Raw genomic sequence first — 144,179 nt, forward strand, 5'->3', positions numbered from 1 at the left:
ATGGAAAAGTTTAAGGAGAGTTAGTATTAGTTCTTCTTTAAACATCTGGTAGAATTCAGCAGAGAATCCATTAGGTCTTAGGCCTTTCTTTTTTGGGAGACTCTTTATTGCCTGGTTCAATATAATTTTGTTTTATAGACCTATTCAGGTGATTTATGTCCTCTTGGTGCAATTTGTATGGTCATTAGTATTTAAAAATTTCTCCATTTCTTCAAGATTTTCAAATTTATTGGAATATAGTTTCTCAATGTAGTAGTCTCTGATGATTCCCTTGATTTCCATGGTGTTTGTCTTCTCTCCCCTTCTGCATTTTTGGTTTTACTGATTTGGGTTTTTTCCTCTCCTCATTTTAGTCAGTTTTGCCAAGGGTCTGTCAATCTTGTTTATTTTTTCAAAAAACCAGCTTTTTGTTTCATTGATGTTTTGTATTTTTTTTGTTTCCATTTCATTAATTTTGGCCCTTATTTTTATTACTTCTCTCCTTCTGCTTGTTTTGGCTTTTTCTTGTTCTTGTTTTTCTAGAAGTTTGAAATGTAGCATTAGGTCATTGATTTGAGATCTTTCTGACCTTTTAATATATGCACTCATGGCTATAAACTTTCCTGTTAGGACTCTCTTTGCTGTGTCCTATCAGTTCTGATAGTTCCTATTTTCATTTTCATTAAATTCCAGGAAACTTTTAATTTCCTCTTTTATTTCATCAATGACCCAATGATCACTTAGCAATGTGTTGTTCAGCTTCCAAATGTTTACATATTTTCTGCTGTTGTTTTTGTTGTTGAGTTCAAGTTTTAATGTATTGTGATCAGATAAGATGCATGGGATTATTTCTATTTTCTTATATTTGCTGGGGTTTACTTTGTGTCCTAATATATGATCAATTTTGGAGAAGATTCCATGGGCTTCTGTGAAGAATGTATATTGTGCAGAAGTTGGATGACATATTCTATAGACATCAGCTAGGTCCATTTATCTATGGTGTGGTTTAGTTCTAGAATTTCTTCATTGATTTTTTTGTTTGGATGACCTATCTATTGGTGATAAGGGAGGCATTAAAGTCTCCCACTACCACTGTGCTGGAGTCTATATATGCTTTTATGTCCTTCAGAGCATGTTTGATGAAATTGGTTGCATTGACACTGGATGCATATAGGTTGATAATTGTTATTTCCTTTTTGTGTAGTTCTCCTTTTATTAGCATGGAGTGTTCTTCTTTATCTGATTTCATCAATGTAAGTTTGAAGTTTACTGTGTTTGACATAATACTACCTGTTTTGGGGGGCCATTTGCTTGGTAAATCTTCTTCCAGCTTTTCACCCTAAGCCAGTGCTTGTTTCTGTCAATGAGATGTGTCTCCTGTAAACAAAAGATTCCTGGATCTTCCTTTTTAATCCAGTTTGCTAAATGCTGTCTTTTGATGGAGGAGTTAAGTCTGTTAACATTCAGTGTTAATATTGGTAGGTATGTGGTGATTCCTGTCATTTAGTTCCTTATGTTTTTTAAGGGTTTGATTGTGTGCAAATGAATCAGTGTTACTCTTTGACTCCTTATCTTTTCATCTCCTGTGGTTTGGTACTGCCTGTCCTCTCATGGTTTTCTTTGCTTTCATTTACTGTGTGCAGAATTCCTTGGAGAATCTTTTCTAGTGGTGACTTGGTAGTCATTTATTGTTTTAGTTTCTGCTTACTGTGGAAGAGTTTTATTGCTCCATCTATTTTGAATAATAATTTTACTGGGTATACTATCCTATGGTTGAAATTATTTTCATTCAGTGCCCAGAGTACCTCAGTCTATGCCCCTCTTGCTTTTAAGATTTCTGTTCAGAAATCTACTGTGATTTTGATGAGTTTATTTTTGTATGTTATTTGTTTTTTCTCTGTTACAGCCTTCAATATTCTTTATTCTCTGTGGTTGTTGTTTTAATGACAATATGTTGTGGGGTAGTTCTATTTTGGTCAAGTCTGTTTGGTGTCCTGGAGGCTTCCTGTACCTGAATGGGCATAACTTTTCTAGATTTTGGAAATTTTCTGTTATTAGTTTATTGAATATATTGTGAATACCTTTTGTTTGTACCTTGTCTCCTTCTTTAATGTCCATTGTTCTCAGGTTTGTTCTTTTGATGGAATTAGTGAGTTATTACATATTCTTTTCACAGGTCTTGAGTTGTTTGACTAATAGCTTTTCAGTTTTTTCTTTAATTTCCATTTTGTCTTCAAGTTCTGAGATTCTGTTTTCTTCTTGTTTTAGTCTGCTGGAGTGGCCTTCCACTGTGTTTTGTGTTTCTGTTTCATTCTTTTTTTCTGAGGTTTTCCATATCATGGATCACTTCCTCTTTAATGTTGTCTATTTTCAACTTTAATTCATTTATCTTTCTATTTATAGTGGTCTCTCTTTCACTTTTTTGTTTATTTAAGGCTCCTAAGAGTTCATTTATTTGTTTCTGTGTCTTCTCATAGTCTTTATTTTTCATGTCTTGAAATTTTTTGAGTGCCTGTTATAAGTTTAGGTTAACCATGTCTAGTAACATCTTCATTAAATACTGCATGATTACTTGTGGATTTCTTCTTTGAGGATGTTCTTGTGGACATTGTTGGGTTCCTTGGCATCATTTATCTTTGTTTTGTTTGAGTCTGGAACTGGATATCTTTTTCTTCATTTCCCTCTGAGTCCTGTATTAAATTATTTTTGAGGAGGAAAACAATTTCCATCCCTTTTTCTTCTTCCCACCACTCTACTTGGTACTGTGCTACAATGTTCTTGATAGGCTCGATGGTGGTTTCAACCACCTGTTTCCTTTCCCTTAGTTTAATTTTGTTTTGTGGCTTTATTGGGTTTTTAGCTGAGTGTGTGTGTGCTAGCTGTCCCTGGCCTGGGTGTGATTTAGTAGGAACTAATTCACAATAATAAAACTAAAAAGAAAAAAACCAAAGAAATCAATGAGGAGAGATGAATAAAAAAGAAGAAACAAAACAAACAAACAAACAAACAAACAAAAACTCCAGGTTCAGGAACAGTAGAATTTCAGCCTTACTTTCTGTTCTGGTGTTACTCCTGCACATACAGTCCTGGTGTTGGTATTTAAGCAGAAGCTCTGTTGTAGTCTCACCAAGTGGTTGGCCTGTGGGTAGTGTTTTTTTCTTCTGTCTTTTAGCAGAAAGTGCTTGGTCAGCTCCTCCCCAGGAGGTGTGGCAGTTTAAGCCTGCATGCTATCCTCAGGTTCAGGAGTTCAGCTCTGCAGTTTACCCGCTGTTCTGCTTTGGAGTTGGCTTTTTATGTGCTTGTTTACTAGGGGCTTGTTTCATTGCATTGCCCCCTTTCCCTGGGGCAGGGTCAGTGATTTGTCAGCCGGCCTCCTGCTGTCAGAGTGTTCTGATAGTTCACTGTTTGTTCCTCAACTCTGCTGAACCATCTGACTTTGGGTGCTGCTCACTGGCTCAGGAGATGAGCTTTGTTGTCTGCTTTCTGTCCTACTTCAGTACTGCTAAAAATGGAAAGAAATACATAAATCTTTTGGGAGACTATTGGTGAACCTGACAGACTGTGCCATGTCAATGAAAGCATATATTATTTTGAAATTTTAGCATAAATTCAAAATAATTCTAAAATAAAATGATCAAAATAATAATTACAAATTATTCTAACAGGAGAAATTTCACCACAAATAAGAAATGAATATTTCTGTTAAACTATACTGTTCCACAAGTACCAAAATGACCATCTTACAAATTCACATTCAAGGATGTTGAGGTCTTCTATTGGCTAGTGATGACAAGGAACCAAAATCTAGTGTTTAGGTTGGTGTAATATTGAGCTCCCCAAACATCAGTAGTAAAAGCAAGAATATAGTACACTACTCCAGGATATTGACTGCACCCTGTTTTCTACTAACAAGTAGTATCATGTGTATATTCTACATGATATTTAAAATCTTTTCAAATAGTTATATAAGTTGTGTACATGTGGCAATATTTAAATTATATAACTATCTGAAAAGGATATGGAACCTTCAGTGATTTTCATACTTAATATTATTATTTACTAAGTGGTTTTTATTTGATGTGTCACTTGCCATTTTTGAGACATCACTTCTAAGTAAAAACTCAGAATGTTTCACAAGATTTACTCAATGTAATTTTGAGGAAGTGGTTTTGTCTATCCTGAGGAGTATGAGAACTGAGAGAAGATGTAGATAAAATGTCTGAGAATGTATAAAATTAGCCGTGTCTCTGGAAATGCTTGGCACATTTTTCTAGAAGGCTCATCTCCTCAAGACTATTATCATCAATGGTTTAAAGGTCAACATGCCGGTGAAATTGAAGTCAAAGCTTAATTATTATCTCATTCATTTACCAAATATTTGTTGCCTATCTACTATGAAACACAAATCTCTTCAGATACTGGTGATCATGTTAAAATAAAACAGTTAAAATCAGTGTTCTCATGAAGTCTACATTCTAGTTGGAGAAGAAACAAATAAGAAAAAAAATACAAAAAAATATACAGTAAATGTTCATAGGATGAATGATATAGGATGAGGTACCAATGTGTGGTAAGTAGAGAGTAACAAGCCTATAAAGGTGGTTCAGGAAAGGATAGAAAGACTTGAAAGCAATGACAGTATTCCTCACTGAGAATATCCAGTACAAAGGACCTGATGCAGGAGCATGGTTGGAATTGTCAAACATTATCAATAAAATCAGTGAGGATCAATTGAAGTATAAGATTGCAGAAGTGACAATACATAATGTAAATCAAATAAAGTGGAAAAGAGTGGCTCACAATAATAGTTTCAAAGCACTTGAAGAAAAAATGCAAAGCATTATTGGTTTTCTGTGAAATTTTTAAATACACTGAAATATTGTAGTAATATATGAATGGAATAAAAATGATTATCCCTTATTTAATTTGGCAACCTAGCTATTTTTATCCTTTTGAAAATTAGAACATGAACATGGTACTAGAAATTTTAATTTATGTGATATGCCAGATTTATGTCTCTCTCAGTAAAATGTGGAAAAAGCATATTCTTTTCAATTAATAGTATACCATATTTTTCTTCAAGTTAGTATTCTTAGAATAGTAGGAAACAGAAAATAAAATGATTACATAAAAACTTATATTCTAATTCCCAAATTTACTATAAAGTTCTGATTCCTAAATTTTACTCTATTAGTCAGGGTTCCCTAGTGAAACAGAATCAATATGATGTTTATAGACATAAAAAATTAAATTTGTTATGGGTATGATTTTATGTGACTACAGAACACAAAATGACCCATGACACTTTATCTACAAGCTGGACAACAAGGAAGGCAGGTGGTGTAATTCATTTTGGCACTAAATGACCTGAGAGCCAGGGTGACAATGTGTGAGTACTATTTATCTTGGAGATTCAGGGCCAGAGAGCCAGTAGTTCTAATATCCAAGAGAGAAAGAAAGAGAAAGAGAGAGGATAGAAAGGTCATCTCATATAAAAAAGAAAAGGAGGGGTAGAGCTAATCATTTACACACTTTTTTATTCTATTCAGATGAGGACTCAATACATTTAATGAAGGCCAACCACATTAATGAGGGAAGACCTTGTAAGGAACTCCCAGATCAAACAGAACTCTCTTTTAGAAATATCTACACAGATGCACACAAAAATTATTTAAAACTTATCTGAGTCTCCCTTAATCCAGCCAAGTTAACACATAAAAGTAACTACATTAAGCATCCCAAATCCATATCATTTAGGCAAAATTGCCACACCAATTTATATGCACCCTCACAGGACACCTGTATACACCATTTCAGTTCATGTGCTTTTTTATGTTCCTGCTTGCATACATTTGTGATTCCATTCGTGGAAAGTGATGGAATACAGAAAGATCATTAATAAGTTTTTTCACAAGTGCACACAATGATAACACAGATGTTTTCACTGAAGTCTCATGATTATGGACATAATGTTATTTTTTTTATAGACAATGAACTATTATTATTTTAGTATCTTGAATCACAAGATTTACAATATGTCTCAGTACAGAGAAAAACTGGGAGGAATTGATTAAGGTATTATACATCCCAAAAAGTTAAAATAAAAATCAAATATTATTTTGCCTTGAAAACAATCTTTTTGAATGCATTCTTAACTTCCTTGTTCCTGAGGCTGTAGACCACAGGGTTCAGCATGGGGATGACCATAGTATAAAACACAGATGTGATCTTGTCAGTGTCCATGGAATGCCTGGAGCTGGGCTGTAAATACATGAAAATCATAGTCCCATAGAAAACAGTGACTGCAGTGAAATGGGAGGCACAGGTAGATACAGCCTTGCCATGTCCCTCAGTTGACTGCATCTTTAGAATTGTGATAAAAATAATTGCATAGGATACTAAGATTACTAGGAGAGCAAAAGACATATTAAAGCTGGCTACATTAATAAGAACTAGTTCATTAGCATGTCTATCAGAGCAAGATAGAGCCATGATTGCTAGAACATCACAGAAAAAGTGGTGGATCACATTGGAGTTACAGAAGGAGAGACTTAGCGTGTTCACAGTGTAAATACAGGCATTGAGGAAACCACAAACATAGCACCCAATTATTAGCCATGTACACACACTTGTTGTCATAATGGTGGAGTAATGCAAAGGCTTACACACTGCTGCACAACGATCATAGGCCATTGAAGCCAAGAGGTAGTTTTCCACTGTAGCAAAGGCTGTAAAAACAAACATCTGAGTTGCACAAGCATTGTAGGACATGACCTTGTCTTCCATAAGGAGTCCAGCCATGACCTTTGGAGTGATAGCAGAAGAGTAACAAAAATCCACTAGAGATAAGTTACCAAGGAAAATGTACATGGGAGTATGAAGATGAGAGTCCACAAGAATCAACAGGACCATCCCCAGGTTTCCAACCAGAGTGATGACATAGATGAGGAGGAAGGTGATAAAGAGGGGGTCCTGAAGGTGTGGGTCACTGGTCAGTCCCAGCAGGATGAAATTTGTTACTTCTGTTCTGTTCTCCATCAATGTTACCTGTGAAATTGTTTGGTAGCCTCAAGAAAAGGAAAATTGATAATAAAGAAATTTAAGTTGGAAATCATAAGTACAATGTATATTTTCTCTTATTAATGATACTTGCTTTGAGATTCTTTCAGGAAAGTTATGGGTTTGATAACCAAAATTGTTGCTTTAATTATAAAGAAGGTTGTTATGCACTATCAAATCTTTTCTTTGTTTCTTTTTAAATTTTATTTTATCATTCTACATTTACTTACATGTGTATACATTATTTGGGCCACCTCTCTCCTCCCACCTGCCTTGGGGCAGAATTTTTCTTTGTTTTTGGTGATAAAAGTAGTTGAACTTAGGGCTTCATGCGTGCTAGGCAGGCACTGTACCAATTGAGCTATGCACCAATCCTGTTTGCTTAGTTATTTTTCAAATTGAGGCTCACTTTGTGTGCAGGCTGGTCTAGACTGTGATTCTCCTATTTATGTTCTTTATGTAGCTGGGATGACAGGTACATGCCACCAAGCCCATATTGGTAGATATGGGGTGGTCTCATAAATGTTTTGCTCTGGTTGTCCTTGAACTCTAATCCTCTTCTTCTCTACATCCCAAGTAGCTAGAATTACAGGCTTAAGCCACCACATTGGGCCATGAGATGCTTCATCTACCAAATTTTAAAATTTTACACATTTTTGAGGTAAGATGTATCAAATTTAGTAACTTCATGAAAATGACTTGTTTTTGAATCTCTCTTCCAATTCACTTTTCCTGAGCTCAGTAAATGCTGTCATCCCATGTTGCTTAGTTGTCAAAAACTACTATAGGCACTTTAGATGTTTATTCATTGTTTCCTATCAACAATATTGTGATTTAAATGCTTGCTACATTGATGTAAACTATGAAGCACGATTCATACTCACAGAACAATAATTGTTACATTCATCTGTCCTTGACCCATGCCAACCTTTATCCCATGATAATTCTTTCTATTGTGCTAAAAGGAATTTATATGATATTGAATTTAACTCAATTTATAAACATTGCTTCCCGGTTTTGTTTCTTCTCACTCTTGGTGATGTCATGGTGAATTGAATGATTCATTAGGTAATAATTTAACCTTTGTTCACTATAGGTTTGTCTCTCATTACAGGTAAATCAAACAAACAAGCAAAAATGTATCATTGAAACAATTCCTCTTTCAAACATTAAAGAGTCTGGAATTAATGAACAAGCTCTGAGCTGTCGGTAAACTTTTTCTCACACCCCCATGCTGATTAATAACAGTGCATCCATATGTATTTAAAATGATGTGACTAAAACATAAACTTATCAGTAGTTTGAAAGAGAGCTTACCTCTTGAATCTATATAGAATAACTTTAAGAATAATAAATGTGGTAGGTTAATAGGAGTGAGTATTGGTATGGTAATCAACCTCCAGGGGCAATTCTGCATGAAGGTATATCATGAGATAGAAATTATGTTCTTAGACAAGTTGCATGTAAGGCATCACACAACTATGGGTTATTGGTTCTAATCTATCCCTGAGCAAAATATAACCAGTTGCAAAATGTAGACAATAATGAGACCTATGTTGAGGTTTGTTGTGAGAAATAAGATCATTCAAAAAGAAAATATAATGCTGATGAGTGCTAGCTATTAGGATGAGAAGACAGACTTTATTTTGATTTATCAATGTGGACGCTAACATTCAGGGGTTCAACTGGTGTTGAGCTGGAAATCTTGACACTTCGCATTCCAGTTCACCCTTTCTCCTGCAGTATGGCCACTGAGATTATATAGGCTTCCCCATGTTTCTCAAATTGCTGGTCCTGCAATTTCATAATTCCATTATTTTAGAAGATTTTCTTCCTTGCAATTTATAGTTTAGTTTGGATAAGTTGGTCTACTGTTTTAAAATACATTCTTTCTCTCATTACTGTCATATCATAGCCAAATCACAGAGATCCAGGGTTTAAACTTCCTAAAGTATGAGCTGTCTTGAGTTCACAGATCTGTTATGGTGGCAAGTTCCATGATGTAAAGTATTGCACTTGAGTGTTTTCTTTGTATAGGAGCAGTACGTTAAATTGTTTAAAAACTTTAAAAAATATTTTTTGGTGTGAAACCTTTGGAAGCATATTCATACTAAACTAATTACAATTCCTTTCCATCATTCTCCTAAGCCTTTGAAAATTTATGAGTCTGCCCGTTGAAGCCATGACAGTTACCCATCTTAAAATACATGGCAATTTCTAGCATATACTGTGCTCCACAGGTGGTGATGGGGGTTTACATGCAAATGGTGTTTGTGTGTGTGCGTGTCTGTGTGTGCACACACATGAACACGTTTATGTGTAAGATGGATAGTATTATTGTTCTTTATAAATAGGGAAACTGAGAATTGAGAAATTATGTGATGCTCTAATTTTATGCAATTAGTATGAGAAAAAATTATAATTCAAGACTTAAAATCACCTTCTAAGAATAAGCATATGACAATAATTTAAGTGTCAAATTGCAGCTTAGAAAATGTCAATTGACTTAGGATCTTTGCATTTTGAAGAAGAATCATATCATTATTCTGGGATTTTTGCTTTTGAAATAAAATACATAGTAAACACAGTAAAAATTACAAATAAATCAAAGTACCATGAATTCAATTTCATTCACACTTTGGGGAAAAAGCATAATTTATCATAAGTCACCAAATTCTATGATTGACTCTATTTGTTCCTCAGACTAAGCTCATCATTTTAGAAATATTTTAAAACATCTCTTTTGATTTTCCAATACCTACTAGGAGGTATGGGTAGTTCATTTCTTTTGCATGAATTACACATCTTACTGAAATATTTATAAAATACAGAAGCTTACCAGTTTTTTGGTAGAGAAATAAAAGTCCAGAATAGTCAATCTGAAATCATAAAATTAGCCATAGAATGTTGCATAAGTACTCTTTAGAGGAGTTCCCTCTCAGGTAGTGGTGAGATTTTCCCAACTTCTATAACTCATAGAAAAATGGAGGAAAATATGTTATTGTAGATAAAATTCTGAATCTAACAGGAATTCCTTCTCTGCCCTTGGAAGAATTCCTTGACACCTTGTTATAGGTAAGGAAAAATGCTAAGAGTATCTCTCTCATATCATTCACAGATTGCATCTGTAAATGACAAATAAGAAAAGTCTACAAAGCATGTCATGAAAGAAGATCATTTTAAAGTCAGAGAATGCTATTTTTATCTTTGAGTGTCTTCCCTGACCTAGATGAAGGCTCATAACCCTACTCAGTCCAGAAGAAGGCATATGTGTACTAACCGTGATTATCACTCAGATAATTAACAATGTCCAATGGTGCATGGCATGTGATATGTTCCTTCTAAAATAGCTACATTTGGGATTTGTGAGATTTTGGAGGGTGGTACTAGAGATCTGGAGAGAAACATAGACTTGGAGTGCTCTGGATATTTTCCTGTGAGAATACCTACAGCTCTTCATTCTTTATTCCACGAGAAAAAGCAATTAACTCACCTACAGGGATCACACTAGTGACTATTTTTAATTAAAATATTGTAACTGAAGAAATAGTAATGAAATTATTGAGGATGGACTAAAAGACTACAGACATGACAATAAGGAGTGTAACCCAAATAAAGTAGAGAATGAATGGTACTCATTAGTAATTTCAAAGAATTTGAAGAAAGATAAGTTTATACCATTTTTGGTTTCTCAGTGCAAATTTAAATACTTTGAAATATTGTAGTGTAATATTACATGAATGCAATGAAAATCATTTTCCCTTTTTAAATATGATGCTCTAGTGATTTTACTTCTATGAAAATTACAACAGGAACACATTGTTTGTATAAATATAAATTAATATGAGTTGCCAGATATACATATTTTTCATTAAAATGAGGAAAGAAGCACATATTTCCAATTAATAATATATCATGATTTTCTTCAAGTTAGTACTCTTATAATAGCAAGAAAATTAATAAATATATTGTATGTAAATTTACATTTTAATACCAGAACCAGTAGCACTAATGTCTAAGACAGATAATGCAGATGGACATCTCACATAAAGAAGAGAAGGAAGGTTGGAATTTATCCTTTGCACACTTTGAGCACTTAATGGATTGGATGATGGCCACTGACTTGATGAGGGAAGTCCTTCCTTAGTAAGTTTACTGTATCAAATAGAATTATCTTATGGAAATATCTACATGGAGACACATACAAATATGTTTTGTACCTTTCCAGCTATGATTTAATACAATTAACATAACATGTGAAAGTAACTACCACAAGAAGTCCAGATAGATATATTTTTGGCACACCAAATAATGTGTCCTCATAGGACACCTGATATACCTCTTTTGCTCTTGGTCTTTTGTTTTGTACTTGCTTACATACATTTGCATTGACATGTTATAGAAATATGTGTATGGAAAATATTTGAATGCATCAATACAGTTAATAAGAGTTTTCACAAGCAGTCCCATAGTTACCACAGATATTCATGTTTAGGTATTATATTTATGGGCATAATATCATTTTTATGGACAAAAACCATTATAAAGGTAAACATCTTGAATTCAGTGTAGATTTTTAAATATTACATGAATATTTAAAAATTAAATATACAATTAAGAGCTAAGAGGAAGTAATCCAGGTATTGTGCATCCCAAAAACTTAAAACAAAATTTATAAAGGTTATTTTGCCTTTTGACTTCCTTGTTCCTCAGGCTGTAGACCACAGGGTTCAGCATGGGGATGACCATTGTATAAAACACAGATGCAATTTTGTCAGTGTCCACGGAATGACTGGAACTTGGCTGTAAATACGTGAAGATAAGAGTCCCATAGAAAATGGAGATGGCAGTGAAGTGGGAGGCACAGGTGGATATAGCCTTCCAATGCTCTGCATCTGGATGCATCTTTAGGATTGTGATTAAAATGGTTGTATAGGATATTAAGATTACTAAGAGAGCAAAAAATATATTGAAGCAGGCTACATTAATAAGAACCAGTCCATTAACATGTCTATCAGAGCAAGATAGGGCCATGACTGCTAGAACATCACAGAAAAAATGAGGAACCACATTTAACTTATAGAAGGATAGACTTAGCTTGTTCCCAGTGTAAACGCAGCCATTGAGGATACCACAAACATAGCAGGTTACGATCGGTGATACTTGTTGCCATGGTTGTGTTATAGTGTAGGGGTTTACACACTGCTGCATCGTGATCATAAGTCATTAGGGCCAGGAGGTAATATAGGGGTCTACTTTCATTTTTCTACATATGGATATCTCATTCTGCCAGTACTACATATTGAAATGACTGTCCTTTTCCTAATGTTTGTTCTTAGCAATTTTGTCAAAACTCAATTGGCCATGCATTTGTCAATTTACTTTTAGGTTATTTGTTCCTCTTCTGTATGTGTCAGCATTTATGACAATACCATGTTGTTTGGCTTACTGCACCTTTTATAGTCAGGTAGTTTAATATCTACCATTGTGTTCTTTTCTCTCAAGATATCTTTAGATATTTGTGGGGTTTTGTCTTAAATAAAATTTTAGAATTCTATTTCCTAGATGTGTGAGGGTTGTCATTTTTATTTTGATAGACATTGCATTGAATCTTTACATTGCTTTGGGTGGGAATGAACATTTTAACAATATTGAGTCTTCTAAGTCATATACAAAAGATGCCTTTACATTTTTGTATATATTTTTCAATTTTTAATAAATTTTTATAATTTTCATTGTAGAAATCTTTTGATTTTTGGCAATAGTTTCCCTGTGTTTGAAACAATGATATATGAATTTGCTTTCTTAATTTCTATTTCAGATCAATCACTAATGGAATGTGGCAATGTAACTGATTTTCATGTGCCCATTTGATATCCTGCAAATATCAAATTCATTTGTTAGTACTTTTGGAAGAAATTTTAGTTTTCTGCACCAACATTGCTTCTTCTTCAAATAGTGAAAACTTCACTTTCTTCATTTTCTAATACAGATATGCTTACTTGTATCTCTTATCTAATAGTTATGGCTGGGGCTTCCATTATTATGAGGTGGGCATCCTTGTCTTGTTTCAAAGAAAAATCTATTAGTGTTTGTTCATTCTGTATAATGTTAGCTATTGGCTAATTATAAGTGCCCTTTATTATGTTGAATTGTTTTCCTTATATTTCTATTTTTTAGCGATTATTTAATATGAACAAATGTTAAATTTTCCTAAATATATTTGTACGTGTTTCAGGTGGTCATATTGTTTATGTTCTTTTTGTTCTACATGTTTTATATCATTTTGGTATCCCTGGAATAAATCCCACTTGACCATGGAGAATAATCTTCATTATATGTTCTTGAATTCAGTTTACAGTTGGGCTACACTAATAGCTCCCTTGTTTTATGTGTGGGGTCTGGATAACTTTGTCAGGACTGTTCTTGAACTTGTGATCCAACTGCCTAGGCCTCCCAAGTACCTGGGAATAGAGGCACGTATTACCAAGCCCAGCTTTCCATTCAGATTTCTTTTTTGATCTTTGTTTCTTGGGTAGGTTGTTTGATTTCCATTTTGAAGTGCTAGTAACTTAACATGATTGCAAAAACAGAAAGAAAAATAGAGAACATAAGTAATCTACACTTGTGCTTCCTTTTTGGCACAACTGTACTCATTACCCTGTCTGGGCTCCTGAAAGAGGGCACAGGTGACTGGTTGTCCTTAAGTCTTTGATTTCTACTCACTGCAGCAGAATTGGGAGGAAAATGGGGGCACCTTAATCCAAAAATGGAGTCAGTGCCCTTTCATCTGTGGCTGTAGAATTCACACTGAGGAGTGCATTTTGTTGAATCATTCTTTGAAAAAAACTACCCAGATATGATGCTGGAAACCTTCAGAAACATGAGCTCTACAGGAAAAAAAACAGGAAGATCAAAGCTTTGATGATGTCTACAGTAATTCCCGGAGAAATCTCAGAAGTCAAGTGGTCTAGGACTATGAACCTAAAGAAGGTCATAGTTACTGTTTGAATATAAAATGTTTCATACAGGCTTGTGGTTTAAGGCTTTGTCCCCAGCTTGTGGTAGTTGAACCTTTAGGCAGTAGGGCCCAGATGGAAGATGTAAGTCACTGGGGATGTGTCCTTCCGGACTATAACTTGCCCTATCCCCTTTCTGTGTTCCCTCTATGCTTCCTGCCTGTTCTGAGGTGAGATGCTTTGCTCGGCCATATATTTCCCAACATGAGGTTGAGTATCAACATGGCCAAGAAACAATATAGAAACACTATGGCTAAAAACCGCTACCAAAATATTTCTTTCCTCCTTTTAATTGTTTCTCACAGATATTTGCCACAATAACAAAATCGTGATTTACTCAGTAGCCAATTTGAGGAATCTTTATATTTCAGATAGTATCATGAATAAGAAAACCCATGCTGCGGTAAAATATGAAGACACCTGAGAAATTCTTACTTAATCCCTTTCTTTGTGCAACGTAAAATAAATCACAGTTGTGAGCAAATCTGTGGATGTAATAAATGTGGGAGAACTTTAGACATTCCAGTTTTCCAAATTCATAAAAGAATTCACACTGGTAGCATCATTATGAATATAAGTGATGTTGGAAATCCTACTTGTGTTCATTTTCCTTGGAAAATCTGAAAAGCCTCCTTTTAGAGAGAAATCCTGTGTTTATAAGAAATGTGGAAAATCTTCAGTTTCAAGATATAATAGAACTCATAATGCTGTGAAAGCCTGTGAGTGTGAGCTATGTGGGAAATCCCTCACTCAACTCATTTCCTTTCCACAACCTAAATATCTCACAGTGGAGAGGAAACCTTATATATAATCAATGTGGGAAAGCATATTGTTGTTCAGTTCCCTCAGAAGTCATGATGATACTGAAGAGGAAGACTATGTATGTCATCAATGACAGAAACCTTGGAGTCAATCTAGTTATGTTCAAACTCATCTAAGAATTCCACAGAGAGAATGTTATGGATGTACACAATGTGAGAAAACTTTCAGTTCAAGTAACTTTCTAAGACATGTAGAAACTCACACTGTACAGAAACAGTATGTGTATAAACAATGTGGGAGAGGCTTCTATGTGTGATAGTTTTCTTTAAATGCATGAAAGAACTCACACTGAGAGCAAACATTTATATATAAGCAATATGTGGAAGTCATCAGTTATCCAAGTTCCTATTACTAACAGGAAAGAACTCAGATTGGAGAGAAACTCAGTATGTGTAGTCAATTATGAAGAGCCATAAGTAATTCCACTTCCTTCCCCAAATGTGAAAGAGTATTATTAAAATACATTAAGTTGGTGTACAAAAGCATCATGATGAAACCCCTCACTGTGTACAATTTAATATATACCAGTAAAAAAGTTAAAAATAGGGAAAAATAACGACCAGTAATCATTTTCATGTGATCTTTCTCCCAGTCATGAAAATCCATCCTGGAGAGATCCCTCAATTCAAAGTGAGCAGGAATGTTCCCATTCATCTTGATTCAACTCATAGACACAAAAGAAGAGTGTGGAGAGAAAATTTGACTAGCAGAAAGGAGCATTTTCCCATGGGCACAAATATGATTCCAAACTGGTCAAAACTCTGTGAAAAATATAAGAGTATTCCTTGTTGTAATAAATAGTTTCAAAGTCATGTGACAATCCTTCATGTAGTGTAAGCTTATAAACCTAAGTGAAATTAGCTTGATGAATGTTAATTAGTGTAGAATGTTCCAGAAAATATACAACTTGAGGAAGATACTCTGTAGTGTATAAATACATTGTGTTTGTTAGTGGTGACTTCTTGAAATCATTGTCTCTGGTCTGTGTAGGTCTAACTTTTATTCCTGAAAATATATATTGAGATAAAATAATTCTATGAGTTTTGTTTATTCAATCATGTATCAATTTATTAGGTAATGTCTTTAAAAATTAAATTATGTAATAACTTTTTGTCCTTTCATTTTAAAATGTGTTGGTTGCATTGTGGTTTGAAATGTTGCTCTAATATGCCACTGTATTTAATTTTTATGTAGTATTAAGTAATTGTTATTAATGGGACATGGAAAAATAAATTTGTTAATTTGGGGAATTTGTGTCCTCTTGGTTCAGCAACCACCTTATTTGAGAATTTATTATATTCAGCTTGACCAAGTATGGTCAATGAAATAAGTGAGTTTTAAAGTTCATAAGGAATTAAAATTTTACAATTCTTGTGTGTGCATTACATAGCTTAGTTGATGTGTAACAACTCTGTCAGTTCCACATTATCATCAGTTGTGTTTAAATCACTGTGAGGTCTGCTGAATGTTTCTCTGCCTTTAAATTTTCTGAAAATTTAAACTGTGCCTAAAAAAGAGAACTAAATGTTAATGTGCTTATTTTAAGTGATAAGTGAAATTTCAGATTTGCTAAAAGGGAGCATGCCTTTAATGGAAGTTGGGATTGTTATGGGAAAAATGAATCAAACATCCAAGTACCATACTGAACTCTATACATCCTGAGCATTCATGGATTTTTTCTCATGAGGTTCTCCTTGGAACCATAAATGCACAGATGCCAAGGGAATACTGTGCAACTATTGACTGTATAGGCATAAAAGAGATTATAGGAAAATATTTTGAACAACTGAGCACCAACATACTCAGTAATAAAGATAAAATACAAATTCCCAGAAATATACGCATTACCAAAACTGATGCTAGAGAGAAGGAAAATAAGTGAATACAACTCTGGCAATTCTAGAGATAAAATGAATATCTTCCCAAGAAACAAAATACCAGCAACAGGTGTCTCCATTGGTTAACTCTGCCAGCAAATATTCCTTAGTATCATCAAATTAGAATCCAAGGGCTACTGTAGAAAATACTGCATTGGAATTTACAATGATGTGCATTTGTTTTTTTACAGTTCTATAAACCAGAAGTTGGAAATTATGTTAGTGAGCAGAAATCAAAGTTTTATCAGAGTTATGCTTTCTTCTTGGCTCTAGAGCACATTCTATTTCTTGCCACTTCCATCCTCTAGCAGCTGCTAGCATGCCATGACTTGTGGCCAGACTACTTTCAGATTATTTCCCTAGGGACTCCAATTTTGTCTGTTGTTAAATTTGTCTTACTCCTTCTTTAAAGGGTACAATGCATTACTTTAAGGTCATACAGAATATGATGAATGATCTCTCATAGCTAAAATCCCTAAAGTAGTCACATATACATTGTTCTCCATATGTATCCAGTAGTGAAAGAACTTTGAATTAAGATGAGAGTCTTTTTACTGGTCATTTTAGACCCTGCCACAGTGTCATGTTGCAACATTCTAGCCTATCTTTGAAGATTTTCCATAAATGCAAAATAATTCTACAATTAAATGATCATTAGTTAATAATTAGAAGTGGTTCCAACAGAAGAAGTATCAACATAAGCATAGCAGTGAGTATTTACTTTATACTACATTGTACTCAAACAGCAAGACCATCTTAGCACATTTAAGCCCAATGTTGCAAATACTGAGATGTTGAGGTCTCCTACTTTGTAGGAATAACATGTTATACTTGGAGACACAAAACTGTGGTAGGATCTCCCTGCATATTAAAAGTGAAAGCATGAAGATTATGCTTAATATTAGAATATTGAATGTATCATCTATATCCTTTGACAAATATTATTGTGTTTACATTCTGCATGGAAATTTATAATCATTCCAGTTAGCTGTATCATTTGTCTTTAGTAATAATTGTTATATGTAGCCAAGTATAACCTTTTAAAAATTCATATTTAATGTTTATGAATCAAGCATTGTCCTTGTTTGATGTGGTACTTATCAGTTAATGATACATTTCTTGTAAAATGTTTAGGGTTTGAAATGATTAGGTGATAATGATGGGATTTCTAAGAAATCATTTTTTCTTGAAGGGAAAACTGTAAGACCTAAGTTAGAATGTAGAAAAAGTTTCAGCAAAACAGAAAACTAGTGTTATTTGAAATGCACTCAATGCTGATCTTGAGGTCATATTTATGCACAAATCACTATCTTAAAAATGCTCTAAAAGTTCAACATATAGATGCAATTAAATGCACAGTTTAACTATTTTATTCATTCATTTACTTATGAAACAGACATATATAGAAGTACTGATGATCAAGTTTGAACAAAGTAGATAAGATCACTACCCACGGAGTTTATATTCTACTTGGGGGAGATAAATAAGATATAAGTAAGCAAATGCAAGATCTAGATTGATAAGAACTATAAAGAATAACAGTCAAGAGTGGAGAGTGACTATTTTCTAAAGGTGGGCAGGGAAAGACCCCATGACAGGCTAATCTTTCAGCAATGACTTGAGTGGAATGAGAGCATTCCTTAAATTGAATAGCAGGTACAAATTCCTTTAGCATGAACATGGTTGGAGTTCTGAAGAAATGTCAAATAAATTAGTGAGAAAGCAAAGGAATAAATGTAACTCAACCAAGGTAAAAAAAATGAAAGGTCAGTATTAACAGTGCAGAAGTATTTGCTGATGGAAAAGTGCACGTTATTATTGAGTTCTTAGTTCAATTTACAAACTGTTCATGTTTGTAGCAATGCACGAAAATATCTAAATAATTTTACTTTCCCTGAATGCTCTTGTATTCTGTCATTAAAAAAATTAATATCAGAACATATTTATCATATTTGATGGATTAATTAGATATTTTAATTCATCATCTCCAAATAAAATATATATATGCAAAAAAAATATATGCAAGGAAAAACACATATATTCTTTTTTTTTTTTTTTTTTTTTTTTTCATTTTTCTTTTATTATTCATATGTGCATACAAGGCTTGGTTCATTTCTCCCCCCTGCCCCCACCCCCTCCCTTACCACCCACTCCGCCCCCTCCCGCTCCCCCCCTCAATACCCAGCAGAAACTATTTTGCCCTTATCTCTAATTTTGTTGTAGAGAGAGTATAAGCAATAATAGGAAGGAACAAGGGGTTTTGTTGGTTGAGATAAGGATAGCTATACAGGGCATTGACTCACATTGATTTCCTGTGTGTGGGTGTTACCTTCTAGGTTAATTCTTTTTGATCTAACCTTTTCTCTAGTTCCTGGTCCCCTTTTCCTATTGGCCTCATTTGCTTTAAGGTATCTGCTTTAGTTTCTCTGCGTTAAGGGCAACAAATGCTAGCTAGTTTTTTAGGTGTCTTACCTATCCTCACCCCTCCCTTGTGTGCTCTCGCTTTTATCATGTGCTCATAGTCCAATCCCCTTGTTGTGTTTGCCCTTGATCTAATGTCCACATATGAGGGAGAACATACGATTTTTGGTCTTTTGAGCCAGGCTAACCTCACTCAGAATGATGTTCTCCAATTCCATCCATTTACCAGCGAATGATAACATTTCGTTCTTCTTCATGGCTGCATAAAATTCCATTGTGTATAGATACCACATTTTCTTAATCCATTCGTCAGTGCTGGGGCATCTTGGCTGTTTCCATAACTTGGCTATTGTGAATAGTGCCGCAATAAACATGGATGTGCAGGTGCCTCTGGAGTAACAGTCTTTTGGGTATATCCCCAAGAGTGGTATTGCTGGATCAAATGGTAGATCGATGTCCATCTTTTTAAGTAGCCTCCAAATTTTTTTCCAGAGTGGTTGTACTAGTCTACATTCCCACCAACAGTGTAAAAGGGTTCCTTTTTCCCCGCATCCTCGCCAACACCTGTTGGTGGTGGTGTTGCTGATGATGGCTATTCTAACAGGGGTGAGGTGGAATCTTAGTGTGGTTTTAATTTGCATTTCCTTTATTGCTAGAGATGGTGAGCATTTTTTCATGTGTTTTCTGGCCATTTGAATTTCTTCTTTTGAGAAAGTTCTGTTTAGTTCACATGCCCATTTCTTTATTGGTTCATTAGTTTTGGGAGAATTTAGTTTTTTAAGTTCCCTGTATATTCTGGTTATCAGTCCTTTGTCTGATGTATAATTGGCAAATATTTTCTCCCACTCTGTGGGTGTTCTCTTCAGTTTAGAGACCATTTCTTTTGATGAACAGAAGCTTTTTAGTTTTATGAGGTCCCATTTATCTATGCTATCTCTTAGTTGCTGTGCTGCTGGGGTTTCATTGAGAAAGTTTTTACCTATACCTACTAACTCCAGAGTATTTCCTACTCTTTCTTGTATCAACTTAAGAGTTTGGGGTCTGATATTAAGATCCTTGATCCATTTTGAGTTAATCTTGGTATAGGGTGATATACATGGATCTAGTTTCAGTTTTTTGCAGACTGCTAACCAGTTTTCCCAGCAGTTTTTGTTGAAGAGGCTGCTATTTCTCCATCGTATATTTTTAGCTCCTTTGTCAAAGATAAGTTGCTCATAGTTGTGTGGCTTCATATCTGGATCCTCTATTCTGTTCCACTGGTCTTCATGTCTGTTTTTGTGCCAGTACCATGCTGTTTTTATTGTTATTGCTTTGTAATATAGTTTGAAGTCAGGTATTGTGATACCTCCTGCATTGTTCTTTTGACTGAGTATTGCCTTGGCTATTCGTGGCCTCTTGTGTTTCCATATAAATTTCACAGTAGATTTTTCAATCTCATTAATGAATGTCATTGGAATTTTGATGGGAATTGCATTAAACATGTAGATTACTTTGGGGAGTATCGACATTTTTACTATGTTGATTCTACCAATCCATGAGCATGGGAGATCTCTCCACTTTCTATAGTCTTCCTCAATCTCTTTCTTCAGAAGTGTATAGTTTTCCTTGTAGAGGTCTTTCACATCTTTTGTTAGGTTTACACCTAGGTATTTGATTTTTTTGGAGGCTATTGTAAATGGAATTGTTTTCGTACATTCTTTTTCAGTTTGCTCATTGTTAGTGTATAGAAATGCTAATGATTTTTCTATGTTGATTTTATATCCTGCTACTTTACTATAGCTATTGATGATGTCTAGAAGCTTCTGAGTAGAGTTTTTTGGGTCTTTAAGGTATAGGATCATGTCGTCTGCAAATAGGGATATTTTGACAGTTTCTTTACCTATTTGTATTCCTTTTATTCCTTCTTCTTGCCTAATTGCTCTGGCTAGGAATTCCAGTACTATGTTGAATAGGAGTGGAGATAGTGGGCATCCTTGTCTGGTTCCTGATTTTAGAGGGAACGGTTTTAATTTTTCTCCGTTAAGTATAATGCTGGCTGTAGGTTTGTCATATATAGCTTTTATAATGTTGAGGAACTTTCCTTCTATTCCTAGTTTTCTTAGAGCTTTTATCATGAAATGATGTTGGATCTTATCAAAGGCTTTTTCTGCGTCTATTGAGATGATCAAGTGGTTTTTGTCTTTGCTTCTGTTAATGTGGTTTATTACGTTTATTGATTTTCGTATGTTGAACCACCCCTGCATCCCTGGGATGAAGCCTACCTGGTCGTGGTGGATAATCTTTTTGATGTGTTGCTGAATTCGGTTTGCCATTATTTTGTTGAGGATTTTTGCATCAATGTTCATTAAGGAGATTGGCCTATAGTTCTCCTTTTTGGAGGTGTCTTTGCCTGGTTTTGGGATAAGTGTAATAGTGGCTTCATAAAATGTGTTTGGCAGTTTTCCTTCCCTTTCTATTTCATGGAACAGTTTAAGGAGGGTTGGTATCAGTTCTTCTTTAAAGGTCTGATAGAATTCAGCAGAGAATCCATCAGGTCCTGGACTTTTCTTTTTGGGGAGACTCTTGATTGCTGCTTCAATTTCATTTTGTGTTATAGGTCTATTCAGGTGATTAATTTCCTCTTGGTTCAGTTTTGGATGATCATATGTATCTAGAAATCTGTCCATTTCTTTTAGATTTTCAAATTTATTTGAATATAGGTTCTCAAAATAGTCTCTGATGATTTCCTGGATTTCCATGGTGTTTGTTGTTATCTCCCCTTTTGCATTCCTGATTCTACTAATTTGGGTTTTTTCTCTCCTCATTTTAGTCAGGTTTGCCAGGGGTCTATCGATCTTGTTTATTTTTTCAAAGAACCAACTTTTTGTTTCATTAATTCTTTGTATGGTTTTTTTGGTTTCTATTTCGTTGATTTCAGCTCTTATTTTTATTATTTCTCTCCTTCTATTTGTTTTGGGATTTGCTTGTTCTTGTTTTTCTAGGAGTTTGAGATGTATCATTAGGTCATTGATTTGGGATCTTTCAATCTTTTTGATATATGCACTCATGGCTATAAACTTTCCTCTCAAGACTGCCTTAGCTGTGTCCCATAGGTTCCGGTAGGTTGTGTTTTCATTTTCATTGACTTCTAGGAACTTTTTAATTTCCTCTTTTATTGCATCGATGATCCATTCTTCATTAAGTAATGAGTTATTTAGTTTCCAGCTGTTTGCATGTTTTTTGTCTTTACTTTTGTTGTTGAGTTCTACTTTTACTGCATTGTGGTCAGATAGTATGCACGGTATTATTTCTATTTTCTTATATTTGCTGAGGCTTGCTTTGTGCCCTAGGATATGATCTATTTTGGAGAAGGTTCCATGGGCTGCTGAGAAGAATGTATATTGTGTAGAGGTTGGATGAAGTGTTCTATAGACATCTACTAGGTCCACTTGATCTATTGCATATTTTAGATCTTGGATTTCTTTATTGAGTTTTTGTTTGGATGACCTATCTATTGATGATAATGGAGTGTTAAAGTCTCCCACAACCACTGTGTTGGCGTTTATATATGCTTTTAGGTCTTTTAGGGTATGTTTGATGAAATTGGGTGCGTTGACATTGGGTGCGTACAGATTGATGATTATTATTTCCTTTTGGTCTATTTCCCCTTTTATTAGTATGGAATGTCCTTCTTTGTCTCGTTTGATCAATGTAGGTTTGAAGTCTACTTTGTCAGAGATAAGTATTGCTACTCCTGCTTGTTTTCGGGGGCCATTGGCTTGGTAAATCTTCTTCCAGCCTTTCATCCTAAGCATATGCTTATTTCTGTCGGTGAGATGAGTCTCCTGTAAGCAACAAATTGTTGGATCTTCTTTTTTAATCCATTTTGTCAAACGGTGTCTTTTGATGGGTGAATTAAGTCCATTGACATTAAGTGTTAGTACTGATAGGTATGTGGTGATTCCTGCCATTTAGTTATCTTAGTCGTTTGAAGGTTTGATTGTGTGTACCTAACTTGATGTTACTCTCTACTGTCTTGCTTTTTCTTATCCTGTGGTTTGGTGCTGCCTGCCTTTTCATGGTTAAGTTGGGTGTCACTTTCTGTGTGCAGGATCCCTTGCAGAATCTTTTGTAATGGTGGCTTTGTGGTCACATATTGTTTTAGTTTCTGCTTATCATGGAAGACTTTTATTGCTCCATCTATTTTGAATGATAGCTTTGCTGGGTAGAGTATCCTGGGGTTGAAGTTATTTTCATTCAGTGCCCGGAAGATCTCACCCCACGCTCTTCTTGCTTTTAATGTTTCTGTTGAGAAGTCTGCTGTGATTTTGATGGGTTTACCTTTGTATGTTACTTGTTTTTTCTCTCTTGCAGCCTTCAATATTCTTTCCTTAGTTTCTGAACTTGTTGTTTTAATGATGATATGTCGTGGAGTAGTTCTATTTTGATCTGGTCTGTTTGGTGTCCTGGAGGCCTCTTGCATTTGTATGGGAATATCTTTCTCTAGATTTGGGAAATTTTCCATTATTATTTTGTTGAATATATTACGCATTCCCTTCGCTTGCACCTCTTCTCCTTCTTCGATGCCCATGATTCTCAAGTTTGGTCTTTTGATGGAGTCGGTGAGTTCTTGCATTTTCTTTTCACAGGTCTTGAGTTGTTTAATTAATAGTTCTTCGGTTTTTCCTTTAATTACCATTTCATCTTCAAGTTCTGAGATTCTGTCTTCTGTTTGTTCTATTCTGCTGGATTGGCTTTCCGTTTTGTTTTGCAGTTCTGTTTCGTTCTTTTTTCTGAGGTTTTCCATATCCTGGCTGTTTTCTTCTTTATTGTTGTCTATTTTTGTCCTGAGTTCATTTATCCATTTATTCATTGTGTTCTCTCTTTCACTTTGGTGTTTATACAGTGCTTCTATGGTTTCCTTTATTTCTTCTTTTGCTTTTTCAAATTCTCTATTTTTATTGTCTTGGAATTTCTTGAGTGTCTCCTGTACATTTTGGTTGACCCTATCCAGTATCATCTCTATAAAATTCTCATTGAGTACTTGTAGTATGTCTTCTTTTAAATTGTTCTTGTAGGCTTCATTGGGTCCTTTGGCATAGTTTATCTTCATTTTGTTGGAGTCTGGATCTGAGTTTCTGTTCTCTTCATTCCCCTCTGGTTCCTGTACTAATTTTTTGCTGTGGGGAAACTGGTTTCCTTGTTTTTTCTGTCTTCCTGTCATTTTCCTTGGTGTTGTTACTGTCCCTGTACTGTGTGTAATTAAGTATTTTCTAGCTTGTAATAATAACAATGGTAATATTGAGAACGGAAGAGTGAGCTGAGATGGAAAGCAAGAAGTTAAAGAAAAGGGGAAAACAAATATACAGACAAGAGGGAGAAAGCAGAACAAGGTATCAGACAAGAGAGTTTCAAAGGTATAAACAGGGAGTGTTAGTGTACTAATCGACAGTAAGCTGAACAGACAATAGAGAGACAGAGAGAGGATTGAAAATCAAAGATAAAAAAAATAAAAAATAAGTATATGAAAGTAATAACTATTTATAAAAATGAATTAAAATAAAATGGAAAATAGGAAATTAAAAAAAAAAAAAAACAAAACCAAAAAACTTCCAAGTTTATATGCAATGCAATTTCAGTCTTAATAATTTGGATGTCCGTCTTAATCTCCAGTCCTGGAGTTGGTGCCTCAGTTGTTGTTCTGTAGTTGTCTCATCAAAGGGGATGCATAAAGTAGAACAAAACTACACTCACACACACACAGAAGAAAAAATAAAAAAAAAGCCCCACCAAGTGTCCCCAGTTCAAATGCAATAGTTTCAGTAAGTTTTTCGGCTTGCAGGTGTAATTCGGTTGTTCTCTCATCAAAGGTAGGGAGAAAAAGAAAAAAAAGCGTCTGGAGGCAGTTCTGAGAGTGGTATCTGCAACTGTGGCTTGCCTGCCTGCTGCTCTCAGCCTGTAGCTGGTGGCGTTATTTATGCAGATCTCTGGGGTGAGCTTAGCACTCACCTGGTCCCACAGGCTTTGTTTGCTCAGAGTTCTCCTGTGCGGGGGAGGGGGGCCTCTGCTACAGGCTTTTCCCTTTCCAAGCACTGGGAAAGGCGACACTGCCCCGCGTTGTCAGGCCTGCGTGTTTATTTACAGTTCACGTGGGAAGTGGGTCTTCCCTCCTCTCACAAGCGTCCCCGCTCCTGGTTGCTGGCGCGCCCCGCTCCCGCCAGAGCCTCTCCGGCCCGCCCGGCTCGTTTCTTTACAGTCCCGGGAAGGAGTCCCTTCCCCCAATCTTCAGCGCTCAGGGCGCCCCACCCTCTTTCCAGCGTGTCTTAACTGTTCTTATTGCTTATTACTCAGTTTCTCTTTTTTTCCCAGGTGGAGGTCAGTCTGTCCAGGGGGCTATGCTGCTCTGGCCCAGGCTTGTCTGTGGGGGAACCGCGGTACCGCGAAGCTCACCTGGTCTGCGTCTTCCCAAGCCGTATGGGCGCCGGCCACTGGCGGCCCCGGGGGCCTCCTCGGTTCTCCGTTTAACGTGAAGTGGAGATTCTCTGCGCCGGCTGGAGATGTGGAGGAGTCAAAGTTATGCCTTTTCTCGGTGATTATGCCTGCAAAGTGTGTCTCCAGCGTCTCTCCAAGATTTCACTATAGGAGGCTCGCTTTCTGCTTCCTACCTCTAGCCGCCATCTTGGAATCCCCCCCACATATATTCATTTAGTAATGTATCATGTTTTCAAAGTAGGACTTTTACAATCATATTGAAAATACATAGAGAAAATTGTTTTCTAATACCTAAATCAAGGGTTAAGCTATGATTATAAAGCACTGAAACACAATCAATAGGCTCTATCTAAACCTATAGATAGATACACACGTAACACATAACAGAGGATACTTATAATGGGCTTGGGCTCGTGTGGTTATGGGATTGAGAAATTGCTTCTCTTTACAAACTGGAGTCAGAAATAATCATGTTCTTGATTCAGTTTCAGTTCAAGGAACTGAGAGGGGAAGGGAGGTATGAATTTGCATGTCGGAAGACCAAAGTCCAAAGATCAATGGCTCTGATATCCAAGATTGAAAGATAGATATCCAGTTGAGAGAGAGGAGGAGGAGAAAGAGAGAATAGCATAAGGAGGGAGGGAGGAGGAAGAGAGGAAGAAATTTCTGTTTTATTCAGGCAAGCCCTCACAGTCTGGGTAATGGCCACCTGTGCTGGTAAGGGCTCATCTTGTTTACTAAGTCTACAACTTCAGGCATTTGACCTTTTGGAAACACAAAGAGAAAATGTTTTACTGGCTATTTGTATATCCATAGATCTACTCAGATTAGTCACTAAAATTAATAACCAATAACAACCACATTGCATTTACATCTGGAAATTACATGTATATTTGAGTTCATGGAAGACTTTTGTGCATTTTTCTGTTCACAGGATTTTTTATGCAATTTTTAGCATACATTAATTAGTAAAATTAATGGATATATTACTATTTTGAGTTAGGGTTTTTACAAACTGACCTCCAGGTATCTGCAACTCTGTTTCAGGTATATTTTTCTGGATATAATGCTTTCATTTTTCAGGACAGCAGATGTTGCAGAAGCAAGGATATTGCAGTGTGAACATCAAATGAAACTCAGTACATGGAAAAGAAGTGAAAGGAATGAAGGGAGAAATTGTGAATCAAAAAGTTAAAATTAAAATCTTAAAGATTATTTTGCGTCCAAAAACTGAATGTGATCTTAAACTTTAAGAATGCATTATTGACCTCCTTGTTCCTGAGGCTGTAGACCACAGGGTTCAGCATGGGGATGACCATAGTATAAAACACAGATGCGATTTTGTCACTGTCCATGGAATGACTGGAACTGGGCTGCACATACATGAAGATGACAGTTCCATAGAAAATGGAGACTGCAGTGAAGTGGGAGGCACAGGTGGTCATAGCCTTCCTATGTCCTGCACCTGAGTGCATCTTTAGGATGGTAATAAAAATGAACAGGTAGGATACCCCGATAACTAGGATGGCAAAAAATATATTGACACTCACTATATAAATAAGAGCCAGCTCATTAATGTGTCGATCAGAGCAAGAAAGAACCATGACTGCTGGAATATCACAGAAAAAGTGATGGATAACATTGGACTTGCAGAAAGAAAGACTGAAGGCATCCCAAGTGTAGATGGAGGCATTCACAAAACCACAGACATAGCAGCCTATAACCAGAGATGCATATACACTTGTTGTCATGGTGATAGTGTAATGTAGGGGTTTACACACTGCTGCATAGCGATCATAGGCCATTGAGGCCAAGAGGTAATTTTCCACACTGGCAAAAGCAGCAAAACAGAACATCTGAGCAGCACAAGCATTGTAGGATATGACTTTCTCTCCTTTAAGGAGGCCAGCCATGACCTTCGGAGTGACAGCTGAAGAATAACAAAAATCCACTAAGGACAGGTTACCAAGGAAAAAGTACATGGGTGTGTGGAGACGAGAGTCTAAGAGAATCAACACTATCATTCCCAGGTTCCCAACCAGAGTGATGACATAAATGAGGAGGAAGGTTATAAATAGGGGAACCTGTAGGTCTGGGTCATTTGTTAGTCCCAGCAGGATGAACTCTGTCATTGCCGTCCTGTTCTCCATAAATCTTATCTGAGAATCAGTAGGTAACTTGCAGCAATGAAAGAAAAAGAAATAGAATGATCAGGAAATTTAACTCAAATACTAAAATATAAACATTATATGTCTTCCCTCACTGTAAAATAATTTGTACTTTGAGGTTCTTCAGAAAATGCTCAGGCTTCCAAATCAAATGCAGTGACCTGTTTATTTACAAGATTATACACTCTCATAGCTGAAATCCTAAGAGATCATGCACACAATGTTAAAGTTTTATACATTTGCAAGCTGAGATTTAGACAATTTATGAACTAGACATTATTTACTCATGTAGACAAAACACACTGCCAAATCACTACTCCTGAGCTCAATAACAGCTAACACTTCTGTGTTGCTCACCTGACAAAACCTGCTATACAAATTTTATATGTGTATTCATAGTCCACTCTCAATATCATGAGCTTGATTTGTTGATACATTCCTGTAATTTATGAAGCACAAGAAGTTGAGTAATTTATTCACATTTGAACAAATTTTGAACAATATTTGAATATTTGAACAAATATTGGCTCCCTTCTGGACCAAGGCCAATCTAAACCATGGCTAATAAGTCTAAGGTCTAAAGTGAATTTAAATCAAATTACATTAAATTAATTAATTTAAAATTACTCATTGTACCCTTTGGCCAAACTCAGCATTGGAGGTTCTACAGTGAATGAAGTGAGTGATTAATTACATGGTAATTTATATTTACTTCTCATTCGTTGTAAAACATAAAAGCAAAAATTTAGAAAGAGAAAATAATCTTTTTTTCAATGATAAATGTGTCCTCATGAACTAATAAGCATTTAACTGCATTGTAGCTTTTCCCCTGCTATCTCTTTCTGATATTAATAGCACATCTGTATATGTTGATAAAGTTGTCTTTACATCATATGCTTTTGCTTTGATCGAAGAAGAATTTAACTATTGAATCACAGTAGCATATATTTGTACATAGTGGAAGTGGTTGGATAAACAGGTCAGTGGGAGCAAGTTCAGCCTGCAGATGCTATCCTGAGTGACGACAGATCAGATTTAGAAGACATAGAAGTTAGTTCACCAGAAGAGATGCACACCAGCCCTACCATTTATCACTGAGGATGCACTGTCCTAACTTACCTCCCTGAACATTGTATTTCCATCAGTAAAATGAGGACAGTAATAAGACTTCCTTTGAGGTATTATTGTGGAAACTAATTCAGATGATACCTAAAATAAAATGTAATGAATGTTAGGCATAGCCTGATGAGTTCTAGCTATCATGTTATTAGGATATGGTCTTCATGTTCAAAGTTCATGCTGACATGTCAGGGCTTCATTTGTATGTCAGTTTCACAGTCTTGAAATCTCTCCCCAAATTTCCTTTTCTCCCACACTATGTCCACTGATAATTTCTGGGCTCTCTAGCCTTTCTCTGTCCTCATTGTTTTGTTTTGGTTTGGTTTTTTTTCGGTGCTGGGGTTTGAATTTGGGGCCTACACCTTCAAGGACTCCATCAGCCTATTTTTTTGTGAAGGGTTTTTTCAAGATAGTCTTGCGAACTATTTGCCTGGGCTGGCTTCGAACTGCAATCCTGATTTCTTCCCCTCCTGAGTAGTAAGGATTACAGGCGTGAGCCCTCTGTGCCCGGCAGTGTCCACTGCTTTTAATACTCATTCTTTGTCATATTACTGTCAGGAAATAACTGAATCACAGAGACCAAAGTTTAGAAATCTTGCTCACAGGTCTGCTTTGTCCCAAGGTTCCTGGTTTTAAATATTTTATTTGAATCTGATATTATGTACTTATTGTATTTAAAAATTCCTATTTGTTTTCAAAACATGGGCAGAATATCTTCCCCAGACTAATTACGATTTTCTATTATCTTTTCCCTAATCCTTTTCAATTTCAATTTACAGGTCTGGCTCTTGAAAACCTTATAGCTGCCAATATTAGCACACATGGTCACTTTGGGCACATACTATGGTCTACAGCCAATAATAAAGGATTTATACTTAAATGCTGCATTTGTGTGTGTGTATTTGTAAGGTAGGCAGTTTTATTATTCTTACATAATTATTCATAACAAATTGAGCACTTGAGAAATTACGTGATGCTCTAAAATTATACAGATAATATAAGAAAGACTCCAGATTCAATAGATAAAGCCACTGTCCAAGAATAAGCTTGAGATGATAAGCATTTCTAAGCAAAAGCATAGAAATGGAGTTTAGAGCCTATTAATTCATGTAAGAACATTTTCCCTTTTAAAGAAGGATCACTTTACTCATAGACATTTTGTTTTTGTTTGTTTTTTATTGGAAAAAGAAATTAAAATGTGTAATAAACACAATAAAGTCACCACCTAATCAATCAAAACATCATCTATCTTAGTTTTTTAATTCTTTTTTTGAAAACAGCATGATTTAGCATGTAAATCACTAAAATCTTTAGGCTAGACATCCTGACTTTATACTCAGATTCACCTAAGTTTCTAGAAATATTTTGAACACATTTCACTTTGTTTTCAAATAGCTCATTGTTGGTATAGACAACTCTCTGTTGTAGCATAAATTATATCTTTCACTGAAGTGTTTATGGAATACAAACATTTAACCCCTTACTAAAAGAGAAAGAACAGACAGTCCAGAAGAGTGATTCTGAAATCAAAAATCTGACTATGGAATTTTGTATAAATTCTCTTACAGAAGATCTCATTTAGTGGTCAAAAGGTTACAAGATCTCTAATTCAACAAAAAGTTGAAGAAAGAACACAAATATGTATCAAATTTCATTCTACAATGAATTCTCTCTGTGCCCTTAGAAGAAACACTTACCTTCTCCTTAGTTGTAAAATAAACTTGATAAGATCACTTTTCACATACAAATTACATACCATGTATGTAAATAACAAGGTGGTCCGCAAAACATATTGTGAAGAAGTTATAATTTAAAATTCAGTAGTAGGTACAGGAAGGTGACCAAAGTATGTCATGTGCATATCTGAAAACGTCATAATGAAACAATAGTTTTGAATAATTGATATAAGCTAATAAGAAAAAAATCAACCAACATGTTTTCTATCTGCACTTATTTTCTCTAATCATGATTAAAATTCTGAGATCAGAAGAAGGTGTATGTGTAGTAACAACGGTTATTATTCAGCTGAATAAATGAATGTCTGGTGGGGAATGGCATACAATGTGTCCTTTCAAAACCAATGTTGTTGAATAAAATATTGGGATTTCAGAGGTAATGCATGGAGATCTGTAGAAAATTGCAGAGACTTTGAGACCTCTGCAGATTTCCCCTCTGAGAATATCTGAAGTGCCTCATCCTACTGTCTTAGAGAAGAAGCAATTAACTTGCCTGTAGGGATCATGCTGGTGATCACATTTTAAAAATTAAGCTCATGTTTAACTGATAAATAAAAAAACTTAATAATTGTGCATATTAGTGAAGTGCCACAGATTTTTCTATACACATATACCTCGTGTAATGTTCAAATCAGGTTAAACATGTTTATCTACCAAAATACTTATTATTTCTTTAAAACAAAACTTTTAAAATCTTTTCTTCCAACTTTTCAAAATGACATCAGTTATCCACAGTCACCCTACTATACGATAGCACACCAGAACATTTTTGTTCCTATATAACTATAACTTACTGTTCAGTTTTTTTAAGATCCTGGTCCCTCCTTCCTCTCCCTGATCTCAGGTAATTACCATTAAATTTTCATCTTTTAAAGATCAACATGTTTGTATTCCACGTATGACTGAGATCATTCAGGAAGTGTTTTTCTGTCTTGCTTGTTTCACTTAACATTATGAGCTGCAGTTATATTCATATTGTGGCATGTCACAGGAGTGCATTCTTTTCATGGATGAGTAGTATTCCCTGTGGTAAATGCACTATATTTTCTTTATTCTTTCATTGCTGGATGGACATTTAACTTACTTCTATTTCTTGGCTCTTGGGAATAGCGCTCCAAGGACCAAGGATGTGTGTGTCTTTTGGACACACTGATTATAACCTCACTGAATTAATATTTAGTAGTGTGGTTGCTGGATCACATGGTAGTTGGATTTTTACTTTTTGACTAACCCTGATAAATTTTGCAAAGTGGCTGTACTAATTTACAATTTAAGCAAAAGTGTATGAAGCTTCCCTTGTCCCCATATCCTTGTTAGCAGTAGTTATCTTTTATTATTTTGATAAAGCCATTCTTACTGGGATGAGGTGACACCTCATTGTATTTGTGACTTCCGTTCCCCTGATAATTAGTGGTGATGAGCACTTTTCATATACCAGATGCCTTCTCTTCAAAACGTCTGCTAATATCATTGTTCTTTTGTAATTGGGTTTTGTGTGTTATTGAATTTTTAGACTCATTTTTGTATTCTTGATGACAAGCCCTTTTAAGAAGTACAGTTTTCAGTTTCCCTTCTCCAGATTGTTTCTTAAATGTGTTGATTATTTCCATTGCTGAGAAGAAATTTTTCGATTTGATTTAAATCTCATTTGTCTACTTTAGCTTTCCTTTCCTATGCTTTGTCAGTCTTTCTCAAATAAAATAAATGTTCACTTATTACAATGTCTAGAAGCACTACTCCTATATTTTTCTATTATTTTCCTAACTTCAGGAATTAGTTTGGAGTCAGTAATCCATTTTGAATTTCTTTTTGAGACTGATAAGTTTCAAAAAAGGTCTAGTTTCATCATTGTACCTTTGGATATCCGATTTCCCCATCACTATTTATTGAAAGGTCTATTTTCAGCAAGTATCTTCAGACCTACTTTGTTTAAAATAAATTTGGACTAGATGTATGGCTTACTTCCTGGTTCTCTATTTTGATCCCATGATTATATGTCATTTATGACAATGCTGGCTCTTCTTGTTATAGCAGTTTGTAGTAGAACTTGAAGTTTTGTAATTTAATTCACCTTACTTTGTCCTTTTTTGCTCAAATGATTTTACTACTTAGGATATGGGGGGTAAACAAATTGTAGGGTTGTTTTCTAATTCTTTTAAGAATGTGTTTCATATTTTGATGGGAATATAATTGAATCTATGAGTTGCATTTTGTATATAGACATTTAAAAATATTCCTTCAATCCATGAACATGAAAAGTTTTTTTCCACTTTCTTATGAAGAAATTTGGGTAGCACACTGGACTATTAATTGTGCTTGGAAGGAAAATTGCCAGATTTCTGATAATATACTAATTCTGAGGCTGTTGCCTGTAGTTGGATAGTAGAGATAGTAATAAGGTGATTAAAAACAACTTATTTGAAAACAATCTGAAAGGGAATTTTGTGGATATTCTGGATGTGTGAAAAATTTTAACATATTGGTTCCAATGTCAATGCCAATGAAATGGTACTTTGCAAAGTGGAGTATTTTAATAACCTTTGAGATAGAATAATTCATTCAATGAATACCAATAAGCATTTCCTCAGTTACCTTGATTGCCATTCAGTAGGCTGAAGAAAAAGTGGCCAGGGTAATTGGAATGGAGCTCATGCAAGAGCTCAAAAGCATAGACTTGGCACTAATGCCATGGATAAGCATCTTCTGAATCTGCCAGCAGCAGGGACTAACACTGAGTCCCTGATAAGGGCACTATTCCTTAGGGTGATCAGCTAGGTCAACTAAAACACAAGTACTGGGAGGCATCAATCAAGTTCTAGAGCACTTGTCTAGCAAGTTGGATGCCCTGTGTTCATACCAGAGCACTGCCACACACCGAAAAGATTGCTGTTTGTCTTCTTTAGGATAATTATTCCTCTCATTCAGCAGATTTATGCTGCTGCCTGAATGTGTATCCTGACTATCCAGTGGATATTAGACTACCATATAATGATAGAGGTAAACAAGAAGCCATCAGGAATACAGGGATAACTTAGGGCTTCTCGTAGCATAAGCAAGCCTTGGGATTAAGTTTAATCAAAAACTACAACTCAGTACAAGTGGGAATTTTGATGTCTCAGACCGTTCTGGAATGAAAATTTAGATTACTCCATGAAATAAAGAAAAATGACCACCTGAGGTACTTTCTGAAGGTACAAGGAATGAGAAAGGAAATTACAAGTAGATAGACATACATAGCTGCTATGATCAAATGGCCAGCTAAAGAGATGATTATAATTATCAAGAATTTTTCCTCCTTATTTTGTTGTGAAGGTGTGTGTGTGTGTATCTGAAATGTTTGTTTTCTTTCTTCTCATGCCATTATAAAGAATCATAGGTTGTATGGAATGTAGATCATATGATTCAAACACTGTATAGTTAGCTGTACATAATAATTCTTAGTATTGAGACATTAAGACATTGTGCAATTTCCATTTCTTTGCATCCTCTAGTGAAGGAAAATTAGTATGTTTTGTTTATACTCAGGACAGTTGTCTTACATTAGGTGTATGAATGTCAATGTCTTTAAAGAATGGGTTAAAGAGGTGTTTTTGAGTATCAAATTGACAAAGGATGAAATTAGGGTGACTATTGTTTATGTGTCAACTTGCTAGGGATATTTGTTAATAAAAAACTAGTGATTGTTTTGTTAAACCAGCGTATATGAATGAGGACAACTGCCCTCCATAATATCGATGCGTCTCAATATAACATAAAGACTGACTTCATGGGTGAGGGGTAATTCTCCAAAACACTATTACCTTTGGACTGATTGTACCATCAGCTCTTAGGGTTCACTTCCTGTAGCCTTCAGACAAGAATTGCACCAGCACTCTGTGTTCTTCTGGGTCTTTGTCTTTTGGGCAATACTGAAGATTTGGTCTTGACAACTTCCATAATTGTACTAGTAATATCCAAATAATGAGTCTCTTTCTCTTCCCTCTGTCCCTTTCACTTTCTTTCTCTCTCTGTCTCTCTATTTCTGTCAATCACTCTATAGGGTTAGATTGTGAAATAGATATACATACATGTCTTATTAGACTTTTTATAGAGTCAGATATGACAACTAAGAAAATTATACATAGATTAGGTGGCAATCAAAAGGTTTATAAGAACAACAGTCAGCAAAACACAAAAGGAAACTGTAACAGAAGATGTGAAGAACAAAATAAATAAGATATACACACAAACACATATATATTACAAATATCAAAATGATGAAAGAAAGAAAATGTCAAAGATGGATGAAACTGTACACACCAGGCACTCTATAATCTTAAAGGTCAAAAAAATTAACATATAGGTACAATTAAAAACTTTATCTCATATTGACTCATTTAATAAATATTTGTTGGAAGTCTATTATGAAAGACTATGGGAAGGGGACTTAGAAGTAGTGAAGAGGTCTGGTAGAGATGAACCAATGTGGGTTGCTGGAGTGAGAATTTTCTTGCTCCCTTGTTATTACTGAACCTAACTGGGGCTAACTGGGCAGCAATGTGAGATGCAGAAAGGACACAGGATAGACAGACAGACAGAAAGTTAGGGTCAGGTGTGTTGGGTGCTCAGGTGGAGACACAACCCTCACTGCTTCTCTTCTCTATTATTCTCTTCATTTTACTCTGCTGTTTTTCTCTATCTTTATTTTTTAAGACCTTACAACTTCACAATCCTTTAAAACCTTGCTTCTAAAGTCTTTCCTTAAAACATTGCTTTTAAAGTCTCTTTCCTTAGAGTCGCTCTGTCCCATGTTTTCTCTTAGATTTTCTTTAGCATAATCTGTTTTAAAGTCTTTACCCCCAGACTTGTACTGTCCCATGTTCTCTCTTTAGCTTCCATGTTCTCTCTTTAGCTTTCTTAAAGCCTTGGTGCTCAGACTAGCACTGTCCTGTGTTCTCTTTAGCTTTTCTTTAGCTTAGCTTCTTTAAAGCCTATGTTAAAGTTCTCAGTGCAGACTTTCTATCAACCCCTCTTTAGCATTTCTTCTTTAGCAATTCTTTTCCCTTCAGCAATTTCCCTCCAGAACTTTCCCTTCAGCAATCCTTTTCCCTTCAATAATTCTTTTCCCTTCCAAAGCCACCCACATCAAAAAGCCAAAAACAAAAGCCTCAGGCAAAAAGCCCAAAGCAAAAAGCCACAAAGCAAAAGCCCTCAAAGCAAAAAACCTCAGGTTCTTCTTCAGTGAGTCTTTTATATCCAGTGGTAAACAGGGTGGAACAGCAGTTCTCAGGGAGGGGCATGACATTGTAACAGGAGAAACCTGCATTCCTGCTTCTCTGAATGTAAACAACTTAGGAGAAGCAGTTGTTCTGCATTTTCCTCTTCTGTGGCTGGGACTGTGACAATCTTGGCCTACAGATAAACATCTTAGGAAAAGCAGTTGAGCTTCATCCCTCCTTGCTTGTGTCCAGTTCTCACAGGCTTTTCATAATCTGCTCTCCACAGGTTACAATACACATGGAAGCAATGCTAGAAATCTCTCTATATAGCTATCTCTATCTCAAACTCGCAAAAACAGTATGTCTTTCTTATTATCTCCCATGCTTTCTCTTCAACAAAATTGGAGAACAAGAGGGTGGAACAGGTTTTGCCTGGAAGTAGGGTAGGAGGAGACTGGGAGAGGTGGCCCAAACAATGTGTACATGTGTAAGTAAATGTAAAAAAAACACATCATTCAAGGTAATTATAATAATGATGAAGAAAAATAATGAAGTTTTTGTACATAGAGAGTTTGCATTCTACTTGGAGAAGGAAAACAAGAAATAAATTGCCAATACATAGGGAGAAGGGATCATAAAGTCTATGAAGAATGACATAGGTAAAGAGAACAGTTTATGTGGTTAGTGGACAGTGATGACTATATATATGTGGTCAGGATAGGACTCCATGACATGGTAGCATTTCAGCAAAGACCTGAATGAGCAAGAGCATTCCTCACAGAGAACAGCAAATACAAAAGTCCTGAGGCAAGAGTATGTGGAATTGTGAAGAATAGCAAGGAAATCAGTGAGGATGGACGGAAGGAAAAGACTAGGGATGTGACAATAGAGAGTTTAACTCAACTATAGTAAAGTTAAAGGACAGCATTAACAATTTCAAAGCTTTTCCAGACAAAAAGAGTATAGCACTATAGATTTCTTGTAGAAAAAATTAGTCTGAGAAAATCTAGCACAATATAAATTTGATAAAATGTTGTATTTTACATTTATCTGGTAATATGACAATTAAGTCTCTGAAAATAAATACAAGCATGTTAGCTATATAAACATCTCATGGAAATAGAAATATTAAGTCATATGAGTTATCAGGGTAATGTATTCTGTTAAAGTGTAGAAAAAAGCACATATATCCACTTAATAGTATATCATGATTTTCCTCAAATTAGAACTCTTACAATAGTAGGAAAAGAAACAAAAATGTTGCAAATGTGTTATATCCTAGTACCCAAAGTGAATATCAAATGATGTTTCTTAAACATTAGTTTATTAGTCAGAGTTCACCAGTGAAACAGAATCAGAGGTACATAAGTGTGGATTTATTGGGGGTATCGGCTCATACAATTATGGAAGCCAAGAAGTCCTTTGAAGTGCTATCTGAAAGCTGAACAACCAGGAAGGCAGGTGATGCAATTCATTCTGAGTTCAAAGACTGGAGAATCACAGGAGTAGATGTGAATAGTGTAGGTCTTGGAGACTGTAGGACAGAGAAAGCAGCTCTGATGTCCAAGAGAAAAGGAACATGGATGTCTTGATTACATCTTTTTGTTCTAATCAAGCTAACCCTCAATGTACTGGATGATAGCCACCCATATTGGTGAGGAAAAAAATCTTCTTCAATTCTACTGGCTAGTATAGAACTCTGATTTTGAAAAATCTTTACAGACACACACATAAAAAGTTTCACTAGCTACGTGAATATCCCTTAATTCAATTGAATTAACACATAAAAGTAACCTCCAAAAACAGCTAAAAATGATTTCGTTTAGCAAATATACAACACCAGTGTGTGTGTACCCATAGGACCCCTGCATGCACTTCTTAAGTTTATGGAATTCTTTATGTACTTGCTTATGTACATTTGTGTTGACCTGTGGTAGAAAAGTATTGCATGGATGATTGACTACACTGGTATAGTTAGTAAGGTTTTTCACAAACAGACATAATGATATCATAGACATACTTAGTTAATATATGTTTCTTGACACACTGTTATCTTTTCCCTCACAACAAAGTATTGGAGAGGTAAATAGTAAATGTCAGTGTCTTGAATTCATTATGTGCTTAAATATGATTCAGTACAGAGTAGACACAAGAGGAATTAATTCAGGTATTGTGCATTCTGTAAGTAAAATTAGAACAACAAAGAATCTTTTGTCTTGGAAACAAACTTCATGAATGCACACTTGACCTCCTTATTTCTGAGGCTGTAGACCATAGGGTTCAACATGGGGATGATCATAGTATAAAACACAGATGCAATTTTGTCATTGTCCATAGAATGACTGGAGTTGGGCTGTAAATACATGAAGATAACAGTCCCATAGAAAATGGAGACGGCAGTGAAGTGAGAAGCACAGGTAGACATAGCCTTCTGATGTCTTGTGCCTGAGTGCATCTTCAGGATGGTGGCAAAAATGATCATGTAAGATATTAAGATTACTAACAGAGCAAAAAATATATTGAAACTGGCCACATACATAAGAATCAAATCATTAATATGCCTATCAGAGCAAGAGAGAACCATGACTGCTGGAAGATCACAGAAAAAATGATGGACCACATTGGGCATACAGAAAGAGAGACTGAATGTGTTCCCAGTAAAAATGGAGGCACTCAAGAAGCCACAGGCATAGCAGCCTATGACCAGACATCCACACACACCTGTTGTCATGACTGTGGCATAATGCAGAGGCTTACACACTGCTGCATAGCGGTCATAGGCCATTGACGCCAAGAGGTAATTTTCCACAGAGCAAAGGCAAAGAAACAGAACATCTGCGTGGCGCAAGCATTACAGCTCATGATGTTGTCTCCTATGAGCAGCCCCGCCATAACCTTGGGAGTGACAGCTGAAGAGTAACAAAAGTCCACCAGAGACAGGTTACCAAGGAAATAATACATAGGGGTGTGCAGACGAGAGTCCGTGAGAATCAACAGGATCATCCCCAGGTTCCCAACCAGGGTGATGATGTAGATGAGGAGGAAGGTGATAAAGAGGGGGACCTGCAGGTCTGGGTCACTGGTCAGTCCCAGCAAGATGAACTCTGTCACTCCTGTGCTGTTGTCCATTAATGTTACTTGAGAATCTCTAGGTATTCTACAACCATGAAACAAAGGTAATGCATGATAATGTAAATAAATTGAAAATAGGAGGTGTAAATACAATGAATTTTTCAGAATAGTAACAACTTGTATTTAAAGATTCACTGAAATAAATCATGGGTTGAAAACCATTTTTAGTGCATTAATTTTTTATAGACTTACATGTTGTTGAATCTGAAAACACTTAATGGATTATCTATCTAATTTTAAAATTTGAAGTAAGATGCAGAAAAATTTTTAAAATCTCCAATTTGTTAAATGAACATGGCATGTTTTTTGAAGGAATGTGTCAAGTCATTTCTCCTGAGCTCAGTAAACTCTGATACTTAGCTGGTCATCTGGCTAGAAAGACTGTAGGTAACTTAAGTGTGCATTCACTATCTCCTCTCAATATATTATTTTTGCTTAGCTAGTTATTGCATTAATTTAAGTTATGAACTATAACAGATTGAGTAATTCATTCATATGTGTACAAGTTAATTACCATTTTGTCTCCTGGATTCACTTCACTCTATATTCCATATTGAGTAGTGCCTATATCTAATTGTCTAGTATGAATTTAAATAAAATATTTTACTTCAATCTACAATTAATATTGCCTGCTTTGGTTCAGTCTCAGTATTTTGGATATTGTGGTGAACTGAGTGTTTTAGGGGTAAATTTATCTTGTTTATTGTGTTTTCTTCTCATTAGAGGTTAAAAAGTAAAAACAAGCAAATGGAATTTCCTAACCTGGAATCACCCTCTTTCAAGCACTACATGGTCCTAAATGAACTAATAGGCATTTTTAAACTTTTTAAATTTTTATCATTTTTACAATTACTTACATGTGTTTATATTGTTTGTGCCACCCTCCTCTACCCCATCCCTGCTTCTAGGAAGAAACTGTTCTGCCCTCTTCTTCTCCAATTTGAATTGTATTTCAACATTTCACCTATACTCTTATGCTTATAATACCAGTACATCTATACATGTTGACAGCTAAATAATAAAACCATGAACTTTGATTAGGTTGAAGAAGGATTTACTTCTTTAATTAATATAGAACTACTCTGTGCATAGTAGCTGTGACGAGGTAACAAGTATCTTAAGAATAGATCAAACTAGAGAGGCAATTCTCACCATCACATTCATAAGACATGGAGCTTAAGTTCCTGAAAATGATGTATATCAGACCTACCATTTACCAACTAACTTAATTACTGGTTGCTGTTCTTAATCTACTCCCCTGACCGTCATATTTCCACCCACAAAATGAAGACAACAATGAGACCTGCTTTGGGTTACCATTGTGATGAGTAAATAACATATAAAAGATAAAATAATCATGGAATAATGGTCTTGATCAAAGTGGATTCTTCCATGCAGTGGTTCAGTTGTGTGAGAGTTTGAGGTCTTGAATCTTTTCTCCCCTAGTTGCTTTTTGCCCATCATAAGGCCACTAAGATTGTCTGTGCTCACTTATATTTTTCAGCTCAAGTGCTGAGATATGAGTTCTGCTCCTGAAATTCCAAGTATATGTCTTTTTCTTGAACCCATTATTTAGTATGGGTAAAACACACCATTCTTCTTAAATGTCATTCTTTCATTGCTGCCATGCCATAGCCAAGTCACAGGGACAGACAGGGTTGAAGGTTTCCAGTTTAGGGGCCATCTTTAGTCAATACATCTGTTATGCTGTCAAGTTCCATGTTGTAAAGTATTTTCTTCAAATTTGTTCATATGTAGTAACATAACAATAGTTAAAATTTTTTTTATTGCCTTGAAAACTTTGCCAGGACACCTACTCCAAACTAACTAGCATTCTCCACCATCTTTATCTTATGCTTTGGCAATTTTAAACTACCCCTCAAAGGCTTTGTGGTTACAAGTCTTTATACACATGTCACTTTTAACATATACTGTGTTCTACAGCCAGTGATAAGTGATTCACTCATAAAGGATGTGTGTGTGTGTGTGTATGTGTGAAAAGTAGATATTATTTTTATTACCCCATTAAGTATAAAGAAGCTGAGAATTTGGGAAATTATGTGATGCTCTAAATTTATTCAGGTAGCATGGTAAAGATTTAAGATTCCAAAGCTAAAGTTACCTCCCAAATATAAGTACAAGACAATAGTGAAAGTGTTGCGATGTAGTTCTAAGAATGATAATTCAACTGGGCTCATTTTTCAGTTTGAAGAAGGATTATTTAATTATTATGGGTTTCTGTTTTTGTTTTTTTAACATCAATTAAAATATATAGTGAACACAATACAATCACTAAATCAATCAAAGAATCATGCATCTAATTTCACTTATAATTTTGGGAAAGAAGCATGATTTATGATATGAGTCACTGAAGTCCCTATGATTGACATTTTGACATCTATGCCCCATACTAAGTTTACCATTTTGGAAATGTTTCTGTTTTCAAATAGCATATAGTAGGTATATGCAGCCCATTTCTGTTGAATAAATTATGCTTCTCACTAAAATTTTATGAAATATAGAAGCTTACCAGTTTTCTAGTACAGAAAGAATTTTCAATCCAGAATAGTCAGTCTGAAACAATAAAGAGAGCCATGGAAGTTGTATAACTTCTATCAGAGGAGTTCCCTCGCAGGTAGCGGCCAAAATATTCCATCCTCTGTGAATCAGGAAAAAGCAAGAAAGGACATAAACACTGATCACCTTCTGAATTACCATGGGTTCTTTTTCTGTCCTTGGAAGATTCATTGAGCACTTTGTTAAAAGTAAGAAAAAATGAGATTATTTTACATAATTCACAGGTTGTGTCTGGAAATGACAAATAAGAAATATCTGTTAAATAGTTTATGAAGAGTTTATCATTTTAAAGTCAATGAACATAATTTCTATATTTGAGTGTTTTCTCCATGGTTGAAGGCTTATATCAATCCTCAGGTCAGAAGAATGCCTTGTGTGCACTAATGGTGATTATCACTCAGACAATAACTGGTGTCTAATGGTGCACGGCATGCAGTGTGTCCCTTCTAAGATGGGTAGATTTTGAGTCTCACTGGAATTTCAGAGGCCAACACATGAAGATCTGGAGAGAATTATACAAACATGCAGAGCTCTGGAGATTTCCCCCATGAAAATATCTAATACTCCTTATTCTGCTTTCCTAGGGAAAAAGCAATTAACCTGCCTGTAGGGATCAAGTTGATTAGTACTTCTAAATACCAAATTTGTTTTTAGCTAATAAATAAAAAACACAAGAATTTTACACAGTAATGAGTTGCCGTGAGATGTTGCCACATATGTATACATTGTATACATATATACATGTTAAGCATGTTTATCCCTTTATCATTTTTTGTGTTTAAAATTTCAAAATCTGTTATCCTAGCTTTTTGAAAAGTACATGACATCGCTGTTATCCATAGTCACCTTGCCATGCAACAGCACACCAGACCTTCTTGCTCCTGTATAACTTTTACTTCGTAACAATGGTACTAGCTTTCCTGCTATATCTCACCTCACTACCATTTTCTAGCTTCAGATAACTACCATTAAATTCTCAACTTTCGAAAGATCAACTATTTTAGATTCTACATCTGAATTACGTCATTTAGTACCTGCCTTTTTAGCCTGCTTTGTTCACTAAACATAATTTACAGTCATGTTGTAGAAAATCACAGAATTACATTCTTTTTTTAGTTCAATTCCATTATATATATATATATATATATATATATATATATATATACATTTGGTTCATTATTCTACATTTATAAAACACTTAGTGTGTTTTCATTTCTTAGCTAGGGTGAGTAGTACTGCAAGGAGCATGGAGTAAGATATTTCTGGCAAACTAATTTCATTTCCTTTGCATTCATATTCTGTAGTGGGGTTGAGGTGAGAGCTCATTGTGATTTGATTTCCATTTCCTCCGTGATTAGCTCGTGATATAGCACATTTTTCCTATACTAGTTGATATTTGTAATCTTTCAATAAATGTTTATATAGGTCCATTGCCCATTTATTATTTGGGCTTTTTTTTTGCTACTTAGTTTTAAAGTTATTAGTATATTCGGGATATGAATTCCATTAAGCTTTTAGAGTTTTCTACATTTTTTGCCATTCTCTGAATTTTTTCTCTTCATTCCATGAATTATTTCCTTTGCCATACAGAAGCTTACTAGTTTGTTATCCCATTTATCTATTTTTGCTTGGTTTCCTGTGATTTGGAGGATCTTCTCTCCAAATATTTTCCTGTTATAATGTCCTGAAGCATTTTCCCAACATGTTCTTCTAGTATTTTTATGGTTTCACTTTACATTTGTATATTTAACACATTTTTGTCTTGATTCTGAAACCAGGGAGGTATAGTGAGTCATCTAGTTTCATTCTCTAGATGTGAATATTTCATAGTTACAACACCATTTATTGGAAAACTGAACTTTATTTTATGTTCTCAACAAACTTTTCACAAGTCAAATTACTGTACATATGTGAATTTACCTCTAGGCTCCCTACTTTTTTTTTAGCCCTCCTGTATATATCTGCATTTATGTAAATACCATGCTGTTCTGATTATTAAAACTTTGTTAGTTTTGTCATTCAGGTAGTTTAATAATTCCTATTTTATTCTCTTTGCTTAATAGGGCATTACTAACTTTTTTGTCCCATAAAAAAATTTAGGATTCATTTTCCTGATTCTACAAAGAATGTTATTTTCACTTTTTTGTTGTACTGGGGTTTGATCTCAAGGACTCACACTTGCAAGACAGGCACTGCACCACTTGAGCCACTGCACCAACCCTTTTTTGTACTGGTTATTTTCAAGACAGGATCTCTTAAACTATTTGTCCAGGCTGGCTTTGAACCATGAACCTCCCGATCTCTGCTTCTCAGGGAGCTAGGATTACAGTAGTGAGCCACTGGAACCCAGTGTTATTTTCATTTGGATAGACATTGAACCTATAGATTGTGCAGTATGAACACTTTGAACAATACTGAGTCTTCCAATCCTCAAACACAAAATGTCTTTCATTTTTTTAAATTTCATCATTATTAATTAATATTTCATAATATTCCTCACAGAAATCTTTTAATTTGTAGAAAAATTTATTTCTGAGTATTTTTATACTCTGTACATAAAAGTGCTACCTTGATTTTTATTTCAGTTAATTTACTGTTGGCATGTAGCCATGCTACTGATTTTGTATGTTGATTTGCCTTCCTGCAACTTTATCAAATTTATGTATTAATATAGATCATTTATTGATGGAGTTTTGGGTTTTCTCTATGAGATATCATGTCTTCTGCAGTGACAATTTAACTTCTTTTCATCCAGTATGGATGCACTTTAATTCTATCTCTTGCCTAGTTTCACTGACTAGGATTTCCAGCAGTATGTTGAATAAAAGTAGTGATATATTATGTTGAATTGTGATCTTTCCACACCTAGTATGTTATGTGGTTTCATTTGTGAGGACATGTTGAAATTTACCAAATGTATTTTCCACATCTCTTTTTAAAATTTTATTCTTAACTTATTTTTATAGCATAAATTAATTGTATAAAGTGTTTTCACTGTGATATTTATACCGTGCATCTAATGTACTTCACTCAAATGTGTCCCAATTGATATTATTCTTTCCTAATCCCTTTTCCCCCTCTCACTCCATTTTAACAGTTTGTGATAGATTTCATTATTCTGTTCTCATCTGTATCTTCATCTATATCTTCCTTTATCTGTATATATCCACATAAAATGTACTTCTGTAATATTTACAGAATGTCTATCCTTTTTGATGTGCTATATAATGTTTATTGTTGAACCATCCTACCATTGGGATTAATTCCACTTGAGTATGAGGCATTATCTTTCCAATTCAATTATGGCTACAATTTGCTTGTATTTTGGAAGGCAGCTATGCTCACCACTATACCAACGCAATTTGCTTGTATTTTGTTGACAAATTTTGATAGGTGCTCATCAAAGATTTTAACCAGTAGATTTCACTTTTGTTGTGGCTGCACCTTGTTTTCATTAACAGGATAACGTTGATTTTATACAATGTGTTCAGAAGAAATCATTATTGCTCTATATTATTGAATACTTTAAGGAGAATTGGTATCAGTCTCCTTCAAATCTCAGCAGTGAAGCCATGTTGTATAAGGACTTTCTTTTTTCATTTTATCATTTTTACATTTACTCACATGTGTATACATTATTTGTGTCACCTCCCCCCCTTCCACACCTCCCCCCTTCCCCCACTTCTGGGAAAAATTTGTTCTGCCCTTTTGCTGTCTGATTTTGTTGAACAGAAAACTGAAAGATCATAAGAAAGACATAGCATTTTTGCTAGTTGAGCTATAATGAGAGATTCTTAGGATTGCTTCCATGCACTTGTGTATTGCAACCCACATTGGTTAATCTCTGAAAGACCTCTTTGCTACTTCCTGGTCCCCTTCCCATAGTAACCTCTGCGAGTTCAAGATTACTTTATTTGCTTCTCTACAGTGATCACATTAACCACATTCAAGTTTTAGGTTTCCTTTCCTTTCCCTATTCCTCCCAGCAATATTTGTTGAAATGGCTGTCTTTTCTTCATTGTTTGTTTTTGGCACCTTTGTCAAAAATAAGGTGGGCATAACTGTGAGGATCCATATCTGGGTCCTCTATTCTGTTCCACTGGTCTTCATATCTGTTTTTGTGCCACTACTATGCTGCTTTTAGTGTGATGACTCTGTAGTATAGTTTGAAGTCAGGTATGGTGATACCTCAAGCATTGTTTTTTGCTCACTATTTCCTTGGCTATTTGCAGTCTTTTGTGTTTCCAAATGAATGTTGAGGTAGATTTTTCAATCTCTGTGATGAATCTTACTAGGATTTTGATGGGAATTGTGTGGAGCATTTAGATTGGATTCTGCCAATCCAAGAGCATGGGAGATCTTTCCATCTTTTGTAGTCTTCCTTAATCTCTTTCTTCATTGGTTTGTAGTTTTCCTTGCAGAGGTCATTTACATCCTTTGTTAAGTTTATTTCTAGGTGTGTGATTTTTTTGTGGCTGTAAGAGAAAAAAACAAATACTATAAACTCAAATCCATCAATATCATAGCAGATTTCTCAACAGAAACCTGAAAAGCAAGAAGGGCATGGAGTTAGGTATTCTGGACACTGAATGAAAATAACTTCAGAACTAGGAAACTTTATCCAGCAAAACTGTCATTCAAAATTGATGGAGCAATAAAAACCTTCCACAACAAACAGAAACTAAAACAGTATGTGACCATTATGCCACCACTACAGAAGATTCTACAAGGAATTCTGCACACAGAAGATGAAAGTAAACAAAACCACAAGAGAACTAGAAGCATCAAAACAGGAGGACAACTAATCAGAGAATAGCATTGATTCGACTGCACACAGTCAAATCCTGAAATAATAAAAACAACTAAATGGCAGGAATCACCACCTACCTATCAATATTAACACTGAATGTTAACAGAATCCATTCCCACATCAGGAGACACTGTTTGGCAAACTAGATTAAAGAGGAAGTTTCAACAATGTTGTTCACAAGAGATCTATCTTATTGACAGAAATAAACTGGCCTAGTGTGAAAAACTGGAAGAAAATTTACCAAGCCAAATGCCCTGGAAAACAGGCAAGAGTAGCAATACTTACATCAGACAAAATAGACTTCAAACTTACATTTGTCAAACAAGATAAAGAAGGATACTTCATTGTAATAAAAGGTGCAATACATCAAGATTTCATAAATAAAAACACTTTTCAAGAACGTGCATGAAATGATGACATACTCTTCGAAATTTAGTTCAGAGCTTGTAATTTAATTTAGGATCTTTTCACATTTTTAAGAAGGACAGTGTCACTATTCTGGGTTTTAGTTCGTGTGTGTTTGTTTCTTTTTCCACCAAAGATACAAATATCTAGTGAAGAAGATAAAGTTACCACCTAATTAATTAGAGCATCATCTATCTTATATTTGTTCAGCCTCCTGAGGAAAGAAGCATAATTTGTCATTTGAATCACTAAAGTGTATATGATGTATGTTATAACATTTAGGTCCTAGAATAACCTCTATTGTTAGAAGTATTAAAAACACCTAAATTTGTTTTCCTAATATTTCATAGTTAATGCAGATGACCCATTGGTCTTACATGAGTTGCACTTTTCACTTAATTGCTTATTAAATATAGATGATTAATATTATTCAAGAAACAGAGTGAAAAGTCAATTGAGAACAGTGGTTAAGAAATCATAAAGTCAACTATGGGATATTGCATAAATTCAATTACTGAAGCTCTGTCTCATTTCATCAAGTTTGCAACTTCTTGAATGCAAAGAAAGATGGAGGAAAGAACACAAAAATGGATCAAGTTCCAAATCTACCAATAGTTCCTTATGTGTCCTTGAAAGAGTCACCTCTTTTTTATCTGTAAAATATTTCATAAGATTCCTTCACTCACACAACTCAAATATTGTGTAAATAAATAAGAAATACAGAGTGTCTAAGAACATCTTGTGAAAAGGTTATTGTTCAAATATGGTGGTTTAGAAATATTCACCATGTTCCCATGCTTACACAGTTCTGAGACAGAAAAGTCATATATGTGGTACTAGGGAGATGCTAGAGAAATCAAAAATCAAGGGAGGACAATAGCAAATAGCATACAGATGGGGAACAGGAAATATCCAGAAATACTGAACTTCAGATATGTAAAAGAACAACCCCCCCCTTTAACATATAGTGTTAAGAAAAATAGTAGAATATAGGAGGATTCAATCCAATGGGGCTACAGGAAAAAGGGGGGGAGAGAGGAAAATGATTACAACCTGTGTATTTCCTGGAAATACATAGATTCATACACACATACAATCATGCACCCAATTTCATACATACTAAAAATGACTCCAGAAAAGGATAAAAATCTAAACATACCTGTAACAAGTGTAGAGACATGACATTTTGAGAAATCTTTCCATAATATCAACTTTTGTTTTATTGATTTTGTCTATTCTTATTCTACATTGTGATTTACTTTTCTCTAATATTATTTTCCTCCTACAGCTTTCAGTTTAAAATTTCACTTTTTAATATTATATCAATGAAGTTTTAAGACAAGGTTTTTCCTGAGATCATTCACATTTCAATATAGGCAGTTAAAGATATAAATTTCTTATGGCCATTAGTTTGTTATCTACCAAAAATATTGGCATATTTGTTTATATCTCATTTGTTTCAAGCAATTTCTTAATTTCCCTTTTCATATGCATTTTATCCATTGATTGTGTTACCTACATAAATGTGAATATAAAATTTGCCTTGTAATTATTTTGTAGTTCACTTCTGTTTTATTTTGTGTTGATGTTTTATATTAATTTATTCTTTTTAAGTTTATTGTGGCTTAGTATGGTATGGTCTAGGGAATGTTTCATTTGCAATTGAGAATTTCATAGTTTTTGGGGAGAGTGTTTGGTACATGTCTGTTAGGACATCCAAATAAACATTATGAGAGTGTTTGACCTGACATACTCCATGATGGAATTTCTGGAAATCATTTTTTTTGGTGGTTTGGGGGTTTGAATGGGCATTTGAATGTGGAGTCTTGCACTTGCTAGGTAGGTGCTCTGCCACTTGAGCTATACTTTCAGCTCTCTTTACTTTAGCTATTTTTTGAGTAGGACCTCATGTCTATGCCAGGGCCAACCCGGACCATGACCCTCCTTTTCACATTTCCCATGCAGCTGGGATGACAATTGTGTGTCACTATGTCCAACTTTTTATTGGTTGGGATAGGGTCCAGGAACTTGTTGCCTGGGTTGGCCTTGATCACTCTAATCTTTGCCTCATAAATAGCTAGCATGACAAGCATGGAAACACTGTGACTGGCTTAGGAATTCCTTTTATCTGTAGCGAGAAGTGTGAGACTTGAGAGAGCACATAGGAAAAACGTATAAGAGAATAAAATTAGCTGTGTCTGTAGAAAGGCATTGCATGTTTTTCTACAAGGTTCACCTCATGCAACACTCACTAACATCTTCAGTGGTTCATAGGTTGACATATTGATGCAAAGGAGGTCAAAGGTTAATTATATTGAAAAATTTAACAAATACTAATTGAAAATCTACTAAGAAACATAATATATATTGACTATCATATCTGAGTAAAATAGATGTCACTTTTCCCATGGCATTTACATTCTACTTGGGGGAGATAAAAAACACGTAAGCATATACAGAGAAAATAAAGTTCATAAGGCCTATACTGAATAACACAGGATTAAGGGATAGATTCTGTGTGAGTGGAGAGTAATGAGTGATGAGGGTGAGAGTGATGACTCTATAAAAGTGGTGCCTGAAGGATTCCAAAACAGTGTAACACTTCAGAAAAGATCTGAATGGAGTAAGAGCATTCCTCAGAGTGAAAGGGCCCCAAGGGATGGGCATCATTCAAGTTATGTTGAAACAGAAAAGATTCCAAAGAGCATATAGTGAAGGAAAATAGTAGAATAATGACAATAGAGATTCCAAATCAACTAAAGTGAAAAATGAATGGCCACCATTAACAATTGAACAGCATTTACAGAGATCTAAGATGGCAACTGGGACAGAGCTGCAACCTCATGAGCCCTGGGAACCAGGGACTCTGCTGAAATGCTGGAGACACACTTGGCCTAGGTAAAGACCAGGGGGAGCCAAAAATATGGCACTCTAAACCCTCGGGGCTGGGCAACAGCTCAGCATGAGACAGATGCATTCCCCAGCCTGCCGGGATCCCCGCCCCTCAGGGCAAACCCCAGCTCTTATAGGCTTGCCAGATAACTGCTCCACAAGATTCCCATTCAGGCTGCCACTAGAGGGCTCCAGACCTGCCTAAGAGACACACACAAACAAGACTGGATGTTAAAGGAGTAACATCAGAACAACTGAGACTGCAATTGTACTGTTCCAGAACTGGTGATTTTTTCCCCTTCTTTAAGGGTTTGGCTGTCTGGTTTGCTGATTGATCACCCACCATCTCTCCTATTTTTCCCCCTCTTTTCTCCCTTCCTTTTATCTTTATTATCATTCTCTTTTTTATCCTTCTCTCTTGGTTTTGTTAGTGTTAATATTGTAACACACATAGTCCAGGGACAGAAACAGTACCTAGTGGAAATATGGGAAGCAGCAAAAGGGATGGAAACCACTGTCTCCCCCAAAATAAAGTAGTACAGTATTTAGAGCAAAATGAAGAAAACAGATACACAGATCCAGTCTCCAACAAAACAAAGATAAACTATACCAAGGAACCCAACGAAGCCCACAAGAACATCCTGAAAGAAGAAATCCTACAAGTAATTAATGAGAATTTCATAGAGATGTTACTAGACATTGTCAACCAAATGTACAGGAGGCATTCAAGAAATTCCAAGACAACAAAAATAAAGAATATGAGAAAACACAGAAACAAATAAATGAAATCATAGGAGCCCAAAATAAAAACCAAACTGAAACAGAGATCACCATAAACACAGAGATAAATGAATTAAGGGAAAAAACTGACAATATTAAAGAGAAAGTAACCCATGATACAGAAAACCTCAGACAAAAAGAATGAAACAGAAATAAAAAACAAATGGAAGGCCATTCCAGCAGAATAGAACAAACAGAAGACAGAATCTCAGAACTTGAAGATCAAATGGTAATTGAAGGAAACACTGAAGAAATATTAGTTAAACAACTCAAGACCTGTGAAAAGAAAATGCAAGAACTCACTGACTCCATCAAAAGACCAAACATGAGAATCATGGGCATTGAAGATAAAGAAGAGATACAAGCAAAAGGAATGCATAATATATTCAACAAAATAATAACAGAAAATTTACCAAATCTAGAGAAAGCTATGCCCATTCAGGTATAGGAAGCCTCCAGAATACCAAGCAGACCTGACCAAAATAGAACTACCCCACGACTTATTATCATTAAAACAACAAGTACAGAGACTAGAGAAAGAATATTGAAGGCTGTAAGAGAGAAAAAACAAATAACATACAAAGGTAAATCCATCAAAATCACAGCAGATTTCTCAACAGAAACCTTCAAAGCAAGAAGAGCATGGAGTGAAGTCTTCTGGGAACTAAATGAAAATAACTTCAACCCTAGGATATGCTACCCAGCAAAACTATCATTCAAAATAGATGGAGCAATAAAAGTCTTCCATGATAAGCAGAAACTAAAACAATATATGACCTCCAAGCCACCACTACAAAAGATTCTCCAAGGAATTCTACACACAGAAAATGAAAGCAAACAAAACCATGAAAGAGCAGGCAATACCAAACCACAGGAGAAGAAAAGGCAAGAAAGCAGAGAGTAACATTGATTCAGCTACACACAATCAAACGCTTAATCAATAAAGACAACTACATGACAGGGATCACCATGTACTTATCAATACCATCACTGAATGTTAACAGACTAAATTTCCCCATCAAAAGACACCATTTGGCAAACTGGATTAAAAAGGAAGATCCAACAATCTGCTGCCTACCAGAGACCCACCTCATTGACAGAAATTAGCACTGAATGAGAAGGAAAGACTGGAAAAGGATTTACCAAGCCAATGGTCTCTGTAAACAGGCAGGGGTAGCAATACTTATCTCAGACAAAGTAGACTTCAAACCTACATTGATCAAACGAGATAAAGAAGGATACTCCATAGTAGTAAAAGGGGAAATACACCAAAAGGAAATAACAATTATCAACCTATATGCACCCAAAGTCAATGTACCCAATTTCATCAAACATAATCTGAAGGACATAAAAATATATATCAACTCCAACACAGTGGTAGTGGGAAACTATATACCCACATAGCAACAATACATAGGTCATCCAAACATAAAAATCAATAAAGAAATCCTATAATTAGATCACATCATAGATCAAATGGACCTAGCTGATGTCTATACATTTCATCCTACTTCTGCACAACCTACATTCTTCTCAGCAGCAAATGGAACATTCTCCAAAATTGATCATATCTTAGGGCACAAAAAATCCTCAGCAAATATAAGAAAATAGAAATAAAACCATGCATTCTATCTGATCATAATATGTTAAAACTAGAACTCAACAACAAAAACAACAGCAGAAAATATGCAAACAATTAGAAGCTGAACAACACATTGCTCGATGATCGGTGGGTCATTAATGAAATAAAAGAGGAAATTAAAAGGTTCCTGGAACTTGATGAAAATGAAACCACGACCTACCAGAACTGATGGGACACAAAAGGCAGTCCTAAGAGGAAAGTTTATAGCCAGGAGTGCATATATTAAAAGGACAGAAAGATCACAAATCAATGACCTAATACTACATCTCAAACTCCTTGAAAAACAAGAACAAGCAAATCCCAAAACAAGCATAAGGAAAAAAATAATAAAAATAAGGGCTTAAATCAATAAAATAGAAACAAATAAAACCATACAAAGAATCAGTGAAACAAAAAGCTGGTTCTTTGAAAAAATAAGTAAGATTGATGGACCCTTGGCAAATCTGACTAAAATGAGGAGAGAAAAAACTGAAATCAGTAGAGTCAGAAATGCAAAAGGGGAGATAACAACAAACACCATGGGAATCCAGGAAATCATCAGAGACTACTCTGAGAGCCTATACTCTAATGAATTTGAAAATCTTGAAGAAATGGACAGATTTGTAGAAACTTACAACCACCCAAAATGGAAGCAAGAGGATATTAATCACCTGAACATATCTATAACACAAAACAAAATTGAAGCAGAAATCAAGAGTCTCCCAAAAAGGAAAATTCCAGGACCTGATGGATTCACTGCTGAATTCTATCACACATTTAAAGAAGAACTAATAGCAACTCTCCTTAAACTGTTCCAAAAAATAGAAAAGGAAGGAACACTGCCTAACTCATTTTATGAAGCCAATATTACTCTCATCCCCAAACCAGACAGATACCTCCAAAAAGGAGAACTACAGGCCAATTTCCTTAATGAATATCGATGCAAAAATCCTTAATAAAATAATGGCAAACAGAATCCAACAACACATCAGAAAGATCATTCACCACAACCAAATTGGCTTCATCCCAGGGATGCAGGGGTGGTTCAACATACACAAATCTATAAATGTAATACAGCACATCAATTGAAGTGAAGACAAAAACCACTTAATCATCTTCATAGATGCAGAAAAAGCCTTCATCAAGATCCAACACCACTTCATGATAAAAGCTCTAAGAAAACTAGGAATAGAAGGAATGTACCTCAACATTGTAAAGGCTATTTATGACAAACCTACAGCCAACATCATACTTAACGGTGAAAAATTGAAACCATTCCCTCTAAAATCAGGAACAAGACAAGGGTGCCCACTATCCCCACTCCTATCCAACACAGTACTGGAATTTCTAGCTAGAGCAATTAAGCAAGAAGAAGAAATAGAAGAAATATAAACAAGAAACTGTCTAAATGTCCTTATTTGCAGATGATATGATCCTATATCTTAAAGACACATAAAACTCTACCCTAAAACTCTTAGACACCATAAACAGTCTCAGTAAGGTGGCAGGATACAAAATCAACTTACTAAAATCATTAGCTTTTCTATACACCAACAATGAACAAACTGAGAAGGAACATATGGAAACAATTCCATTCACAATAGCCTCAAAAAAATCAAATACCTAGGTGTAAATTTAACAAAGGATGTGAGTGATCACTACACGGAGAATTACAAACTCCTGAAGAAAGAGATTGAGGAAGACTACAGAAGATGGAGAGATCTCCCATGCTCATGGATCGGTAGAATCAACATAGTAAAAATGGCTATGCGACCAAAAGCAATCTACATGTTTAATGCAATTCCCATCAAAATTCCAATGACTTTCATCACAGAGATTGAAAAATCTACCCTAAAGTTCATTTGGAAACACAAGAGACCACAAATAGCTAAGGCAATACTCAGCAAAAAGAGCAATGCTTGAGGCATCACAATACCTGACTTCAAACTATGTTACAAAGCAATAGCAATAAAAACAGCATGTTATTGGCACAAAAACAGACATGAAGACCAGTGGAACAGAATAGAGGACCTGGATATGAATCCACACAACTATACCCACCTCATTTTTGATAAACGTGCCAAAAATATATGATGGAGAAAAGACAGCTTCTTCAAGAAATGTTGCTGGGAAAAGTGGTTACCATCTGCAAGAAACTGAAAGTAGATCCATGCCTATCACCTTGTACTAGTATCAACTCAAAATGTTTCAAGGACCTAAATATCAGACTTGAAACTGTGAAGTTACTACAGGAAGGAACAGGAATCACTCTGGAAGTAATAGGTATAGGCAAAGACTTCCTCAATAGAACCCCAGCAGCTCAGCAACTAAGAAAAAGGATGGAAAAATGGGACTTCATAAAATTAAAAAGCTTCTGCACAACAAAAGAAATGGTCTCTAAACTGAAGAGACCACCCACAGAGTGGAGAAAATATTTGCCAGCTATACACCAGACAAGGGACTGATAACCAGAATGTACAAGGAAGTTAAGAAACTAAACTCTCCTAAAATCAATGAACCAATTAAGAAATGGGCAACTGAACTAAACAGAAGTTTCTTAAAAGAAGAAATTCAAATGGCCAAAAAAAATATGAAAAATGTTCATCTTCTCTGGCCATAAAGAAAATGCAAATCAAAACCACACTAAACACCACCAACAACATGTGTTTGTGAAGATGTGGGGAAAAAGGATCCCTCATACATTGCTGGTGGGAATGCAAGCTGGTGCAACCACTTTGGAAAAAATTTGGAGGCTTCTTAAAAATCTAAACATAGGTCTGCCATATGATCCAGCAATCCTACTCCTGGGGATAAACCCAAAGGAATGCAACACAGGTTACTCCAGAGGCACCTACACACCCATGTTTATTGCGGCGCTATTCACAATAACCAAGTTATGGAAACAACCAAGATGCTCCACTACTGATGAATGTATCAACAAAATGTGGTGCTTGTACACAATGGAATTTTACTCAGCCATGAAGAAGTATGAAATCTTATCATTTGCAGGTAAGTGGATAGACCTGGAGAATATCATTCTCGTGAGTTCAGCCAGGCTCAGAAGACCAAATATCATTATGTTCTCCCTCATATGCAGACTTTAGATCTAGGGCAAATGCAGCAATGTGGTTGGACTTTGATCACATGACAGTGGGAGAGCACATACCAGAGATACAGGAATAGGTAGAAAACCCAAAACATGAAAGTGTTGCAGGTCCCCACTCTAGAGGAACTATAAAGTGACAGAGGTTAACATGAGAATGGGATCAGTAACCAGTGTAAAGAACAGTTAGAGATGAATCAACATGGGTTGTAACACATGTGTACATGAAAGCATCACTAGGAATCTCTCTGTATAGCTATCCTTAACCCAACTAGCAAAAATGCTTTGTCTTCCTTATTATGCTTATGTCTTTTCTTCAACAAAATTAGTGATAAGAGCAGAACAGGACCTTCCTGGAACTGGGAGCAGGGGAGGGGAGCAGGGTGAGAAATGACCCAAAAAATGTATGCAAATTTGAAGTAAATGAATAATTTAAAAAATGAGCTTGATGAATTAAAAAAAAACAAAAAAAGAAAAGCAGTTTCAGAAATAGAAATATAGCACTATTGTTTTCTCAGTGAAATTTTTGAATAGCATGAAAATTGTAGTAATATATGAATATAGCAAAAATGTTTCCCTGTGTTTACCTTGTCACGTGACTATGCCCTTTTGTTGAAAAACAAAACATGAACATGTTAGCAGTATAGATGTCTCAGGGAAACAGAAATATTTATTTAAATGTGGTGCCAGGTTTATGTATCTCTCATTAAAACATGCAAAAAATAAAAACATATTTTAATTATTTATCACAGTTTTTTTCTCAAATTAGGACACTTAGAATAGTAGGATAGGAACCAAAATATGTTACATATATATTTACATTCTAATACCCAAAGTAAATATCAAATTATGATTTTTAAACATTAGTCTATTAGATGGGATTCTCTAGTGAAACAGAATTAATAGGATAGAAATAGACACATAAAAGCAAATTTATTATGCTTATCAGCTTTTATGATAATGAAAGCCAAGAAAACCCATAATTTGCTCTGTATAAGCTGGACAACCAGGAAGGTATGTTGTCTAATGCATTCCTGAGTCAGAGACCTAAGAATCAAAGTCTAGTGTATGTCTTGGAGACTGAGGGTAGCAACTCTGACTTCCATATAAGACATAAGATGTACATATCAATTACATAAGACAAAGAGTGGATTTACACTTTCAACAACCTTTTTTCCTATTCAGGTGAAATGAACTGGATGATGGCCACCCACACTGATGAGGGAAGTAAATCTACTGTTTAAAATGGAGTTCTCTATTTGGAAAAATCTTCAAGACATATGCATATCAATGTTTTACTGCCTGTCTTGGTATCCTTTAATCTAGTCAAATTAGCACATAAGAGTAACTACCAAACAACCATGACATATTTCATCATGACAAATCTGCAACACCCATTTTTGTATGAGTCCTCATGGGGCACCTACATACACTTCTTCTAGTCATGAGCTTTATATGCCCTTGCTTAAATACATTTACATATGCATGATATGAAAAATTATAAGGAACATGGCTGCATACATAGGGATAGTTAACAAGGAAAATGGCTACATACATAGGGATAGTTAACAATATTTTATACAAGCAGACTCTAATATACCATGGACATTTTTATTCAAGTGTTATGTTTCCTAACATAATGCAGATTTTTCTAGTCAAGGGCTATTTCACAAGGAAAGGTATCATTACAGTATCTCAAATTCAGGGTGGGTTTTTACAATATAATTCAGTACAGAGAGGATCTGAGAGGTAATAATGCAGGTACTTTTCATCCAAAAAGGCTTAAAATCAAAACCATAAAATTATTTTGCCTTGAAAACAATCTTTGTGAATGCACACTTGACCTCCTTGTTCCTCAGGCTGTAAACCACAGGGTTCAGCATGGGGATGATCATAGTGTAGAACACAGATGCGATTTTGTCTGTGTCCATGGAATGATTGGTACTGGGCTGTAAGTACATGAAGATAATCGTCCCATAGAAAATGGAGACTGCAGTAAAGTGAGAGGCACAGGTGGATATAGCTTTTTGATGTCCTGAAGCTGAGTGCATTTTTAAGATGGTTGTAAAAATGAACACGTAGGATATTAAGATTATTAGCAGAGCAAAAAAGATATTGAAGCTGGCTACATAAATAAGAACTAGATCATTAACATGTCTATCTGAGCAAGACACAAACATGACTGCTGGAATATCACAGAAAAAATGATGAACCACATTAGACTTATAGTAGGACAGAAGGAATGTGTTCCCAGTGTAAACAGCAGCACTAAGGAAACTACAGATATAACAGCCTGTAACCAAACATGTACACACACTTGTTGTCATGGTGGTAGTATAACGTAGAGGTTTACACACTGCTGCATAGCGGTCATAGGCCATTGAGGCCAAGAGGTAATTTTCCACAGTAGCAAAGGCTGAGAAAAAGAACATCTGTGTGGCGCAAACACCATAGGTCATGATCTTGTCTCCACTGATTAACCCAGCCATGACCTTAGGAGTGACAGCTGAAGAGTAAAAAAAGTCCACCAGAGACAAGTTACCAAGGAAAATGTACATGGGGGTGTGGAGACGAGAGTCCACAAGAATCAACAGGATCATCCCCAGGTTCCCAACCAGAGTGATGATGTAGATAAGGAGGAAGGTGATAAAGAGGGGAACCTGCAGGTGTGGGTCACTGGTCAGTCCCAGCAAGATGAACTCTGTCAGCTCTGTCTTGTTCTCCATCAATGTTACCTGAGAATCTCTATGTGTTCTTCAGCCATAATAAAAAGAAATGTGATGATAAAGAAACTGAATTGAAATCATGAAGGTTAACAACAAAAATTAAGTTGAACTTATGAAGTATAAGTAGAAACTATTTTTTTGTAATTGCAACATTTTGTAATTTCCATTTCCCCAGAAAACTGTGGTGTTGAAAACCAAATTTATGGCATTAATTATAAATAGGCTTACATACTGTTGAATCTTCAGACTCTTTATTGGCTATATACCCAATTAAAAGTTTATACATTTCTGAAGTAAGACAGAAAATTTAGTAACTTGATGGAAATTACTTGTGTTGTTCAATCTGTTGCCAAAAATTCTCTTCTCCTGAGCTCAATAGAAACTAACACTTCCTTTTTTGTCACCTGATGTGAACTTCTATAGACACTTTAGATGTGTATGGATCACTTATTATCAAAAATATTAAGAGTTTGATTGAATATCACATTCATGTAGCTTATGAAGCACAAAAGTTGGAATAATTTGTTCATATTTATGCAATATTTATTACTATTTTTGGTATCAGGACTCATGCCAATCTTTAACTTATGCTGAGTGACTCCTATGTCAAATGGTCTAAAACGAATTTAAATTAAATTGGATTTGATTCAGTTTAAAAATACTTTTTTTTGATAAGAAATATTTTAAAATTTTATTTTATGTTTTTAAAATCATTTTATTAGTATATAATAGTTGTACAGGGGGTTTCATTTCACTGTGACATTTCCATATATGTGTACAATATACCCCAGTTTGATTCATCCTCTCCATTATTCTCCTTCTTCCTCCTCTCTTTCTTTATTTTCCTTTATTGTTGTCCTGGGTGGGGGTACATTGTGGCATTTACAAAGGTTCTTAATATGTATCATATTTGAATTCACCCCTTCCATCACTCTGCTTTATCCCCCTCCCCTGATTCTTGGAGCAGTTTCAACAGGTATCATTTTTGCATTTATATACATGTGTGTACATTATTTGCACCATATTCACCCTCCTACCCTTTCTCCTGCCATCTTCCATCTCCCACTGGTATCAATTCCCTCCTTCCCCCTGTCCTCCAGGCAGGACCTGTTCCCCCATCTTCTCCGATTTTGTAGAAGAGAAAAGATAAAAGATAGAAAGAAAAACATGACACTTCTGCTCATTTGAGATAATGATAGCTACACAGGGAGTTCCCTTGGGATATTTCCATGCACATATGTATTACAACCCCAATTGGTTCATCTGCTCTAGTCCTCTTCACTCTTCCACCCTTCCCATGGTAGCCTCAGCCAGTTAAGATTTCTATATTTATTCCTGTACAGAAAGCACATCAGCCACATTCAAGTTTTTAGTTTCCTTCCCTTCTCCTATCCCTCCTTTGCATGACCTCCCCTCAGTGTGACTGACATCCCACAATATTGCTGCATTTGTTTTAGGTCTACAATCAGCATATGAGGGAGAACATGTGGCTTTTGGTCTTCTGAGGCTGGCTAATTTCATTTTGACTGTTTTGGCTCACTCTTAGTCTTTGCATTTTCATAACGAACTGAGTGACTGATCATGTGGTATTATCATTTTGTTCACTATATATTTGCCTCTCATTAGCAGTAAAACAAACAAGCAAATAAAAACCACTAAAAGATTCCTTGAGGTACACACACACATATACATGCACGCAAATGAGACAAGTTGAAACTATTCCGGGAATGGGGCAAGGAGGAATAAAAGAGAATGATGGGGTGAATTCAGCTATGATATATTTGACATATTGTAAGAACTTTTGTAAATGACACAATGTATCCCCAGCGCAACAATAAAAAAAGAAATATCACTGGGGGGATATGTGGAGATAAGCATAATGAAACCCACCAAACACTCTTTGACAAGCCAGGAGGAAGAAGGAGCAGGTACGGGGATATAATGGAGGTAGTAAACTTGTTCAAAGTACACTGAATGCATCTGTGGAATTTTTGTAATGAAACCCTTTTGTATTATTATTATATGCTAAATCAGAAGTAAAATAAAGTAAAAAACTAACACTAAATGAATTAACAATTTCTGAGTTGCATTTTAATATTTACCCTCCACTCCCATGCTTTTAATAACAGCACATGTATACGTGTTTTTGATTAGGTTGAAGAAGGCTTTAAATTTGACAATCAAGCATAACTCCATGCAGAGTAGATATGTGTGTGTGGGGGGGGGGCTGGTAAAAGGTATGTTGGAATTAGGAGACAGAGCTCAGCTTTCTAGAACTACTGTTTATCACCGAACTTAACCTCTGATCACTGTTCCTATTCTACTGCCTATGAGCATCATATATGCAGCTGCAAAGTGAAGACAATAATGAAACCTATTTTGAAGTTCATTGTGAAAAACAATACAATACATAAAAGATAGTGTAATACTGAGTATTAAGCTCAGTTTCTTGAGTTCTATCTATTATGTTACTGTTACGATGTCTTTATATTGGGTTTATGGAAGTGGATGGTGACGTGCAGGAGATCAGTTGTGAGTGAGTTTGAAGTCTTGAATAATTTTCTCCCCATATTGCCTTTATCCTAACTATGGCAACTGAGATTTTCTGTGCTTTACAAGTTTGTTCTAACTTCAATGATATGATTGTACTCTGCATTTTTAAAAATGTCTTCCATGAAATCCATAATTTCGTTTGAGTAAAATAGTCTATTGATCTTAAGTCTCATTCTTTCTCTCATTACTCTTATGCCTTATCCATCCAAATCACAGACACCAAGGTTAGAAATATTAGAGTTTACTGGATATTTTTAGCTCAACTATCTGTTATTGGTGGCAAGTTTCACCTTGAAAAATATTCTATTTGAATCTTTTACTCTGCAGTAATGGTATTTAAAACTTCTTTTTCTATGAAAAACTTCTGAAGGATATCCCCCCCAAGCTCAGACTATTCCCTACCACTGTATACCTAAGCCTTTGGCATGCTCTGTTTATAAGCCTTCCCCTTGAAGACCATATGGTGGCCAATCTTAACACATATGGTCACTTTAGCATGCACTATGCTTTATAGCCAATATAAAGGGCTTTACATATAAACTGTGTGTGTGAAAAGTAGGCAATCTTTTTATTCCTATTTATCAACAAGGAAACGTAGGATTTATGAAGTTGTCTGATGCCCTAAATTTATGCAGGTAGTTAATGAGAATGACTTAAAATTCTAGAGTTAAAATCATCTTCCACAATGCTCAGAATCTCTCTGCATAGTTACCTTTAACTCAACTAGCAAAATGCTTTGTCTTTCTTATTATGCTTATGTCTTCTCTTCAACAAAATTAGAGATAAGGGCAGAACAGTTTCTTCCTGGAAGTGAGGGTGGGGGAGAGGGTGGCGTGGGTAACAGGGGGAGAAATGACCCAAACAACGTATGCACATGTGAATAAATGAATAAAAAAATCTTCCAAAAATATACATGAGATACCCACAGTGAGCATACATTGAGACATCCCTTTGAGTATCAACTTAAATATTAATAATGAAAAACAGGACTGTAAGATAGGTATTGTGTATGGGAGGGTAGAGGATGAATGAAGGAGATTAAGGTGATGGTATAAGGTAGATGGACTTCATATTCATATATGATACAGAACTAAGAAACATCTTACAATTGCTTTAAGTGGGGTGGGGAGGGGCTTGAGGGAGAGAGATGATGGGGCAATGTAAATAATGTACAACATAAATCTAATTGGGGTTGCCACTATGAATTCCCCCTATATAATGAACATATCCTAATAAAAAATTATTAAAAAAGAGTGATAGAGTTGAAATGCAGTTCAGAGAATGTTAATTCATTTGGGACCCCTTTTGGGTTTGAAAAAGGATTATTCTGTTATTCTGGGATTTTGATTACTTGTGCTCATTTTCAACCTTCAATGAAATAAAATATATAGCATACACAATAAAACAGCTAAGCAATCAAAGCATAATCTACACAAACTTTTGTAAATAATTTTGGGGTAAGAGCAGGATTGATCACTAATTCAGTCACTGAAATCATTATGATGAACTTTTTGACATTTATTCTCAGATCCAGCTCAGCACTTTAGAAATATTTTTAAAACTTTTTATTTTCAAGTAATTCATATTGGATATATGTAGTCTACGTTTTGCATGAATTACATTTCTTAGTAACGTATTTATGAAATACAAGAACTTACCATATTTTTTAAGTAGAGAAATAACAGTCAATGCAGCATAGTTAGTCTGAAATGACAGCAGTGATGGGACGTTGCACAGGTTGCATTAAGGAGCTCTGTCTTGGACACTACTCAAAACGTTCCAACTTCTGTGAGGCAGGGAGAAGTGGAGGGAAAGACTTTCATGTGGATCAGGTTCTGAATCTGCCATGAATTCTTTCTCTCACCTTGGATGAATCACTTAACTCTTTTTTAAAAGGAAAAAAATTGATGAATATTTGCCTCACATAATTCCCAGATTGTGTGCATAAATGACAAATAAGAAAGGTCTATAAAGTATCTCAGGAAGTGATTATCTTGTGATAATCAGTGTAGTTTTTCTATTTGAGTGTTTTTCCTGCCTGTGGTTAAAGGTTCATAGCAAGTCTCAGGTCAGGAGAAGGTCTTGTGTATACTAACCATGATTATCATTCAGAACATAAATGATGTCCAGTGGCAGTATGTCCCCTCTAAAACAGCTTAATTTTGAGTTATATTGGGATTTCAGAGGTTAATACATGTAAATCTGGTGAGAATTATCAGACATGGAGAGCTCTGGAGATTTCTCCCTTGAGAATATCTGAAGCTCCTCATCCTGATTTCCTGGTTAAGAAGCACTTAACATGTCTATAGGGATCAAAATGGTTACTGTTTTGAAAAATTAATTTTTAACTCATAAATAAAAACATAAAAACTGCACATATTAATGAAGTACCATCAGATGTTTTTTGCAGGTGCACGTTGTGTAGTTTTCAAATCAAGTTAAACATGTCTATCTTCTAATGCCATTTCTTTTTGGTAAATACTTTCATAATTCATTCTTCCAGCTTTTTGAAGAATGCAGTACATCATTGTTATCTGTAGTCATCCTACTGTGCATTAGTATACCAGGGTTCTTTACTCCTATCTAACTTAATTAGCACCCATTCATGGTCCTTTTCCAGTCTGTCCTTCTCCACACTCTCTACAGACTCTAGTAACTGATTTTACTCTCAGAAATTTAAATCCCACATATAAGGAAAATAATTTAATAATTAGCATTATTCTAGTCTGAGTATTTTGCTTCCTACAGTGATCTCCAGTTCCATCCATACTGTCACAAATGGTAGGATTTAGTTCTTGTTTTATGAATGAATAGTATTTTTTGAGTACTGGCATTTGAACTCAGGGCTTGACACTTGCAGGGCAAACTCTCTACCACTTGAGCCTTGCCTCCAGCTTTCTGTTTTAGTTATTTTTCATATAGGGTCTGTTCCTTGCTTAGGGATGGCTTTATTTTTTTAAAAAACTGATTTAATTTTTTATCATTTCAGCTATTTCAGTAGGGTTACATCTATCAGAACTAATGGGCAATAAATTATTTTTTTTAATTGTTCATACATTTATTCACATGTGTATACATTGTTTGGGCCATCTCTACCCTCTGCTCCCTGTCCCCCTTCCCCCTCCCTCCACAACCCTCGCTTCTAGGCAGAACCTGCTCTGCTGTCTTCTCCATGCCTCCCAAATTACTAGGATTATAGTTCTGAGCACCCATGCCAGGATTGTTCTTTGAGATGGAGTCTCATTAACATTTTTGACTGGGTTGGCTTGAACCATGGGACTCCTGTCCCCGTTTTCTAATTAGCTGGGATTACTTATGTGGGCTACCATCCTGACTCTTATGAGTGGTATTCAGTTGCATAAGTATTGCTTTGTTTTTATACTTTCATCAGTTGATGGAAAGTTTTAATTTCTTAGCTATTTTGAATAGTGCTGAAAGAAACATGGTGGGAAGATGTTCCCTTTATGTACTAAGTTCATTCCCTTTGAATTTATAGTCAGTAGCTGGATTAGTGGTTCTATTTTTAATTTTCTGAGGCCCTTTCTTACCATTTCCCATAGTTGGTCTACTAAGCTATAATTCCATGAACAGTGTGTGTTACTAGTTCTGTGTATTGTTCACAGCAATATTACCTTTCATTCTTATGATAAAGTGATAATTACTGGTGAGAAGTGATATCTAGATGTGGTTTTGATTTGGATTTTTATGATAATTAGTGATAGTGCACATTTTTTCATATAACAATTGGCCAGTTATGCCTTGTTTGGAGAAATTGCCCATTGTTTAACTGACTTTGCTTTTGCTACTTAGTTTTTGGAATTACTGATGTATTCTGGATATCAACTCCTTTTCAGATATTTAGTTTTCTACATTTCTTACCATTCTCTAGATTTTCTCATCACTCTGTGGATTTTTTTCTTTGCTATGTAGAAGCTTTCCTGTTTAATATAATCCCATTTGTCTATTTTTGTCTTTGCTTTCTATGACTTGGGGATCTTCTCCAAAAATAATCTTTGTCCATTCCAACATTCTGAATCATTTCCCCTGTTTTTCTTCTAGTGGTTTCATAGCTCCAGTCTCATGTTTAATTCTTTAATCAATTTTGAATTGATCTTGAAATTGGTGAGATGTAAGGCTATATTTCATGTGGATATCTCATTCTTTTGACACTATTTATTGAAAACGCTGTCCTTTTTCCAATATGTGTTGTTGGCATCTTTATCAAAAATCAGTAGACTGCTGGGTATTGAGGGGGTGGGGGTAAGAGGGAGGGGGTGGAGTGGGTGGTAAGGGAGGGGGTGGGGGCAGGGGGGAGAAATGAACCAAGCCTTGTATGCACATATGAATAATAAAAGAAAAAAATCAGTAGACAGTACATGTGTGGGTTTATTTCAGGCTATTTTGGTGTCCTTCTGGAGGTATCTAATTTTTTCCAATACCTTACTCTTTTGATTCCTGCAGCTTTGTTTTATATTTTCAGCCAGTTAATTTAATGCCTACAGATTTGCTCTTTTTACTCAATATGGATATGGATATTTGAGATTTTTTTATGTTGCTGTTTTATACAGAGTGACCACAGCTAAAAGTAATGCACTGTATATTTTAAATGTGTGAGAGAATATAGACCATTACCACAACAAAAAATGACAAATGCTTGAGATGAGGGATTATGCTAATCACCCTGATTTACACAATGATCATCACACAACAGACATGTGTGTCATATCATAACTCATAAATATGTATAATTATTGCATGTTAATAAAATTTTTAGAGTAATTAGTGCAAAGGTATCCCCAGACAAACAGGTATTCTCTTTAAAAAAGTAGAAAGAAAGAAAGAAATCCCCTGGGAAGATCCCTAGATCTCTAGATCTCTAGATCTTTAAGACAAAGCTACATATTGAAAGCTGCATTTTGAATCCAACTAAGCCAGAGATTTTAGGGAGAATATTATTTTTGTTGCTTATCTTGTCTCCATCACAGCTGATTTGATTATGGGATGCTCATTCCTCTGAGCTTCTCTTCCCCCATGTCCTCATAAGCACTCTCACACAAAAGGCAAACATTATCCTTGGCTATCTCCATCAAAGTCAAGTTGGAGGAGGTATGGTGGGATTAGGAGACTCCTAAGATAGTCACTCAGATGACTCTGTTTCTCCAGATAATTGTGTGCAGAGGCTTCTGTGTCTTCCTTGACATTTGCAAGGACACAAGCCCAGATTATGTTCTGCACTCTATAGGTAAGGGAAGATATTCTCTAGCAAGATCCTTTCCAGGATGTGGTCTTTAGACAATGGTCTAGTCATGAAGATTTTCCACACTCTGTCTTTTTTAATTTTCATTTGTCTGTTACTAAAGCAGTAAGTATTCAAAATTTGAAACCATAGCCACTTAGAATTGTAAGGGGCAATTGAATGTTTAGCCATTCTTATTTTACAAATGAAAACCAAAAAAATGGAAAGTAAAGCTCAGAAGATTTAAATAGCTATATGACAGGCAAAGTTGATCAATATCGTTGACTGAATATTCTTCAGTAGACAAGAAGAAATGAAATAGGTGATGAGAAGTAATGACCCCAAATGTGTGATTTTAGAATGTTAGTATTTTACAGTTTTCAAAGAAATTTCATGTTCATTAACACAAAAGAACAAAGAAGCTTGTGGGGGGCGGGGGGAATAATTTTCACCTTGGTTATCCTTAACGACAAGGATGATTTGTCCAGGATGAAATCAGTGTAAACCAAGATTCCAGACTCAGAAGTGTCTCCTAGGTTGACAGGAGCTGTCATACTCTAACCTCAGCAGTACACTCAGCAGTCTCCTGAGCCACCACTGGAGGTAAGTGCAATCAGTTGCATTATGAAATGTGACTTGGACGAAGGCACAGAGTTGCTAAGGGAAAACAAAGTATCTGTTCCTAATTCCCCTGTTGTCCCCCTCACAAGTAAATCAAAAACATAGGTGATGGTAGGAAATGGAAAAAAAATCAGCCTTGGTAAAAAATAAGGTTTGTGATTTGAAGAGAAAGCAGCTAAAATTTAGATTAAACCTTTTGTTAAACTTCCTTTGGTGTTTGAGGTACTGAAAGACATTACGACATCACTAAGAATGTGTTCCCTAGAACATAAAGTTTCATATAGGAGACAATGTTTAAAGTGAAGTATTCAATTAAGGGCTTGAAAAAATATAAGAGAAAAGCATGAGTGTTCCTCCAGCAGGGCCCCAAATCATTATATAACATTAGCTAGTAAGAAAAAGGTGTGGAGATCCCATTAGAGATGGAAAATATGTGTGAAAGTTTTTGTCATTATTATACATTAAGCATGACCATATGTTCCTACACTGTGCATTTTGCTGATGAAGCTTTTCATGTATATTTAAACAAAAGCACTGTAAAATGTTATAAACAGTGCAAGAGTCCTATGTAGTTTAATGTGATAAAGCACATCCTACACCAGGCAAAGTGAATTGAGCCCTAGAGTCAAAATATGCATGAATTGTGAAAGCCATGGTTAACAAACAGGATCCCGTGCCCATGTGTAACACCTCCAGATAAATTACCTCACTCAACTCACCCTACCAGCATCCAGCCCAGCTTCTTTTACAGACTCCTGCACTGGACAGGAGTCTGACACATGAGCAAAAGATCTTGGTCACATTTCAAATATCATGGTGGTGTCCAACTAGCATCAGTTTTTTTCTCTTCCTGTCCTAGGTGCCTACCATGGTAATTCCCAAATGACCTTGTTGGAGAATATTTCAGAGGTGACTGAATTTATTCTTATAGGATTATCAGATGCCCTAGAGTTGCAGGTACCTTGGTTTATAATCTTCACTGTCATTTACTTCATCACTCTTGTTGGGAACCTTGGGATAATTGTGTTGATTCTGTTGGACTCCCTACTCCACACTCCCATGTACTTTTTCCTCAGCAATCTCTCCTTGGTGGACTGTGTTTATGCCTCAAGTGTTACTCCTAAGGTAATTGTGGGTTTTCTCACAGGAAATCAGATCATATCTTACAATGTGTGTGCCACCCAGATATTCTTCTTTGCAGCTTTTGCTGTTAGTGAAAGTTTCCTTCTTGCCTCAATGGCCTTTAACCACCATGCAGCTGGGTGTAAACCCCTGCATTACACCACCACCATGATGAGTACTGTATGTGTCCTACTTCTTGTTGTTTCCTACTTGTTGTTTCTTACATCATTGGACTGATGCAATCTTCCATCCATGTTGGCTTCACTCTCCATCTGTCTTTCTATCATTCCAATGTGATTAGTCACTTTTTCTGTGACGTTCCCCCACTGCTGGCTCTTTCTTGCTCTGATATCTACACAAATGAGATTGTGCTGTTTATATTGGCAGCATTCGATGCCTTTTTCACCTTGTTTGTTATCTTGAACTCTTACATGTTTACTTTTGTTGCTATCCTGAGGATGCGTTCAGCTGAAGGACAGAAGAAGGCCTTTTCCACTTCTGCATCCCACCTCACCACTGTTTCTATCTTCTTTGGGACAATCATCATGTATTTGCAGCCAGGTTCGAGTCATTCCATGGACACAGACAAAATTGCATCTGTGTTTTATACTGTTATCACCCCTTTGCTGAACTCCCTGGTCTACAGCTTGGGGAATAAAGAGGTCAAGAGTGCATTCAAGAAGGTTGTTGGAAAAGCAAAGTATTCATTGGGGTTTGTCAATTAATTATAATTTTTTCAGAAAACATGTGGAACTTTCATTGTATCTCTATTGTTTAAGAATATTTTAATTATAATGATTCCTTGTCTTTAATTTATTGGTATAGTTTTTTTCATATATTTAATCTCTTCTTTTCATACTTGGTGAACATGACTTAGTTGGAGGAAATTTTGTAATGCTTTGCCAGAAAAAGGATGTTGATTCAATTTTAGATCAAGATTATAATACTAGATATTACTGGATCCCACACTGCAGCACACTATTGGGGTAAAGCTACCGTTATCAGACATTACTGCTCCTAAGTATCACCTTAAGAAATTTTCAAAATGGAGAATCCCAACATCTCATCAAAGATAATCTAATTTCATATACGTGCAATGAAACACAGAAATTCATAGTGCAATCCTCACTATCTACATCTTCTTGGATCTTGTGCTCAGAATAGTTTCATTGATGTGTTTGGGAGCTGATGGAGTGGTTTATGTAGTAGAGTGTCTTCCTAGCAAGCATAAAGCCCTGATTTCAGACTCCAGTACCACCAAAAAAAGTTAAGCTTCCATTGTTGTGTTGGAATAATTAGGGATAGCAAATAATCTAAATCTGTTTTGTCTCTGATCTTCAGAGATCAAAGATAAAGTTTACTAACCAGCATGCTAGTACAAGCCTGAAATTTCAGCACTGGAGAGACTGAGACAGAAGAATCAAGTGTTCAAGGCCACCCTTTGCTACCAAGAGAGACCCTACTTGAAACAAAAGCAACAACAAAAATAGAGTTCAAAAAAATAAGAACTCATTTAAAAATATATCCATGTCTATTCCTCACCTGAGTTCTAGCTGTCATTTTAGCCCTGTAATGCCTGTGTTGGATACTAACATCTCCTGACAAATATGCTTTTATAACCTTTTACTGAAGTGACTAAAGAATTTATAAAACTATAAGTTTTTGTCTGGATTATTTCTGGGAGCACTAGGAGGAAGAAATGAACTCAATTTCCCCCAAACTACTAAGTGTAACTCTAACTTCTAACAAGACACTGAACTCAAGTTCAACGGTGAGGGGAAATCCCTTTAGGTGGAATGAAATAATGTTGTTAGTCACTCACAAGTTCAGTCAGGAATAATCAAAACAACAGCTCCAGCTAAAATGGAGTTTTCTATAAGTTAAAAAAAATGATCTCTGGAACTGACCATTAATGGGAATCATGCACTTGTGACAAGTGACATCAGTTTGGATATCAGCTCTCTGTTCCTGTATCAGGTTTGAGTTTTTATAGGAGCCATTAAATGGTTATCCAATGAAATAAGTTAAAATTATTAAATAATTAAATGAATTAATCAGATAGTGGGTGACTGGATGATTGTGTATGTGAGTAAATGATTGAGTGCAATGAGTGAGATGAAGCAAAAATGAGATTGTAGAAATGAATCAGCACTAAACTGGATCCCTAATGAACGACCACAGGATTCAAGAGCTACTTGTTCTAAGTGTTTAGAGACAGAACATCTCTCAGATCAGCCCCACAATATTGTTTCTTCCCTTATCCCATTGCAGGATAAACCATGTGCCTTTTCATTAACAAAGTACAAAATTTGTGTCTCTCTAAAACCTTCATATTTCCAAAATACCATGTAATTCAGAAAATGAAAACTGATTTGTTTAAATCAAAGAAATCAAGACAATAAATATCACGATGCCCAATCTTTATGTGAAAAACATTAGTGAAAACAAAATAGAAAAACTACCCCATTTTTCTTCTCCATTAGCCTGACAGTCAAAAAAGTAAGTTGAGGGATGAGAACTGGTGTCAATCTAAGGCACTCACTGTGAGTCAGGCACAGGGCTAGATGCTGGCAATGGGAGTTGTATTCCTCAAAGAGTCCTTAAAAATTGTGTTGCCAGTATTTGTAAATCCAGATCACAAGGACAAACTACTTTTCCTTCAGGAATTTTCACTAGAAACACAAATATCTAGAAAAGATATAGCTGTCTTATAACCATAAGAAAATTGTTTCATCCACTCTTCACACTGAAGAATTTACTTTAAATTGTACAAAGGTAACAATTAAGACCAAAATTCCCACTATGAGACTACACAGTTTCAAATTGTGTGGATTTCTCTGTACTTATTTAACCTCTTGCCACAATGTGCATAATAGTTCTATGGACTTCATAAAGTTGGTATGATATTTAGTATGATAGAACACTCTCCTATAAAGAAATAAGTGAAAAGTATATTTTCCCCCGCGGACCTCGCCCACCCCTCCCTGGGACGGAAGGCGGCGGGCCCGCGGGGGCGATCGGGAGAAGCCCGCCCCGCCCCGCCCCGGTCACGCCAACGCCCACGCGCCCCCCCAACGTCCCCCGTCCCAGCCCGGGGCCCGCGAGGTCCCGGCGGGGAGCGGGGAGGGCGCGCGAGCGCGTGCGTGCTCCCGGACGCGGCCTACCCACCCCCCCACACCCCGAGACGGGGGGGGGAGGGAGGCGCGCCCCGAGGCGGCGGGAGAGGAGGGGAGGGGAAGACGGGAACCCCTCCCTTCCCCGGACGCGGAGGTCAGGGCCCGGGAGAGGCCGGGAAGGAGCGAGAGAGGGAGGGAGGGAGGGACCACCACCGCCTCGACTCCGCCCGCGGCGGGCGCGCGGGCGGGCGGGCGCGCGGGCGGGCGGGCGCGGCGTCCGCCGTTCGAAGAATTTACTTTAAATTGTACAAAGGTAACAATTAAGACCAAAATTCCCACTATGAGACTACACAGTTTCAAATTGTGTGGATTTCTCTGTACTTATTTAACCTCTTGCCACAATGTGCATAATAGTTCTATGGACTTCATAAAGTTGGTATGATATTTAGTATGATAGAACACTCTCCTATAAAGAAATAAGTGAAAAGTATATTTATTATACCTTCAGCAAAAGTAACAGAATTGTATCATGCCAGCTTCCTGCCCTTCTCCTGCTGCAGCAATGCTCCACCTTTTTTCTTTACTTCTTCATGTTGCTGAATTTTTCAACCAGGATCTCAGATAGGTACACAACTCTTCACCTCTGGTCACTTTTCTGGAGGTCATGGATTTATGGGGAAATTTTAATAAGGGCAGATTAAATACAAGCCCAGATAAACTAGCATTCCAGTGTGCTGATAAAATGATAAAATGAGGACATCTTCAGGTATATCAAGATTGCAAGGTAATTTACTATCCACTGGGGATGAAGTCTAGAGAGAGAATGCATTTGAGCAATGGTGAAAACATGTTCTGTTGAGAAAAGGGAATCGAACTTACTGGTTCATGTGCAAATCTCTCTGTTTTCCCTCTCTCTCTACACTAGGGATAATGGAAGAGAATCTGTTACTGTAAAGGGAAGACATGTAATCTGGAATATGTATTAGATCAGGTTCTGTCAGTCATAATCTCAGAATCACAGATTTGAAATTCAGGGATTCATTTTACAATTAGTGAGAGATATCATTGGTGGAGGATTGGGAGAGGTAAGCACAGAAAGGAAGTAAACTAACATAGCATTGCATTATACATCTGAGCTGAATAAGGGCTCAATCTTTCTGGGGTCTTTTGTCAACTATATTGAACAGTACAGAGATACTGTGAACAAAAAGAAGGGGGTTACAATAAAAAAAACCCCACAGACTTATGTGTTGAAGTTTTGCTGCCCTAGTGGTGGTACTATTTTTAGAAGTGCTGAAATTTTGGATGTGGAATGTAGCAGGAAGAATCAGGCAATTAGAGGCACGTCCTTGGAGGATATAAATTGTCCTGACCCCTTCCTGTATTCCATTACTACTATTTGTCTACCAAGAAGTGAGATGCTTTCCTCCACTACATGATCCCAGCCATAACTTATCTGCCTCACCATCACCAAGAAACAAGAAATAGTTGACTACCAATTGACATAAACCCCAGAAATCACGAGTCAAAATAAATCTTTCACCCTTTTAAATTGTTTCTCTCAAATACTTTTCACTATGACAAAAGGTTGGCTAAAAGAGTAGACAGTGTGGGGAAGTTGTTGACTATAGTATAGATGGTATTGTGAATAAGAAAATTCCTACTACTGAAAAACCTGAAGAGATGTCTTATGTATGTAAGCAACATGGTAAAGTCTCTAATTTCAGGTCTCATTACTACCATGATGAATTCACAGTGGAGAGAAACCCTATGTTTAACCCTATGTTAAGTCTTCAGTTGTCCTAATCTTGTCAAATACATGAAAGGATTCACATTGAAATAAACACTGTGCATGTATGTAATGTGAGATTGTCTTAAGTTTTCCATGCCTTTTAAACACATATAAATCATACTGCAGCAACACTCTATGAGTTTAAGCAAGTTGGGAAAGCCTTCACTTAATCCATTTCTATGTACTACACAAAAGATTTCACAGTGGAGAGAAATCCTATGGATATAAGTAATGTGAAAGAGATTTCTGAGATTCCAGTTGCCTTCAAGCACCCAAAACCCAGCTTGGGGAGAAACCACGTGAATGTAAGCAATGTGGGAAAGAAACCCTTCACTTGCTCAAACTCCTCTTGAATTCACGAAAGTATTCACTCTTCAGAGAAAGCCTGTGTAAGCAGTATGGTTAATTGTTCATATTTCCATACTTTTCTTCTTTAATTTTATCATTTCTATATTTACTTACATGTGTATATGCTTTTCAAAGACATAAACTAACTCATATGCCATGTAAACTGTGAGTGTGACCTACATACAAAAGTGTTCAATCCAGTCCTTTCTACAACATCAAGGCACTTATGATGGAGGGATGGAGATGTGGCTCAAGTGTTAGAATGGCTGGCCAGTAAGCATGAGTTCCCAGCTCCAAAACAAGAACTTGTAAAGGAATAAACCTTAGATGTAAGCAATGTAGGAAAGCCTAATGTGGTTCCAGCTTCTGGAGAAATGTTGAAGAAACTCATATTGGAAAGGAAACTTGTGCGTATTACCAATGGGGAAAGCCTTTAGGTGTTCTGAGTACATTCAAACACATGAAAGAACACAGTGAAGAGACATGCTGTGGATATACACAATGTAGGAAAGCTTTCATTTCTTCTGTTGGCTTCTTATGACATGTAGACTCTCACAGTGTACAGAAACCCTATGCATGTTAGTAAGGCAGGCAAACCTCTGTATGTCCCAGCTTTCATCAGATACATTAATGAATCCACACTGTAGACCAACAATTGTACGGGAAAATGTAGCGAAGCTTTTAGTCATTCTAGTTCCTTTCACAGACATGGCATAAATCACACTGGAGAGAAACTATTTGTATGAGCAATGCAGGGAAGTTTTTAATCATCCCACTTCATTCACAAATAGGAACAACTCTAAATATAGAATATGGAAAGGACTTAAAATCATCTGTCTAGTAGTTATGAAATCCACAGTAGAAAATTACTATCAATTTATAGGGAACATGAAAACTTGTAGTCATCTTGGTTCAACTCACAGATATCAAAACAAAGTATGCATCTCAGCTATTGAGGAGGTAAAGACAGGAGGACAGCAGTTCAAGTACAGTGCAGGCAAAAGTGGCCAAGTCTGTAATTCAAAAATAAGTTTGGTGTGGTGGTGCATGCCTGTAATTCCAGTTACTCAAGAGGTGAAGGTATGATTGTGGTTCAAGCCCAGCACTGGCAAATTTAGTGTGGGACCCTATCTGAAGACAACCTATCTAGACGCATAAGAACTGGAGTCATGGCTCAAGTGGTAGAGTACTTGCTTAGCAAGTGATGGGACCTGAGTTAAACCCCCAGTATCAGGAAAGAAGGAGGAAAGGGAGGAGGGAGGAGAGAGAGAGAGAGAGAGAGAGAGAGAGAGAGAGAGAGAGAGAGAGAGAGGGAGGGAGGGAGGGAGGGAGGGAGGGAGGGAGGGAGGGAGGGAGAGAGAGAGAGAAGAAAGAAAGGAAAAAAAGAAAATGAAAGAAGGAAGGAAAGACAATATTTGACTAGAAGAGATTTGCAAAAGTCCTCAGGCAATCCAAGTGTAAGAATTTGCGTTATATCAAAATCCTATGATTATGAAAAATATACAAAATTGCCTATTGTGCTGAATAGTTTTAAAGTTGTGTGAAAATTCCTCATGAAGTAGAAGCTTATAAACATAAGCAATGTAAAGATACAAGGTAATTTGTGAAAAATGTTCCAGAAAATAAAACAGAAGAAATGTTCTAAAATGTATAAATATAGTGTGATTAGCAGTGGGTAAGGCTAGATTGTGTCATTCTAGTATTCACTCTTTAAAGGAAATATTGCAGCAGCATAAGTTCTGTTTAAGCAATTGTGTGTCAGTAATAATAATGAATAATACACCTGATGTATTCATTCATGTGTGCAATGTTCTTTTATTTTATTTCTTTTAAATTTCATTAGGATATATTCATTGTACAGGGTGGATTCATTGTGACAATTCCAAATATGCTTATTTTGTATATTTGTTAGATCACTATCACCATCTCTCCCCCTCCACCTTCTCCCTGCCCCACTTAAAGCAATTGCAAGAGGTTTCTTTGTTCTATTTAGTATAAGTATATAAAGTCCACCAACCATGTTCCTTCACCTTGATCTCCTTCATTGACCCTCCCTGCTCCCACAGGTACTCTACCCACACATTGTACCAATTTTACAGTGCTGTCTTTCATTAATTTCTAAGTCAATGATCAAAGGGGTTTCTAATAGTATTCCTGCTGTGAGTACACTCTACTTTGGTCCCTTCAACCACTGCAATTACTCACCCTTTCCCTTTTACCTCCCACGCCAGTTTTTCAACAGCTTTCAATACAAATTGTTATATTCTCTACTTTTAGAGATGTTATGTTTTATGATATACAATGTAACCTTATCATATTCATCACTATTCACTATGACACTAACTTGTTCCCTTACATCTCCTGCTGGACCCATTATTGTCCCCAAATATACCCAATTATACTGTCATGTCCTTTTTGAAACTTAGATTCTAAATATGCAGGAAAGTATGCAATATTTGTTTTTCTGATTCTGGATTACTTTGCTTAACACCAGATGCAGTTCTATCCATTTTCCTACAAATGGTATAATTTTATTCTTTGTGGCTAAGTATAATTTAAATATATAACTATATATGTGTGTGATTTAAGCAAAATAGGTAAAAAATATTCCTCCATGATTCATAGTCAATGCTTAAAAACTAATCTTGCATTCTATTTGGAGATTACATCAGATGCATAGATAACAGAGTACAAAAAGAGGTGAACCTCATAAATAATAATCACTTAAGTACAAGTGAATTAAACTCTCATAAATGGAAAGATGGAAAGAATTAACAAAATAGATGAATTACCGTTTTATAACTTTTTATTAGGACATATTCGTTATACAAGGGGATTCATAGTAACAATTCTGGTCAGACTTATATTGTACATTAGTTATATTGCCCCCATCACCTCTTCCCCTCAACCCCTCCCCACCCCACTGAAAGCAATTGCAAGAGGTTTGTTAGTTCTGTTTCATATAGGTATATGAAGTCCATCTACCATATCCTGTCACTTTAATCTCCTTCCTTCATGGCACCATTCCCACTAATACCCCTCCCACACACTGTACCTATTTTACAGTCCTGTTTTTCATTATTAATATTAAGTTGATGTTCAAAGGGGTGTCTCAATGTATCCTCCTAATGGGTAGACTTTACTTTGGTCCATTCAACCCCTTCATTACTCTCCCTTACCCTTTTAATTCCCACCTCCCAATTTCAACAGCTTTCAACATACATCCTTGTATCCTCTACTTTCACATCTTATGTTATGCAATATTACTGATGCTCTATCATTCTCTTTTCATTTCCCTCTTTCCCCGAGTTCCATAGAGTAGTTCCACTGTTACAAAGATGTTCTACATCTGAGTTTATATAGGATTGTGCTTGTTTCTGGGTATACATTTATCTTTGGATCTATGTTCCACATATGAGAGAAAACATGCAGCCTACCTGTTTCTGAGCCTGACTTACTTCACTTAGCATGATGTCCTCCAATTGCATCCATTTACCTTCAAACTCCATGTCATTATTCCTTATGGCTAAGTACTATTACATTATATATATTTAAATACTATATATATGAAATATTTTTGATTCATTCATTAGTTCTAGCACACCTGGGTTGTTGCCAAAGCTCCAAAGCTTGACTATTGTGAATAGTGCTGCAATGAACATCAGTGTACAGGTGTTCCTATTAAACTCTGTCTTATATAACTTTGGTTAGATGCCCAGGAGAGGTGCCACTGGATCATATGGCAGTTCTATATTTACCTTTTTGAGGAATCTCCATACTGCTTTCCAGATTAGTTGTACTAATTTGCATTCCTACCAATAGTGTATAGAGGTACCTGTTTCACCACAACCTTGCCAACATTTGTTGTTGTTATTGCCGTTGGTTGTGGTCATTCTAACTGGGGTGAAATGAAATCTAAGTGTTATTTTGATTTGCATCTCTTTTATAATCAGGGAAGTTGAACATTTCTTCGTGTATTTACTGGTCATTTTTACCTCTTCCTGTGAGAATTCCCTGTTTAATTCATATGACCATTTCTTCATTGGGGTGTTGTTTGGGGATTGAGTTTTTTGAGTCCTCTGTAGATTCTAGATATCAGTCCCTTATCAGATGAGTAACTGGCAAAGATTTTTCTCCCATTCTTTGGGTTGTCTTTGGGTCTGCCTACTGTTTCCTTTGCTCTGTAGAAGCTCTTTAGTTTGATGCAGTCCTGTTTGTTCATTGTTTCTCTTAGATGCTGAGACTTTTGAGTTCTGTTTAGGAAGTCATTGCCTATATATATGTGTTCCAGTATATTTTCTACTGTTTCCTAGACTTCCTTAAAGGTTTCAGACCTTATATTAAGGTCTTTAATCCACTTGAATTGATTTTGGTACAGGGTGAAAACAGGCATCTACTTTTAGTCTTCTACATGTGGTTATTGAGTTTTCCAGCGGTATTTGTTGAAGAGGCTGTCTTTTCTCCATAGTGTCTTTTGGGGTCCTTTGTCAACGATCAGTTGGCTATGCATGCATGGGTTTATGTCTGGATCTTCTATTCTGATACATTGGTCTTCCTGTCTGTTTTTGTGCCAATACCATGCTGCTTTTACTGTTATTGCTCTGTTGTGTAGTTTGAAGTCAGGTATTGTGATGCCTACAGCCTTGGACTTTTTGCTTAGAACTGCTTTGGCTATTTGAGGTCTTTTGTGTTTCCATATGTATCGCAAGATTGAATTTTCTATTTCTGTGCGGAATGTCACTAGATTTTTTTTATAGGTATTGTGTTGAACATGTAGATTGATTTTGATAGTATGCCAATTTTCACAATTGATTCTACCAATCCACATGCACGGAAGGTCTTTCCATCTTCTGAGGTCTTCAGTTTCTCTCCTCAGTGATTTATAGTTCTCATTAAAAGATTGTTGGTGTCAGGTGCCTCTGGAGTAACCCTGTGTCACATTCCTTTGGGTATAGCCCCAGGAGTGGGATTGCTGGATCATATGGCAGATCTATGTTTAGATTTTTAAGAAGCCTCCAAATTTTTTTTCAGAGTGGTTGCACTAGCTTGCATTCCCACCAGCAGTGTCCGAGGGGTCCTTTTTCCCCACATCCTTGCCAACATCTCTTGGTGGTGGTGTTTTTAATGATAGCTATTCTAACAAGTGTGAGGTAGAATCTTTGTGAAGTTTTGATTTGCATTTCCTTTATGGCTAGAGATGGTGAGCATTTTTTCATGTGTTTATTGACCACTTGAATTTCTTTTTTTGAGAAAGTTCTGTTTAGTTCTGTTGCCCATTTCTTTATTGGTGCATTGATTTTGGGAGAGTTTAGTTTTTTAAGTTCCTTGTATATTCTGGTTATCAATACTTTGTCTGATGTATAGCTGGCAAATATTTTCTTTCACTCTGTGGGTAGTATCTTCAACAAAATTGGAGAAAAAGGCAGAACAGGTTCTGCCAGGAAGTGAGGGGGTTGGGGGGGAGAAAGAGGGAGTGGGGGTGGGGGGAGAAATGGCCCAAACAATGTGTGCACATATGAATAAATGAATTAGAAAAAGATATCAAATGTGAAAGAAGATTTATTCCAAGGCATTTTATTGTTTTTGAGGCTATTGCAAATGGACTTGTTTCCCTGAATTCTTTCTCTGTTTGTTTGTTGTTTGTATACAGGAAGGCTACTGTTTTCTGTATTCTAATTTTATATCCTTCTACTTTACTAAAAAAAAATTATGATTTCTAAAAGATTTTTGGTAGAGTTTTTAGGGTCTTGGGTATAGTATCATGTCATTAGCAAATAAGGATATTTGACTTTCTTCCTTCCTTATTTGAATCCTTCTTATTTCTTGCTCTTATCTTATTTCTCTGATGAGGTATTCCAAAACCATATTGAATCAAAGTGTGGAAAGTGGACAGTACTGTCTTGTTCCTTATTTTAATGGGAATGATTTCAGTTGTTCTCCATTTAGTATGATGTTGGGCTGTAGGTTTGTTGTATATAGCATTTATTATTTTGAGGCACATTTCCTTCTATTCCTAATTTCTTCATAGCTTTTATCATGAAAGGGTATTGGATTTTGTTAAAGGCTTTTTTTGCATCTATTGAGAGGATCATATGGTTTTTGTCCTTGTTTCTGTTTATATACTGTATTACATTTATGGATTTATGTATGTTGAACCATCCTTGCATCCCTGAAATGAAACCAACTTGATCATGGTATATGATCTTGTATTTTGTTGAAAATCTTTGTGCCTAAATTCATTGAAGACATTGGTCTATAATTCCCTTTTTGGTTGAATCTTTATTGGATTTTGGAATGAAGATAATGCTGGCTTCATAGAATGAGTTGAGTAGTGTTCCTTTCCATTCTATTTCCAGGAAAAGCTTGAGGAATATTACTGTTAGTTCTTATTTAAATGTGTGGTGAAGCTCAGTCATTAATCCATCAGGTCCTGGGCTCTTCTTCATAGGGACCCTCTTTAGGATGGCTTCAATTTCATTGTTTGTAATGGGACTACTAAGGTGTTTAATATGTTCTTGGTTCAATTTTGGTTGGTTATATAAGTCTAAGTTTATCCATTTCATCTAGATTTTCCAGTTTACTTGAATATAAGTTTTCAAAGTAAACTCTAATGATTCTCAGGATTTCAATACTATTTGTGGGTATGTCCTCCTTTTCACCTTTGATTTTATTAATTTCGGTCTTTTTGCTCCTCCACTTTGTTATGCTGGTTAAGGGTTTGTCAATGTTGCTAATCTTTTCATAGAACCAACTTTATGTTTCATTGAATTTTTATAGTTTTTTTGGTTTCCATCTAATTGATTTCATCCTTGATCTTTATTATTTCTCTCTGTCAGCTGGTTTTGAGTTTGGTTTGTTCTTATATTTCTAGGAATTTAAAGTGCATCATTATGTTGTTTATTTGAGAGGTTTCTGTTTTTTAAATGTAGGCACTTATATCTATAAACTTTATAAACTTTCCCTTTAGCATGATTTTTGCTTTGTTCCCTAGGAACTTTTTTATTTATTTCCTTATTTCTTTGATTTCCCACTGGTCTTTCAGCAGTGTGCTGTTCAGTCTCCATGTGTTTGAACATTTTCAGTAGTTTTTTTATTGTTGAGGTCTAGTTTTACTTTGTTGTAATCTGATATGATGCAGGGCATTATTTCAATTTTCTTAAATTTGTTGAGACTTGCTTTGTGTCTTAAAATATTACCTATTTTGGAGAAAGTTCCATGAGTTACAGAAAAGAATGTGTATTGCCTGTCTGTTGGGTGAAATACTCTGTGGATATCTATCATGTATATTTGGTCTATCATGTGGAGTAGCTCTGAAGTTTCTTTGTTGATCTTTTGCTAAGATGACCTATCTATTGGTGACAGTGGGGTATTTAGGTCTCCCACTATCACTCTGTTAATGTCTATCTGTGCTCTTATATCCATTAGAGTATTTTTTAATGTAGATGGGTGACCCTGTGTTTGGTGCATATATATTAAGAATTGATATTTCCTCTTGATGGATTGCTCTGTTAATTAATATGACATGACCTTCATTGTCTCTTCTGACTGATTTTATTCTGAAGTCTACTTTGTCAGACATGAGTATAGCTAATCCAGCCTGTTTATGGAGTCCATTGGCTTGGACAACATTTTTTTCTAGTTTTCTGCTATTAATTAGCCAGTGTTAATTTTTTGCAGTAAGATGAGTTGCTTATAAGCAATATTGTTGGGTCTTGATTTTTAACCCAGTTTGCTCTTCTATATCTTTTAACTGGGCCATTGAGGCCATTTACATTCAGTGTTAATATTGAGAGGTGTCTGTGGTTTCCATTCATTTTTATTCCCCTGTTGTTTAGTTTTACCTATTCCTTGTTTGCTTAGCTCCCTGACCCACTCTAGTTTCTTCTTCTGCATGTAAAAGTCCTTTAAGTGTCTTCTGAGTTCTGGCTTGGTAGTCATGAATTCCTTTACTTTTACTTTGTTGTGGAAGGTTTTAATTTCTCCTTCAATTAGGAAGGATAGTTTTGCTGGATAGCCTAGTCTAGGTTGACAGTTGTTTTTCAGGGACAGAATTACATCTTTCCATGACCTTCCTACAGTTAGAGTTTGAGAAATCTGTTATTTTATGGCTTTGCTTTATTTGTGACTTGTCTTTTTCTTTTGCAGCTTTCAGTATTCTTTCTTTGTTCTGTGTGCTGAGTGTTTCAATTATGATGTGTCTGGGGGTGTTTCCTTTTTGTTCCTGACAGTTTGGTGTTCTGTAAGCTTCCTGCACCTGCATGATTGTTTCTTGAGGTTAGAGAAGTTCTCTGCTATTAATCTAATGAATAGATTGTCAATGCCTTTAGTTTGTATCTCCTCTCCTTCTTCTATGTCCATGATTCATTGGTGTGATCTAATTTCTCTTCTTTGTGTTCTGTTCCTGATACTCTATTTTCAACTTGCTCCACTCTGCTTGTTAAGGTCTTGATTGAGATTTTTATTTGGGATATTGAGTTGTTTATCTGATTGATTAATTTTCAGGGTTCCCATATCTTTATGAATTTCATCTTTCATATCCTGCATAGCCTTCTTAGTTTCATTTATCCACTTGTTTGTATTCTCTTTGAGCTTATTTAATTGTTTATTCACATCCTCTTTGAGATCAGACACTAGCTTTTGTGTTTCTTCTTTGGGCCCATTAATCATTTTTACTATTGTTTTTTGCAATTCATTATTTGATATCTTTTTCTTGTTGCTGGTTCTTAGATACTTAGTGGAGGTGTTGGGTTGTATGGGAGAGTGGTTGTCTTGCTGTTTCATTCTGTGTTGAGATTTACCCATTTGAGTTGGCTTTGGGTACTATTGTAATCTGTTGTGTCCCTGTGGTTAGGATTTTCAGTTTTTTTCCTTCTAGAGTTTCACCAGTTTTCCTCAGAGAGGACTATGCTGGAAACATTACTCCTTGCAGGGTTCCTGCTGTGGTGCAGATTACCTCTTTTCTTCCCTCAGTGAGGGAGCTGGGGTTCCAGATCTTTGATGGGGGAGTAGGGACTCTCCTGTAGTTACAGTGGGGTGTGCTGGGTCTCTGTGCACTGAGACCTAGCAACTGCAGAGTAGTAGATTACCACTCCATGGAGGAGCTGTGATTCAAATTCTTGGACAGGAGAGATGGGACCCTTCTACAGGGAGGTTCAATGGGAAGAGCTGGGCCTCTGAGCCCCATGGGGAGGCAGGCCATCAGATGCCACTTACTGAGTAGCAGGTTATAACTTTCCTCCTCTCAATGGGGAATCTGGTGTTCCTGCTCTTTGATGGGGGATTGGGGCTCTCCTGCTGTCAGGCATGGTGGAGCGCACTGGGCCTTTGTGCATCCTGGGGGTCTAGCCTTCTGGCAATTGCACAGTAGTGGAATGCCACTCAGTTGAGGAGCTGGGATTCTAGCTCTTAGACAGGGGAGAGTGGACTCTCCTGTAGGCAGGCAAGGTGGGAAGTGCTGGTCCTCTGAGCACCTTGGGGATGCAGGCCTTCTTGTGCCACTCACTGAGTAACTTGTTACAGTTTTCCTCTCCTTAGTGGGGAACTGGTGTTCTCACTCTTTAACTAAGGAGTAGGGGCTCTCCCATAGTCTGCCACAGTGGGAAGCACTGGCCTTTCTGCCTCTTAGGGAAGCAGGTCTCCTGGCACATGCCGAATGGCAGATTACCACTCAGTGAAGGAGCTGGGTTCCTGCTCTTTAATGGGGTAGTGGGGGCACTCCTATAGGAGGAGCTGGTGTTGAGCACTGAGCCTCCATGCTTTGTGTAGAGGGAAGACTCCTGGCACCAGCATAATAGCAAAGTGTGGAGCTGAGGTGCACTTGTGAATGTGGTGGTGGGCTTCTGGCACTAAGTAGCAAGTTGAGGGTGTCTGTGGGGCAATAAAGCTGGTGGGCTTGAGTTTTCCAGTGCCTGCAAGGCAGTGTAGGCCCTGGGGTTTGCTTGTCCTGAGTCATGGGCTTCTAGGAGCCACAGTTGCTGCTGCAGGAATGACAGAACAAAGCCTGTGGGCAGAAGGAGTTCTGGGGCCTGCTTGCTGTGTGTGGGCTTCCAGGAGCCCAGTAGAGTAGCATTGCAGGCATGGGGGAGCCAAGCCTGCTATGTGTGCCTTCTGTTACTTGTGGAGCAGCAGGAGCTTGGGGCTTGCTTATGCAGAGGGGCAGGTTTCCCTGGCACTTCAGGGTGTGGGGTAGCAGGTCTTTTAGCAGGAGGGAATGTGAAGCTCCAAGTTCCTACATATGCTGAGATGCAGGACTTACCACGGAGTGCAGAGGAGTGGAGCCACATGGAGACACCCATGGAGGGGGACCAGGAATGCCGAGCTGCAAGTCATTCTTCCTATGATTGCTTGCTTTTCTATGGTGGAGATGGCTTTGCTTCTCCCTAGTTATGGGACCCTGTGGGTGTCTTTTGGGGTAACCAGAGCTTTCTTCTTCAGGGTAGTTAGTCACTGCTGGGCTTTAGGGATGTCAACAAGCTGCCATCTTGTTCAATCCCTCCAGATGAATAATCTTTATAATGAGTACAAAAGACTTACTTATATTGAAAGGCACAGCTTGATAGTGAGTGGAATTTTTCTATGCAGATGGCAAACAAAGGAAGCTAGTTTTTATTGTAACTTTACTAATAGACTCTGGGCCAAATATTGCTTTAAGGAATAATAAAATTAGTATATATTTATAAGATGGTTTATTTATCAAGAAGATACAATTGTAAAAATACAGACATCATAGAACAGATCCTAAAATATAAAGAAAATGTAAAAGTTAATGAGAGAAACAGAAAGTTTTATAATAGATGGGTACCTCAAGACTTCACTTTCAATAAGGAATAGAATGGTTAGAAATAAAATCAATAAGAAATAGAGGATGAGAAAAAAATCAAAATCCAGCATGTCTTAACTGATCTTTATTGAGCATTTGCCCAATAAATGCTCAATTTCACCTGGAATATTTTGTAGGAGAAATAATATTAAGACAAAATGAGTCTCTATAAACTTTAAAAGATTTAGAATCATATGAAACACCTTAGAAAATAAAACATCTTTAAACTAGAAGTGATAAAGATATTTCAGTATTCATGCATATTTAAAGAACAAATTATTACATAATCAATGAGTATTCACATATCTGAAAAGGACAAACTCTTATGCAACTCATAGGTAAAAACCATGAAAAGAGAAATTATTGAAATAGTTTGAGAATACCAAAAAGAAAGATACACAATTTTTGATAACTAGTAAAAATACTATTCATAAGATGTTTATAACTTTGAATTGATTAAAAATAATAATAAGCATTAAGAAAATAATTCCAAAAATTACAAACTAAAACTGAAAGTAGTAGAAGGACATAAATAAAGATTATACCAAAGCAAACTAAATTGAATACAGAAAACAGAGAAAATCAACAAAATAGAAGATGATTCTGGGCAAATATCTCCCGAAACAACAAACTTTTCAGACTAATCATGCAGAAAGAGAAAAAAACTTAAGTTACAAAACACATTAATGAAAGTCAAAATATAACTACTGACTTAATAGCAACAACAACATTTACAGTCAGGGGTAGTGGCTCAAGCCTGTAATCCTAATCACTTGGGAGGTGAGAGCGGGAGGATTGAAGTAAGCCTGGGCACAATTTTCAGACAACCATGCTTTGGTGGCATGTACCTGTCATTCCAGTTACATAGGAAAGAGCAATAACAATCCAGGCCAGCCTGGGTCTAAAGCAAAACCTTCTCTCAAAATTAACCAACACAAATAAGACTGGGGGCATGGCACAAGTGGTAGAAAACCTATCTAGCAAGCATGAGGTCCTGAGGTCAACCTCTAGTACTGTCAAGTAAAAAAAAAAAGAAAAGGAAAAAGAACAACTATAATAGAATATTCTGAACAACTGAACACAATTGTATAGGGTAACAAATATATATATATGTACATATATATATACAATACTGAGTCTAGAAAAAAGAAAGCATGTGAATATACTTCATACAAGTGCAGAGATATAATTGAAAATTAAAAATTTCCTAATAAATCAAATCTATAAATGTAATACAGCACATTAATAGAACAAAGACAAAAACCACTTGATCATCTCAATAGATACAGAAAAAGCCTTTGACAAGATCCAACACCACTTCATGATAAAAGCTCTAAGAAAACTAGGAATAGAAGGAATGTGCCCAACAGTATAAAGCCTGTGTATGACAAACCTACAGCCAACATCATACTTAGTGAAAAAGTGAAACCATTTCCCCTAAAATCAGGAATGAGACACGGGTGACCACTATCCCCACTCCTATTCAACATAGTACTGGAATTCCTAGCCAGAGCAATTAGGCAAGAAGAAGAAATGAAAGGAATACAAATAGGTAAAGAAACTGTCAAAATATCCCTATTTGCAGACGATATGATCCTATACCTTAAAGACCCAAAAAACTGTACTTGAAAACTCCTAGGCACCAAAAACAGCTACAGAAAGGTGGCAGGATACATAATCAACTTACAAAAATCAATAGCTTTTCTATACACCAATAACAAACAAATTGAGAAAGAATATATGTAAACAATTCCATTCACCATAGCCTCAAAAAAAATCAAATACCTAGGAGTAAACTTAACAAAGGATGTGAACAACCTCTACAAGGAGAACTACAAACCCCTGAAGAAAGAGAATGAGGAAGTCTACAGAAGGTGGGGAGCTCTCCCGTGATCATGGATTGGTAGAATCAACATAGTAAAAATGGCTATACTAACAAAAGAAATCTACATGTTTAATGCAATTCCCATCAAAATCCCAATGACATTTGACAGAGATTGAAAAATCTACCCTAAAGCTCATTTGGAAACAGAAAAGATCGTGAATAGCCAAGGCAATACTCAGCAAAAAGAGCAATGCTGGAGGCATCACAATACCCAACTTCAAACTATATTACAAAGCAGTAGCAATAAAAACAGCATTGTACAGGTATAAGAACAGACATGAAGACCAGTAGAACAGAATAGAGGACCTGGATATGAATCCATACAATTATACTGACCTTATTTTTGACAAAGGCACCAAAAATATACGATGAAGAAAAGAAAGCCTCTTCAACAAGTGTTGCTGGGAAAGGTGGTTTTCCGTTTGCAAGAAACTAAAATTAGATCCATGTCTATCAATCTGTACTAGTACCAACTCAACATGGATCAAGGACCTTAATATCAGACCCCAAAACTCTGAAGTTAGTACAGGAAGGAACAGGAAACACTCTAGAACTAATAGGTATAGGCAATGACTTCCTCAATAGAACCCCAGCAGCTCAGCAACTAAGAGAAAGAATGGACAAATGGGACTTCATAAAATTAAAAACCTGCACAACAAAGAGATGGTCTCTAAACTGAGGAGGCCAACCACAGAGTGGGAGGAAATATTTGCCAGCTATACATCAGACAAAGGGCTGATAACCAGAATGTACAGAGAACTTAAGAAACTAAACTCTCCCAAAATGAATGTACCAATAAAGAAAAGTGCAAATGAACTAAACAGAACTTTTTCAAAAGAAGAAATCAGATGGCCAAAAAACACATGAGAAAATTCTCACCATCTCTTGCCATAAAGGCAACACAAATTAAAACCACAGTAAGATTCCACCTCACCACCACCAACAGATGTTGGCGAGGATGTGGGGAAAAAGGAACCTTCATACACTGCTGGTAGGAATGCAAGCTAGTGCAACCACTCTGGAAAAAAATTTAGAGGCTTCTTAAAAATCTAAACATAGATCTAGCATATGATCCAGCAATCCCATTCCTGGGGTTATACCCAAAAAAATGTGACACAGGTTATTCCAGAGGCACCTGCACATCCATATTTATTGCAGGGCTATTCACAATAGCCAAATTATGGAAACAACCAAGATGCCCCACTACTGATGAATGGATCAAGAAAATGTGGTATTTATACACAATGGAATTCTATTCAGCCATGAAGAAGAATGAAATCTTATCATTCGCAAGTAAATGGATGGAACTGGAGAACATCATTCTGAGTGAGGTTAGCCAGGCTCAGAAGACAAAAAATCATATGTTCTCCCTCATATGTGGACTTTAGATCTAGGGCAAATACAGCAATGTGGTTGGACTTAGGTCACATGACAAGGGGAGAGCACATAAGGAAGGTAATTGGGATAGGTAGAAAACCCAAAACATGAACGTGTTTGATGTCCCCGCTGCAGAGGAACTAATACAGAAACCTTAAAGCAACAGAGGTCAATATGAGAAGGGGATCAGGAACTACTGAAAAGGTCAGTTAGAGATGAATCTACTTGGGTTGTAACACATCTATACATGGAAGCAATGCTAGGAATCTCTCTGTATAGCTATCCTTATCTGAACTAGCAAAAACACTTTGTCTTCCTTATTATGCTTATGTCTTCTCTTCAACAAAATCAGAGATTTGGGCAGAACAGGTTCTGCCTGGAAACAATGGAGGATGGGGGGAAGAGGGTGGGTGCAGGGAGCAGAGGGAAGAAATGACCCAAACAAGGCATATTCTGCCTTGAATATGAAGGATAGTCTAGGATATAATGAGTGTGTCCTAAGATTCCAAGGTCAGAAGTATCTCTTGGGTTGATTGGAATTGGTAGTTTCAAACAAACATCAGTTTTTTTCTTCATGTTCTAGGTTCATGCCACGAGAATTTCCAGGTGACTTGAATGGAGAATATTTCAAAAGTGACTGAATTTATTCTTGTTTGGTTAACAGATATCCTAGATCTGCAGATCCCTTTGTTTATTATTTTCACTGTCATTTACTTCATCACTCTTGTTGTGAAATTTGGGGTAATTGTGTTGATTCTGTTGGACTCCCATCTCTACACTCCCATGTACTTTTTCCTCAGTAACGTCTCCCTGGTGGACTGTGTTTATGCTTTGGCTGTCACTCCTAAGGTAATGGTGGGATTTCTCACAGGAAATAAGATAATATCCTATAATGTTTGTGCTACTCAGATGTCCTTCGCATCCTTTGTCTTTATTGAGAGCTCCCTCGTGGCCTCAATGTCCTTTGATCACCATGCAGCTGTGTGCAAGCCCCTGCATTACACCACCACCATGACAGATACTCTGTTGTCCTACTTATTGCAAGTTCCTACACCAGTGGACTCCTGCAATTTTCCATCCATTTTGCCTTCACTTTCCATCTCTGTTCCTGTCATTCCAATGTGATTAATCACTTTTTCTGTGACATTCCCCTGCTGCTGGATCTTTCTTGTTCGGTACCTACACAAATGAGACTGTGCTCTTTGCTTTAGCAGCACTTGATGCATTTTCAGTCTCTTTTGTTATCTTGATTTCTTACTCGTTTATTTTGTTGGTATCCTGAAGATGTATTCAATTCAGCTGAAGGTCAAAAGAAAGCCTTCTCCACCTGTGCATCCCACTTCACCACTGTTTTCATTTTCTTTGGAACAATCACCTTCATGTACTTACAGCCAGGTTCCAGTCATTCCATGGACACAGACCAAATGGCATCTGTGTTTTATACTACGATCATCACCATGTTGAATCTCCTGGTCTACAACTTGAGGAATAAAGAGGTCAAGAGTGCATTCAAGAAGATTGTTGGAAAAGCAAAGTATTCACCACACATATTCAAGTAATTACATTTTTGAAAACATGTGAAACTTTCATTGGACCTTGATTATCTAAGAATGTTTTAATTAAAATTATTTCTTTTTTTAAACTTCTCTATATCCTTTCATATAGTAGACTTCTTCTCTTATATGATCAGGTTAGAGGAAATTTTGCTTGTATATTGCCAGAAATAGGATTATGTTTCAATTTTAAGTTCAAGTTTCTAATCCATAGGATTTCACTGAGAACCACACTAGTGGCATAAAGTGTTTTGGAGACAAGCCTCATATGTACAATGACACTAGAGTTATAGTTTTTAATTTTTAGAGTTTAAAATGATGCCATGATTCTTATACACAGGGTACAGCCAGAGACTCTTGTGTTCCTAAAAATCACCTTGAGAGATTTGACAAAAATCAAATTACAGCATCTCATCCAAGGTAACCTTATTTCACATACTTCAAGTAAAACATATCAGTCTATATTTTGATACATTATTAACATCTCCTTGAACCTGTGCTTCAAGTAGTTCCAGTGGTGTGTTTGAAAAATAAGAGATAGCCTATAATCTAAATGTATTGGGTACTTGAGTTTCAGAAATCAAAAAGAAAGGTCACTGGTCAGAATGCTGGTACAAGCTTGTAGTTATAGCACTTGGGAGGTGAAGGCAGAAAACTTGGTGGTTAAGGCCATCCAGTGCTATCAAGAGAGACACTGCTTGAAAAAAAGAGCAACACCAAAAAATTAGAGTTTAAAGTATAGGAACTCATCTAAAAATATATCCACATTTATTCCTGTCCTGAATTCTAGACAGCATTTTAGCCATATCTAATACCTGTGTTGGACACCATAGTCTCCTGACAAATATGCTTTCATAACTTTTTAATAACATCACTAAAGTATTCATAACAGTATATGTTTTAATCTGGATTATTTCTGGAACCATTAAGAAAAAAAATGAGTTTGAGCTCCTGCAAACTATTAACTGTAACTCTGAGTTCTAATAAGACCCTGAACTCAAGATCAACAATGAGAGGAAATCTTTCTGGTGGGATCAGAGGAATGAAATAATATCATTAATCACTCACAGGTTCAGTGACGAAAAATCAAAGCTCAGGTAAGATGGAATTCTATCAGGTAAAACTTTGATCTCTAGAACTTCATCTAATGGGAATTATAAACTTGTGCCGATAGGCATTAGCTTGAATATCAGTCCTCTCTTCCTCTACCAGGGTTGAATTTTTGGAGGAGTTACAAAATGCTTATCCAATGAAATAAATTAAAATTATTTAAATAAGTATATGAATTAATAAGATGTATGACTGAATGATTGCACATGTGAATGAATGAATGAGCAAAATGAGACAAAGCAGAACTGAGACTGAAAAAATGAATCAGCACCAAACTGGATCCCTAATGACAGATCAAAGGATTTAAGAGTTGCTTGTTCTATATGTGTAAAGTGAGAAGACATCTCTTAGATCACTGCACAGCATTGTCTCTTTCTTTATCCCACTGAAGGTTAAAACATGTTTCTTTTCACTGAGCCCAAAGCTTGTAATCTCAAGAGGTAGTCCCCTGAACCCATGCAGGGTTCTGGACCATCATGTAATTTAGAAAATGAAAATTAATCAAGTTTGAATCAAAGACATCAAGGCAGTAAAAATCAAGATTCCTCCAAGAAGCTAGAATTAGAAGTATGAATCACCATTATCCTGCTAGAGCTTTAAAATATTCAAAACTATATATATACATATTCAAAACATTGATTAACAAGAAAAGACATGGAAGACACAAATGACAACTTAAGAAACAGGCAAGATAGGTTGTAAGGCTCCAACAAATACCTACTGGGAATTTCAGAAACAAATACCAAGAAAGGAGAAATAAATGTCAAAATTGAAAATTACTAAGAAGTTGATAAATTGAAGAAATATATAACATCTTTGCTTGAAAGGCCACTACTATGGTTGGGGTACTTTCAAATGTATAAAAATGAAATACTGAAATCTGTAAAAATCATTTCAAGAAGGGGAAGAGAGAGAATAATGGATTGATGAACCAAATAGGGATACTACATATATGGAAATGTCATAAAAAAACCCCAAATAATTACCATATACTGAAAAAAAATTTAAAAAGAGTATATCAAATTCTTAGAGGAATGGAATTTTTAAATAAGTATTCATGCATATCATTACAGATCCAGAAATTTCAAACTGAAGGAAAAAAATTCCTGAGAGATAATGTACAAAGTAATAATAATTAGAAAGATAAAGCACATATAAATGATAGCAATTAGCAGGCATTGGATTTATGTCTTTCAAAGAGCTGAGGAAAATTGAATGCCAACCTAGATTTCCATATTTGTATAATCTAGCATTCTGGTGCGCTGACATAATGAGGGAATCTTCAGGTACACTGGGATAGCACGATAACATACTATTCACAGGGGCTGAATACAGAGAATGCACTGTAGCAAGAGTGAAAATATGTAGTTCTCATTGTGGAGTGCAGAAGAGGTAATGGAACATTCTCAGTTCATGGGTCACTTTCTATTATTTTGTTCTCCCTCTCTCTATATATACAGTGGGGATAATCAGGAGAATCAGTTTCTGTCAAGGGAAGTTCTGTAATCTGGGAATATCTATTAGATCAGGCCCCTCAGTCATAATCTCAGATCACAGATTTGAGATCTACCAGTTTTTTTTTACAAGTAACAACAGAAATCATTGGTAGAAGTGGAACACTAGGACTGAGAATGGGAGTAAATGTGCACTGCACTGCATGATATGTCTGAGCAGAAGAGATGCTCAATCTTCCTAGGTTCTGTGGTTAACCCTATTGAACAGTAGAGAGATATGGACAAAGAAGGGGATATAATAAAAAATGACCACCATAGACTTGTGTTGAAATTTTGCTGCCATTCTGCTAGTGTTACTTTTGCATCCCAAAAATTTTAGGAAATCGGTCATAGCTGGAGGATCCAGGCACTAGGAGAATGTCCTTGGGGGCTATGCCTTCCCCTGACAGCTTCTTCTATTCTGCTACTATATTTTTTATGCTATGAGGTGAGATGCTTTATTCCACTGCATGTTCCTTGCCATAATGTACCAGCCTCACCATTGCCCAGAAACAAGAGATGGCTAACTACTGATCGAATTAAGCCCCTGAAATCATGAGTGAAAATAAAGATTTCCCCCTTTCAAATTGTTTCCCTCAGGTACTTTCCACTATGACAAAAGGGTAGATAACAAAGTACATACTGTAGAGAAATTGCTGACTGTAGTGTAGATAGTGTTGTGAACAAGAAAACTCCTACAGGAGAAAAACCTGGAGGGGCATCTTATGTATATAAGCAATGAGAGAAAGCCTCTGCTGAAACAGTTCTCATTAATACCATGAAAGAACTCACAGTGGAGAGAATCCCTAAGGTTAAGCAATGTGGGAAAGCCTTCAGTTGTCCCACTTCCTTCAAATATGTGAAGGAATTCACATTGAAAATAAACACAGTGCATGTATGTACTATGGGAATCCTTTTGGGTTTTCTACGCCTTTAAAAGACATAAAATAATTCATACTCCAGAGAAACTGATTTTTAGCTATGTGGGAAACTGTTCACCCAATCCAGTCTTTTCTTCAACATGAAGTAACTTATAATGGAAGGATGGGTGTGTGCCTTAAGTGGTAGAGTGACTGTGTAGTATGCATGAGCTCAAGCCCCAATGCTGTCAGCAACCCTCAAACAAAAAGTTACTGGAGACAGACCCTTAGATATAAGCAATGTTGAAAAGCCTAATGTACTGCCATTTCCTGGAGAAATGATGAGAAAACTTATACTGTAGAGGAAACCTAAACCTAGGGAAATGAAAGGGGAAAAGCCTTAGGTGTTCCAGTTACATTCAAACGCATGGTAGAATGCAGTGAAGAGAAGGGGTAGGGTATACACAGTGCAGGAAAGAGTTCATTTCTTCTAGTAACTTTCTATGATAATGGACTCTTAGTGTACAGAGAAACCATGTATGTAAGCAAGGAGGGCAAACCTCCATGCATTTCAGTTTTCTTCAGATACATTAAAGAATCACCATGGAGAGCAGAATTTGTCTGATAGCAATGTGGGAAGCTTCCAGACATTTCAGTTGCGTTCACAGACATGACAGAAATTATACTGGAGAGAGACTGTATGTTATGTAAGCAATGTGGAGAAGCCTTTGATCATTCCACTTCATTCATAAATATGAAAGAATTCATGATGGAGATAACCATAAATAAAGGATGTGGGAGGACTTATAATCACACCACCTTTCTAGTAGTCATGAAAATCCCCAGTGGAGAGAATTATTATCAATGTATAGTGAATATGTGTACTTTTAGTCATCTTGGTTGAATTCACAGACATAAAAGAACAAATGATGGATCTCAGTAATTTAGGAAGTAAAACCAACAGGACCATGGTATAAGAATAATCTAGGCAAAAGTTTTCAAGTCTGTATTTCAAAAAAAAGTTTCTTGTGGTGGTGCATGCCTGTACTCCAACCTAACCATAGAGGAAGAGATAGAATTTTGGCTCAAGGCCAGCACCCCAAAGTTAGTGTGTGACTCTATCTGAGCACAACATAAATAAAATCAAATGGGTAATGGCACAAGTGGTAGAGTGCTTCCACAGCAAGTGATGGGGCCTGAACTCAACCCCCAATACCAAGAAAAAGAAAGAGAGAGACAGAGAGAGAGAGAGAGAGAGAGAGAGAGAGAGAGAGAAGGAAGGAAGGAAGGAAGGAAGGGAACAAAAAATTTCTCTACAAGAGATGTTCAAGTTCCTCACTTAGTTCAAGTGTACAAATGCACAGTTGATCGAACATTTTATATATTCTACACATCTTGGTTACTTTTGTCATCTCATCTCATGATTATGAATCTTCTCTGAAAGACAAACAACCTGACTGTCCTTTTCCTTACAAGATGTATGCTGAAGTTTGTAAGATTAAATAACTTGGCAAGAGTCACACTACAACAGGTTGTAGGAGAAGGATTTGAAGGTGGTCACATGAGCACACACTCAAACTTCTAACAACTATACTTGACTTCGTTGATAAAAGAGAGAGAATTCTACGTGGGGTGTGGAATCACAGGTGACTATGCAGAGAAAAAAAATTGGAGCCATCTCCTTTATATATATATATATATATATATATATATATATATATATATATGAACATATTCATCATATGTAACTGTAATATTATGGCTCACATGGGAGACTGGATCTAAAAAGCAGGCATCATATATTTTAAGTAGAGAATTTTGAATGCTATGGCAATAATATTAGGTGTTTGAGATGAGAGATATGCTAATTATCCTGGTTTACACAATGATGATTTCACAACATAAACGTATATTATAGCATCACATCATACCCCATAAATACAACTAATTATTATTTGTCACAAATACTTAAAAGAACACGACAGAATACATATCCTCAGATTAACTGTGTAGTGTAAGAAAAATCGGTATTTTATTTTAAAAATAGAAAGAAAAACCTATTCAAGTTATATCTCTAGAACTTTATGATAAAGATTCACATGAAAAACCTTGTGTGAAGTTATGATACCATTTCAGCAAGAGATTTGGGGTGTATTTTAATTTTTTGTCTATCTTGACTATGTCACAGCTGATTTGATAATGGAAGGCTTTTACCTGAAGCTTTTATTCCCTGATATCTCATAAGCACACTCAGCCAAAACAAATATCCTCTGCTATCTCCATCAAGGTCAGAATGGAAGAGCCAACGAGGGACCAGGAGGCTCCAGAGACAACTGCTCACATGACCCTGTTTCCCCAGAGACTTGTGTGCAGAGGTTTCTGTCTCTGCCTTGATATTTGAAAGAACACAAGCTGAAATTCTCTTCCACAAGCTACAGCTCCACAGATCAGGGAGGGGATTCTCGAGGAAGATTCCTTCAAGGATGTGGACTTTGGACAAAGGGCTGGACATGAAGGTTTTCCACATCACCTCCTTTATACCCTAATTTGTCAGTTCTTAGGACAACAGTAAGTATTACAAAAATGTACAACCATAGCAAGTTAGAATTGTAAGGGACAAGAGAGTGTCTAAATATTTTATTTTACAACTGAAAACAAAAAATGTAAAATGAGTAGTCAGGAGGTGTAGGCAGGGGATTTGTGAGTTTGAAGGCCAAAACAAAACAAAACAAAAACCCATGACAAAACAAATTATCTCAAAGCAAAATTAAAGCAAATGTACTGAGGGCATATCTCAAGTGTTAGAGTACTTGCCAAGCATATTTAAGGCCTTGGATTCAATCCACAGAACAAAGAAAAATAGGGAGCAAAAGAGGTCAGAAAGATTAAAAAGCAACACCATAGACCTCCTGTTATTAGTCACCTGCCCTAGTAGTCCACAGCTCCATGGCCTCCAGTATCCATGCACATTATACTCAGATGCCCCTCAAAAGGGAAACCAACATTCAAAATATTCTTATATACTTGAAGAACAGCAGTGCAGAGAAAACAGACCCTTTTAGAATATCACAGCTTGTAGCCTTTTCCATAATCACCTGACTATCTCAAATGATACACTATTTTCTTTAGGAATATAAAATAAGTAAGGTTCCAACACCTTTTTAAAAAAACCTGCTACCATTTGTATGGTTTTCAAATAACTTTCATATTCAGCATCATATACAGCAGGATAGATAATGGGGAAGTGGGTGTGTGATTCTCACGTTTGTTGTCCTAAAAGAAAAAGGTTATGACATTTAGTTCCTTGAACATAAAGGATATTAGTCTAGGAGAAAGGAGCATGTCCCATTCCAGATCAGAAGTGACTCTTCGTTTGAGAGGAACTCTCACAGTCCAACTTCTGTATCACATTGTAGCGACAACTACAGGTAAGAGTATCCAGATGCATTATGAAGTATGGCCAGGATGAAGACACAGAGTTGCTATGGGTGAACAAATATCTGTCCTTCTTCTACTAGTCTTCCTTCCCACGAGTAAAGCGAAGAAGTGGGTGATGGTAGGAAATAGATAACATCAGCATTTTTGAAAAATAAAACTAGTGACTTACAGAAAAGTCAGAAAAGATTGGCTTCAGCCTTTTGAAAACTTGTTCCTTTATTTATTGAGGTAGTGAAAGATTTATCGATGTCACTAGCAATGTGCCACATATTTCATGCAGTTTCCATAAAGAGCCAATGATTAAAGAGAAGCATCCACTTAAGGGCTCTCTTAAATTCCCAAGGAAAAAAATGAGTGTCCCAAACCTAGGCTGCAGCATTATTTATCTTCACCAAATAAGAAAGGTGTGGAAGGTCCTTCGTTGATGGGAGATGCATATGCTAGGTTTTGTCATCATTATACACCAAATCATTGCCACATGTTCCTACAAGGTGCTTTTTACTGATTATGCTTTCTTTGTTTGTTTTAGAGAAGAGTTTTTGTTTAAAAACATTGCTTGTATGATATTGCAAGAAATACAAAAGACTTCTACCTGTTTTAGTGTAATAAAGCATATCATACCTGGAGCAAAGTGACTTCAGTCCTAGAGTCACAATATCAACTTGTGACAGCTGTTGTCACCAAAGATGTTTCAGTTCCTAGCTGTACCACTTCAGGATGAAAGACCTCAATCAACCCACCCCTACCAGCATCCAGACCAACTTCTTTCACAGACTCCTGCACTAGAGAGGAAGCTGATACATGAGTTGGAGGGCTTAGTCACATTTCAAATACAGTGGTGGTTTCAAACAAGCATCAGTTTTTTTCTTCATGTTCTAGGTTCATGCCACGAGAATTTCCAGGTGACTTGAATGGAGAATATTTCAGAAGTGACTGAATTTGTTCTTGTGGGATTAACAGATATCCTAGAGCTGCAGATCCCTTTGTTTATCATCTTCACTGTCATTTACTCCATCACTCTTGTTGGGAACCTTGGGATAATTGTGTTGATTCTGTTGGACTCCCGACTCCACACTCCAATGTACTTTTTCCTCAGTAATCTCTCCTTGGTGGACTGTGTTTATGCCTCGGCTGTCACTCCTAAGGTAATGGTGGGATTTCTCACAGGAAATAAAATCATATCCTATAATGTTTGTGCTACTCAGATGTTCTTTGCATCCTTTGTCATCACTGAAGGATTACTCCTGGCTTCAATGTCCTTTGACCGCCATGCAGCTGTGTGCAGACCCCTGCATTACACCACCACCATGACAAGTACTGTGTGTGTCCTACTAGTTGCAGGTTCCTATGTCACTGGACTCCTGCAATCTTCCATCCATGTTGCCTTCACATTCCATCTTTCTTTCTGTCATTCAAATGTGATTAATCACTTTTTCTGTGACATTCCCCCACTGCTGGCTCTTTCTTGCTCTGATATCTACATAAATGAGATTGTGCTTTTCACATTGGCAGCATTCAATATAGCTTTCACTCTCTTTGTTATCTTTATTTCTTACTTGTTTATTTTTGTTGCTATCCTGAGGATGCGTTCAGCTGAAGGACAAAAGAAAGCCTTCTCCACCTGCACATCTCACCTCACCACTGTTTCCATCTTCTATGGAACAATCATCTTCATGTATTTACAGCCGGGTTCTAGTCATTCCATGGACACAGACAAAATGGCATCTGTGTTCTATACTATGATCATCCCCATGCTGAACCCTCTGGTCTACACCCTGAGGAATAAAGAGGTCAAGAGTTCATTCAGGAAAGTTGTTGGGAGAGCAAAGTATTCATTGCACACTGTCAATTAATTATATTTTTGAAAACGTGAAACTTTCATTGAGCCTCTATTATCTAAGAATATTTTAATTAAAATAATTTCTTATTTTTAACTTCTCTATATTTTCATTTCATACTATAGACCTCTTCTCTTATATGGTTAGGTTAAGGGAAATTTTGCTTATGAATTGCCAGACATAGGATGATGCTTCAATTTAAAATCAAGATTGGAATCCATAGGATTTCACAGAGCACCACCACATTGGTATTAAGTGCTTTGCAGACAAGCCTCATATGTATAATGATACCAGAGTTATATTTTTAATTCTTAGAGTTTAAAATGATGCCAGGATTCTCATATGCAGAGTGTAGCCATAGATACTTGCACTCCTAAAAGTCACTTTGTGAGATTGACAAAACTCAGAATTTATTTCACATCAATCTATAGTATGATCCCTTATTATCCACAAGTTCTTGGACCAGGGCTTCAAGTCATTACAGTCTTGTATTTGAATAATAAGGGAGAGCATACAACCTAAATTTATGGAGTACTTGAATTTCAGAAATCAAAGGTAAAGGTCACTTCCCAGAATGCTGTCAGAAGCTTGTAATTGCAGCACTTGGAAGGCTGATGCTGAAGAATTGACTGTTCAAGGTCAGCCTGTGCTACCAAGAGTTACACTGCTTAAAAAAGAGAAATAAAAAAAATATTTTAGAACAAGAACTCATCCAAAAATATTTCCATATCTATTCCTCACCTGAGTTCTAGATTTCATGTTAGCCATATCTAATACCTGTGTTGGACAGCAAATTCTGCTGACCAATATGCTCTTGTAACTTTTTAATAAAATGACTAATGATTTCATAACATTATAAATTTTCATCTGCATTATTTCTGGAAGTATTAGGAGAAAAAAAGATGAGCTCAATCTCCTGCAAAGTACTAACTATAACTGACTTCATGGATTCAGTAAGGCACAATCAAAGCAACAACGACGATGAAGTTTCTATCAGTTAAAAATTGATCTCTGGTGTCACATATACTGACTGCTTCAATAAGATAATGTGGTATTTATACACCATGAAATTTTATTTAGCCAAAAAAAATGGAGTTTTGTCATTTTCAGGTAAATTGATGGAACTGGAGATCATCATCTTAAGTGAAGTTAGCCATCTTCAGACAACCCAAAATCTCATGTTCTCCTTCATAGGTGGATTATAGATCTAAAACAAATGCAGTAATATTATTGGACATGGGTCACACACTAATGGAAGATCATGCATGAGAAGAATAGGGAAAGGGTAGGAAACCTAAAACTTGAATGTGGTTGATGTGCTTACCATAGAGGAGCGAATATAGTAATCTTAAACTGGCAGAGGCCACTATGGGAAGGGGACCAGGAAGTAGTGAAGAGGTCTGGTAGAGATGAACCAATGTGGGTTGTAATACACATATGCATGGAAGTGATGCAAGGAATCTCTCTGTATAGCTATCTTTATCTCAAACTAGCAAAAATACTATGTCTTTCTTATTACCACTTATGTTTTCTCTTCAACAAAATCAGAGAACAAGAGGGTGGAACAAGTTCTTCCCAAAAGCGGGGTTGGGGTGGGGTGGGGCATGGGGGCTGTGTTGGGGGTTCAGGGGGAGGTGGCTCAAACAATGTGTATACATGCAAGTAAATATAAAAATGACAAAATAAAAAATTGATCTCTGGAACTGGGATCTAATGGGAATCAAACACTTGTGAAGACAGTTTGCACATGTGAGAAAATGAATGAGCAAATTGAGACAATGCAGAACTGCGATTGAACAATTGAATCATCACCAAACCGGATCCCTAGTGATTGACTGCAAGATTAAAGAGTTGCTGTTTCAAAGTGTGTAGTGAGAAGACATCTCTTACATCACCCCACAATATGGTCTCTTCCATTATTCCATTGAAGTATAAAACATGTATCTTTTTAATTTTCCCGAAGCTTGTATCTCAGGAGACAATCAACTGAGCCCCTGAGGTTTTCTGGGTAATCATGGAATTCAGAAAATAAATACTAATCAGGTTTGAATAAAAGAAATCAAGGCAACAGATTGGATTCCCCTCCAAACAAGTACCAAATGAATCACCATTGCCTGATTAGATGTTTAAAAATATTCAAAATGTTAAAAAAGGGCTGAGGAAACTTAAATGCAAATCCAAATTTCTATACATGTATAAAACAGCATTCCATTGTGCTGAAGTAATGAGGGCATAATCATTTATACCCGGATTACACCATAGCATACAATCCACAGGGGCTGAATACAGAGAATGGACTGCAGCAAGAGTGAAAATAGGTAGTTCTGATTGTGGAGTTTGGAAGAGCTGATGGAACATTCTCGGTTTATATGCCTTTCTCTTTTTGTTCTCCCTCTATATATACAATGGGGATAATAGAGGGAAATCAGTTTCTGTAAAGGCAAGTTCTGCAATCTGGGAAATTTTATGAGATCCATTCCCTCAGTCATAATCTCAAAATCACACATTTGAGATCCAGACAGGGAATAGAAATAAAGCAACACAAAATTGCATTATATATCTGAGCAGAGGAGAGGCTCAATCTTCCCAGTGTCTATAGTTAACTCTGTTGAACAGTAAACTGATATTATGAACAAAGAAGGGGGATATAATAAAAAATGACCCCCTTAGATTTGTATTGGAGTTTGCTGCCATATTGTTGGTGCTATTTTTGGATGTGCTGAAATTTTAGGAAATAGGTCATAGCTAAAGGAAGCTGGTCACTAGGGTCATGCTTTTAGGGGATATGTCTTCCTCTATTCTGTTACCATATTTTGTCTGCCATGAGGTGAGATGCTTTACTGCACTGCATGTTCCCTGCCATAAGGTGTCAGCCTCACCATTGCCCAAAAACAAGAAATAGCTGACTACTGATTGAATTAAACCACTGAAATCATGAATGAAAATAAATCTCTCCCTCAGGTACTTTTCATTATGACATAAGGTTAGCTAATACAGTAGACATTGTGGAGAAATCATTGACTGTAGTGTTGATAGTTTTATGAACAAGAAAACTCCTCCAGGAGAAAAAGCTACAGAGACATATTAGGTATATAAGCAGCATGAGAAAACCTCCACTGATCACAGTTCTCATTAATCCCAAGAAAGCATTCACAATTGAGAGAAACTCCATGATTATGCAACATGGGAAAGCCTTCAGTCGTCCTATTTCCTTCAAATACTTATAAGAATTCACACTGAAAATAAATCCTGTGCATGTACATTATGTGGGAATTTTTTCAGTTTTCCATGTCTTTTAAAGACATAAAATAACTCATACTGCAGCAAATCTCTATGAGTTTAAGAAGTTTGCAACAACATATGGCTATTTAATATTTTGATTCTAATGTATCTCTTAATTACAAGCTTGTATTTGTTAGTTGTGTTCATGTCACTTAATGGCACATCAGTAAGAAAATTATTGGAGGGTTTGAAAAGATTTACTTGATGATGGAATTTTTAAGAAATTATTTTGTCTGAAAGGAAAGGAGGTGAAAACTGAATGAAAGGGCAGAAAAATATCCTGAAGCACAGCACAAAATCATCACTTTCCTGAAATGAACTGAACGTTGATCTATTTTTCATTATTATGCATGGTCACTATCCAAATCAGTGACTCAGAAGTTCAGTATAATGGTGCAGTTAAATTCAAAGCACATTTATTTAACAAATGTTTATTGAGATCTAACAAATATACCTGAAAGACTCACCCAGTCAGGTACTGATAACCATGTTTGAACAAAGCAGTCACTGCTCTCTCAGAGGTCACATGCCATTTGAGGAGACAGTTTGTGTCAGGAGTGGAGGCTGACTTTTATAAAGGTAGTCAAGGAAGGATGACTAGCAGTTAAATGGAGTGAGAGCATTCCTCAATGGGAACAGCAGGTGCAAAGGCCCTGTGGCATGAACATGGTTGGAGTCATAAAAAATGGCAAGGAAATCAGTGAGAAAAATGAGAGTAAAAGAGAGAATATAAATTCAAGTATAGTCAATAAAAATCAAACTTCAGCATTACCAAAATTTGCAGAAAGGAAAATGTAAATTATTGCTTTCTCAGTAATCTACAGTGTGCATATGAAAATATTTTAATACTTTTTATTTTTCCTGAATTTTCATCTACTCTATATTATATTTTTGAAAATTAAAATAAGAATAAGTAATATTCAGATTTATGGATCTCTTAATATATGCTACATCTCCTGCTCACTTTTGTTATCTCATTTCATGATTGTGAGTCTTCTCTGAAAGACAAACAACCTACTATCCTTTTCCTTATAAGTGATATACTGAGGTTTATAGAGATTAAATAATTTGCAAGAGTCACACTGCAACAGGTTGTGGGACAGGATTTGAGGGTGGTCACATGACCACATGCTCAAACTTTTAACAGCTATACTTGACTTCATTGATAAGAAAGAATAATTCTACCTGGGGTGTGGGATCAGATGTGAATATGTAGAGAAGAAAATGGGCCATCTCACTAAAACTTAAAAGAGATTTACTCACTGTATACCTAGCTGTGGCATTATTACACAATAGGGAGAAAATATCTAAAATAAGACATTGTATATTTTGAGTAGCTAGAAGAATTCAGAATGTTATTGTGACAAAATGATAAATGTTTGAGATGAGATATATGCTAATTACACTGAGCTATTGGATCATGATACAACACCAACAAATATCATAACAGAACATCATATCCCATAAATATGCATAATTATGTTAACAAAAATGTAAAAATAAATGACCAAGGAAATATCCGGAGATCAACTCTGTAGTGGTAAGTAAAGTTGGTATTTTATTTTAAAAATAGAAAGAAATAAAGAAAAAACTATCCAAGGGATATCTTTGGAGCTTTAAGGAAAAGGTACACACGAAAAAGCTTGTGTGAGGTTAAAAAACACCTCTTTAAGAGAGTTGAGGAGGATTTTAATTTTTTGTCTATCTTGACTCTGTCACAGCTGATTTGATAATGGGAGGCTCTTTCTCAAAGTTTCTATTCCCCCACGTCCTCCTGATCTCAGCTAAAACACAAATATTATCCTCTGCTATGTCCATCAAGGTCAGGATATAAGAGCCAAAGTGAGTCCACAGCCTCCAGAGACAACTACTCACATGGTCCTGCTTCCAAAGGGACGTGTGCAAAGGCTGCTGTCTCTGCCTTGCAAGAACACAAGCCCAGATTCTCTTCTACAACCTACAGCTCCACAGGTCAGGGAAGAGTTCTTGAGTAAGACTCCTTCCAGGATGTGGACTTTGGACAGTGGCCTGGGCATCAAGGTTTTCTACACCACTTCCTTTGCAAACTCATTTGTCTACTCCTAGACCAATAGTAAGTATTTCAAAAATGTTCAACCATAGCCAGCTAGCATTGTCAGAGGCAAAATGGAGTCTGAACATTTTTATTTTACATGGAGAGACAAAATGTGGAAAATGGGTTCTCAGGAGGAGGAGGCAGGGGCATTGTGAGTTTGAAGCCAACAAAGGCTAAGGTAACAAAACCCTATCTCAAGAAAAAACAAAATCAAAAGTGCTGGATACATAGCTCCAGTGTTAGAGTACTTGCCTAGCATATGTGAAGTATTAGATTAAATCCATAGATCCAAAATATTAGCAAACAAGAAAGTACAGAAAGATTATAAATCAGCAATATAGAAATCCTGTTATTACCCACCTTCCTCCACCACCCACCTGCCACTACTCTATGGCATCCAGATTTCCAAGCTCATTATCCTTAGATGCCCTTCAAAAGGGATAAAACACTCATAATTTTCTTGTATGCTTGAGGAATAGCAGTACAGAGATGATAGCCCCATTTTAAGTAACTGTGCTCGCAGTCTTTTCCACATCCACTTTACCATCTCAAATGATACAGTTTTCTTTAGGAATATGAAATTTGTGACTTAAAATATTGTTACCAAATTTGTTAACCAAAATTTCTGCAAAACACAAGAAGAGATAAAATAGGTAGAAAAGGATTGGCTTTGATTATCTGATTTTAATATGTTAGTACTTACTTGGTTTTCAAATAAATTTCATATTCATCATCTTATAAGAGTAGGATCGATTCTGGGTGAGAGGAAGAATGACTTTCACCTTGGCTATCCTAAAAGAAAAAAAGCTATGACATTTCCTACCTTGAATATGAAGGATAGTTAGTCTAGGAGGAATGAGTGTGACCTAAGATTCCAAGGTCAGAAGTGCATGTTGGGTTGAAAGGCATTGTCAGACTCTAACTTCAGCAGAACATTCATTTGTCACCTGAGCCGCCACTCAAGGGAAGTCCAACCAGATACACTATCAACTATAGCTTGGTTGAAGGCACAGAGTGTTAGGGGAGAACAAAGTTAACTTTTCTTCTTCCTATATTCTCCCTCCCCACAAGTAAAACAAAGACATGGGTGATATTAGGAAATGAATAACATCAGCCTTGGTAAAAAATAACTCATGTCTTAAAGAGAAGGCAGCAAAAGCTTAGATTCAGCCTTTCAAAAGCAATTCATTCAGTATTTGAGACACTGAAAGATATCTTGACATCACTAACAATGTGCTCTATAGATCATGAAGTTTGCTATAGGGGCCAATGATTAAAGAGAACCACACACTTAAGGGCTCTTTCTTTCTTACATTGGAGAGAAAAGCATGAGTGATTCTAGAGTAAACCCCATCATTGTATCTCTTAAGCTAGTAAGAAAAAGGTGTCAAGGGTCCATTAGAGATGGGAGATGTATGTTATGTTTCTTTCATCACTATACACTGAACAATGATCACGAGTTCCTACAAGGTGCTTTCTGCAGATTATGCTTTCTATGTGTGTTTTAGACAAGAGTTTTTGTCAAAAACATTGCTTTTATGATATTGCAAGGAGTAAAAAAAGCTGCTAGGTGTTTTAGTGTAATAAAGCATAACTTAACCAGACAAAGGGAAGTGTGTCCCAGAGCAATTATGTGCATGACTTGTGGAAACTGTGGTCACCAAGAGTGTTCGAGTGTCCTTCTGTACCACTCCAGATGAATGAACTCAGGCTGGCTTCTGTCACAGACTCCTTCACTGGACAGGAGGCTGACAAATGGGCAACAGACCTTGCTCACACTTCAAATATCAAGGGGGTATTCAGCTAGCATCATGTGTCATAGTCTCACCTTGTCGTAGGTGCCTGCCATGACAACTCCTAAGTAGCACTGATGGAGAATATTTCAGAAGTGACCAAATTTATTCTTGTGTAGTTAACAGATATCCTAGAGCTGCAGGTCTCTTTGTTTATCATCTTCACTGTCATTTACTTCATCATTCTTGTTGGGAACCTTGGGATGATCGTGTTGATTCTGTTGGACTCCCGACTCCACACTCCCACGTACTTTTTCATCAGCAATGTCTCCTTCGTGGACTGTGTTTATGCCTCGCTGTCACTACTAAGGTAATGGTGGGGTTTCTCACAGGAAATAAGATCATATCCTGCAATGTTTGTGCCACTCAGATGTTCTTTGCAGCTTTTATCATTATTGAAGGTTTCCTCATGGCCTTAATGGCCTTTGACCACTATGCAGCTGTGTGCAAACCCCTGCATTACACCACAACCATGACAAGTACTGTGTGTGTCCTACTTGTTACTGGTTCCTACATCATTGGACTCATGCAATTGTCTATCCATGTTGCCTTCATTTTCTATCTCTCTGTCATTCCAATGTGATTAACCACTTTTTCTGTGACATTTCCCTATTGCTGGCTCTTTCTCGCTCTGATATCTACACAAATGAAATCGTGCTTTTCACATTGGCAGCATTCAATATGTTTTTCACTCTCTTTGTTGTATTTATTTCTTACTTGTTTATTTTTGTTGCTATCCTGAGGATACGTTCAGCTGAAGTTCTTCTCCACTTGTGCATCTTACCTCACCACTGTCTTCATCTTCTACGGAACTGTCATCTTCCTGTATTTACAACTAGGTTCTAGTCATTCCATGGACACAGACAAAATGGCATCTGTGTTTTATACTATAATCAGCTCCAAGTTGAACCCCCTGGTCTGCAGCTTGAGGAATAAAGAGGTCAAGAGTGGATTCAAGAAGGTTGTGGGAAAAGCACAGTATTCATTGCACAGAATCAATTAATTATATTTTTTTAAAACATGTGAACCTTTCATTGGACCTCTATTATCTAAGAATTTTTTAATTAAAACTATTTTTATGTTTTAATACCTGCATACATCTGTGTACTGTTATTTCATGTATGAGACCTCTTCTCTTCATGTTTTGTGAATAAGATTAGTTTATAGGAAATTTTGGTTGTGTTTTGTCAGGAATAGGATGATGCTTCAGTTTTCAGTTCAAGATTATAATCACTAGGATTGCAGAGATCACCACACTATTGGTGTAAAGTACTTTGCTGTCAAGACTCATATGCATAATGATACCAGAGTTATATTTTGATTCTTAGAGTTTAAAATAATGCTACGATCCATACATACAGTGTATAGTAATAGACTTGTGAGATGTTAAATTTACTTTGAGAGATTGCCAAAAATCGGAATTACAGTATTTCATTCAAGGTATTTTTTTTCACATTTTTTGAGGCAAAACAGAAGTCTGTAGCATGATGCCTTTTACCCACATCTTTCTGGACCTGTGCCTCAAGTAGTTCCAGTGTTGTGTTTGAATAATAAGGGATAAAATATAATCTAAATTTGTTAAGGACTTGAGTTTACAAATCAAAGATAAAGTTCACTAGCCAGAATGCAGGCAGTAGGCTATAAATGGAGCACCTGGGAGGCTAAGGCAGAAGAATTAAGTGCCCAAGGCCAGCCTATGGTACCAGTAGAGACACTGCTTGAAAAATAGCAGAAACCAAAAAACAGAATGCAGAGAACAAGAACTTATCTAAAAATATTTCCATATCTATTTCTCCCCTAAATTCGATGTAGCATTTTAGCCACACTTAATACCTGTGTTGGACAGGAAATTCTCCTGACAAACATGCTTTTGTAACTTTTTAATAGAATGACTAAAGAATTCATAGTAATGTACGTTTTGCCAGGATTTTTTCTGGAAACAATAGGAGAAACAAATGAACTCAGTCTTCCCCAAGCTATTAAGTGTAACTCTGACCTCTAACAAGACTGAACTCAAGATTAATAGTGAGGGGAATCCTTTCAGGTGGGGTCAGAGGAATGAAATCAGGTCATTGGTCACTCACAGGTTCAGTCAGGAGCAATCAAACAACAGGTAAGATGGAGTTTCTATCAGTTAAAACTTGATCTCTGGAACGGGTGTCTAATGGGAATCATACAATTCTGAGGACTAGTGTCCACAAGATATCAGTCCTCTCTTCCTCTGCCAGCATTGGGTTTTTAGAGAAGTTAAAAATACTTATCCAATTAAACAAATTAAAATTTTTAAATAGGTGTGTAAATTAATAAGATAATGTATGACTGGATGACTTCACATGCAAGTAAATCAATGAGAAAATTGAGACAAAGCAAAACTGAAACTGAACAAATGAATCTGCACCATTTTGGAATGTAGGAATTGACAGTTGCTTATTTCTTACATTATGCCACAATATTGTTTCTTTCTTATCCCATTGAAGTATAAACCATGCATCTTTTCACTAAGCCCAAAGCATAAATCTCAAGAGAAAATCACATGAGTCCCTACAGGGTTCTGGATCACCATGGAATTCAGAAAATAAAAAATAATCAAGTTTGAATCAAAGCAATCAAGACAATAAAGATCAGAATTCCCCCCAAGTAGCTAGAATTACATGGGTGAACCACCAGTGCCCTGCCAGAACATTAAAAACATTCAAAATTTTGCTTAACAAGAAAAGACATGGAAGATGTGAATGACAATTTAAGAGACAGGCAAGATAGGTTGTAAGGCTCCAACAAATACCCAACTAGGAGTTTCAGAAACAAATACCAAGAATGGGAGAAAATAAAGGTCAATATTGAAAATTACTAAGAAAATTGGTAAATTGGAGAAATGCACAATATCTCTGCTTGAAAGACCACAGTTAGGATTGAGGTAGTTTTTCATGTATGAAATTGAAAACTGTCCATGTCATTTCAAGAAGAAGATGAAAGAGAATAATGGAGGATATATAATAACATCCCTTCCTGAATAATTATTATATACTAATAAAACAATTTGAAAAGACTACTTCAAATTCTTAGAGGAATAGTATTTTCAAATCAGAATTTATGAACCCAGAAAACCAAAGGGAAAGGAAAAATAATTCTTGAGAGATACCATACAGAGTAATGATAATTAGACTGACAGATACTTCATATAAGAATCATAGAAGTTAGCACAGTCTATATTTATGTTTTCAAAGCGCTGAGGAAAATTAAATGCCAATCAAGATTTCTATGCCCATATAAACTAATATTCCAGTGTGTTGATATAATGAGGACATCTTCAGTAATACCAAGACTGCATGGCAATGTATTATCCATAGAAGTTGAATACAGCTAATACAATGAAATAACAATGAAAATACGTAGTGCTTCTGGTTTTAGAGTTGAGAAGAAGAGAATCACCATTTTTGTTCATGTGCCATTCTCTCTTTCTGTTTGATCATCCTCTATATAGTAAGGATAAAGGAGAAGAATCAGTTTCTATGAAGGGGAGATCTGTAATTTGGGAATGTATATTATATCAGGTTCCCTCAGTCATAATCTTAGAATCACAGATTTGAGATGCAGGAGTTTATTTTACAATTAACTACAGAAATCATTGGTAAGGGAGTGGGACAATAAGCCTAGCAAGGGAAGTAAATCAACACAGTATTGCATTATATATCTGAGCAGAAAAGGGCTCAATCTTCCTGGGGTCACTATATCCAATAACAGATACTATGAACAAAAACAAGTGGGTTACAATAACAAATGACCCATTCATCAGTTGTAGGACACCTGGATTGTTTCCAAAACTTGGTTATTGTGAAGAGTGCTGTAATGACCATCGATGTACAGGTGTCTCTATTGTATCCTATTTTACATTCCTTTGGGTAGATGCCCAGGAGAGGTATCACTGGATCATATGGCAGTTCTTTCTTTAGCTTTTTGAGGAATTCCATACTACTTTCCATAGTGGTTGTACTAATTTCAATTCCCACCAACAGTGTATAAAGGTTCCTGTTTCACTGCATCCCTGCCAGCATTTGTTGTAATTAGTACCCTTGATTATGGGCCGGATGAAATGAAAGTGTTGTTTTGATTTCCATTGCATTTATAACCAGAGAAATTGAACACTTCATGTATTTTCTGGCCATTTGTATATCTTTCTTTTAGAATTCCCTATTTAGTTCATGTGACCATTTCTTCATTGGGGTGTTGATTCTTTGGGGGCTCAGTTTTTGAGTTTCCTGTAGATTCTGGATATTAGTCACTTATTGAATGAGTAGTTGGCAATGGTTTTCTCCTGTCTGTGGGCTGTTTCTTGAGTCTGGTGACTATTTTTGTTTCTGTGTGGAAACTCTAGTTTGATGCAGTACCATTTGTTCATTGTTTCTCTTGGATGCTGAGCTTTTTTAGTTCTGTTTAGGAAGTCATTCTCTATACTTATCTGATCCAATGTATTTCGTACTTCTTCCTGAAGTTGTTTCAAAGTTTCAGGCCTTTTATTAAGGTCTTCAATCCACTTCGAGTTGATTTTAGGTACAGGGTGAAAGACAGGGATCTAGTTTTAGTCTTCTACATGTGGATATCCAGTTTTCCCAGCAACATTTGTTAAAGAGGCTGTCTTTTCTCCATAGTGTGTTTTGGGCTCCTTTGTCAAAGATCAGTTGGCTATACATGCATAGGTTTATGTCTGGATCTTCTAGACTGATCCATTGACCTTCCTGTGTGTTTTTGAGCCAATACCATGTTTTCAATTTTATGGCTCTATGGTATAGTTTGAAGTTTCCAGATGTATTCAAGGTTGATTTTTCTGTTTCTGTGCAGTATGTCATTGGAATTTTGATAGGAATTGCAATGAACATGTAGATTGCTTTTGGTATCATAGTCATTTTCACAATGTTGATTCTGCCGATCCATGAGCATAGAAGATTTTTCAATCTTCTGATGTCTTCTTCAATCTCTCTCTTCAATGGTTTATTATTTTCATTAAAAATATCTTTGGTTTTTTTGATAAATTTAATACAAGTGCTATATTGTTTTTGAGGTTATTGTAAATGGGATTGTTTCCTAATTTCTTTCTCAGTCTGTGTGTTGTTGGTATATAGAAAAGCTACTGATTTCTGTATGTTAATTTTCTATCTAGCTACTTTACTGAAAGAACTTATAATTTCTAACAGTTTTGTAGAGTTTTTAGAGTTTGTTAGGTATGGGATCATGGCATCTGCAAATAGGGATAGTTTGTGTTCTTCTTTCCCTATTCAATCCCTTTTATTTCTTGCTTTTGTTTTATTGCTTTGGCTAGGAATTCTAAAACTATGTTGAATAATAGTGGAGAAAGAGGGCAGCTCTGTCTCATTCCTGACTTTAATGGGAATAATTTTAGTTGTTCTCCATTTAGTATGATGTTGCTTCTAGGTTTGTTGTATGTAGCCTTTATTATGTTAAGGAAAATTCCTTCTATTCCTAGTTTCTTCAGAGCTTTTATCATGAAAGGTTGTTGAATTTTGTCAAATGCTTTTTCTGTGTCTATTGAGAGGATCATGTGGGTTTTGTCCTTGCTTCTGATTATGTGTTATATTACTTTTATGGATTTATGTATGTTAAAGCATCCTTGCAACCCTGGAATGAAACAAACTTGGTCATGGTGTATGTATGATCTTTTTGACTTGTTGTTAAATTCTATTTGCCAGTATTTTGTTGAGAATCTTTGCATATATTTTCATTAGAGATATTAGTGTATAATTCTCTTTTTTGGTTGTGTCTTTATTGGGTTTTGGAATGAGGGTAATGCTGGCTTCATGAGTTTGGTAGTGTTTCTTCCCTTTTTATTTCCTGGAAAAGCTTGAGGTCTATTGGTGATAGTTCTTTTTTAAAGGTTTGGTAAATTGCAGTGGTCAGTCCATTAGGTCCTGGGCTGTTCTTTGTAGAGAGGATCTTTATTACTGCTTCAATCTCTTTGCTTGTAATAGGACTATTAATGTGTTTAATATCTTCTAGGTTCAATTTTGGTTGGTTCTATGCATCTAGGAATTTATCCATCTCATATAGGTTTTACAATTTATTGGAAAATAAATGTTCTAAATACTCTGTAATGATTCTATGGATTTTATTAGTATTTGTGGTTATGCTGCTTTTGCATTTCTAATTTTATTAACTTGTGTCTTTTTTCTCCTTGGCTTTGTCATGTTGACTAAGGGTTTGTGGAGCTTGTTAAACTTTTCAAAGAACCAACTTTTTATTTTATTGATTGTTTCTCAAACTCATTGATCTCAACCCTGATCTTTATGTTTTTTTCCTCTGCCTGCTGGTTTTGCATTTGGTTTGTTCTTGCTTTTCTAGGAGCACAAGGTGCATCATTATGTTATTTATTTGAGAGGTCTCTTTTTTTTAAATATGGACACTGATAGCTATAAATTTTCCCCTTAAGATGGCCTTTCCTTTGTTCCACAGATTCTGTTATATTATATTTTTATTATTGAATTCTAGGAACTTTTTGATTTCTTCCCTTATTTCTGTGGTTACCTACTGGTCTTTCTGCAGTGTATTGTTCAGTCTCCATGTGTTTGAGTATTTTCTGTGGCTTCTTTTGCTGTTGAGATATAGTATTATTCTGTTGTGATCTGATATGATCCAGGGGCTTATTTCAATTCTTGAGACTTTTTTTGTATACCAAAATATGATCTATTTTGGAGACATTCCCATGAGTAGCAGAAAAGAATATGTATTTCCTGGTTGTTGGGTGAAATACTTTGTAGATTATCATACATATTTACTCTAATGTGTGCAGTTTCTCTGAAGTTTCTTTGTTAATCTTAGACCTGGATGACCTATCTGTTGGTGACAGTGGGGTTTTCATGTCTCCCACTATCACTGTGTTATGGTCTATCTGTCCTTTATATCCATTAGCATTTTTAAAATGTAGATTGGTGTCCATGTGTTTGTTACATATATGTTAAGAAATAATATTTCCTATTGATGAATTGTTCCTTTAATTACTATGAGGGGACCTTCTTTATCTCTTCTGACTGATTTTAGTCTGAGGTATACTTTGTAAGATATGAGTAGAACTACTCCAGCCTATTTATGGGGTCCATTTTCTTGGAAAACCTTTTCCCACCCTTTGATTCTAAGCCAGTGTTTATTTTTTTCAGTGAGCTGAGCCTCTTGTGAGCAACATATGTTTGGGTCTTGTTTTTTAACCCAGTTTGCTATTCTATGTGTTTTGATTGGGGCATTGAGGCCATTCAGTGATAATATTGAAAGGTTCCTTCTGTTTCTAGTCATTTTCTTTCCCCTGTTGTTTAGTTTTATCTATTCTTTTTTACTTGTCTGCTTGCTAAAACAGGGTTTATTCTTTCCTGAGTCTACCATCTCACTTTCCTCAGTCTTCTTGTGGCTGATATTACTCAGCCATAAGGAATAACAACATGTGGTTGAAAAGTAAATGGATACAATTTGATTACATCATGTTAAATGAAGTAAGCCAGACTCAGAAAGACAAAAGCCACGTGTTTTCTCTCATATGTGGAAGATAAATCCAAAGATAAACATATGCAGAAAAACAAGGATGATCATATACAAACTCAGATATAGAACACGCTTGTAATAGTGGGACTACTCTGTGGAACTCAGGGAAAGAGGGAAAGGAAAAGAGAATGATAGAGCATCAGCAATACTGTGTAACATAAGACGTGAAGGTAGAAGAAATAGAATGTGTATTAAAAGCTCTTGAAAAGTGGGGGGTGGGAAGGAAGGGGTAAGGGAGAGTAATGGAAGGGATTGAATGGACCAAAGTAAAGTATACTTGCAGAGGGCATACATTGAAACACCCCTCTGAACATCAACTTAAATATTAATAATGAAAAACAGTTATGTAGATTGGGTACATGTGTGTGATGGGGTAGTAGTAGGAGGGGGTGCGGTGAATGAAGGAGATTAAGGTGAAGGCATATGATTGACAGATTTCATATACCTATATGAAAAAGAAGTTAGAAATTTCTTGAAATTGCTTTAAGTGGGGCAGGGAGGGGTGGAGGGAGAGGGACATTGGAGACAATGTACCTAATGTACAATATAAGTCTAATTGGAATTATCACTATGAATTCCCCCTGCATAATGAATATATCCTAATAAAAATTTATAAAAAGAAAACACAAAGAGTAACAAAGTTGGCAATATAAAGATTCCAAGATGGCAACTATAGGGAGGAAGCAGACAGTGTGAGCTCTGTAAATCAAAAATCTTGCTGAGATGCTGGAGCCACACTTGGCAGAAAAAAAACCCACCAAGAAGCAAAATGGAAGGGGAGAATGGGGGAGAAATGACCCAAACATTGTATGTACATTTGAATAAAATAAAAAATAAAAAAATTAAAAAAAAAAGATCTACAACTACTTGGATGAATCCTGCCCACATTATGGAGGACAATCTGCATTATGCAGAGTCTACCAGTATAACTGTTAATATCAGCCAGGTGTGGTGGGCCATGCTTGTAATCTCAGCTCTCAGGAGGCTGAGGCAGGAGGATCTGAGTGCGAAGCCAGCTTGGGCTGCATAGGGAATTTAATGACAGCCTGGGCTACATAGTGAGACCATTGTCCCTAAATAAATAATAAAAATAAATAAAGAAATGTTGATCTCATCTAAAATATACTTTCATAGCAAAAAAAAAAAAAAGAAAAGAAGCAAAACTCTGACACCCTGAACCTCCAGACCATATAAAGCTTCTCTACACCATGTTACACTGAGAAAAGAGGAGGGCTCCCATGCCACCAGACACTGGCTCCAAACCCGCTTGGGAGATGCAGACCAACAGGTGAGCAAATAAGCAGCATGCATTGTGCCCACATCTATCCCTAGGATAAATCAGCATATCCCCCTGGACACACTAACCCCCACCCACAAAAAAATCTGAATAATAAACAAGGAAAGGAAAAGAACATGCAGCAGAGAGGGCAGGGTGCCCTGAGTGCACGGGCGGGGGGTGGGTAGGGGTAGGGCAAGGAGCTGATCTCTGCATGAACTTTCAGTAAACAAAGCCTGCAAAAGTAGACAGTGGACAGTCAGCAGGTGATAAGCCACTGACTGAAATAGGGCAGACAGTGGTCCACAAAACTTGTCTCCTGACCCAATCACCTGGCAAGACTATGACAGAGAGACTGCTCAAATACCAACACCAGGACTGGATGCTGAAGGAATAACACCAGAACTACTAAGACTAAAATTCTATTGTTCCCAGACCTGGTTTATTTATTTGCTTATTTATTTTTCTTTCTCTCTAAATGTTTGTCTTGTTCACTGTTTGTTAGTCCACCATCTCTCTTTGTTGATTTCTTTGGTTCTCTATTTTTTTCTTTTCCTTCTTTTTTCTCCTTCTTTCTTGGTTTTATTAGTTTCACTATTGTAAGTTAGCTAATACTAAATTACACACAGACAAGGGACAAAAACAGCATTAAGTGGAATGATGGGAAAAAGGGATGGAAACCATTCTCCCCTCCAAAATAAATTAGTACAGGATTCAGAGGGAAATGAAGAAAACGGATACTCAGTTCCAGACTCCAGCAAAACAAAGATAGATTATCCCAAGTAGCCCAACGAAACCCACAAGAGCACCCTGAAAGACGAAATCCTGCAAGAAAAACTGAGAATTTAATGGAGGTGTTACTAAACAAGGTCAACCAAAACGTACAGGAGACACTCAAGAAATTCCAAGACAACAAAAATAAAGAATATGAGAAGACACAAAAGCAAATACACACACTCATAAAAGAGGAAATTAAAAATTTCCTGGAAGTCAATGAATATGAAAACACAACATACTGGAACCTATGGGACACAGCAAAGGCAGTCCTGAGAGGAAAGTTTATAGCCATGAGTGCATATATTAAAAAGATTGAAAGATCCCAAATCAATAACCTAATGATACATCTCAAACTCCTAGAAAAACAAGAACAAGCAAATCCCAAAACAAATAGAAGGAGAGAAATAATAAAAATAAGAACTGAAATCAACAAAATAGAAACCATAAAAAAACCATACAAAGAATTAATGAAACAAAAAGTTGGTTCTTTGAAAAAATAAACAAGATAGACAGACCCCTGGCAAACCTGACTAAAATGAGGAGAGAAAAAAACCCGAATTAGTAGATTCAGGAATGCAAAAGGGGAGATAACAACAAACACCATGGAAGTCCAGGAAATAATCAGAGACTACTTCAAGAACCTATATTCAAAAAAAATTGAAAATCTTAAAGAAATGGGTAGATTTCTAGATACATAAGATCATCCAAAACTGGACCAAGAGGAAATTAATCACCCGAATAGATCTATAACACAAAATGAAATTGAAGCGGCAATCAAGAGTCTCTCCAAAAAGAAAAGTCCAGGACCTGATGGATTCTCTGCTGAATTCTATCAGACCTTTAAAGAACAACTGATACCAACCCTCCTTAAACTGTTCCATAAAATAGAAAGGGAAGGAAAACTGCCAAACACATTTTATGAAGCCAGTATTACACTTACCCCAAAACCAAGCAAAGATACCTCCAAAAAAGGAGAACTATAGGCCAATCTCCTTAATGAACATTGATGCAAAAATCCTTAACAAAATAATGGAAAACTGAATTCAACAACACATCAAAAAGATTATTCACCACTATCCAGTAGGCTTCATCCCAGGAATGCAGGGGTGGTTCAACATACGAAAATCAATAAATGTAATAAACCACATTAACAGAAGCAAAGACAAAAACCACTTGATCATCTCAATAAATGCAGAAAAAGCCTTTGATAAGATCCAACACCATTTCATGATAAAAGTTCTAAGAAAACTAGGAATAGAAGGAAAGTACCTCAACATTATAAAAGCTACATGTGACAAACCTATAGCCAGCATTATACTTAACGGAGAAAAACTGAAAGCATTCCCTCTAAAATCAGGAACCAGACAAGGATGCCTACTATCTCCACTCCTATTCAACATAGTACTGGAATTCCTAGCCAGAGCAATTAGGCAAGAAGAATGAATGAGGAATACAAATAGGTAAAAAAAACTGTCAAAATATTCCTATTTGCAGATGACATGATCCTATAGCTTAAAGACTCAAAAAACTCTACTCAGAAGTTCTTAGACACCATCAATAGCTGCAGCAATGTAGCAGGATATAAAATCAACACAGAAAAATCATTAGGATTTCTATACACTAATAATGAATAACTGAAAAAGAATATATGAAAATGATTCAATTTACACTAGTCTCAAAAAAATCAAATACCTAGGTGTAAACCTAACAAAAGATGTGAAAGACCTCTACAAGGAAAACTACACACTTCTGAAGAAAGAGATTGAGGAAGACTATAGAAAGTGGAGAGATCTCCCATGCTCATGGATTGGTAGAATCAACATAATAAAAATGTCTATACTCCTAAAAGTAATCTACATGTTTAATGCAATTCCCATCAGAATTCCAATGACATTCATTAAAGAGATTGAAAAATCTACCATTAAATTTATATGGAAACACTACAGGTCACGAATAACCAAGGCAATACTCAGTGAAAAGAACATTGCTTTAGGCATCACAATATCTGAGTTCAAACTATATTACAAACCAATAACAATAAAAACAGCATGGTACTGGCACAAAAACAGACATGAAGACCAGTGGAAAAGAATAGAGGACCCAGATATGAAGCTACACAACTATAACCAACTTGTCTTTGACAAAGGCACTAAAAATATACAATGGAGAAAAAGCAGCCTCTTCAACAAAAACTGCTGGGAAAACTGGTTAGCAGTCTGCAAAAAACTGAAACTAGATCCATGTATATCACCCTATACCAATATTAACTCAAAATGGATCAAGGATCTTAATATAAGACCCCAGACTCTAAAGTTGATACAGGAAACAGTAGGAAATACTCTGGAGTTAGTAGGTATAGGTAAGAACTTTCTCAATGGAACCCAGTAGCACAGCAACTAAGAGACAGCATAGATAAATGGGACCTCAAAAAACTAAAAAGCTTCTGTTCATCAAAAGAAATGGTCTCTAAACTGAAGAGAACACCCACAGAGTGGGAGAAAATATTTGCCAGCTACACATCAGACAAAGGACTAATAACCAGAATATATAGGGAACTTAAAAAACTAAATTCTCCCAAAACTAATGAACCAATAAAGAAATGGGCAAGTGAACTAAACAGAAATTTCTCAAAAGAAGAAATTCAAATGGCCAAAAAACACATGAAAAATGCTCACCATCTCTAGCAATAAAGGAAATGCAAATTAAAACCACACTAAGATTCCACCTCACCCCTGTTAGAATGAGTAGCCATCATTAGCAACACCACTAACAACAGGTGTTGGCAAGGATGCGGGGGAAAAGGAACCCTCTTACACTGTTGGTGGGAATGTAAACTAGTATAACCACTCCTGAAAAAAATTTGGAGGCTACTGAAAGAGCTAAACATTGATCTACCATTTGATCCAGCAATACCACTCTTGGGGATATACCCAAAAGACTGTGACACAGGTTACTCCAGAGACACCTGCACACCCATGTTTATTGTGGCACTATTCACAATAGCCAAGTTATGGAAACAGCCAAGATGCCCCACCACCGACGAATGGATTAAGAAAATGTGGTATCTATACACAATGGAATTTTATGCAGCCGTGAAGAAGAATTAAATGTTATCATTCGCTGGTAAATGGATGGAATTGGAGAACATCATTCTGAGTGAGGTTAGCCTGGCCCAAAAGACCAAAAATCATATGTTCTTCCTCATATGCGGAAATTAGATCAAGGGCAAACACACAAGGGGATAAAAGCGAAAGCCCACAAGAGAGATATGAGGATAGGTAAGACACCTAAAAAATTAGCTAGCATTTGTTGCCCTCATTGCAGAGAAACTAAAGCAGATACCTTAAAAGCAACTGAGGCCAATAGGAGAAGGGGACCAGGAACTAGAGAAAAGGTTAGATCAAAAAGAATTAACACACGTTCACAGGAAATTAATGTGAGTCAACTCCCTGTATAGCTATCCTTATCTGAACTAGGAAAAACCCTTGTTCCTTCCTATTATTGCTTCTACTCTCTCTTCAGCAAAATTAGAGATAAGGGCAAAATAGTTTCTGCCGGGTATCAAGGGGTTGGGGCGGAGAGGAAGGGGTTGGGGTAGGTGGTAAGGGTGGGGGTGGGGGCAGAGGGGAGAAATGACCCAAGCATTGTATGCACATATGAATAATAAAAAAATAAAAATAAATAAATAAAAAATAAAAGAGATCAAAATTCAAAGAAAAAGTAAATTAGCTTAATGATTATGGGAAACAGTAGTAAAGCTCCTCATAAAATTTAGAACAGGCTGAGGTGAGCTTGGTGCACTTGCGCTGGGAAGCTTACCTGCAGTCCTCATTTGCACAGAACCAGGTGACACTAGGGTCAAGCCATTGAGGAGTACAGTTGTGACAGGTAAATTTAGTTGTGGAGTTGGTTTAGAGGGAGGTCCACTTCTGGTAGGCAGCTGAGGAATGCCTTCTGCCCGACACTGGAGACCAGCTCACACTTGTCTTTCTTGGAACATGATCTTTCACTAACATGAGAAAGGAAAGCCAATTTAGTTCAGTTCTTCAGAGCCCTGTGGACTGACACTCTGCTCACACATATCATTGTCCTCCACCAGCTCTGCTGTGCTCTGAACAAGAGTGAGGAATTCAAATTTATGTGTAATGACACCAAGGAGATGCCATAAACCCAGTGAAAAGAGATCATGGTGTCACATCTCCTAGTCACAGAAATTGATTATTTTTCCCAGGGACCACAGAGACTGTTCTTGTGCACAAGTTAAGATCATGCTGAGTTATCCAAGATGATGGTCTAAACTGAATTTAAATGAAGTTCTCGTTAACTTAATTTAATTTTTCGTTTTCTCCTTTGGTTCAAATTCGGTGCTTGAATTTAACAGGGAACTGAGTGATGGATTAGATGGTAACTTCATCTTGTTGATGACGTATTTCTTTATCCTTCAAAGTGAAACAAAAAATACAAAAATCACAAAGCAAATTTATCCTTTCAAATGCAAAGATGTTTTCCATGAATTAAGACACTCTGAATTGGATTTTAATCTGTTCCTCACAAACTCATGCTTATTATCACTAGCACAAGTACAGATGCTGACAATGATGTAGCTAGAACACAAATATTTCATTAGATTGATGAAGGGTTTATCTTTTGAATCAATGTATTGGCGTTGTGGTATGGTGATGAGAGTGGTGGAAGCAATTTCAACCTGCAGATGTGATTCTGAGTGAAGGAAATTGTTATGTATAAGTAATTGTTGTCAATGAGCCATTGGAAAATGAGTTTTTGTTTCTTTTTGGGGTTTACCTACAGGTTTGGTATGAGAGGTTTTTACACATACATACATTGTATGTTTGTTATGGAAAAATAATATTTTACATAGATTTTATAATTTTGACTATTCATTTGTCTATCCTTCAGACAAGATTTCTGTATACTTTTAGAGTGTCTTTTAATTAGTACATATTAATGTAAAAATAAAGAGTTTTGCATATGTTGTTTTCATTTATGTATACAGTAACTTTTTTTTATAACATTATTTACTGTGATACTATGCTGTCCCCTTATACTACCTGCTGTATGCATTAGTATTCCCAAATATTCTCAATTATACTGTCATATATTTTTAAAAATTAGATTATATACATTAATGAAAAATACAGTATTTATCTTCTGACTGAATTATTTTTCTTAACACCATCTGCAATTCCATCCATTTTCCTACAAATGGCATAATTTCATTCTTCTTTATTACTAAATATAATTCAAGTACATATACATGTTTATATTTGAGCATGGATACAATTTATTAGAATATAATAGAAAAAAAACATATTTAATATAGATACGTATACCTGGATATTGTATGCAATGTTATAATAAACAAGGCTGTGCAGGTATCGCTAATGTAGGTGGAGTTTAATTCCTTCAGGTAGATACACAGAAGGCATAGCTGGATCATATGGTAACTCTATTTTTAGATTTTTTTGAGGGAAGCTACACAAATTTTCTGAAAAATACTATTCATATGGTATTTATAACTTTCTATATGATAAAATAAGAATAAACCTTTTGGAAATAATATTCAAAACTGGAAACTTAAATTGAAAGAACGAAAGAATAAATGTCGAATACTGCAAAACAAACCAAATAGAATACAGAAAAAAGATAGCAAAAATCAAATAAGTAGGAAGTTTGTTCTGTGGAAACATCACCCAAAGTAACAAACTTTGCAGACAAATCATGGAAAAAGAGAGAAAAGCTAAATTACAAACTCATTAATAAACTCAAAATATGACTACTGAATTTGTAGAAATAAGAACAATATAGCCAGCAGCATTGACTCAATGCCTGTAATCCCAGCTACTTTGGATCAGGACGATCACAGTTCAATTGCAAACTGGACAAAGTGTTCATAAGATCCCATCTCAACCAATGACTGGGTGTGTTGGCATGCACCTGTCCCCCAGCAATGCAGGAAACCACAAATATGAGGATATCAATCTGGGCTAGCCTGGATATGAAGAAAGACCCTATCTCAAAAGTAACTGAAGCAAATAGGACTGGCACATGTCTCAATTGGTACAGCACCCACCTAGCAAGCATGAGGTTCTGAGGTCAATCCCAAGTACAGCCAAATTAAAAAAAAAGAAAAGAAAAAAGAACAATTACAACAGGATATTATGAACTGAACACCAAAATATTGGTTCATAGAGATAAAATTTCTGGATATATGTGTACACTAACAAAACCGAGTCTAGAAAAGAAAACCTATAAATGTACTTCTAAGAACTGCAGAGATATAATTAAAAGTTAATTACTTCCTAAGAAAGAAAATCCCAGGAACAAGTGTCTTCCCTGGAGAATTCTCCAGTACACATTCCATAGTGACATAAAGTGATAGCATAAGAAACCAGTGAGGATCTCTATTACATTCCACTGGGTGCTGCAGAACATGCAAAACAACTGGAACATGTACAATGCATGTACTTATTCTTTCACAGTTGTAAAAACCAGACGTGGACCTCCTATCAATGAGCTGAAATACGCTGCATGTTTTCTTTCATATGCGGAATATATCAAAAGATAAACATATACACAAAAACAAGCATGATCATAGACAAACTCACATATATAACACGTTTGTAATAATGGAGCTACTCAACAGACCTCAGGATAGATGGAAAGGAAGAGAATGATAGAGCATCAGTAATATCTTATTACATAAGATGTGAAGGTAGAGGATAAAAGTCATGTATTGAAAACTGTGGAAAATGGGGGTGGATGGGAAGTAAAGGGGTAAGGGAGAGTACTGGAAGGGGTTAACTTGACCATAGTAAAGTACATCCATAGTGGGAATACACTGAGACACCCCTTTGAACACCAACTTAAATATTAATAACAAAAGAATGACTGTAAAATCTGTACAGTGTTTTGGGGGTGTGTGCTAATGGGGGAAGAGTGAATGAAGGGCATTAAGGTGAAGGTATACGGTAGATGGACTTCACATATCTACATGGAACAAAACTTTAAACCTCTTGCAATTGTTTTAAGTAGAGTGGGGGAGGGAGTTGAGGGGGAGAGATGATGGGGGCAATGTAAGTCAAGTACAATATAAATCTAATCAGAACTGTCGCTATGAATCCCCCCTTATATAATGAATATATCCTAATAAAAAATCGTTAAAATGGTGTGTCAGGCTAGGTGTCTACATGACTCTACTGAACACTCCATTTCTTGCTATTCCATCCTACAGTGACTACAGCATCCCACAACTTATGTCAGATCACTTTCAGGTTGTTTTCCTCCCATTTTACCTATGGTTAAATTTTTCTAACTCAATTTTATAGGGATATATGGCATTGATTTGGGGATACAATGGATGATACCCCATTAATAAAATTCTTACCATAATCATATCTTCTTTGTTATCTTTCACCACAAAATGTATCATTGAAAAGTTTCTGAATTAGGATGCAGATGTTTTTGCCGGGCATTATAGAGACTGCCACAGTGTGGTATGGCAACAATCTGCTCTATCTTTCAACATTTTCCATAAATCCCAAATGATTTTAAAATTAAGCAATCATTAAATAATAATTAGAAATAGTTTTAACGGGCAATCTGTCACCATAAATAGAGAACTGAATGCGTTATGAATGACTAATGGCCGAGGAATGTATGAACAAAGTAGCATTGCAGTATTAAAAATAATGAGATGTTGGGGCCTCCTGTTTTATAGAAGTGACTATTTACACATGGAGACACAAACCTGTGGTCACTCTGTGTACTGTGCTGCCCCTAAATATCAAAAGGAAAAGCATGAATATTGAGTTTAGTATCATCATAATGAATATGAAATTTCCTCATATTACCTCTAACAAATATTTTCATTTTTATATTCTACCTAGAAATTTGGAAACATTCCAGTTCATTTTGTAATCTTTGTGCAGTAAAAATTTCTAAAAATGTGAACATACATGAATATATGCTATTTTGATTTTAATGTATCTAGGAATTTTAAGTTTGTCCTTGTTAGATGTGCTCCTTGCAAGTTAATGGCACATTAGTAAGAAAATTCTTAGAAGGTTTCAAGTGATCTACTTGATGAAGAGATTTCTATGCAGTCATTTACTTTAAAGTGAAGAGGGTGGGAACTGTGTGAGAAGGTAGAAAAATATGCTTCAGTACAGCAGAAAATCAGCACTGTCTCTTGGAATACACTGAATGTTCATTTATTTTGTCATTATTATGCATGATTCACTATTCTAAACAATGGTCCAAAGGATCAACATATTGTTATAATTAAACCCAAAGCACAATTATTTTATTCATTTATTTCACAAATATTTATTGAGAATCTAATAAATATACCTGAAACAAGCACCCAGTCAAGTATCGATGATCATGTTTGAACAGAACAGAGTTAACATGCCATCTGAGGAATATAAATGAGAAACAAGCAAATACATAATAGGTAAAGGCTGATAAAAATATGAAGACTATTTTAGTTTGAGGAGACAGAGTTTGTGTCAGGAGTGGAGAGTGACTATTTTATAAAGGTGGCCAGGGAAGGATGGCATGACAGGTTAAATGGAGTGAGAGTATTCCACAAAGGGAACAGCAGGTGCAACGGCCCTAGGGCATGAACTTGGTTGCATTTATAAAAAAGTGGCAAGGAAACTAGTGAGGAAAACAAAAGGACAAGAGAGAATATAACATAATATAGTAAATAAAATCAAAGATCAGCATTACCAATACAAAAAGCTTGCACAAATAATGTACATTATTGCTTGCTCAGTAAATGGTAAACAGTCTGCATATGAATATGTTTTAATACTTTTATTTTGCCTGAATTTTCTTCTACTCTATTTTATACTTTTGAAGATGAAAAATAGGAAATATTTAGATTTATGGATGTCTTAATACAAGCTACATGTGATCCTCACTTTGTCATCTCGTTTCATGATTATGGGTCTTCTCTCAGAGACATAGAATATGACTGTACTTTTCCTTACAAGAGATATGCTGAGGTTTGGAGAGATTAAATAACTTGGAAAGAGTCACACTGCAGCAGGTTATAGGAGCAGGATTTGAGGGTGGACACAATATGACACGCACAAACTTTTAACAACTATACTTGGCTTCATTGATAAAAGAGAAATAATTATACCTGGTGTGTGGGATCACAGGTGACTACGTGGAGAAAAATATATTGACCCATCTCCTTCATAAATAAAAAAGAATTTATTCATCACACATAACAGTAATATTATTGCATATTAGAAAGACTGGATCTAGAAACAAGTTATTGTATATATTAAGTAACAAGAAGAGAGAATTTTGAATGTTTAGAGTGGCAAAAAGGATAAATGTTTGAGATGAGAGTTATGCTAATTATCCTTATTTACACAATGGTCATCATACAACACAACATATATCATTACATCACCTCATACCCCATATATATGTCATTATTATTATAAGTTTATGAAAATTTAAAAGTACATAACAAAATATACCATCTGATGTATTGTGTAGTGGTAAGAAAAACTCATTTTTAAAAATAAATTTTATTCATTTACTCACATGTGCATACATTGTTTGGGCCACTCCTTCCCTCAACCCCCACCCCCTCCAACTCCACCTAAATGCCTCTTGCTTCCAGGCAGAGCCGTTCTGCCTTTATCTCTGATTTTGTTGAAGAGAAAACATAAGCAATAATAAGAAAGGCAAGGGTTTCTGCTTGTTGAGATAAAGATAGGTATACAGAGAGATTCCTAGCATTGCTTCCATGTACAAATGTGTTACAACCCAAGTTGATTCTGCTCTACCTGACCTTGTCTCTAGTTCCTGATCCCCTTCCCATATTGACCTCTGTTGCTTTAAGGTTTCTGTATTAGTTTCTCTGCAATGGGGACATCAAAAACTTTCCTGTTTTGGATTTCCTACCTACTCCCATACCTCCCTTATGTGCTCCCCCTTAGAATGTGCCCCAAGTCCTACAACATTGCTGTATTTGCCCTATATCTAAAGTCCACATATGAGGGAGAACATAAGATTTTTGGTCTTCTGAGCCTGCCTAACCTTGCTCAGGTTTGTCATAATATACCCTTTACAATGTTGAGGTACTTTCCTTCTATTCTTATTTCTCTTAGAGCTTTTATCATGAAGTGGTGTTGGATCTTGTTGAAGGATTTTTCTGCATCTATTGAGATGATCAAGTGCTTTTTGCCTTTGCTTCTATTAATGTGCGGTTTTACAATTATAGATTTGTGTATGTTGAGCCACCCCCTCATCCCTGGGATGAAGGCAACTTGGTTGTGGTAAATGATCTTTCTGATGTGTTGTTGGATTCGGTTGCCTTTATTTTATTGTGGATTTTTGCATCAATGTTCATTAAGGAGATTGGCCTATACTTCTCATTTTTGGAGGTGTCTTCGTCTGGTTTTGTGATGAGTATAACACTGGCTTCACAAAATGAAGTAGGCAGTGTTCCTTCCCTTTCTACTTCATGTAAAAGTTTAAGAAGAGTTGGTATTTGTTCTTCTTTAAAGGTCTGATAGAATGCAGCAGAGAATCCATCAGGTCCTGGATTTTTCCATTTTGGGAGACTCTTTATTGCTGCTTCAATTTCATTTTGTGTTATACATCTATTCAGGTGATTAATGTCCTCTTGGTCTAATGTTAGAAGGTCATAAATATCTAGAAATATGTCCATTTCTTCAAGATTTTCAATTTTTTAGCACATAGATTCTCAAAGTAGTCTCTGATGATTTTCTGGATTTCCATGGTGTTTATAGTTATCTCTCCTTTTGCATTTCTGATTTTACTCATTTGGGTTTTTTTCTTTCCTCATTTTACTTAGGTTTGCTAGGGGTCTGTAAATCTTATTTATTTTTTTAAAGAACCAGCTTTTTGTTTCATTGATTCTTTGTATGGTTTTATTTGTTTCTATTTCATTGATTTTGGTGTGAGTTAGGTGTTAAATGGTAGCACTGATATGAAACCAAGTATATCTGTCTGCTCTATCTGATGATATGGCTTCACTTAAAATTGTATCTGCAGGTTCCTCATATTCCCAGCACACCTCTAGCCCACCACATTTACTATACATAGAGTTGTACTGCATTGATTCAAGAGGTAAACGTTTCTTCAACCTAATCAACAGTTTTATGTTTTAAACCACACATTGGCAACATGTGTAGATGTCTTCATGTTAAGCATGAGAGCAAAGTGACAAGTCTTAAAATGGAATTCAGAGCTCACCAATTCATTTTTGAAATCTTTAGTGTGTGCAAAAGGAATCATTTGCTTGTCTAGGTTTTGTTTGCTTGTTTTACCTCTAATGAGTGGCAAACATACAGTAAACAAGATGAAATTATCAACTAGTTAGTCACTCATTTCACCTTAACATCCCAAAGGCTGAAATTAAACTAAAGCAGAAAACTATTAATTATAAATTTAGTTGAATTCAATTTGAATTTGTTAATTTCAATTTTCTTCTATTCAATTTCCATAGACAGGTTTCCATGTGTATTTGACCAATAGACATGGGGACAACTCAGCATGTATTGAAGGTTGAAATAGGTCCATGATGGAAAATTTTAATGAATTAGTATAAAAATGGATTAATTATCCAACCTCCTGTGTTTCATAATTAGCATTAATGAAAAATCGAATAAAACTCTTAATACTATTCACAAGAAGAATGAAAACACAACTAAATTGTTGACAGCAGAGAATTGTTTGTGATGAACATGAGAGTGTCACCTTTTACTGAACACAGCAGGGAATCGGCAGATGGTTTTGGACACACAAGTCATATTCATAAAGATATTAAATTTTGTGCATTACATCTTAATGTATAAAATCTAAAATTGTGTACATGGTTTGTTAAAGTTCATCAGATTTGACAGTAGGCAACTCTGTATGTAATTGAGACATTCAACTTGATTCTGAAAAACATGCTTATTCTGGAGAAACTAGAATTAAAGTTATCACTACAATGAAAGAATACATCTAATATTTATACTTTTCAATTCCAATTGAAGTTTTATTCATAGCTATAGAACATCTACAATTCCTCAGATAACATTGATGAAGAACAGGACAGAGGTGACATAGTTCATCCTGTTGGGACTGACCAGGGACCCACATCCGCAGGTCCCCCTCTTTATCACCTTCCTCTAATCTATGTCATCACTCTGGCTGGAAACCTGGGGATGATCCTGTTGATTCTCTTGGACTCACATCTCCATACTCCCATGTACTTTTTCTTTGCTAACCTGTCTCTGGTGGATTTTTGTTATTTTTCTACTGTCACTCCAAATATCATGACTGGGCTTATCAAAAGTGACAAGGTCATGAACTACAGTGCTTGTGCTACTCAGATGTTCCTCTTTGCGACTTTTGCTAATGTAGAAAATTACCTTTTAGCCTCAATGGCCTATGACTGCTATGCAGCAGTGTGCAAACCTCTTCATTACACCACCACTATGACCAGAAGTGTATGTGTATATGTGATCATGGGCTGCTGTCATGTGGTTCCTGAGTGCCTCCATTTACACTGGGGATGCATTCAGTCTGTCCTTCTGTAAGTTGAATGTGGTCCATCATTTTTTCTGTGATATTCCAGCAGCCATGTTTGTATCTTGCTCAGATAGACTTCTTAATGAGCTGGTTCTTATATATGTAGCCAGTTTCAATATCATTTTTGCTCTCCTAGTAATCTGGTTATCATACATATTCATTTTTATCAGCATCTTAAAGATGCACTCAGTCACAGGATTTCATAAAGCTGTATCCACCTGTGCTTCCCACCTCACTACAATCTCCATTTTCTATAGAACTGTTATCTTCATGTATTTACAGCTGAGTTCCAGTCATTCCATGGATACTGACAAAATGTCATCTGTGTTTTGTACTATGGTCATCTCAATGCTGAACCCTGTGGTCTACAGCCTCAGGAACAAGGAGGTCAAGAGTTCATTCATAAATATTATTTTCAAGACAACAGAACCTTGATTGTTTTTATTTTAAGATACACAATGCCTGGATTAATTCCTCTCATATCTTTTCTGTACTGAGTCATATTTTTTAAATTACATTGAATTTAAGATTCTGAAGTGCTTCCTCTCCTCCTGCAATAGTGTGTTGTCTGCATAAGGATATTATATTTGTGTCTAAAATAGCTTTGCACCTGTATCTGAAAAACCATATCAATTATATTGATAGACTACATCATTTTCTGCACATTGTTTCTATCACCTGATGGTGCCAATGTATGTAACCAAACACATAAAGCAGCTCAGGAACAAGGAAGTGTATGCTGATGTCCTTTGAGAACACATACAAATGGGCATGAAAATTTCCAGAATGAAAGGTGTTCTGGCAGTTTGTGGTGGTTACATTTATTTGCTAATTTGACAGGATTAAGAGCTACCCAGATAGGTAGAAATGTTGTATGTGTGTTGTGTGTATGTTTCCAAAAGAAAGTTCTAGAGCATCAGAAGACTTACTGAACACACTCTTCCCTCATCAGTGTGAGCGGCCTTCTTCCAAACTAGGGAGGGCTCATCTTAAGAACCAAAAGTTGTGAAAGGCTCATTCTCCCTACCCCTTTAAGTGAGATGTCTATCTTCCCTCTCAGATGTTGTTGCTGGCTTTCAAGCTCTTCTGCTCCAAGATGGTGGTACACTGGTCACAATTTTTCCTCTTGATTGTCAGGTCTTTTAACACAGAATGAATTATACCACCAGGCTTCCTGGTGTACAACTTTCAGAAAGCACAATGCAGGCCTTTTGGCTTCCATAATCACATAAACTAAAACCCACAATCAATTTACTGTTATGTGCCTATGTAGATCCTATTAATTTTGTTTCAGTGGAGAATCCTGACTAATAAAATAGTCATTAACCATAACATAGTAGTTGAATTGGATATTTTGTCATCTAATGCTTTTTATTGTTCACTATATTGTAAGTGACCTATTTTGAAAGAAATGTATGCTTTAAATGAATGTGTGCTTTTTCCTTACATATTTTGCTGAGAGATGTATAAATCTGGCATAACATATGAATTAGTGTATCTGTTCAACTAAGACATTTTATACAACAAACATACTCATTTTAATTTTCTTTTCTTTCCTTTTTCTTAGAAAGACAAAGCATTTTTGCTAGTTGACATAAGAATATCTATATGGAAAGATTCCTGGCATTGCTTCCATGTACAAATGTGTTACAACCCAAGTTGATTCATCTCTATCTGACCTTTTCACTAGTTCATGATTCCCTTCCCATATTGACCTCTATTGCTTTAAAGTATCTGTATTAGTTCCTCTGAAGTGGGGACATCTAATACTATCATGCTTTGGGTTTGCTACCTATCCCCATACCTCCCATATGTGCTCTCCCCTTAGCATGTGACCCAAGTCCAACCACATTGCTGTATTTGCCCTAGATCTAAAGTCCAGGTATGAGGAAGAACATATGAATTTTGAACTTCTAAGCCTGGCTGACCTTGCTCAGAATGATGCTCTGCAGTTCCATCCATTTACTTGAAGATTTCATTCTTCTTCATGGCTAGTAAAATTCCATTTTGTACAAATACCACATTTTCTTGATCCATTTATCAGTAGTGGAGCATCTTGGCTGTTTCCATAGCTAGCTATTGTGAATAGTGCTGCAGTAAATATGGGTGTGCAGGTGCCTCTGGAGTAACCTGTGTCCCATTCCAATGAGAATATCCCCAGGAGTGGGATTGCTGGATCATATGGCAGATCTATGTTTAGATTTTTAAGAAGCCTCCAAATTTTTTTCCAGAGTGGTTGCACTAGCTTGTACTCCCACCAGCAGTGTATTAGGGTTCCTTTTTACCCACATCCTTGCCAACACTTGTTGATGGTGCTTTTGATAATGGTTATTCTAACAGGGGTGAGGTGGAGTCTTAGTGTGGTTTTAATTTGCATTTCCTTTATGGCTAGAGATGGTGAGCATTTTTTCATGTGTTTTTTGGCCGTTTGAATTTCTTCTTTTGACAAAGTTCTGTTTAGTTCAGTAGCCCTTTTCTTTATTGGTTCATTGATTTTAGGAGAGTTTAGTTTTTTAAATTCCCTATAGTTCTGGTTATCAGTCCTTTGTCTGATGTATGGCTGGAAAATATTTTCTCCCACTCTGTGGGTGGTCTGTTCAGTTTAGAGACTATTTCCTTTGTTGTGCAGAAGCGTTTTAATTTTATGAAGTCCCATTTGTCCATCATTTCTCTTAGTTGCTGAGCTGCTTGGGTTCTATTGAGGAAGTCCTTGCCTATACCTATTACTTCCAGAGTATTCCTTGCTCTCCTTGTAGAGGTCATTCACATCCTTTGTTAAGTTTACTCTTAACAAAGAATAAACTTTTAGCCTGATTTTTTTTTCAGGCTTGTGTAAATGGAATTGTTTCCATATATTCTTTCTTAGTTTGTTCATTATTGGTGTATAGAAAAGTTAATCATTTTTGCAAGTTGATTTTGTATCCTGCCACATTGCTGTAGCTGTTTATGGTGTCTAGGAATTTTTGGGTAGAGTTTTTTGGGTCTTTAAGATATAGGATCTTATCATCTGCAAGTGGGGATATTTTGACTGTTTCTTTACCTATATGTATTCCTTTTATTTCTTCTTCTTGGCTAATTGCTCTGGCTAGGAATTCTAGGACTATGTTGAATAGGAGTGGGGATAGTGGGCACCCTTGTCTTTTTCCTGATTTTAGAGGAAATGGTTTCACTTTTTCACCATTAAGTATGATAGTGACTGTAGGTTTGTCATATACATAGAATGTTGAGGTACTTTCCTTCTCTTCCTAGCTTTCTCAGAGGTTTTATCATGAAGTGGTGTTGGATCCTGTCGAAGGCTTTTTCTGCATCTATTGAGATGATCAAGTGGTTTTTGCCTATGCTTCTATTAATGTGCTGTATTATATTTATAGATTTACATTTGTTGCACCACCCCTGAATCTCTGTGATGAAGCTGACTTGGTCATGGTGAATGATCTTTCTGATATGTTGTTGGATTCAGCTTGCCATGATTTTATTAAGGATTTTTGCATGGATTTTCATTAAGGAGATTGGCCTATAATTCTCCTTTTTGGAGGTGTCTTTGTCTGGATTCTGAATGAGTGTAATATTGGCTTCAAAAAATGAGTTAGGCAGTATTCCTTCGCTTTCTATTTCATGGAACAGTTTAAGGGGACTTGGTATTAGTTCTTCTTTAAAGGACTGATAGAATTCAGCTGAGAATCCATCAGGTCCTGGATTTTTTTTGTGGGAGAGAGTCTTTATTGCTGCTTCAGTTTCATTTTGTGTTATATATCTCTTCAGGTGATTAATATCTTCTTGTTTTAATTTTGGATGTTCATAAGTATCTAGAAATCTGTCCATTTCTTCAAGATTTTCAAGTTTATTAGAATATAACTTCTCAAAGCAGTCTCTGATGATTTCCTGGAGTTCCATGGTTTTATTGTTATCTCCCCTTCTGCATTTCTGATTTTACTGATTTGGGTTTTTCTCTCCTCATTTTAGTCAAATTTGCCAGGGGTCTGTCAATCTTATTTATTTTTTCAAAGAACAACCTTTTAGTTTCATTGATTCTTTGTATGGTTTTCTGGTTTCTATTTCATTGATTTTGGGCCTAATTTTTATTATTTCTCTCCTTCTGCTTGTTTTGGGATTTGCTTGTTCTTGTGTTTCTAGGAGTTTGAGATGTAGCATTAGGTCACTGATTTGAGATCTTTCTGTCCTTTTAATAGATGCACTCATGTCTATAAATTTTCCTCTTAGAACTGCCTTGGCTGTGTATCATAGGTTCCAATAGTTCATGTTTTCATTTTCATTAACTTCCATGAACCTTTTAATATCTTCTTTTATTTTATCTATGACCCACTGATCATTGAGCAATGTGTTGTTCAGCTTCCAATTGTTTGTTTGTTTTTTACTGTTCTTTTTGTTGTTGAGTTCTAGTTTAAATGCATTGTGATCAGATAGAATGAATGGGATTATTTCTATTTTCTTATATTTGCTGAGGCTTCCTTTGTGCCCTAAGGTATGATCAATTTTGGAGAATGTTCCATGGGCTGCTGAGAAATTGTATATTGTGCAGAAGTTAGATGAAATATTCTGTGGATATCAGCTAAGTCCATTTGATCTATGGTGTGATTTAGTTCTGGAATTTCCTTATTGATTTTTTGTTTGGATGACCTGTCTATTGGTGATAGGGGTTGTATTAAAGTCTCCCACTCCCACTACGGTGGAGTCTATATATGTTTTCAGAGTATGTTTGAAGAAATTGGTTGCATTGACATTGGGTGCATATAGGTTGATATTGTTATTTCCTTTTCTTATATTTCCCCTTTTATTAGTATGAGTGTTCTTCTTCTCATTTGATCAATGAAAGTTTGAAGTCTACTTTTCTGAGATAAGTATTGCTACTACTACCTGTTTTCAGGGGCTGTTAGCTTGGTAAACCTTCTTCCAGTCTTTTACCCTAAGCCAGTGCTCGTTTCTGCCAATGAGATTGGTCTCCTGTAAGCAACAGATTGTTGGATCTTTTTTTTCAATCCAGTTGCCAAATGGTGTCTTTTGATGGGGGAGTTAAGTCTGTTAACATTCTGTGTTAGTGTTAATATGTATGTGCTGATGATTCTTGTCATTGAATTGTTTTTCTTGTTTAAGGGTTTGATTGCATGCTGCTGAAGCAATGCTACTCTCTTACTCTCTTGCCTTTCTTCTCCTGTGGTTTGGTACTGCATGCCCTTCCTGGTTTTGTTTGCTTTCACTTTCTGTGGGCAGAATTCCTTGAAGAACCTTTTGTATTGATGGCTTGGTGGTCATATATTGTTTTATTTTCTGCTTATCATGGAAGATTTTTATTGCTCCATCTATTTTGAATGACAGTTTTGCTGGGTAGAGTATCCTAAGGTTGAAGTTATTTTCATTCAGTGCCCAGAATACCTCACTTCATGCTCTTCTTGCTTTTAAAGTTTCTGTTGAAAATCTGCTGTGATTTTGATGGGTTTACTTTTGTAAGTTATTTGTTTTTTCTCTCTTACAGCCTGTGAAAGGCTTCTCCATGCCACAATACACTGAGAGAACAGGCAGCCTAAGCCCCCATGCCGCTGCCACCTACCATCTCCAAAGATGCTTGGGAGACCTTTGGCAGACCAAACAGATGAGAGCCAAGCATCACATGGTATCCCTCAGCCACCCCTGGGATACACCAGCATAACCCCCTGAACAGACTGCAAAAAAAATACTGAATAAACAATGGAATAGAAAAGTAGTGCACAGTGGAGGGGGCAGGGGTTGCTGAAAGCACACCAGAGAAGGGGGGAGGGGCAAAGAGCCAATCTTCTAGGAACCATCAGAAAACAAATGGCAGGAGAGCTCCCAGAAGGCAGATGAGAGGCTGCTGCCTGAAGTAGGGAAGGAACAAAGGTGGTAGACTACACAGCTCAGACCCTGGGCACCCACTGTCAGATGGCTCTGCAGCATTGAGGAACAAACAGAGAACAATCATAACTTGCTGACAGTGGCAGCTGGCTGACAGATCACTGACATTGCCCTTGCACCAGGGAAAGGGAACAAGGTAAAGAAACAAGTCCCTAGTAAACAAACACAGAGATAAGCCAAGTCCAAAACAGGACAACTAGTAGACTGCATAGCTGCAACACCTCGCTGCAGGATAAATGACCAAGCAGTAGCTGGTGAAAGACAGAAGAAAAAATAAACGACCCATAGGCCAACCACCTGGCAAGACTAAGACAGAACTTCTCCTTAAATACTAATACCAGGACTGGATATTGAAGGAGTAACACCAGAACTTAAACTAAGACTGAAATTCTATTGATCCTGAACCTGGAGTTTTTGTTTGTTTGTTTCTTGTTTATTTGCTCATCTCTCTCCATTGATTCTTTGGAGTTTTTGTTTGTTTGTTTTGGGGTTTTTTTGGCTGTTTGTTGTTGTTGTTTTGTTTTATCACTGTGAATTAGGTAATACTAAATTACACCCAAACCAGGGACAGAAACAGCACACACACAATTAGCTAAATATCCAATACAGCCACAAAAAAATTTAAACAACAAAGAGAAAACTGAAACCACCAACTAGCCTATCAAGAACAGTTACACAATACCAGTACCAGTAGGAACAATGAGAAGAAGAAAAAGGGATGGAAAGGTTTCCCTCTCAAAAACATAAATTAACACAGGATTCAGAGGAAAATGAAGAAAATGGTTACACTGTTCTGGACTCCAACAAAACAAAGATAAATGACACCAAGGAACCCAAAAATGTCCACAAAAAACAATCTTAAAGAAGATATCCAGCAGGTAATCACTGAGAATTTCATGGAGATGATATTACACATGGTTAACCAAAATGTAAAAGAGGCACTGAAGAAATTTCAAGACACCAAAAATAAAGAATATGAAAGACACAGGAACAAATAAATGAAATCATAGGAGCCCTACTAAATAAACACAAAAGTGAAACAGAGATCACTACAAGTAGGGAGATAAATGAAGTAAAGACATGATCCATGACATGGAAAACCTCAGAAAAAAGAATGAAACAGAAACACAAAACACAATGGAAGGCCACTCAAGGAGACTAGAACAAGCAGAAGACAGAATCTCAGAACTTGAAGATAAAGTGGAAATTAAAGGAAAAACTGAAGAACTATTGGTCAAACAACTCAAGACCTGAGAAAGGAATATGCAAGAACTCACTGACTCCATCAAAAGACCAAACATGGGAATCATGGCCCCTGAAGAAGGAAAAGAGATACAAGCAAAAGGAATTTGTAACATAGTCAACAAAATAATAACTGAAAGTTTCCCAAATCTAGAGAAAACTACACCGATTCAGGTACAGGATGCCTTCAGGACACCAAACAGACTTAAACAAAATAGAACTACCCCACAACATATTATCATTAAAAAACAAGCACAGAGAATAGAGAAATAATATTTTAATTTTAATTTCAAAATTAAAATTTAATTTTAATTTTCAAAAGTTAAAATGAAGTATTGAAAATGTAGGAAACAGAAAACTACTTTGATATATTAATGTATTACTACAAACATGCAATCTATAAATAAAACTAAGAAAGCAATAATGTACACCTTTCCTTCTGAAAATGTTTTGTTATTGTTAATACTGACCTTTGTTTTTTCCATTTATTTTTACTGCAGTTGAGTTCCATTCACTCGTGTCATTCTTATGTTCTTTAACTCTTCTTCTTTCACACTGTTTTCCTTTCCATTTCTTTCACAGCTCCAATTATGCTTATACCAGGACCTTTTTACTTGCTGTTCTGAGGAATGTTCTCACTCCATTCAGGCCTGATTCAAACATTACCCTGTCAGGGAGTCCTTCCCTAGCCATCTTTATAAAATGTCACTCTCTTCTCCTGACATAAACTGTCTCATCAACCCATGGCATTCTTCATAGCTCTTTTCAACTTTTACAGCTAGGTATTTGCTTATTTGTTTCTTACTATTTTCCCCAAATGGAATGTAAGTTATACAACAATAGTAACTCAGTTCAAACATGATCATCAGTAAAGAAAGACACCTGTAGATTCTCAATAAACATTTGCTAAATTAATAAAACTAGCTTTGAGTTTCACTTGATTAATTTTCTTATTAGCTTTCATGAATTATATAGAGTGAGGGGTTTCATTTTAATATTTTCATATATGCATATGATGTACTTTGGTCATATTCATCTTTCTTATTCTTTTTCATCTCCCCTCCAAATAACCCCCCCCTTAAAATTTCTTGAAAATGTTAAATTGATTTCATTATGACCTATTTATAAATACATAAAATGAACTTTGATCATATACTACCCTCACCTTCTTTTCCCCTTCCCACATTCTTCTTGTTCTCTCTCTAAAATACTTCTCTTTTTTGTGTTTATGATCCTTTTGGTATTTAGATATGGATTCTGCACATGAGGGAAAAACATGCAGTATTTGTCTTTCTGAGTGTTATATTTCACTGAACATGGCACCTCTAGTTCCATTCATTCTCCTGAAAATGACATAATTTTATTATTCTTTTTGACTAAATAATATTCCATGTGTGTATATACCACCATTTTCCCATATTCATTTATCTGTTTATAGGCACCTAGACTGATTCCTTAATTTGGCTATGTGAATAGCATGCAATAAACATGAGTGTGTCCCTATTGTGTACTGATTTACATTCCCTTGGATATAGATCACATAATAATTCTGTTTTTAGTTTTATAGGAATCTCCATTCTGATTTCCATGGTGGCCTCCCTCATATACATTCCCACTAACACTGTTTAAGGTTTTCTTTTGCCCATCCATCCTTGCTAGCATTTGGTGCTGTTTGATTTCTTGTTGATAGCCATTATGACTGAAATGGGAAGAATCTCAATGATGCTTTCATTTGCATTTCCTTTAGCACCTTGTGCTTTTTCTCCCAGACCTGTTCAATTATTTGACCAATTACTAACTGGACTATTATTCTTTTGAGTCTAATTTTCCTTTCTTTATATTGTCTCAGTATTAATTCCCTGACCAATGAATAGCTAGCAAAATACTCCTCCCATTCAGATACTCAAGATAATTTTTACCTTGATCTTTAGAATCTTTCAAATCTGATCCAGTCCCATTTGTTAATTCATGCTTTTATTTCCTGAGATATTGAAGATTCATCAGAAATTTGTTATATAGGCTTGTACAGTCTTGTTTTCCAAAAATACCTTCAAAACATGGGTCTTACTGTTCTTTCATCTATTTTGAACTGATTTTTCTACAGGCTGAGAGATAGAAATCCAGTTTTAGTGTTCTACATGAGAATATCTTGTCTTCCCAGTATCAGTTGTTGAAGAGTTTATCTTTTATCCAATGGATTTTTTGGACCCTTGCAGATAATCAGATGGTTATGGCTGCATGGGTTTTTCTCTCTTTCCTTTATTCTATTCCACTGTTGTATGTGTCTTTTCTTCTTCCAGAAACATGCTGGTTTTGTTACTATGGATCTGTAGTATGATTTGAAATTAGATATTGTGTATTTCCAGCATTGCCCTTTTATGTTGAAGATTGTTTGACCGTTTTAGATCTTTTGTGTTTCCATATGAATTTTAGGATGACTTTTTCTTTTTCTGTAAAGAATGTTCTGGAATTTTGTTAGAGATTTCATTAATCTGTAGAATTCTTTAAAAATATGACCATTTTATCGTTATTCAACCTACTGATCCATAGCTTGGAGAGTCTTCCACTTTCTAATGTCTTCAACAATTTCTTTTTACAGAATTTTGTAGTTTTCATTATAGAGAACTTTTCCCTCCTTACTTATATTTATCCTGAGTTATTCTAGATTTTTTGAGTAGGATGTTCTTCTGACTTCATTATCAGCATGTCCATTGAAAGTATGGATAAAATCTACTAAGTTTTATATGTTGAGTTTATATCCTGATACTTGGATAAAAGTGGTAATGAGATCTAAGAGTTTTTGTTGTTGTCTTTTGTGTATTTTAAGTATAGAATATAGAACCATATCATATGCAAGTAGGGATAATTTCACTTCTTCCTTCTTATGCATCTACCTTTCATTTCTTTTCTTTCCTTATTATTCTGGCAACATACTCAAGCATGTTATCCAATACGATTGGAAAGAGTGAACATCCTATCTCAGTCCTGACTTTAAATTTTCCTCACTTAGTATGTTGTTTGCTATGGTTGTCATACATAGCATTTATTATTTAAGGTATGTTCCTTCTCTTTCTCATTTCTTCACTATTTTTAACATAAAGGGATGTTGAATTTTCTCAAAGCCCGTTTCTGTGTTTCTTTAGATGATTGCATGATTTTGTCCCTGACTCTATTTATGTTATGTAATGTATTTGTTTATTTGCACATGTCAAGCTATCACTGCTTCCCTGAAGTGAAAATAACTTAATTATGTTATATAATCTTTTCAGTGTGCTGGTGAATTCAGTTTGCAAGTTTTTAAGTGAAATTTATATCTGTGTTCATCAAGGGAATTGATCTCTTATATTCCTTTCTTGTTTTGTCTTTCTCTGGCTTTGGACTCACAGAATGAGTTTAGCATTGTTCCTTCCATTCCACTTCATGGAATAGTTTGAGAGTCAATGGTGTATGTTCTTATTTAAAAATTTAGTTGAATTTGACACTGTATTAATTTAGTCGAGGGATCTTCTTCATATGGAACTCTTTATTATTGAATATTGCTTCTATCTCATTGCCCATTATACTTTCCTTTAAATTTTTCATATTCTCTTGGTTTAATTTTCATAGGTCTTCCATGCTTAGAAATTTATCCACTTCTTCTAGATTTTCCCATTCATTTGATTTTGTTTTCAAAATACTCCCTGATGATCTGCTTAATTTCATTTGTATTTGTTTTGGTATTCCCTTTCCTACATATAATATTATTAATTTTTCTTCTCTCTCTTTTTGTTGTTTAGTTTGGCAAAGGGTTTTCCAATCTTGTTTATCTTTCTAAAGAACAGTCTCTTTGTTTCTTTAATTCATTGTATCATTCTTTTATTGTTCTTGTATATTTCTTTTCATTTACTTATTTGGTGCCTTATTAGGTTCCTTATTTGAGATCTCTCTAATTTTTTAATGTTGCACTCATCACTATAAACTTCTCACTTACAACTGCCTTTGTTAAATACCACAGGTTCTTCTATTTTACATTTCATTTTTAATTTGATATTATGGTTTATTTAAATTTCCTCCCTGGCTTCGTCAATAACCTTATGATCATTCCAAAATATAATAGTTCATGTTCCATGTGTTTGAACAGTTTCTATAGCTTCTCTTGCTATTGATATCTCATATTATGTTATGATAAGATACAGTTAACTATATCAATTTTCTTATTAATTGTTAAGCTTGCTTTAAGGCTTAAACTGTGGTCCATTTTGGAGAAGGTTCTATGGGCTGCTGAGAAGTATGTGTATTCTGCAGCAGTTGAATATTCTGTAGATATCTGTTAAGTGCATGTGCTCTGTCGTGTAGTTTAATACTGAAGTTTCTTTATGGATAATTTTATCTGAGGAAGTATGTGTCAATGAGAGTAGGGAATTACAGTCACTCACTATTATTGTATCTGGAGCTATCTGTACCCTTGTGTTCAATCCAGTTTGTTTTATGAAATTATAATCATCATCTATTATTGATGGATTGTTCCATTCATTAATATATACTGATATTCTTTATCTTTTATGACTAATTTTGTCTTAAGCCTGCTTTTTCAGATATGAGTATAGCTACTCCTGTTTCCTCTTATTTATATACCATTTTGCATCCTTTCCCTTTCAGTTTGTCTGTTTCTATGCTAATGAGCTGTGTCTCCTGCAAACAATGAAGTTGAATGTCTTTTTAATCTAATAAGCCAATCTGAATCTTTTAAATGGAAAGTTAAGACCATTTATATTTATTTAGTGTTATTATTGAGCTCTGTTTACTAATTTCTGTTATTTCATTATTTTTTTCCTGATTGATTTGAATACTGTTTTTTCTTTTTTCTCCATGTTCTTCTTAGGAGTTTGATGATTTACTCCTAACATTTACTTCTAGAACTTGAGATGAGTTTTTCCTTCCTTTCCTATCTTTTAGGGTTTCTTCTGAAATATCTGATGTAATTCTGACTTACTTTGTAACTAAGTTGGATTTTTTTCATTTTGCAGTTTACAATATTCTTTCTTTGTTCTGTAGTCTTAGCATTTGACCTATAATGCAGCATGAAATTGCTGTTATCTGGTCATATCTGTTTGGGGTTACATAGGTCCTTGTATTTGCATGTCTGTATCTTCCCACAGATTTGGGGAAATTCCTTGAATGAGTTTTCTATGACTTCAATTGATAATCAAGTTCTGTCGTTTACCCAATGAATTCTTAGGTTTTGATCTGTTGATCACATCCCTGAGTCCTTAAAAGTTGTGGACATGCTTGTTTATTTTTTCTTTATTGCTGTCTGAATATAATATTTCGTCTACTTTGTCTCCAATTTATGATAGATTTTCTTTTGATTTATCTAATGTATTGGTGATGCTTTCTCATGAGTTTTAGTTCATTTATTGAGTTTTACATTTTCAGCATTTCTCTTTGCCTTTTTTAAGTAGGTCAATAATCTGGCTGTATTTCTCATCAGTGTTGTTGCTTTTCTCATCCAGATATTGAACTGACTTTCTTACTTCAGTCAGCTCCTTGTTTGACTCCTCTTTGAAGTCATTGGCCTTTTATAAAAGTAGATTTTGAATTCTTTGGCATTCCATTCATTTCAATATCTTTGGATTTGGTTATTGGTGGTTTATGGATTTTTGGAGGAGTTACATTGCCTTGATTCTTCATATTTATTGTGTTTCTTGGTTACAATTTGCACAAATTTGGGATGGATATCATTTCAATTTTATTCAGTTGACTCACTGAGCAGTCTGCTCTGCAGAGCCTATACCAAAGGTGTAGAAAACAAACTTTGTAGCAATAACAACTGTGTCAAGTTGGGGGCTGAAGGTGAGGTTAGTAATCAAAGGTCAGTTGTCAGCATCAGGGATGATTCATTTTAGATGCTTGCTTTGTTTATCTGGAGCCACTTTGGCCCCATTGAGCTCTGCAGCCTATGGGCTAAGCAGCTTTCTTCCTATTCCAGCCCTCTATTTGCATACACAGGGACAACCATTGGCTAAGCCTATGGGTTTCACAGAAGAGTGTAGGAGAGTGAGTTGAAGACAAAGATACCTGAGGAAACATGGTGTTCTCTGATTAGTAATGTCAAGGATTTCAGGCCCTACCCAACAGTAAATTACCTCCTGCAGGAGGCAGGAAGCTGGAGAAATAGTGTAGGTCACTGGACCTGTCCTCAGTCTTCTTGACTCTGCCCCACGGGAACCACACTCAGCAAGGATGCAAACTTCAGCAGGTGGGCAATTCTATGGCCATGGCAGGGGTTTGGGTATTTCAGTCAAGTGTATGAGGTTATCTCCTTGCCACAGAGAGTGGAGACACCAGCCTCTGTGCCCTTCACAGTCTGATCTCCCCATTGCCCCGATTTTTCAGTGAGACTGAGCCAAACACTCTCCCTCCTCATGAACACATCTCCTAGATATGTTCTATCTAAACACTATAAGCAGTGGCCCTCAGACTTCCTTACTTTCAATCAGCTTTTAGGGTTTCAAAGTTCCCAAAGTGGCTCAGTTTCAGACAATATCTCTCCTCTCAAGATGGTATCTGGCTAAAGCACTCTGAAGTATGGAGCGAGAAAATGGATTTATTACTCAATTCTGGCTCGTCAGTCATATGGGAGGAAAAGGTGTCACACCAAATCCCCACACTGGATTTAAGGTTACAGTGTCCGTCAGCTAGTTTTGTGGTTAAGACTTCCAGTCCATTGCCAGATCAACTGCCTTAGTTTGTGGTTGTGGCCTCAGCTTCCCCTGCTGCCCTCTAGGGAGCCAGCACTGGTACTATGGGATGTTTCCTACTTGGCTCTGAGAGATCACTTTGCTTCTCTTTGGCTTGTTAGTTGTGTTGTCATTTCCTTCTAAGTTTCTGATACCCTCTTCTCTCTCTCTCTGAAATAGAGTCTGATCTTTGTTTTCTTGACTCCTCATTTACAGGATCACATAGAGCAATCTTCCATTCAATATCGTTCCCCCTCCTCCTGTACCAATATATTGAACCTTTGAATTATTGGTTAAGATAGTGAATAATGCATAATAATGACAAAATAGATTAAATTTCAGGAGATATAACTAATTTTTATGTTTTTCCTGTATATTTTTTGTACATTCTCATTCAGGTTGCACACTTATCAATTTCAGAAAACATGACTTTCTGGAAATCCCATCATCAAGTAGACCACATGAATCCTCTATTAATTTTGCTAGTGATGTGACATTAAGTGGAAAGGACTACTTCATAATTCCCAAAGACAGATTAAATATGAAAAATAATTAAGATACATACCTGACATACTTTAGAAAAGTTTATTACATACAAATCTTAAAATTAATGGGTCATAGTTTTAAATTTCCATGTAAGATATAAACATTGTGATATTTGTCAGAAGGCACAAAAAAGTGCATTCATTATGCTTGTATGACAATAAATTCATGCTTTTAGTTTTGTTGTTTAAAGAGATCCATAGTATACAAAACTTAACCACAAGTTTGTGCCTTTGATGGAGCTGCTCCTCCAAAACAGGAGACCTCATATCTTTGTATTTGTAATTTTGGGCTTAAAAATGCTGAGATGGCCGTAGTGCTCCTTGAGGAGCAGTGCAGAATAACACAATGATGTACTTCTATATTTATGTTCACCATTTTTCCATTGGAACCATTTCTAATTATTGTTCAGTTATTAATTTTAGAATTATTTTGGATTTGGGGAAATTTTCCAAAGATAGTGCAGAATGTTGTCATATGTTCCAGTAGTAGGCTCTAAAATGGCCTACAAAATGATCCATGCCCTAATTAACAAATCTTTTAGCATTCTTGTATGTAGTCCGAAGGACAAAGTGAATGTGATTAAGTTAATGATAATAACAATTAGAGATTATCCATGACTATCTATGTGTACACTAAAACCAATCCTGTGTATTTCTACAAAATAAACTTAAAAAATTTTAACCATAGACACAATAAGGATTAGGAAGGTCATGAGGGAACTAACCTGAAAATGACCCCAAATTATAATATGCTTGAAGCCACTGGAGGATGGATAAGGCAGGACATGAAGAGACCACAACTCTCTTGCACCATTAATTTCAACTCATTTAGATGACCAGATTCTGGTTTCTAAAACTGTGAAAGAATAAATACATATGCTTCATTGTATATGCTCAAGTGTGCAGTAATTTGCTGCAGCTGTCATGGGAATCTAATGTAAATCCTTACTTGTTTTTTATGTGCTATAATTTTATTATTTTTTTGGAATATGTATTGAGATAATTCAGCAGTGAATCCACCTGTTCTTGGGATTTTATTTCTTGGAAAGTTACTCACTTTTAATTCTATCTCTACATGTGTCAGAGACATAGTCATATTTTATTTTCCTATAGAGTTGGTTTTGGTAGTCTGTATATTTCTAGGAAGTTCTAGTTTATGTTACCCAATAGGATAGTGTTCAATTGTTCAGAATATTCTATAACAATCATGAAATTATATAATCATTTTTATTTCTATAAGGTATCCTTAGCTTCATTGATGAGTTTGCTAATAAATATTGTCTTTGCTTTTCATAATCATTCAAAGAGTTTTGTCATTGGGTTGGTGTTTCCACATCATCATCTTGATTTTTAAAAAATTTTCTCTCTCCCTTTTCTATATTACATTTTTTGCTCTGCTGTATTATTTATTTTTTCTTTCTGTTATTTTCAGTGTGCTTTTACCCTTTAATATTATTTTTGAGGTGTATAGTTAAGTTCTCCCTTTGAATCATTCTTGTTTTCTTCATTTTTTATTATCATATTATTCATACAATATATCATAGTTGAATTCATCTCCTCCATCATTCTCTTTTATCTCTCCTCTACCCATTCTTAGAATAGTTTCAACAGATCACATTTTTCCATTTTTGTACATGAGTACATAATATTTCTACCATACTCACCTCCTCCACCCTTTCTTTACATCCCCCCTCCTACTGATACCAACCCCATAGACAGGACCTGTTTTGCCTTCTTGTTCTCCGCTTCTGAAGTAAAAACATTTTTGTTTATTTGAGATATCTATACAGGGTGTTTCATTGTTACATTTCTATGTAAATATGTATTATGACCTGAATGGTTCATCCCTTTAGTTTTTCTCCTTTCTACCTTAGTCCCCTTCTTGTGATTTGAACAGGTGTTTTAAAATCTATGCTTATTCTTGTATAGAAGATACATCTACATATTCACCTTATCAACTTCTTTCTTTTACCCTCCCCTTAGTGTGACCTGTTTTTCATAATATTGCTTGTACTTGTATTGAATCTATATTCCACTTATGAGAAAAAGCCTGCAGCCTTTGGCTTTCTGAACCTGGCTAACTTCACTTAAGATAATGTTCTCTAGTTCCATCCATTTACTTGCGAACAGGAAAATTTCTTTCTTCTTTATGTCTGAATAAAATTCCACTGTATATAAAAACTTCATTTTCTTAATCTATTCATCAGATATAAGATATCTTGGCTGTTTCCATAGTTCAGTTTTTAGTAAAAGACAATGTTATAAATTTTCTATGACTAGTACTTTTGCTATAAATTTATGTTAATCCTCTTGTGATTATGGTTTTGTTCACATCCCCTGTTTCTTATGGGTCTTCTCTAGCCATTCTAGTTATTATTGAACGTGTTGAGTTCTCCTTCTTTCTTACTTTCATCACATAGAAACAGATATTTGTACAAAATTGTTCAGTAAGTATTTATCTCTACTTATAGTAACCAAACTCTATAATCAGCACAGAGTTTCCACTATAGTATAATAGAAAAATAGCTCATAATATTCATATAATGGCATAATACTCTTCAATAAAATAAATTCCAACAATACTGATGGACCTCAATTGCTAACTAAATATGACAAACCTAAAGACCACATCCTCAATGATTATACGTAAGGAAATTACAGCAAAGGCAAAAGTACTTGGATTAAAACAATCTGCTTCGTGCTAGAAGCTTTAGGTGGGTAAACAGTTTTAAAGGGAAGCTTAGATGAAATGGTGTAGTTGGCAGTTGGCAGTGGTTACATAAACATATATTTGACAAAATTCTTAGAACTATACAGTGAAAAGTATTGGTATTACTGTATAGAAATTATGCATGAAATAAATTTTTAAATGAAAAGTAATAAAAACTGCATTCCCAGTACAATAACTAACTTCACCCCATTGGGTGTTTTTCCTTCCTCCCCAGGAAGTAGGGTATGGTGCTGCAGAGAGTCACATGGGGGAATTCTCCAGAGCTCTTCTGATCTGTATAATTCTCTCTAGAACACCATGCATCAACCTCTTAATTCCTAATATGATGCCACATTAGATCACTTTAAAAGTGAAATAGTACATGCTACACTTCACTGGTCATTATTTTTCATCTCAATGCTAATAATTGTTAGTATACAGGATTTCTGACCTATGACTTTCCTATGAGCCTTCCTTCATGGCCAAGAAAAACACACAATGATTAAAGAGCTTTACATGATAACCTTTTCTCCAGATTTTAACAGCTATCACATATTTGATGTATATAGAAACAGTTGTGAGTTATGTGGCAGATATATTATTATGCAAGTCTTATAAACAGGTAAGACGCAAGCAACTCCACCATGAAGCAGGAAGAATTTAATTTTT

General features: G+C 36.0%; 5 protein-coding genes and 4 pseudogenes across 5 annotated transcripts; 5 read left to right on the forward strand and 4 right to left on the reverse strand.

Annotated features, from left to right (window-relative positions):
• Window positions 1–6,093: 6,093 nt before the first annotated feature.
• Window positions 6,094–7,020, reverse strand: LOC141422035 (olfactory receptor 5B3-like). Its single transcript, XM_074069515.1, has one exon. It carries the CDS (start codon window positions 7,015–7,017, stop codon window positions 6,094–6,096), a length of 924 nt encoding a protein of 307 aa, XP_073925616.1. The 5' UTR covers window positions 7,018–7,020.
• Window positions 7,021–20,931: 13,911 nt separating this feature from the next.
• LOC141413755 (olfactory receptor 5B3-like) lies at window positions 20,932–27,801 on the reverse strand. The gene is made up of 2 exons (XM_074046030.1): window positions 26,897–27,801; window positions 20,932–21,723 (listed from the first exon to the last, which is right to left on the reverse strand). Exons 1-2 carry the CDS (start codon window positions 27,796–27,798, stop codon window positions 21,663–21,665), a joined length of 963 nt encoding a protein of 320 aa, XP_073902131.1. The 5' UTR covers window positions 27,799–27,801; the 3' UTR covers window positions 20,932–21,662.
• Window positions 27,802–38,060: 10,259 nt separating this feature from the next.
• Window positions 38,061–39,001, reverse strand: LOC109679126 (olfactory receptor 5B3-like; annotated as a pseudogene).
• Window positions 39,002–56,991: 17,990 nt separating this feature from the next.
• LOC109679110 (olfactory receptor 5B3-like) lies at window positions 56,992–57,918 on the reverse strand. The gene has a single exon (XM_020154441.2). It carries the CDS (start codon window positions 57,913–57,915, stop codon window positions 56,992–56,994), a length of 924 nt encoding a protein of 307 aa, XP_020010030.1. The 5' UTR covers window positions 57,916–57,918.
• Window positions 57,919–67,207: 9,289 nt separating this feature from the next.
• On the forward strand, window positions 67,208–70,865 carry LOC109679125 (olfactory receptor 5B12-like). The gene is given in 3 exon segments (XM_074061647.1): window positions 67,208–67,657; window positions 67,660–68,130; window positions 70,359–70,865. Coding segments are annotated over 3 exon segments (1,428 nt in total).
• Window positions 70,866–82,945: 12,080 nt separating this feature from the next.
• Window positions 82,946–88,343, forward strand: LOC109679124 (olfactory receptor 5B12-like; annotated as a pseudogene).
• A 7,803-nt stretch (window positions 88,344–96,146) lies between these two features.
• LOC109679123 (olfactory receptor 5B12-like) lies at window positions 96,147–97,091 on the forward strand. Its single transcript, XM_074069516.1, has one exon. It carries the CDS (start codon window positions 96,150–96,152, stop codon window positions 97,089–97,091), a length of 942 nt encoding a protein of 313 aa, XP_073925617.1. The 5' UTR covers window positions 96,147–96,149.
• A 7,337-nt stretch (window positions 97,092–104,428) lies between these two features.
• On the forward strand, window positions 104,429–105,228 carry LOC109679122 (olfactory receptor 5B12-like; annotated as a pseudogene).
• A 20,810-nt stretch (window positions 105,229–126,038) lies between these two features.
• LOC109679121 (olfactory receptor 5B3-like) lies at window positions 126,039–126,840 on the forward strand (annotated as a pseudogene).
• Window positions 126,841–144,179: the final 17,339 nt, after the last annotated feature.

This window comes from Castor canadensis, chromosome 1 (genome assembly GCF_047511655.1).
Source record: "Castor canadensis chromosome 1, mCasCan1.hap1v2, whole genome shotgun sequence".
Taxonomy (NCBI): domain Eukaryota; kingdom Metazoa; phylum Chordata; class Mammalia; order Rodentia; family Castoridae; genus Castor; species Castor canadensis.

What these genes read in the sequence shown, in the direction of transcription:
- LOC141422035 (XM_074069515.1), bottom strand. Translation starts at nt 7,017, where the DNA reads ATGGAGAACAGAACAGAAGTAACAAATTTCATCCTGCTGGGACTGACC.
- LOC141413755 (XM_074046030.1), bottom strand. Translation starts at nt 27,798, where the DNA reads ATGGAGAACAGGACGGCAATGACAGAGTTCATCCTGCTGGGACTAACA. An exon ending in GTCAATAATGCATTCTTAAA is followed by an intron (nt 21,724 to 26,896) that starts GTTTAAGATCAC and finishes CTCCCCAAAAAG; the next exon opens with AAAAGTCCAGGACCTGATGG.
- LOC109679110 (XM_020154441.2), bottom strand. Translation starts at nt 57,915, where the DNA reads ATGGAGAACAAGACAGAGCTGACAGAGTTCATCTTGCTGGGACTGACC.
- LOC109679123 (XM_074069516.1), top strand. Translation starts at nt 96,150, where the DNA reads ATGGAGAATATTTCAGAAGTGACTGAATTTGTTCTTGTGGGATTAACA.